A 144,179-nucleotide genomic window follows, 5' to 3' on the forward strand; every position below is an offset into this window, starting at 1 on the left:
TAAAAACCACTTCATCAATGAGGAAGATATTCATAAATTTTTTTTTGCAAAGACATTCAAAACGAGCATCATTACAAACAAAGATTTTCTATCAAAGCCAACCTTTCAGTAATTTAAATATTCATGGTAGGCCCCATCAGAGGGAGGGGCCATGCCTCAATGTATTTCTTATCGGATAATCATAGAAATCAAATTAGGGGCTTGTTAGTTGAGAATTTCAACAATTATAAAAGCAGAGGCCTGCGTTTGAAAAGTGACGGTCGTGTGGCATCACTGTGGAATTTTCAGTGTGACCCATGAAAAGTAAGGCTGACCTAATAGATGATCCAGATTTCCACCTATACACAAGTTTTTTCCTAGCTTGTTTGGATTGGATGAATCATGTTTTCGACCATGGACAAGAAATTGTTTTCCACAGATGTGATGTTTTTCACCTTTTGTGAAAACAAAGTCAGCCGTGGACAAATTTCCTTTCCATATGGATTTCCTGATTATTATTATTATTATTATTTTAAAGCGATTTAATCCCATAAAAAACTCGATAATCCTTACTTCCACCTGTTTTGAGAAACAGCTCTCAGTTTTTTACTATTGACAGTTCTACATTTTCATGGAAGTGACATATGCTAAAACAAACAGGTTTTGTTGGATTCTTTTCCACAGATTTCCTTAGATTTGATGTTTTCCTTTCCAAATCTACCCTTTAGATTCCACCAATCCAAAGTAAGTTTTCACTCTTTTATTTAAGGAAAAAAAAAAAACCGCTTCTCATTGTAAAACCATGTTCACAAACATCAATTCCCATACATTTTTTTTTTTTTTTTTAAAGGTGAGCATTGAAGTACAGATTGATGAGATGACTGTCATGTCGGTGACTGATGCCCAACAGAGAGCCTACATGATCCTACGAATCAGAAGAATAATTTCATGATGTGCAAATCCGTGCAAGTGGGGCCCATGGTTTGGGACCCAGATTTATTGATTTGATTGCATCAATGAAGATAGGGATGCCCCAAAGCTCTTCCAAGCTCAAATGTCCTTGTTCTTCAATCAGTGGCCTATTTAAGTACATGAGAAATAGCTACAAGTATGGTTTGGTGAAAAGGCCAAACATGGGTACATGGGATCTTCCAATACAGAAGTTATTGTGGACTTTCGTTATCCATCATAGGTTCGATCGGTTCAACAGTCTAGGTAATTTGTACAGATCGGGCACACTAGAACACATGCATCATAAACCTAAAACATCTCTAATAAAAGATACCCATGGTTTGTTAAACCAGTTACTACTTATACTATGTGCTTACCTGGGGCTGTATTTTATCCTATCTGTTTTTATTCTGTAGGATATTGCATACTAATTTTTAATGGCACACTGAATTTCCCTATATATATATATATATATATATATATATATATATATATAGGGAAATTCAGTGTGCCATTAAAAATTAAATGTTAGGTATTTGTTATAATTGGTGGATTGAAAATGGTCCATCAAAAAATTATTTTATATTGGAGGCTACAGGTCTTAAGAATACACACACCTACATCATGGCCAGGCACCATGTTAAAATATGGCTTCAAGCACCTGAATTCACTCACATTCAGGGATAAATACTTAAAAATGTGGCTGCAATTTTTTCCTGTTGCCATTTCTTTTCTGCTTCTCTTTTCGTCCAAGAAGACCAATTCCTGTAACACATACACAATGTACGAGTCATAGAGATAAATGAATGCTATTGGACTGTGGGCTCAGCTCCTGTGCTACTTGGAGGAGGTATTCTATGTTGATATGGGGATAGTGCTGTAGAAGCTTCAGATTTGCAGCAAAGTCGCCTTTCAACAGCTCGCTTCTTACGCATAGTAGCATTGCACAACAGACCCGTAGCAGCATCTCCTGCATCATCCACAATTGAATTTGATTGAGATCATACATTCAGAAATAGATACAGAACGAGTATTTCATCATAAATAATTGCATTTACTTGCAAAAAAAGCACTTGATTAACAGTGCGGCATCTGCATAAGCATGCATGCTCCATACAAGAATGCCATCCACATTGCATTCTATGAAAATCATTATACCACAATTACATTTGCTTGAAAGTAGTGTTCTATTTTGTCTATGCATGCAGAAATTTATGGAACCCACAGTTTCATTCACTTGAATTCAGTATTCCACCATGGACCTTGACTATACATACATACTCAGATATAGAGCACCTTGACTATACATACATAAATACATACATGCTCAGAAATATAAAGACATGATTATGCACATGCAGTAATACCCACATACGGCAAGACCACATAGAGACATGCATGGACACAGCATATGTCATGCATACGTGTTATGAAGAGGAAATAAAGAAAATTGGCAATTATATACCAAAACAATGTTAATACTGAAATGCAGGCTAGGGGTCAGCTTCCCAGACATCTATTTGAAAACATACAGATTAGCGAACAAGCATGCATGCATAAATATAGGAGCATACATTGTTCAAAATATCGCAGATATTATCAATAATATCACTGATATTATTGGAGCACCAGGTGGCTTAAAAAAAACACCCAGAAACCAGAGAATTTCCTTGTATCGGTGATATTATCGTGTGTGGTGCCGATATATCAACATGCCAATAATATAGATCGTATCACCAGTATAAAGCTCCTGCTTGTCAGTGATACATTCGATATTATTACCAACACAGATGCTTTTGGAGGTGTGAAATTAGGGTAAATATGAAAATTTTAAAAAGAAAAGACCTATTTTTTTTGGGGATTTTTTAAAGAAATTGAGAAAGTGAGGTGGATGGATGTCGACCAGATCTTTTTTTTTTTTTTCAAAGCTTGGAATTGAGAGTCTCGGCACAACAAGAGCAGAAGTGGGCCAAAACTTGGAAGGTGGGAAATTTTTTTAAAATATTCATTTTTTTAGCATGGAGTTCAACTTAAATCCATGTCTACAGATGATTCTCACACATTGACATGGATTTGAGTTGAAAATGTCAACATTTTGGGGTAGAAATTGGGGGAAATGAGGAAAATCCTATTTTCTTCCATTTCTCCCCTAAAATTAGTAATTGATGAATGAAATTTTACTATGTTGATGAGAGTTGGCCTCTTCATCAATTAAACCGAACTTTCAATGTTTTGGATTTTTTTTTCTTCATTTAAAAAAAAATGAAAATGAATTAAAATTTTGTTTTATTAAAAAAGATGTTTTGTCATGAAATACTTGTTTTTTAATTTATGGATGGATGTTGATGAATGATGTCTTCTATTTTTGGAGAAAGAGAGTACTTTTTTAATAATTTGAAAATTATTGAAAAATATGTTTATTTATAAAAACAATTTTTTCATTTCATAATTTTTTTAATGTATGGATAGATATATGATGTATGTATGTGTGGATGGGTGCATTATTTTATGGATGGATGCACGTATGTATATATGCATTTTAAGCATGCATGTATGTATGTGTCATGGATGTATGACTAGATGGATGGATGGATGATGGATGATGTATCTATGTACCTATGTATGCATGCATGGATGGATGGATAATGTATATATGTGTACATGTATGCAGGGATGGATGGATGGATGAATCGTGCATGGATGCACAGATGGATGTATTAGTGTATGTATGCATGGATGGATGGATGTATTAAATATTTGTATGTATAGATGGATGGATAGATGGACAGATTGATGGATAGGCATATATGGATGTGCATATGTATGCATACATGCATGGATGGAAACATGTATGGATGTTTGTTTTAGAAACACCCTTAAGTGATGTTCATGTCCATGACGATATTTATTGTATTTTTATTAAGGGACGTCGGGTAGAGCCATGGACGACAAATGGAGGGGAGTATGCATCAAACAATTTACAATATTTGCGGGCATATCTTGAGGAGTTTAGTCTTTTTTTTCTTTTTTTTTTCAAGACCACAATCTTTCGTTTCCTTTTCAGTTGTTGATGATTTCTTGGTAAAATATCATGAGTTGTCGATAGTCTGCAATACCGATGGATTTTTGGATGGATGATTGGATAGTTAGATGGGATGGATGGGATGGTTAGACCATTTCTTACGACAACACATGCTTTTAAGCCTCCATTAAATCGAAACTTATTATGTATGTATTCTTTTTTCAATTTTTTATTCCTAAATATGCAAATATGTATATTTTAGCATCTCCTGAAGTTTCATTGAAAATTCTACTATTTTTCCCATGTTTTCCCGCATTTCTGGTTATTAATGATATTATTGGCGATATCAATATTGTTTTCATATCCCCAGCCAACGAAACTTGTCGTGATACCGATACTTTGAACATTGCTATTACATTATCAAGATGCTAAAGGTATATTCTCGTCCGCAACCACAAGAGCATCGAGAGATACAATGATGCCATGTGAGTATATGTGTTAGTTCAAGTATTAAAAAATATGGTTTGTGATGGAACTATAGCATTGAACATATGAACTAAGACATGCTTGAGATGGATTGGTGGGCGAGTGGTAGTCAATGTACGGATTCGACATTCCCACGCTATAGTCATTGGTGATCCGTGTGCTCACCCAGACCGTCTCTTCTTCACAATGTGAGGGAAACTAGCTCATCCACACAAAAAAGGGGAATAGACTCAGCTATGGGAAGCTACAAAAGTTGATATTTTATCAATATAATATGATGTTAAAGAGAGGTAGCTATGAGTAGAGCATAGGCAATTTATAGATTGTGAGCCGTTGGACTTAATGCCAATAGATGCAGAGGCATGTCTTGATGATAATGCCGATGACCTACTTTATGAGTAGGTGAAGTCAGCTTAGATAATGTTGAGAAAAGCCCCGCTACAGTGGTATGCGGAGTAGCGTCCATAGGTATTGGCATCAACAAGGTTATGGAGGAGCAGAGGACTTAGGCCGATCTTTCAACGAGTTGATAAACAGTCCAGTACGTCCAAATGAGGGTCACGAGGTATCTTCATTGCATACTCCACGATGTCAGCTCATATTGAGCGACGATGATGATTAGACTTTAACCCCATCTGGTAATGGCAGCAGGGGTGATGATGGTGGTAACGATGATAAAGAGGGTGATGGCAGTAGTGATGGTGGGGATTGAAGCTAGTCCACATGGGTGGCAATAATAATGGTGGGGGTAGAGGTAGAAGCATCGAGGGTGGACGCAGCGGTGGTAGAGCTTACACAACCGGTCAGAGTCAACAATCGGTTAGCTAGTTCATTGAGGAGGTATCTTTGACCATGCCACTCATGATCGAGACCATGGATCTCGTCCATCATCCTCATGCAAAGCAGGAGAGCCTAGCTAGTATGTTGAGCATTATAAGGGTACAAAGAAGAGGGTCCCATATGGCCATGGGGAGTCTCCTGCATCGAACATGTCATCCATGGATATTAATTTAGAGCATGGGAGCTCCACTTCCATCCCACCTTTTCCACATGGAGAGTGCTATGGGTATGACTACAGGCATGACACTCAGCCATAGTCGTCCAGCTATGGATATGGGCAGCTATAGAGAATGCTTACAATTGTGGGTACAGGGGGGGATATTCGAGCTACTTGTATGATTGAAGACGGTTCTGTTTAGGAGTCAGAGTTGGAGATCTGTTCCCTAGAGACCTTACTCAGCCACAATTGGTTACTATTATGCAGTACCACTCGGGGAGGATGAGTACCGGAGGTACTTGAGAGAATATCTACATTGGTACAACCGGTCCATGACCTGAGCACCATACTATGGCCAACCGAGTAGGAGATGATGACTTGAGCCACCTCATAACTCCATATGGGTTTGAAGGATAGCTAGATAGGTATGCTTTTCATTTCCTTTTTTGTTTTTTTTGGTTGTCTTACTTACTTTTATTACTTGCTTTTGTATGATATAGACACATTATGGTTACTATTGCACTCGTTTTTTACAACAAAACATGGTTAGGCCTATATTAAATGAAAACTTATTGTGCATTTTTTTTTTTGGTAATATTTTGGTTCCTAAATTTGTCAACACGTGTCTTTGAGCATCTCCTGAAGTTTCGCTGAAATTTTTCACCTTTTTCTCAATGTTTCCCAAATGTTTCCCTCAGCCAGTAATATTTTCTGGGTACCAGCAATAATATTGGTGATATCCATATATGTTTCAGTATCCACGGTCATCAATACATATAATGATACCAATACACCAAACAGCGGGTGCATACAAGCTAGCCGAAACTGGCACACGAGGCATACATGAATATGAGGTCACATACGTAACCACACAAAATACAAGCAATGGAAAAATGGACAAATAAGTAAATAAGGAATTAATGCAGATGCTCAAGCCAAATGGCAATGTTTAAGCCATCCAGCTTGAGGAAAATTTTCAGTCTACTTAGGCCAACAAGGGTCCTGCCAAGGAGCTTCTTCACAAAAAGCATGCAGCAAAGTGCCTGATATATACAAGCACAAACTTGCAAAATCATAATTTCTTGATCAACTTGGAATTCCCGTCAAGTTGATTCAGTTTGGCTAGCCTCAAGAACCGAATCCAAATCCAAGATCAGATTAGTTTCATTGACTCATCCAAATAGAACTTGGAAAATTGGAAGATAGCCTGCTGAGACTAGATTAAAAACATTAAAACCTTTGAAACATAAATTTATTGGTGGAGATTTGCTAATCCCACGTGCTACTCTCTGCAAGCACCTCTGCATAGGCCACATGTCCCAACCTAGAAGGAGCGTAGGACATCCAAGTTCAGTTGTGGCCGTACCAGGTGCATGATCTGCACACAACTCTGCATATTCTACATGTGCCAACCTAGCATGTGTGTAGGACATCCAAGTTCAGGAGGGCCAGAGATGATCTTGTCCAAAAATCAGGCCAGTCGACAAACCAGGTGAGTCAAACATGTATGAAAATGATGACTGCTTTTATAAGAAGTTGCCAAGATGTGTGTATGGGCTTAGAGAAAATCTTATGAATTAGAGTGCCAGCGAAGTACCTGAACCCCAAAAGGATTGCTGAGAAGAGAATCCCATATTCTCATGATGGCATGGAGATTGAATTCCTGTGTTAAAAGTAAAGTAATCCACCTGAATGCATAGAATTGTGGTTTCACCTGAATATAGGACAATAAATCAGCTCAGTTATCAATCTAGAGGTTGGAAAGAACTGCTTGCATCCAGATGCTTCTGCACTTGTGCGTGATAATATTTCTTTATAGAGATGCATATTTTAACTGGTTTTTATGAAAATTTACCCAACACAAACTGAAAGGACAGTGGAGTTCTCTTTTAAAAAGACTGTCATGGGAAAGAATACCATTGATGCATGTAGATCAGTGATTAGAAACTTGATTGAGAACTTGAAAAACTGGTGTAAACAAAGCTGAGTTAATCAAGGCCAGTTTCAAGTTTGAATGGTGAGTAAGTTGCTCAAAATCCAAAAAACCTCTATCAAGCACTTGAAACTTGAATATCTCAAGCAGGTACTCAAAACCCTCAACCAAGTAGTCGAAAATCTCAATAGAGTATTTGAAGATGAAAATTTGGATGATGCTGGTCAATGAGTGAATATGCATTGCCCATGTGGTGCTCCAAACATCAGGAAGTGTGGGACTGTGTGGCACTGCTGATCAAGTTCTCTCATCTAGCATGGTGATGTGAGTTCGACAATCACAAAATGCGACAGCGCGAACTGAGGAGCTTGGAGTGGTGTCAAGGCCAGGCAAGGCATCCATTGTGACTGTTGATACTACCACAACCACTAATCCCTGGATGTGCTGCTTGAACATGGTGAATGCCCTATAGAATGCATAAAAAATGGTTCGCACATCAAGCAAGAATCAAGCACAAAATTGAAGTTCCCATATATAGAGCACTGGCATTAAAATATGCCGGACACCTGAAAGTGGCTCTACATCATATTGCTGTGTGCCAGAAACTGCCACAAGCATTTCAATGGGTGACACAACACCCAATGCACCAAGCAACTCGGGACACTCGCCAGCTTCCCCTGCATTGTGGTGCACCAGATATTACCTTGTTGAGCATGAAGCCTTGACGGTGATGTAACGCTGCTACCATAGATGCCCCAGGCCACCCACCTGAGTCCCAGATGCTTTGCATCACCTGCATGTTTCTGCCCCTCTCATCACAACATGCCTAACATCTGTACAACCAAAATGAATAATGGAACAGGAGGTTGTAATGACCGGGTTGGTGCAATGGGTTGTCTAAAATTGAGATTTTAGAGATCCCATCCTACAGACCAGAACACAAAGTGTTTTGAAACACGATCACTAAAAATTTAGATATGAGGAAAGCCTGATGATATATCCTTTGGAAGATAAAGAAGAAGAGATCTAGTTAGCAACACATGCTGACACAAGTGAAAAATCATTGTGATAATCTACACCTTATTCCAACTAATTGGGCCAGCTACGTGGATCATGTTTTTCCATACTACTCTATCGAGGGCCATATCCTCAGTTAAACCATAGGTAAGTCTTTTCTTACTACCCCCTTCCACTTTGGGCCTTCCCCTTGCCCTTTTAGAGCTTCAACTTGCATCAACTCACTCCCTCTAACTGTCAGTCCAAGTCTATTTTCCTTCATCTTATTACCTATTGGTACTACTCCAAGTTCGTAACTCCCACTTGTGGAGTTCGGCACAAGCAACAAATGCCAAAAATAAAGTTTTCTTCTCAAAAAGAACATTTATCATCACATCATGATAAGGGTTCCAAGCCCAATAAAGCCTTATATACGCTTAGGCTTGAGAAAGAAAGACAGCCCTAATGCCATATGAAATGACTAAAATACTGCAACTTACAGAACTATTTCTCCAACAGCCCTTAAGAGGGGTGTTCTAGGATTTTTTCCTTTATTTAAAAACATAAATCATAAAGAACTACTAACACTAGTTTCTCCCTCATGTCAACCCTATGTGGGGCTCATACCTATGATCATGAGGAACCCATCAAGTGGGATCCCCATAGGATTGTGAATCTGCTTGCATGTTGCATCACAAGTCCTCACTCTTATTACCCACTGGTGCTGGTACTATTACCTCATCTTATTACCTATTGGTGCTACTCCTAGGTTCCTAACTCCCACTGGCAGAATTCGACACAAGCACAAATGCTAAAAATAAATTTTTTTTTTTCTCAAAAAGGACATCTATCATCACATCATGATAAAGATTCCATTTCCAATAAAGCCTTATAGGGGCTTGAGAAAGAATGACGAACCTACCGCCGCAGTTATTAAAATGCCATAACTTGAGGTACTATTCTACAACAGCCCTTAGAGGGGAGTTTTAGACCTTTTTCATTTGTACAAAAAGCATAAATCATAAGGCACTACTATCACTAGTTTTTCCCTCATATCAACCCAAAGTAGGGCCCCCACGTGATCATGCAGGGCCCACCAACCAGTCAGTATCCAAGTGGGAAGTCAAGCCCATCTAAGTGTGCATCAAGGCGACAAAACTGAGTGGAATTATGTTTAAAGCATACAAGCTCTGTGAGAATATTGTGTATATGAGTTGTCATAGGTTATCACTAGTTGTAATATATTATGCATAGAGAAGCTCTAAATAGGCTTCCTTGTATAGACTTGTAGAGTGGTTATTTAAACCCAACTTTGGGTTGAAGCAATACAGAAAAATTCAAGAAGAATTCTCCAAATACTTGAGTTATCATGGTATCAGAGCTACAACTTGCTGATTTATTTACCAAAATTATGACCTCATCTCATCATAGGTTTCTCCGTGGCAAACTGATGTTGGTTCATTATTACACATCAGTTTGAGGGGGGGTTTTGGTGGTGAGAATATTGTGTGTATGAGTTGTCATAGGTTATCATTAGTTGTAATATACTATGTATAGAAAAGCTCTAAATAGGCTTCCTTATATAGACTTGTAGAGTGGTTATTTAAACCCAACTTTCGGTTGAAGCAATACAAAAAAACTCAAGAAGAATTCTCCAAATACTTGAGTTATCAAGCTCAATTGGCTCTCTCCCCCATGAACTCTAGTTTAGACTTGGGTTGTCTCACTCCCCCATGTAAAACTTAGTAGTGACTACCCAAGTGGGAAGTCCCTTCCTCTCTTCAAAAACAAAAGACCCATCTAGGCAAGAAAACTGAATGGAATCATGTTAAAAGCATTCAAGCTCAATTGTCTCTCCCTTGAGCTCTAGTTTACACTTGGGCTCTCTCACTCATTCAAATGCTTAAGGTTCTTGCCTGACTCTCACAAGTTTTTGGGATCAACAGTATATCATGTGCAAACAAGCATCTAGGGCAGTTCTTCCACACTCAACTGCCAAAATGGAAGGGCAAGACAATTAAGTAGCAACTCGGATGATGTGTGGATCTCCTTCTACTCACCCTGACATCATGTGAAGTTCTCAAGATGTCAGAGATCCTGCTAGCACCCCTCATGACCATGTGGGTGGAAGTTGATGTTAAGCAAAGGAGCCCACCATGCAACCCCCCCCTTTTTTTTTTTTGTGACCCGAACAGCTAGCAACCAGTTTAGGCGGGGGCATAGATCAAGGTTGCAAAAGTTAAACATTTCGATCAATTTACACTTGTATGGATGACCAAATGGTTGGGATTTTTTTTCTTCTTTGAAACAAATTGTGCCCCAAAATATGATAACACTTCTGAACTAGGAAGACTTGATTGAGTGCTTAATTGAGTTCTGAGTTGAGCCAGACTTTTTTCCACTGTCAAGTTTCAAGTTTCTAATCGTTGAACTGGATAGTAGACTGAAATGCAGGTGACTGGAATATGCTTGATTGTGTCAGAAAAATAAAGCTCAAAGAATTTGCATAATAATTCCTGCATGTGCATGCTATAATTCACTCAGCTGCAGGCACCTGAAGCCTTGAGTTTCATTCAGGCAGTTTCCCCAAAATTCGAAGATATCAAGCAACTTTTAAGCCTCACTGGAGAGAAATTAAGTACTCTTATTTCAAATGAGTTATATAATCAGGGCTAATAAATATGCAGGCGAACTGTTTATATGATTGGGCTAACGTATGCAGGTGGATGAGCATCCTCATTAATAATCTCATCAACATTTAATCATATGCGAAGTATTGCATGCCTATAAAAGAAATACTTGAAATAGATTGCCCGCACACATCAGTTCATCTAATCATCAAAACCTTGTTGCACATTGAAGACATCTCACGTTTGATTGCATGCGTCTGTATGTGCCTATAGAATTTAAGACCAGACAGTAAACTCAAAAACCTGACGAGCCAAGGCATCCGTACAGTCATATGATCACATTAAATATGAGAGTAGAATGTAGAGAAGCTCATTCAAACTAGTAGTACATAATAGTAGTTCTGGTGATAGAAAGAGATAAAGAACTGACACTCAGATTCTTAAAAAATAAAACTAAGATAAGCAATATTTTGTCATTAATGCCATGTTGACATGTATTTGACGATCATGTCACCTGTATCCAACACTGCAGCTCCTTCGCACTATATGCTTTTTAATGAAGAAAAAGACGTGTCCTTATTTTATACACGTCTCTGTGTCTGTGTGGGTGCGCGCACGTGCATGCGTCTGCAGCCCATGTTTGCAATTTCATTTGTTTACCTTGTTGGAGATCTCAAGATGCCACCATAACACTTCATCATTGGCTTTAAGTAGCTCTGCCAGACGTGCAAGAGTAGAGAGGATTCCAACCGAGCTATTATCTAATTGTTCACAGAAGTGATCTACAGAATCACTTAGCAAACGAACAAAACAGGCAAAGCTATCTGCTTCTGCATTTGACTGCAAGATAAGAGTGCCCTAGAGGTTAGTGAGAAAATGAAATTCAATTTAGGAGTCTAGCCATCACAAGCCAATCCCAGTTAGTTGGGATAAGGCTTAGATGATAGCAGTCACATGCACTGTACTAATATGATAACTAAAACAAGAGGAATGCTCAAGTGCACCAGGGTGTACTTGAGATTTTAAGTGTACATAGGTATTTTAGACATGTGGGCAGTCCGGTCATCTATCTGAACCATCCATTTGGTCCTTCCTACTCTTCAAGGGTGATAACAAAAGAATCACACTGATCAGATCATCCTGACAAGAAAATGTTGGCCATATTTTATAACTGTCATTTCCAAGCCATGGCTCGGATGGTTCTGATAATCCTATCAAAATCATTTTTTACAGAAATAGTATATCCAAGATGGGCCTACCAAATAGATGGTTCAGATTGAAATGATCAAAATTGCCTGTTTTGGGGAGAATTGTCTTTTCACTATGGCCCATAAAGAGTCTTGTGGACTTCTTGGAAAGTTCAAATTGAGTATTTCACTGTTCACATGTCTAAAATGACCGGGTTGCACTTAAATCTTAAGTGCGATTGAACCTTCCTCCTACGACAATACACATCTGGTCTTACCTGATGTGTGCAAGTTCTTATAATGATTTTCTCTTTAATCAAAATGCATGTTGTTTAATAAATCTATTGAGAGGTAGAAATCAAATAGATTTCTTGAAGTCAAATAGATTTTAGCTGTTAGAACAATGTTAAAAATTATATAATAAGCTAATAACATTAATTTGAAAAAGAGAACATCAGACTTAGTTGAAATGTGTGCTGGGGCTCAATCCATTAGAATGCTGATGGATCATGCTGAGTCTTTATCCACATTAAGATTCTTGAATCAATAAACCCAATAAATAAATAATCAACATGGAAATTACATTGACATGAGAAATTTTATAGTCAAACTGAATTTCACCAGTCTCTGTTTTTTAGACCTCTTTCTTGTGTAAGTGGGTGTTACTAATTATGCTCCCCTTTGCCATTCTTCCCTTTCTTTCACATTACAACTCTCTCGAACCCTTAATAATTACTTAATGTTGTGTTTGAATGCAAAATCGAATATACCTGAAAACTCAGTTCTGTGAAGAGGAAATGAAAGAATTGGAATGACTTTTTCCTAGCATTTGCAATGAGGAAGTAGCCTCAAAATGAAATTATGTTTCTCTTGAGTCCAACTTTGAAGTAATGCAGTTGCAATTTTGATCTTGGTCCCTCGTTATGAATACTACATGACAAATTGGTCATTTCCTCTTTATCGATCTACTGAATCTATTCCAAAACCATCCTAAAAAATCTGAAACATTGTAAGATTTTAGGGACCATCAATAACAAGAAACAAAAAGATAAGGATAAGAAAAAGTGCACACATACACATACTCAGGTTTAGTTCCTCTCAAAAAGAAAAGAAAGTAATGGAAAAAGATCAATTCATGAAGCTTTTCTTACAGCATTTTGCTCATCAGGGTCCGTACTAAATACATAGTAAAGAGGAGCTAAGACCTCGTTCATTCCTTGTACGTAACGAATTGCAGGATTTAGTTTGGCAAATAGGAGAAGAATGTTTCTCATTGCTTTCTGTAAAATAGGATTGCATAACCCAGTTAGCTCTAAAATCATCTCTAAGTTAAAAGACATGCAAGTGGGCATGGGTATCAAGTACCCGGTGTTTTTGGCCAAAGGATGAATCTGCTGAGAAGAATCGCATATCTGGGTGGGTGCGTTGCAAATCACGATCAATCTGCTGTGCAATCTCTGAATCCTAGTAAACAAAGGATACTGCCATTAGCAGCCAAACTGAGTATCTTCCAAGATGCTGAGTGAGAAATGATTAATGGTGATAAGTTTATTTACCTGGAAATACTGATGCCAAACACTGGCCTTCACAAGGCTCAGAGGATGCTCTTCATGAGAAATCTCATGTCTCATAAGCTGTCCATCTACATCACCATCCCTGTCATGCTGTTTAGAAACCACAGCTTCATCCTTCCTTCTTGTGAGTTCTGACTGTCTAGATTGAGATTTCTAATTAGTGAAAAGCCAGACAGAAATAAGAGGGACACTATTTATGCCCATCATGATAGATAGAGTCATCCAATATTTCTACTTTAGGTAGTGCATTGATATGATGTTGCGGTAATGTATTAACCAAAGTAGATAGAATGGATGCTGCTATCTATCCTGGTGGGGTTAAATATCATTCCCCATAAGTAATTTCTTGAAAAAATAATGCAATGATGTGCATGCTTCATGTTCTGTGAAGTGTTCACCAGAAACATCTATTGAATTTGCTGCCCTTGTGTTTGGGGAACAATACTATTGGTTTGGTGGGCACCATGTGGATGGGTAACATCTCAATGCAAGACAATTGAAATAGGGTAGCCATTCAATCAGTCAACCAAACTATGGTAGCCATCCAATCTGTGGCCTGAAAGGGGGATATTTGAGTAAAAGAAAAAGAAAAAAAGAGCAGCAGTCCACATTCAACAGGCAAAACTCACACAATTGGATGGTTGGAATTGTTCAATTACTATCATGCTTGGCCTATAGCACATCCATGTGGTGGCCTCATATATAAACAAAACCCATTATTTATTCATATTTGCCATGTATATGTTTGGGGAAGCCACTTCATAGTGATAACAATGAAAATGCGAGAAGGAATTTGGGAATTTGGAGAATTCTCCTGTAGTTTCTTAACATATTGCTTTACCCCAATAGGGTTTAAATAGAGGAATACAATGAGTATACAAGGAAGGTAACAGATATACATGGAAGATAACAACACATGGAATTGGAAGGCGATAAAATAACGCCAAATCAGGATTAGTTATACATGGTAAGAATCCATATAGCTATCACCTCCCCTCAAAATAATGCGGGTGATCAACCAACAACAGTTTGCGAACTAGAAAAGAATGTCTGGCAATCGTGTTGTTAGAGTCTTTGTGAGAATATTCACAATTTGATCTTGTGACATCACATGTTGACACAGGACATGGAAAATTAACTATGATATGCAAGATTTCAGGCTTAGATCCTACCAAGTCAGAAACAATCACACGAATTCCACGTCCCACATGAAAATCCAAACATACAATTAAAAAGGGGAATCTATGCGGGTCTAAGCCGACATAGGCTAGGACTGGACCAATTATAAACCAAACGATGTCAAAGGGAAATAAAATCAACTACTCATGCAAAAATCAGTCCCTAATCCAAGGGATTCCCTAATATCAATTCAAGGAACCCTAAGGTAATAAAAAGGGGCAAATCAATTAGGGATCATGTAATCTAGAGTTAGGATTCATGAAAAACGGCTATGAGAAGATAAAAGAGGATAAAAACCTGAGCCAAAAGATGATCCCGCATGTGGACAGCAACAATGGCTTAAACGGATATGCGTGTGATCCTAGCCGCACGTGTGTGGGGCCCACTATTCAGAAAAAGGTCACCTTGGCCCTGGTTGGCCAGGGATGGACTCCAAAACTCCCAAATCTCAACTCGATCTGATGTACGGTTTGTGCGTGGTGCTCCGCCAAAGTTTCAACTCGCCTGCGGGCCGAAATCTGGAAACCTGCTGTAATGAAGAAATCTGATGCAACAAAAGGACATTCGAAGTATGAATGGTGGGGGAAGATGGAAAAAAAGATGATGGAAGATGGGGGTGAATTGGGATCGATGTGGCTTCGCACCACGGTAATTAACCCTTCGAAAAGGGAGGGCTTCGCACCCACTTTTAAATTCTTCCACAACTCACGAAGAGAGTAGAAAAATAAAGCAAGAATTTTTTTATTAACTTCAATGAATCAAAAGAACTACAAAGGGTGCCTATTTATAGGGAAAATCCTATACCCCAAAACTCGCACCATGTGCGCAACCTATTACTAGGCAATGAAGTAAACTAAAATAAAAACCAAATAGAGAAATCTAAAGCGTTCACAATGTTCTAAATAATAACAATAAGCAAAACCTAAAATATGAAATCAATCCAACGAGTGGGCCACAATCATGAGATCCCATGATGGGCTTTTCTTGACTATCGGGCACACTTTTCTGAACCAAAACTTGTCTTCTAGCTAGGAGGCCCTCCTTGGACGTAGTCATCGAGCCAGATCGATAGTGGGGTCCTCCTTCTGCATACGTACGTGCGTAGGGGTGGTGGTGTGCGGGCGTGCGTGTGCACGATGTCCTCATTAACTTTCCCCGGCTACGAAGATTTCGCCACTGGCGAAATAAAACTCCTGAACCGCTCTAGGATGTCGGGATCAAGTCTCTGAAGCTCCTCCTCAGTGAACCACACGCTGTCCGAAGCTGGGCGTGACTTCCATTTAACTAGGTATTTTTGAAACCCGCCATCCGACATGAAAATTATCTCATGGTCCAGGATATCCTCTATTTCCTCTCTGGGTGTGTGAAGGCTAGGTATGGGATGAGAGGCTGGGATGAAAGGTCGGGAAGAGGCCATGGATCAAAGGGTAAGGTTGGGACATCAGGATGAGTGGGCGAAGGGCCGGACAAAGTATCAGCGGGTCCCTGAAAAGCAACTAGATCCTCCACATTGAATGTGGAACTAATTCCCATGGAAGGTGGAAGATCTACCTCATACGCATTGAGATCGTTTCGCTTTATAATTTTGAAGGGCCCAGCGCTACGCGCGTGTAACTTACGAACGGCCCCTAGAGGGTACCGCTCGGGCCTGATATGGACCATCACAGAGTCCCCAATATTGAACTCTTTGAAACGTCTATGTAGGTCTGCAGAAAATTTGTAATGCTCATTACTAGTAGTGATCTTTCGCCTGATTTCTTGATGTAATGAATGTATGTGATGCGCAAAAGACTCTGCAGACTCTGATGGCCTATGGGACAATGACATGGGGATAAGATCAACAGGTTTCCTAGGCTTATAACCAGTAACGACTTCAAAAGGACTTAAACCTGTGGACCTATTGACAGAACTATTGTATGCAAACTCGGCTATGGATAGTACGGCGTCCCATATCCTGGTATACTCCCCCACTAAACATTGAAGTAAACTCCGTAGGCTCCTATTAACCACCTCAGTTTGGCCATCGGTCTGAGGGTGGTAGGCAGAAGAAAACTGGAGCCTAGTATTCATCATGTGCCATAGTGTCTTCCAAAAGTAACTCATGAATCTCACGTCACGGTCAGACACTACGGTTTTTGGTAACCCATGCAGTTTGACAACCTCACTAAAGAACAGCTTGGCAACATGAGAGGCGTCGGAGGTCATAGAACAAGGAATGAAGTGGGCCATTTTAGAGAAACGGTCCACGACAACGAATATGGAGTCATACTTTCGAATAGTCTTGGGAAGTCCAAGCATGAAGTCCATACTTATGTCTTACCAAGGGATGAATGGGACTAGCAAAGATGTATATAATCCTGTATTCTATTTCCTCTGCTTTGCCAGTTGACAAGTACGGTATTGCCCTATAATTTTGGCCACATCCCGCTTGAGGCTTGGTCAATGAAATTTATCCTCCACTAGGGCAATGGTCTTATCATGACCGAAATGACCTGCAACCCCCTTGAATGTAACTCCAAGACAAGAAAATCGAGAAGGGAGGTGCATGGTATGCACAAGCAGTCACTCGTAAACAAATATCCATCCAAAATCAAATACTCACTGTTAGCTCCTGACGGACTCTCTAATAAAGACATACATACAACCCCAAAATTTGGACACTTAGAATACTCTTCTTTGATGCACTCAAGGCCCGTAACTTCAACGTTCATGGAGTTGAGTAATGCGACTCGACGACTCAACGCGTCGACAGGCTTATTCTCTACACCGGCCTTGTGCTTAAGCACAAAAGTGTACTCTTGAAGGAATTAAACCCACTTAGCGTGCCTGGGGCTTAATTTCTTTTGAGAGTTCAAGTATCTTAAGGCCTCGTGATCTGAGAACAAGACGAATTCTTGCGGTAACAGGTAATGTTGCCAATGGCGTAGTGATTGCACTACCGCGTAGAATTCCTTGTCATAGGTGGAATATCTTTGCTTCGCCTCATTCAGTTTCTCACTAAAAAAGGCGACAGAGTACCCTTCCTGGCTAAGTACTCCTATGCCGACTCCTGACGTGTCACATGCGACTTCAAAAGCTTTTGAAAAATCTGGAAGTCGCGTGACTGGAGCTTCAGTCATCTTGACCTTTTATCTCCTTGAAGGCCTTCGAGGCGGCCTTTGTCCATTGAAACTCTCCCTTTTTTATGCAGTCCGTGATGGGAGCCACAATGGAACTGAAGCCTCAAATGAACCGCCTATAAAAAGTGGCTAAGCCATGAAAGCTGCGCACCTAATGAATATTGCGGGGTTCAGTCCAATTAACGATGGCCTTGACCTTCTCGGGATCCGCCGATACGCCCTCAACTGACACAATAAAACTTAAGAAGATCACACTACTAGACAAGAACGCGCACTTCTTTAGGTTGGCGTACAACTTCTCGGCCCTTAGGATCCCACAAACCTGCCTCAAATGGTTGAGGTATTGCTCCTTAGTCATGTTATAAATCAAGATATCATCAAAGCATATAACCAAGAACTTCCCCATGAAGGGTCTCAACACTTGGGTCATCACACGCATGAAAGTGCTTAGGGCATTAGTTAACCCAAAAGGCATAACTAGCCACTCATATAGCCCATCCTTTGTCTTGAAGGCCATCTTCCACTCATCACCAGGGCGTATATGGATTTGGTGACACCCACTTTTGAGGTCGATTTTTGAGAAGATAGTAGTATTAGCCATCATATCTAGCATGTCATCAAGACGCGGTATGGGAAATCAATACTTGATTGTGATTTTGTCAATGACCCTACTATCAACACACATCCTCCATGTGTCATCCTTCTTAGGTGTAAGAAGGGCAGGCACGGCACACGGACTCATGCTCTCTTGAATGAAACCCTTCTCTAGGAGTTCATCAATCTGCCTCTTCAACTCAGCATGCTCCTTCGGGTTCATTCTGTAATGTGGGAGGTTTGGTAGAGTTGCCCCAGGGATTAAATCAATAGCATGTTGTATATCCCTCATAGGGGGAAGCTCATTCGGTAAATCATCAGGAAAAACATCACGAAACTCATGTTCTACCTGAATGGTTGCAATGGGTAACTCTACGCTAGTCTCTAGTACACTCTCCCTAACCACAAGGGCGTATATCATCGAGTCCGCCTCCGTCTCTCGCTCAAAGTCTTTGGCATTCAAAATATGGCGCGGTTTGGACTTGGACTTCGACTCCTTCACTTCTTTTGGGCCGCCCACACCACTGTGTGGTGAACTCTTTTTCAGTTGTATTCTTGAGTGGCAGAGGATTTAGCTTGACCTTCTTGCCCTCAAACCAGAATGTACACACATTTGAACGACCAAATATGGTAACATCCCTGTCATAGAGCCACGGCCTACCCAGAATGACATGACCCACATCCATAAGAACAACATCACACCAAATTGTGTCTTTATAAGATCCGAACTGAATAGGGACAAGACAGCGGTGCGAGACTGGAATGGATGTTTCATCAACCCAGGAGACTCTATAGGGCTGAGGATGAGCTTCTAGCTTCAAGCCCAAATGACTCACAGTGCTAGTCGATGCCACGTTGGCACAACTACCACTATCCACCATCATCTTACAGCTCTTTTCCCCACATTTTGCATAAGTGTAGAAGATCGTGTTGCGGCGCCAGTCATCAGTGTTCTTGGCTTGAGCCAGGGCGCAACGTACAATTGCGAGGGTCACAGACTCTTGTGCTCCCTCTTCCTCATCACTAGGGGTTCCGACTGGCTCATATTCCTCCTCCTTACTATCACTCTCTGGGGGCACTACTTTTACTTGCCCATCAATAAGGAGTACTTTGGTGCCCTCTCTCGTGCCGCACTGGTGAGCAAAGTGACCAAACCCCTAACACCTAAAACACCTAGTGGCCCTACTTCCATGTGAACTAGACCCGACAATCTCTTTACCCTTATCATCCTTAGGTCTGGGCTGAAAATTAGGGGAAGGTTTGTTTTGGAATCCCGTGTTAGGTCTAGCCCCAGAGGGGTTGGCCTTAGTACCGGATTCACGAAAGTCAAACCGCCTTCCCACAGATGCTTTAAGGTATTGCTCGACATTTAACACTACTTGGTACAACTGTTCGATAATGTCTGTCTTTGGCGATCAATTCTGTCATAATGTCAGGACGGAGGCCCGTTTTAAAACGAGCAAGGTTGAGTACGGGGTCCTCATCAACCTCACAGCGGGTCGAGTACTCTTCGAATTTCTCAATATAGTCAGCAACACTCATGGAACCCTATCGAAGAGATTGCCACTCCTCAATCAACCGCATGCAATAAGAGAAAGGGAGGTACTTCTCTTTCAGTGTTTCTTTCATTTCTCTCCAATGGACTATTGGGAGTTCCCTCGCTCTTTCTTTTTTTCGCTCAACCATCGCCCAAAACCTCTTTGCTTGACCCACAAGCTTCATCTTGGCGAATCAGACTCATCGAGCATCCAACATATCATACCACTCAAAATAATGGTCCATATCCGCCAACCAATCTAAAAAAGCTTTAGGGTCTAAGTGGCCATCAAAAGTAGGGGCATCTACCCTAACTCCCTTGAGGAGTTATGCATCTAGGTCATATTGATCATGATGTCCCTCACGGGGTGGGTGCACAGGTACGCGCCTATGACTAGCTCCTTGGCCGCCTCCATTCCTTCGTCTAACCTCTTGACCAACTACCTGAGATTGGGCATCCTCCCCAGTGGTAGGGTTTGCCCTGAAGGAGGCCTCTATTTCTTCGAGGCGTTTATCTATGTGTTGTTCCAAATGCTTATTCAAGGACTCAACTTGCTGGGCTAACTTGGCCACTATTTCTTGTAGTTGCTCCATGTTTAGTGTGGGGTGCAAACCGAAACCGCGACCCGTACGTGTGGGCATACACTGACTTGCTCAACCTAAGGACCTGCTATGACAACTATATGCGTCTAAAAACTAAATGACCCTACGAGACTCTATATGAAGGAGACTACACACTGTTACTAAAATTCAGCTATATATGATGGACTGAATGCATGAAGGACTCAAACAAACTAAACCCTAAATATGTGGTGAATTCCCCTACAAGAACCCTAGGCTTTGATACCAAATTTGATGCAGGACATGGAAAATTAAATATGATATGCAAGATTTCAGGCTTAGATCCTACCAATTCAGAAACAATCACACAAATTCCACGTCCCACATGAAAATCCAAACATTCAATTAAAAAGGGGAATCTATGCGGGTAAGCCCACACAGGCTAGGACTGGACCAATTATAAACCAAACGATGTCAAAGGGAAATAAAATCAACTACTCATGCATAAAAATCAGTCCCTAATCCAAGGGATTCCCTAATTTCAATTCAAGGAACCCTAAGGTGATAAAAAGGGGCAAATCAATTAGGGATCATGTAATTTAGGTTTAGGATTCATGAAAAACGGCTATGAGAGGATAAAAGAGGATAAAAACCTGAGCCAAAAGATGATCCCGCGTGTGGACAACAACAATGGCCCAGACGGACATGCCTGTGATCCTGACCGCACGTGTGTGGGGCCCACTATTCAGAAAAAGGCCACCTTGGCCCTAGTCGGCCAGGGATGGACTCCAAAACCTCCAAATCTCAACTCGATCCGATGTACAGTTTGTGCGTGGTGTTCCGCCGAAGTTTCAGCTCGCCTGCGGGCCGAAATCTGGAAACCTGCTGTAATGAAGAAATCTGATGCAACAAAAGGACAAATTCAAAGTACGGATGGTGGGGGAAGATGGAAAAAAAGATGATGAAAGATGGGGGTGAATTGGGATCAATGTGGCTACGCACCACGGTAGTTAGCCCTTCGAAAAGAGAGGGCTTCGCACCCACTTTTGAATTCTTCCACAGCTCACGAAGAGAGCAGAAAAATAAAGCATGAATTTTAACTTCAATGAATCAAAAGAACTACAAGGGGTACCTATCTATAGGGAAAATTCTATACTCCAAAACTCGCACCATGTGCGCAACCTATTACTTGGCGATGAAGTAAACTAAAATAAAAACCAAACAGAGAAATCTAAAGCATTCACAATGTTCTAAATAATAACAATAAGCAAAACCTAAAATATGAAATCAATCCGACGAGTGAGCCACAATCATGAGATCCCATGATGGGCTTTTCTTGACTATCGGGCCTACTTTTCTGAACCAAAACTTGTCTTCTAGCTAGGAGGCCCTCCCTGGACGTCGTCATCAAGCTAGATCAATGGTGGAGTCCTCCTTCTGCGTACGTACGTGCGTAGGGGTGGTGGTGTGCGGGCGTGCGTGTGCATGATGTCCTCATCACATGTGGAAGAGAAATAATCCTAGACTAAAACTTTTCTCGAATGAAGTGACAATCAACCTCAATATTTTTTGTCCATTTATGAAAGACGGAATTAGACACAATCTGAATAGCGCTAGTGTTATCAACATGAAACGGATTTGGAACATTAAAACTAATCCTAAAATCTAAGAGAAGACCTCGTAGCTAGACAATTCACTACAGGCGAAAGACAGCAGTCATAGCTTGATACTCAGCCTCTATGCTAGAGTTTGAAATTGTGGGTTGCTTCTTACACTTCCAAGATATAAGAGAAGTGCCAAGAAACATACAATACCCAGTGGTACATCAACAGGTAATGACACAACCAACCCAATCAACGTCAACATAGGCAAGTAGCTCAAGTGGCAATGTAGATGAGAAGAATTATGACTGATCTAAGGTGCCTCGCAAGTAGCAAATAATCCTTAAGACTGTGGTCATATGCAAAGAACGGGGACTAGCAACGAACTAACTGACCACCTATACTGCATAAGCAATGTCAAGTCAGTCATTGTCAGGTAAACAAGACTTCCAACAAGGCGACGGAATAGAGTAGGCTGCTCCAAAAGATCACCATCCTATTTACCATATTGGACATTCAACTCCATTGGAATATTAACGGTCCATTGTTCGGAAAGGTGGGCGAGGTTGATTAAATCCTGTGTATATTTTTGTTGACTGACCATAATTCCATGATTAGTATGAGATACTTCAAATCCAAGGAAGTATGTAAGTGGGACGAGATCCTTCATGTGGAAGGATGACTGAAGAACTTGTTGAAGTGCCATGATACTAGCTATGTCACTGCCAGTTAAGAGTAAATTGTCCGCATAAACCAAGAGAATCACAATGCCATGGGATGAAGATCGTGTGAATAAGGGGGGATCATGGCCACTCTGAGTGAAGCCAACACTAATGATAACATCGTGGAACTGTTTGAACCAAGCACGAGATGCCTGTTTGAGCCCATATAATGCCTTCCTAAGTTTACACACCAAATTTGGTTGACCGATGGGGGAACCTGGAGGTTGAGCCATATACAAAAATTCTTATGAATCTCGTGAAGGAATGCATTCTTAATGTCCATCTATCGAATAGATCAATTACAAATGGCAACAACAATAATGAGTGTGCAGATGGTCTTCATTTTAGCCAATATGATCATAGCAATGATAACCCTTCTGGGTATCTCCAAACCCAAGATACATGCAACGAGCAAACTTTGGAGATAGCTTATTACGTTCATGTGCAGGACAGATGCTCTGCCAAATGCACGGTGAACATAACAAACACATCCAAATATGTGTAATAAAGAGTAACAAGGCAGTGACCCAAAAAGGACAAAATAAGGACAGATGCTGCCAAGAAATTTGGTTGGCATGTGATTTATGAGATAAACAGAGTGTAACACCACTTCAGCCCAGAATATTCATGGAACAAAGGTTTCTACCATCAATGTGTTGGTTGTCTCGACAATATGTCGATTCTTCCACTCAGCAACGCCATTTCGCTAAGGCATGTCAGGACAAGTCTTCTGGTGAATAATTCCTCAACCACGCAGATACTCCTCAAAATCTAAATAGCTCTACTCTGCCCCTGAATTAGAGCGGAGAACTTTAATCTTCTTCTTGAACTGTGTGACTATCACAGTGTATAATTGTTTACTAATTGTGAAGACTTCTGATTTGGAGCGCAAGAGGTATATCCACGTGTATATGGAGAAATCATCTATAAATATCACATAATACTGCATGCCAAACATGGAAAAAGTTGGGATGGTCCCCAAACATCAGTATGTATAATAGCGAAAGAAGCAGTAGAGTGAGATGTACTAAGGAAAAATGACAAACATTTACTCTTAGATAAACAAAATGAGGAACAAGAAATATCAAGTGAAGATCTATTAACTTTCAATTTATCCAAAATATTAGAAGAAAATAAGTGGAAGAGTAAGACAGAGTGTGGATGACCAAGGCAGCAATGCCAAAGTTTCCATACTTTAATTGCATGACTAATATCAACAAAGGAAGGAGAAAATAAACATGAAGCTAGAGTAACAGAACTATTTAAAGTCTAGTAAGAAGAGTTTTCCTTTTCGCTTACCCTCCAAACTACTTGTTGTTGGAGCTTGCATAAAACAACAATCAGGAAGGAAGATCACTAAGTATCCATTTTGAACTAATTGACCCACGATGATGAGATTAGCAAATAATTTTGGTACATAAAGGACACTAGAGAGGGTAAATGTACAATCCTGAGAAGGAGAGAAAGATAATGACTCACTAGATGTAATAGGTAAATGACTTCCGTCCGCAGTAGAAATGACTTGAGTACCAAGGTATGGCTCAGCATTATGAAAATTAGAGGCATTACTTGTCATTTGGTTAGAAGCACTTGAATCGAGATATCAAGGAGACCGAAGGGATGCACCTGATAGACCGGCAATAGAGAGTGCCTGGACAATCTGTTGGATCATCTATGAAGAAAGAGGACCACTGGCAGAAGGAGTAGCTACAAACGAGTCATCAATCATAGTCATGTATGCTTTTCCTTTTGCTTTCTTCTTCTTCTTTTTTTTTTCTGCACTTATGAATGTTGTGACCACGGATTTTGCAAAAGTCGTATAGAGGACTATCTTTGCAGGTTATAGTAAGGTGACCGAACTTCTTACACCAATGAAACTAAACACGAGACATGTCATGTCTCCCTGGTGTGTAGGAAGAAGACAAAAGAGCCGTATCCGATGCAGCATGAAGTTGAGATACACCAGAGAGTTTTTAGGCGTTGTTCTTCAACCAACAAGTCAGACATCATAGAATGCATAGTAGGGAGAGGACTTCAATTAAGGAGAGAGGCCTGACAATGTTCAAATTCATGACATAGTTTCATAAGGAATTTCCAAACATGGGTACGCTCTTTCATATTCTGAAAAACAGAGATTGCATCTTCTAAAAATTCAGGGTCCATCATTGAAATCTCGGTCCAGATAGCTACTGTTGCATTATAAAATTCCTGAATTGTCTGATCACCTCGTGTTATCTGGAGCTCGATGGAGCTCAAAGACCAATGGCCTAGAGGAACCACTCTAATACCATTATAGCAATGAAAATGTGAGAAGGAATTTGGGAATTTAGAGATTTCTCCTGTAGTTTTCTCAATATATTGCTTTACCCCAATAGGGTTTAAATAGAAGAATACAATGAGTATACATACGTGGAATGTAGCGGATATACATGGAAGGTGATAAAATAACGCCTAATCAGGATTAGCTATACATGGAAAGAATCCATATAGCTATTACATAGAACTTCAATGAAATGTTTCTCTGTATAGAAAGGAGAAGGGACATAGTTTATCGAAAAGAAATTAATGGCATGAGCATACGTGAAAAAGAATATCAGCCATCAGTTCCAAAAGTTTGAGATTAACACTTCTTCTCAGTCAAGTAACATCTTACAGGATTCAAAAGAAGCTCTTCTTTTAATGCAGCATATTTTGATCTGTTCTCAGCCAGCTCTCTTTCCCATGAATCTTGGGCAGCAGGCAAGTACCCCAAGAGAAGCTACTTGTGTGTAACAACAATTAAAAAAGAACCAATAAGTGCTTGTTTCCATACCATTGGCAAATTAACAAAAGATTGCTAACAAACTACTAGAAAATTCTCAACTAAAACAGGAACGATTTCTTGACATCAAGAGAACTTTTAAGGCAGAAAATCGGTGAATAAACAGAGGTAGTTCCATAATTGCAATATCATAATGGGAAATGCAATCAGCACCTACGATAGTACAAAAGTAGAGAGGTTCTAGTTTTATAGCCAAAAGCATAAAGAGTTGGTTATTTAGTGGTGAGAGTGGGTGTAGATAGTGCTTCCATTTCATATTAACCAAAAGCTATCAAATGGAAGGCAGACACCAGGTACAATTGCTTGGAATTCCCACTTACGTAAGATATCATATCCCATTGGATATGAAATGCTGGGAGCATCTGAAATTGGTATTCATTGTCTAACTGTAAACATAATTTCCAAGGACAAGAAAGTCCCATAAGTGTGAACTCAGATAAATTTCCATGACCCAGGAATACAAGAAATCATGTGAATTCCTTTGGATGGAGATCATTTAAATCTCCAGGATGCCTGGGTAACATGGCTCCAAATATCTGATGTGTCTGAAATGGGCACAATTAGCCTTTTCAGGTTACATAAAAGGTAATGCAATTGGCTTCATAAGGATATAAACTAACACTGACATAGAGGTCTACCATGACAATAACATGAGTCTTTCCTATTGCCCACTATAATACTCAGATCTTTAAAAAACTGGAGTTGAGTCTGCTCGAATACTCAGATAATGGATCCTCCTTCCTGACTTGAATTCAATATTTAGTAGTGTTCTGAACTCTAGACCTATTAGTTGCCTAAACTTTATAGTGACCACACCTCATTGACCAACTTGTGGTATTTTTAGGGAAATTTTTTAACATGATTATGCTTTTTTTTTTTGCTTAAGAATGATCAAAACTGTATTAAAAGGTAATAAAACAGAGATAAAGAACAAAAAACTTCATAATAAAAAAAGAAAGAAACACAAAAGGAACAAAAAAAAAAAAAAAAAAAAGTGGCCATGATTCCCCATTTAAAAGATTGTCTTCAAATCCCTCTATAGCTAAAGAGTTTGACCTAATGACCTGTCATTGTTCTCTCTACCAACATTTTTAAACAAGTATGGATATCCTGAATTTAATTGAAGATGTAGGAAAGTCCAAAAACATTTAGAATCACTCCTAACAACATTTCTAGGAACCACACTATTTTTATTTTAGTTTATTTATTTTATTTTATTTTGAGTCTTTTCAACACCAATTCTTCCAATAAGACCCTAACTAAGCACTTCAGTCGCAATGCATTGGAATCACTCCACTCAACCTGCCTGGAAAAACATACTTACAATCACTCCCTGTCATCTCTAATGACACCCCCAATATGATCATACTTAAGAGGATCCATTGAACCCCATCCATGCTATACTTGCTACCCCTACAAGAAATATGCTCAAGTAAAAAGGATTAACCCTTGATAACTAAGAAAAAAGATGAGGACCCACTAAGAGAGTAGGATTGTTATGGTTTCATCTTCAAGGGACCAGCTGATATAATTTTTTAATGAATCAGCAATCCAAAAAGAAAAGCAAATTTCAAAAGAAGACCAACCCAACTTAGTTCAAAATCTACAGAACTATATTTCCTATTCTGATTTCCATCAGTTAGATCAGGTAAATCCAAGAAAAACTGGGATATCTGCAAAAGGATGTTTAAGAGTGAGAAGACAAGATGCATTAAAAACAAACGAACTTTGTACACGTGAAGCTGCTTTCTTTTAAGTGTGTTCCAAAGATTTAAGTGATAGAGTGACCACATTCACAGTATGTTTCATTGATACAAGGGGAGACCAGTTTCTAGCATTTGCCAGAAAAGAAAGTGATTCCTGCAGCTAGTTGCAAAGATGGCAAGTGTGGATGCTCATGGCGAGAAGCAGGTAGCTGCATCTACAGAACGTTGAAAATATTTTTCTTAATGGTTAACAAGATAGAAAAGCTTTTATAGAGTAACCAGTCATGGTTCCTTACTCATGCCTCGGTGGTAGACTCACAAGAGTGTTTCAACATGAGGTGATGGGTTCGAATACCCATTGTGGTGAAATCCCAGTGTGGTGTGAGTGTGTGGGTGTGTGTGGGGTGTGTGAGTGCGTGTGTTAAAAATAATTTTTTTTTTAAAAAAAAAAAAGAGAAAAGAGTAACCAGTTGATTGTGTGCAAAATGAATCCAACAGATACTGAATCCAAGGCTGTAAGCTTAAGAAACCTCACAGCCTCCAGCAAGCACCTAAGGCCAAGGAGGGTAAGACTGCATTTAAATTTTTTTTTTTTTTTTTTAAATGGTCGGTTAATTTGGGAACATTCTTTTGTAGGCAGCATGTGTTTTAAAAGTTGAAGCATTCCATTACATAAAATGAATCTAATGGGGCATGTTAATCATGAGTTCATGATGATGGAGAGTGGTGAGTAATTACCAAAGTCACTCCAAAGTCTGGATGTTCTGTCCAAGTATGGGCAGCAGTGTTAACAAGATTCAATTCTAATGAATCATTAAACACAGCATTTTCTACAAGCGAACAAATTGAGTGGAAAGGAAAAACCGTAATCACTCTCTATCCAGTCTCTGTGTTGCCTAAGGGCTAGCTCATATCATTAGGGCATTGACTTTTATAAAAATATATAAGAGCACACAAGCACCGAAATTTAACCTTCCATGACATTGCACGCAGACCACCTCCATCAGGGAGACCAGAACTGGCAAGCCTTTGCAGCGCTTCCAAGTTTATAACCTCCCGAGAAAGCTAATCAACAGATCAAAGCAGAAAAGGGAACAAAAGAAAAGGAAACTGTAAGAACTTAATAATGATATAACTGTAATGAAGAACAGAAAAGAACCCCTTTATGGAACATCATCAAAATAAGAAGTCCCATTTTCCTTTTCCAATTTTAGGTTACAAACCTAACTAGTTGGGATAAGGCTTAGATGATGATGATGATTGAAAAATACCTTAGAAATTGGTACACGTTAAATGCTTTTCTATCAAAATAATGTCTCTTTTCAGGCTGTAACTTGGAGGAATAAAATATTGTTTTCTGGCAGAAAAGCAGAAAAACAATATCCAGCCCATAGGGTTATGTTGTTTGTTCTGCCTCAGATGGGCAGCTAGTTCAAATAAAGCACCCCACTGGCATATTCTACCAAAAAAAAAAAAAAAACAATTCATGGATACATCCAAACACAACCTTAAGCATTTATTTTGAGTATAACAAAATAATGAGGAATTACATCATCCTCGGCCCAAGGATATGCATAGACTATATTATCAGTGAATTTGTAAGATATCATGGCCACATGTGTTTGTTGAAAGTGGGCCCACCTGATGAGCAAATGGAACTGCTTATTGGGCCAGAGCATATAAATGATGGAACCCTCCAATGAATGGACTTATATGATATTCAACCCAAGAATATCCTGAGCAATGAGCATACTCAGGTTTCCAGTTTATGCAGATGGGGTCCATTTTCAGTGCTCCAGGAAAAAAAGAAAAAACTATTGGTATGATGCAACCCACAGAAGATGGAACGTGCCTTCGTGAATTTCTAGATTGGAAGATCCTAGCGACATATCTGGGCCTTTTTATAGAGGAACATGGACTGTTGCAGAAAATCCATTCTCGACCATAGATTTGCAGCAGAATAATTGATAGTTTAGGATTATCGTATCATGAAAATATTTTGGAAATGATCCTTCTCCTGTGGGCCCAACAGGCTGATGGTCTGAATCAGTCAACCATGGTCCCCACTCATACAATCTGAAAACCCTTGTTGCCAAATCCACAAAATCCTAAGTAACCAATCATTCATTAGGAAGTATTGTGCTGTTCGAGATTTTAGAGTAGTGTGTGTCCTAAGGCATGTTGAGTCTATATTGGTACTAGCCCTCCGAACCAACCTCACCCTGTCTTTCTGCGTGCACTGCGTCTTCATGTGTGTGTGTAGTCCCAGTGCTCCCTCGAGACATCATATAATATGTTTTTGGGATTTATTATTAATAATATTAGGGTTACAAAGAAATTCTTTCTTATTTCCTTTCTTCATGGTATCAAAGTGGAAGTATGCTCTGATATGCTTAGGGAGACTGGTATGCTGGGTGCTTCTCCTGTTGATATTCAAATCAAAGTCAATCACTGAATTCACTAGAAAGACTTGGTGTCTCACAGATCCTAGCACGTATCGTCATCTAGCATGCAAGCCGATTTACTTGACAATTACTTGCCTTGATATTTCATATGCTGTTGCTGTGGCCAGGGAGTTCAAGGATGCTCCACGATCTCATCATCTGGATGTTGTATACCACATTATGCGCTACAGTAAGTCAGCTCCTAGAAAGGATTGCTTTATGCAAATCATGGACATGATGTGGATTGGTTGGTTCTTATGATGATAGTAAGTCTAGGATGTGGGATGGTTGGTTCTTAAGATGATCCTAAGTGTAATACAGGTGGGGGTAATCTCATGGCCTGAAAAGTAAAAAAGCAATCGGTTGTTGCTCATTCTTTCGCCGAGGCTTGTTCCATTAGCCATGCTACTTGTGAAGTTTTATGGTTAAAATTTGTTGGATTAAACCGGCTCCTTATCACACCACAATGATGTAAACCCGAGCCACAAAAAACCTGGATCAAACCCCAGGTATTAGAAATTTGAATCTAACACCACTGCTAATCTGCACGCTTTGCGAAAACACGATAAACAAATATAGAACAATATAATAATGCAGAATAACCAACAGTAAAGCAATCAACGATAGAACACAACAATATTTTACGTGGAAAACCCTTGCGGGAAAAAACCACGGCAGAAAGCGACAAAGATCCACTATAATCAAAAGTTTTACAGACTCACCTTCTTCGATTACAGATGTATTTGATCTCCCCTTGCTATGCGCAACCCCTCAAGAAATCCTTCTCAAGCCCTTACAAGTGATGGAAACCCATCTCACCTCGCAAACCCTTGCCCTTAAAGAGAATACTCATAATAGTATCCAAGCCCTAATCCTGGATTAGGGCTTAAATAACCCTATTCGCACAACTCTACGTAACAAATTCAATCGTACCGAACATTACCTTCAGTCGGACAGAATCGAACCGATGAGATTTCGGTCGAGCTGAAATCGACCAAAACTTCACAGCGAGCAACTAGAGAATTCACCCAATTTTCAGTCAAATCGAAGCAGAGCTCGGTCGAACTGAAAATTGCAATCTTTGCATAGCAGACTGGTAGAATCCAAGGCACCCTGCATAACAAAATCTCTTCTTCACGAGTTGGGTGCGGTGGTTTCTTCTCCTATTCCATTACATTGCAGCAATCAAGTTACAATACATATCGCCTCTAATCATGTCTTCCATGCAAGCTAGGCATATATGATGCCTATGTTGCAACTTAAGGAGAGTCTTAGAGATGCTAAAGGAGCATGTGAATGTGTCTGTAGTGCTTCATCAGGACACCATATAATATGTTTTTGGGGTTTATTATTAACAATATAGAGTTAGAAACTCTCTCTCTCTCTCTCTCTCTCTCTCTCTCTCTCCCTCACGTACAATGCTTCAGTTGGTATGAGGCCCATGATTCGGTGATCCAAAACATTGATATGATGGTGCATGCTTCAAAATCCCGCAAAATCGAAGATCATAGCCAACAGATATGGGGCCCTTTTTCAGATGCAAAGGGTTGTAATTTTATTTTCTTAATCGTCTATTCTTGGTCACCTATTGTGGATGTGAGAATATTGTGTATGGGTTGTCATTAGTTATAATATACCATATATAGAGAAGCTCTAAATAAGCTTCCTTGTATATTCTTGTAGAGTGGTTATTTAAACCCACATTTGGGTTGAAGCAATATAGGGAAAAGATTAGCAAACCTTATAGATAACAAGACACATGAGACTCCTCTAGAATTAAATGTCAAGTATGGGAAAGATGATGGAGACCTTCTCTCAGATGTTACATCCTATAGGCAACTGGTGGGGAGATTAGTCTATCTCACTATGTCTCGTCCTGATATCTCATATGCAGTTCATGTTGTTAGCCAGTTTGTCGAGGCACCTTGCACATTGCATATGACGGCAGTTCATCGCATTATTCGATACCTTCGAGGTACCCTCAATCAAGCGCTTCTCTTTCCATCATCGCACGCTCTATAATTATTTGCTTACTCTAATGCAGACTGGGCAGGTTGTCCCATTTCACGACGGTCCACCACTGGCTATTGTGTTTTCTTGGGACAATCATTGGTTAGCTGGAAGTGTAAGAAGCAAACCACGGTATCTAGATCCAGCACAGAAGCCGAATATCGTGCAATGGCAGAGGCATGTAGTGAAATTACTTGGTTTTGGGGATTGTTGACAGATCTTGGGATTCATTTGTCTTTGTCAACTCCATTATATGCTGACAATCTCGGTGCGATTCAGTTGGCTTCCAATCCAGTATTTTACAAGCGCACTAAACACATTGAAGTTGACTGCCACTTTGTGAGAGAAAAATACACAGTTGAAATCATTTCTCTTCCTCATGTGACACCAGAGCTACAACTTGCTAATTTATTTACCAAAACTATGACCTCATCCCGTCATAGGCTTCTTTGTGGCAAACTGATGTTGGTTTATTATCCCACATCAGTTTGAGGGGGGTGTGAGAATATTGTATATGGGTTGTCATTAGTTGTAATATACTATATATAGAGAAGCTCTAAATAAGCTTCCTTGTATATTCTTGTACAGTGGTTATTTAAACCCACATTTGCGTTGAAGCAATATAGAGAAAAGTTCTCCAAATTCCGAGATTAACAGTGGAGTTGTGATATCTCAAACCAGTGCGAACCTTAGTGCAAGGCCCATCCATATTGAGATTCTTGGCCCATTATATTGACGGTTTGGATCACTGACCATGGGCCACACTTGTACAAACCAAAATACGAACGGTATTTTACAACATTCTGCCTAAGCATCACATAATACCTCTATCATCAATAACAAAAAAGGGGTTGGGGGAAGAAGAGAGAGAGAACTGAATCACTAAATTTTCTCAAATTTAAGTTGATTCCTACCTAATCTCACCTCATGTTCTAATTGTTCCCTTTTCCCTTCATCATCTGAAGAAGAAGAATGACTCGCCTTTGAAATCTCCGCATCTTTTCTTCTGCATACCTTCGCATCCAATCGTACATTCGTATTGCCATCATCAACTATGCATTCCTTCTTCCTCACTTCTTGTTCTTCATTGCCATCCTCATCATCATCGTCGTCTTCTTCTGCTTCTACCGATCTGAAATCACTCGATCGAAAGGTTTCAAGCTCTTCCCCTGACTCGAAGCTTAGGGTTAGATTCCATCCCTCTTCAAAGCGGACCAGACGATCAGGAACGGCCCGCTTCTTATCCAGGAGCTTGAAGTTCCCCTTCAGCATTGTGGAAGGGGCGAACCGGGTCGTTAGCTGAAGATAGAGGTGGGGATCCAAATTGCTTGAGCCGGGTCGGTCGAACCGGTGGGTGCCATGGAAGGTGAGAGAAGGTGGAAAGAGAAAAGGACTCTGGTTTCATGGGAATGAAGGAGGCGCGCGCTCTCTATGTGTCTCTCTCCCGCTGAAAGAATGGTTGTTGGACGGTTTTGTGAATGGTAGTTCGGTAATGTATACGCACATGCGCGCGTCTAGGACTAGAGTGGCAATGATTCGGGTCTGCCAATCGGGTTGACTTGACAGACCCGCTTTTGAGGCGGGTTCGGCCAAGCTGGGTGCGTTTGGATGGACGCGGCTTTGGTGTATCTCTGACTGTGGGGAATACAGTGATATATTAGATTTAAATCCACGCCGTCCATACTCTTTGAAAGATCCTTTTAGGTAAATATACAAAAAATTAAGCATATTCAAATATCAGGTGGACCACACCATAGGAAAGAGTAGTGATTGAATAACCACCATTAAAAACTTCTTGGGGGCTATCGGAATGTTTATTTTCCATCAAATTTGTTGATAAGGGCAAAAAGAATTAGATGAAGGGAACACACAAATACAATTTGATCCAAAACTTTTGTGGCCAACAAGAAGTTTCTAATGGTCAATCACTACTGTTTACTGTGGTGTGGTCCACCTCAGATATGGATCTGCTTCATTTTTGGCACTATGCCCTACAATGATCTGTTAAAACGGAGGGACGACGTGGATATAAGAAACAAACATCATGATGGCCCCCACATTCAAGGATCTACCGTAGCCGCATCCTGTTTGGATGTATAGTTTAAGTGCCAAAAGGGCCAAAAGTATTTTTTGGGTCAGATGGTCATTTGCAGGTAGTTGGGGATGCACAGAATTAAATATCCTTTTGTTGACCTCTGAGTAGATATTTGGCACCCATTCACATTCAAATATCAAAATGGCGAAGGGTCTTTTGGTTTGACCCTTGTCTATTTAATTTGGACCATCATTTCAATGGCTTGGATCACCAATCATAATCTGCCTACGTCGATAACATGATATAACTTTGTTTTAGGCCTTGTTATAAAAGACATTTATGCCGTGCAAAATGTAAGCTTTAAGGTGAAGATTACTTTAGAACAAAAATGCCACTAATTACTCATTAGGTGGACCACTCTATTGGAAGAAATGAACAAGCAACAGTCTTATTCAATCTACAGGGGGTGGCCGTTGACATGTGTGGGACAATTCATCTCATCAATCTCTCCCTGCATGAGTTGCCCTAGTACTCTAGATTATTTAACTATTCTTCTCACCAAAATTCAATTTTAGCACCTACTTGGTAATTGCATAAGTTCAAAATCTAAACTGTCCATGTGATATGAGCACAAAATTTGAATTGCCCATGTGATGCAATACCCCATGAAACTTATCAAAGTTTTGGATAAGGGTAAAAGCTAGGTATGAGGACTGTTCAGATTTTTGGCTCATATTACAAGAGAAGAGTTCTGGACACTGAGCATTCCTCTCTCTCTCTCTCTATACACACACACGGTCTTAATGTGTGGCCGGATGTAGTGGGCCCACCATGACGTTTAAGTGAAATCTACTGTTGAGGGTCAAATATTGCATATTAGACCACAGTTATTGCCTGGATTTATGAACATAATACTGTTTAACAGCCTGTTGTAATCATGTTTATGATGCAAGATGCAATTACAACCTTGAACTGGAAAGGATTCTAAAAGCATAGATTTGACGCTCTGGCATCACCAAGGCATTGGACGGGACTCTATGGGACTAAGATCGAGGATCTACACACCAGAGATCAGAGAAATTCCAGCCACTCACTTCAAACAGGCCTGAAAGACGTCCATAATGCAAGATCACAAGGTTTCCACCATCTGATCGGCTCCAAACCTTATACATGGCCTGAGGACCATAAATGAACCGTACACGTAAAATTTCAGTTCCTGGATCTTTGTGAAAATGGCCCAATAGACAGATCAGCCCATAAATATCTGATCTGCGGCCCACCTGATATCTGGATATGCTTCAATTTTGGTCTCAACGCGTTAGATGAGTTGAAAATATGGATGGATGGAGCGGATTTCTCACGAAAATCTCTGTAGGACCTCATGTACATCACGTATGTACAGTGCACAAGTGCACCAGCCGAGCACTGAATTTCTCAAAGTCGGTCAGTGCATGCTGACCGACTCTCTCTTCTCCGATTCAAAAAAGGAACCAGCGTCCTTACGCACGTCTGCCGTTTTCGTGCAGTGGGGCCCACCCCTCATCCAAATCATCAATCTGGACCGTACATTGTGTGAAGAGGAGGGGTATTAACCTCAATTAGGTGATCTTTTGACACCATGTAATCTATGGAAAAATCCTAGCCGTTGAACGCAGGATGGATGGCGGAGTAGAATATCATGTGGATCACACCGATTTCACTTCAAAAACATCCCTTACAGAATGGTTTTTCGAGTATATTCCAATGTACGGGATGGATTTCCTCATTGACGTCAATCAGTGGGACACCAGCCATCACAGCGTCGACGTACACCGACTCTGTTCGCAAGCAGGGGCGTCGTCGATCGCTGTTGGGCCTCCATCTTAGTTCAAAAGATCAATCCGAACCATCCATCCATCATGTAGAGGGACTCAATATTGTCATAACCATTCTGACCGTTTTCAGCCATACACGCATACATGTCGGCTACAACGATCACAAAAGGACCATTCAAATACCGTTACAGCAGGAATTCTTTCCTGGGCAGCATCAACGGAGGATCAAAACAAACTATGTCCAGTCGAAATTCCGAGGAGAAGCTGATGGACGGCATGGATCTCTCAAATGACAGATAAAGTGGGCCCCACCAATCATTCTTACGCAGGAAGCCTCGTTGTTGCGCGATTCAGAGTCCGACCCTGTTACAAACAGCCTGCAAAAGGCAGGGCGGTGCTCTACATACATCGACCCTCTCCAACGCCCCCAGGAGGTGATAAAAAGGGAAGAAAAGAGAGAGTTTTGGAAAGAATTTTGCAAGGAGCGCTTGAAGTCAGAGAACGTCGGAGATGGAGAGTTTGTTCTTTAGAATTTTAATTCTTTTTTATTCTATTTATTTATTATTTGAGAGATCAAGCCCAATCATGTTGGGCTAAACCTCTTAGCTAGGGCTAAGAGGTGAAGCTTGTAGTGAGATGGGAGACTCTATTTTTTTGATTTAACTATTAAATTGTGAATTGAGCTTGATAGTGGTTTAATTATTAAGGGAATGTTTTCAGTTTTTAATGGTTTGTTGTGACTGAAATTACAATGGGTCTGCGATAGCTTTGAGCATGTTCCTTTCCCTTTATGTTTATGACGTCAGGAAGCCATGTTTTTCACCATCGTCTCCTGGGCATGATCAGATGACTGTACCCTTCCTAACCTTCATAGCATGATGATTGGTTGGTAATTAGTTTAATTCTATTGTCTGCTTTGTCTCCTGGGCATGGTTTGGTGATGGAATCCATTCTAATTCATATACCTTTCATCTCTTTAAAATTATATCAGAGGAAGTTCAGTTTAATTTCCATGATTCTTGAAGCAGGCCTAAGATCTCCCTGATCTCTACGAGTGGATCCTCTGAATCCCTAGTTTCCTACCTCTAAATTTCTTAAGTTTTACATTAATATTTCACCATTATTCCTCAAATTATAATCAATTTAAATTTCATCTTAGTCTAGTTCTAATTCTACATAGTTTCAGATAACGTACAGGTTTCAATCCCTTGGGATTCGACCTCGGTCTTACCGAGTTTATTACTACATCACAACCCTATACTTGGGGAGTGAACACGTTTTTGGCGCCGTTGCCGAGGATTGACGGTTGTGATTCTCTGAAATTAATTAGTTTTAAAATTAGTTTGAGATTAGGATTTTACTAACTTTAGTTTTAGATTTTTATTTCTATATGATTTTTAGAAATAACTTGTTTCCTGTTTTGTAAGATCTTGACATAAACTTCTAAATAGGTAATCCTTTTCTAATTCCTCTACTTTTTCTATTTTTAGAATTAGGGTTTGAGTTTTAGAAATTTTCTAATTCTAGTATTTTTCTATTTTTAGGAAATAGTTTATTTTTAGAAACTTTCCTCTTTTGTTTTTAGAAACTTGGTTTGTTATTTCTTTTTTCTCTAGAAATTCTTTCTAATTTCAGAAACTAACTCATCTTTCCTTTATTTTTAGAAACTTTCTAATTCTGGAACTTTCCTTTTTAGAAACTAACTTTCTATTTTTTTTAGTAACTTTCTAAGTCTAACTCTTTTAGAATCTAACTTAGTTTCCTAATTTATCTTTAGAAATTCTCTACTTGTAGACTTTTTGTTTAGAAACTAACCTTCCTATTTTGTAGGCTTTTTCTAATTCGGTAAGCTCTTTCTCTACTTTCTATTTTTCAGATCTCTTTTAGGAACTTACTTTCTAGTTTAGGACTTTCCTAATTTATTTTAGAAATTTCCACTTTCTTTTAGGAATTCCTTCTTTTAGAAATCAGTTTACTGCTATCTTTCTTTTTTAAGGATTTCCTAATTTTAGCCCTTCTCTTTTTAGAATCTAACTTATTTTATTTTATTTTGCAGGTTTTTAACTTAGGGACTCAAATTTGATAACTTCTTTCCAACCCTCTCTTTCTTTTTAGATTTTCTTTTCCTTTCTTAGGATTAGGTTTCGAATTTGATTGAGGGCTGCGAGTGTTTCATGCCCAAGTGGGCCCGTGACAACACTCGACGTCTCTTGACTGAAGGAGGATTGGTTGAAGGGTTAACTATCCATCGCAGGACTAAACACCACTCGAAATCCCCTGAGTTAATTGAATTAATGGCTGAGAACCAACCTCTTCTACCTCAACCCAGGGTGGAGGACATTTAGGATGAGAATGAGGTGCATCAAGCACCCCCGCCACGTACTTTACGAGATTATTTACAACCAGCGGGGGTGAGTACGCCCTCATGCATGATTTTTCCTGAAAATACAGGACATATGGACATCAAGTCAAGGGTTATCCAACTCCTTCTTAAGTTCCATGGGCTTGAATCTGAAGAACCATATTTACATTTGAAAGAGTTTGATGAGATCATAGCAACTTTATATTTTCAAAATGTGTCTGAGGACACAGTTAGGCTGAGACTCTTTCCTTTTTCCTTAAAAGAGAAGGCTAAGACGTGGTTACATTCACTGCGTCCTAGATCCATTGGCACATGGAATGATATGCAAAGGGAATTTATAAAGAAATTTTTTCCACATCATAAAACGATTACCCTTAGAAAAGCAATCATGAACTTCACCCAAAAGGAGGATGAAACATTTTAGCAATGTTGGGAAAGGTTCAAGGATTTGGTCAGTTCATGCCCACAACACGGCTTTGAAACGTGGCGCATTACAAATTTTTTCTACGATGGACTAACATCTTCCATGCGCTAAATGGTCGAAACAATGTGTAATGGAGAATTCATTAATAAAAATGTCGATGAGGTATGGGATTACCTCGATAGTCTCGCTGAAAAAACACAATCATGGGACTATTACCCGAAATCGAACACCACATCTAGGCCGACTCAATTAAAGGAGAAAGGTGGATTATATCTCTTGAAAGAAGAGGATGATCTCAAATGTAAAGTAACTACGCTCATAAGGAAAGTTGAGGCTATGGAAGGAAAGAAGGATAAGGTCAATGAAAGTGTTTGCGGCATTTGTGATTGCAACATTCATATAACTGAAAATTGTCCTACAATACCCGCCTTTCGAGAAGTGTTGAATGAACAATCCAATGCCATAAATAATTATCAAAGACCTTTTAATGGACCAACCTCTAATACGTACAATCCTGGTTGGAAAAATCATTCAAACTTTAGTTGGAGAAATGGACAAACTGCTACCCCTCAAAGTTTCTTTAATCAAAATCCAATTCAGGGGAAACCTCAAGAAGAACGGGTTCAAAATTCCATGCAAGAGCTGACCCAGGCAATTCGAGATTTTATGCAAAAGATGGATTCACGTATGACGGTTATAGAAAAGGGGACGCTTCCTGCACAACCGCTCCCCAATCCTAAACCGCAATACGAGATAAGTAATTCCAGCTCTTCAAATCAAATGGAGCACGCTAAATCCATCACCACTCTTAGGAGTGGGAAGATCATTGATAAAACCTTTCCGGTTAGGCCCGAAAAGCCTCAAGAACCAGAAGAGGACAACAATGATGGATCTAGTGAGGCTCCACAAAAATTAGAACCGGAACTTCTAGAAAAGCCAATTGCTCCATTTCCCCAATGGTTGGTCGCACCAAAACCTCTCTAACTCTCAGGATATCCTAGAGGTGTTAAAACAAGTGAAAGTCAACATTCCTCTACTTGATGTCGTAAAACAGATACCTTCATTTGCCAAATTCCTTAAAGACTTATGCATGACCAAACGACGACAGAGTATTCAAAAGAAGATCTTCTTGACCGAGAAAGTGAGTGCCATCCTAAAGCAAGACGTGCCACAGAAATTCAAAGATCCCGGTAGCCCAACCATATCATGTGTAATCGGGGACCACCGAATTGATCATGCACTTCTTGACTTAGGAGCAAGCGTCAATCTGATTCCCTACTCGGTGTACAAACAGTTAGGTTTGGGTGAATTAAAACCCACCCTAACCACATTACAACTTGCTGATCGCTCTGTTCGTGTACCAAGAGGGATAATTGAGGATGTGTTGGTCCAAGTTGATAGATTTTACTACCCTGTAGATTTTATGATCCTGGACACTGAACCCATTAATAACATGAATACTCAGATTCCTGTCATTCTTGGTTGCCCATTCCTTGCCACTTCAAATACAATTATCAATTGCAGGAATGGTGTCATGACTATGTTCTTTGGGAATATGACATTGGAGTCAAACATCTTTTTTAATAACGGCAAAAACTTGGAGGATAATGACGATTTCCACGACATTAACATGATTGACTCTTTGGTGGAAGATACGACACCTCTGACCTTATCCTCTGACCCTCTAGAGATGTGCCTGGCCCACTCCCATGATTTTGATGATGACATGATTAGGGAGACATGTGCCTTGCTTGATACTGCACCGGTACTTGAAGTTAACCGGTGGAGGCCACAATTTGAAGAGTTACCCCAAACTGATATAGTGCCTCTACCGTCTAACCTCAAGCCACCGAAGCTTGACCTAAAGCCTTTGCCCTCTGATTTGAAATATGTCTATTTAGGTCAAGATGAGACATACCCGGTGGTGATCTCTGCCCACCTGAAGAAAGAACAGGAGAGTATGCTCATATTTACTCTCATTGAGCATAAGGGAGCCCTTGGATGGATGATAGCGGACCTCAAGGGAATCGACCCCTCGATTTATACTCACCGCATTTATCTTGAAGATAATGCTAAGACCGCTCGGCAATCACAACGTAGACTAAATCCAAACATGAGGGAAGTGGTTAAGGCCGAGGTTCTTAAACTATTAGATGTGGGTATCATATACCCCATATCCGATAGTCAATGGGTGAGTCCAACTCAGGTGGTTCCTAAGAAGTCCGGGATCACCATCGTAGCCAATGCCAATAATGAACTCGTGCCAACTAGAGTTACTACTGGTTGAAGAATGTGCATTGACTACAGGAAGCTGAATACCGTCACAAGGAAGGACCACTTTCCTTTGCCCTTCATTAATCAAATCTTGGAAAGGCTAGCTGGTCATTCCTATTACTGTTTCCTTGACGGGTATTCGGGCAACAATCAGATTGAAATTGCCCCTGAGGACTAGGAAAAGACTATATTTACATGTCCCTACGACACCTTTGCCTATAGAAGGATGCCATTCGGATTATGTAATGCCCCTGCCACCTTTCAACGATGTATGATGAGTATCTTTTCTGACATGGTGGGGAAATATCTAGAGGTTTTCATGGACGATTTCTCTGTTTTCAGTTCATCTTTCAGTAAATGCTTAGAGAGGCTTAAATGTGTGCTGAGAAGATGTGAAGAAAAGAATTTGGTACTTAATTGGGAGAAGTATCATTTCATGGTTCAGAAGGGAATTGTCCTTGGGCATATCATCTCGTCCAAGGGAATCGAGGTAGATAAGAAAAAATCGATCTTATCTCTAACCTACCTTCACCCAAGAACATCAGAGATATGCGATCCTTCTTAGGACACGTCGGGTTTTACAGACGATTTATAAAGGACTTTAGTCTCCTCTCTCGTCCCTTATGTAATCTTCTGCAAAAGGATGCACCATACGAGTGGACTGAGCAATGCCAGGAAGCTTTCACCAAGCTTAAGGGCATGTTAACCACTGCACCTATCATGCAGCCACCCGATTGGAGCCTTCCTTTTGAGCTTATGTGCGACGCTTCTGATTATGCTCTTGGAGCGGTTCTAGGCCAGAGAAAAGATAAGAGGCCCTTCATCATTCATTACGCAAGTAGAACTTTAAATTCTGCCCAAGTGAACTACTCGACTACGGAAAAGGAACTCCTAGCCGTAGTGTTCGCTTTGGATAAATTTAGGTCCTACCTGATCGGATCCAAGATCATTATCTACACAGATCATGCGGCACTTAAGTATCTTCTTTCTAAGAATGATTCTAAGCCCCGTTTGATACGATGCATCCTTCTACTCCAAAAATTTGATTTGGAAATTAAAGATAAAAAAGGAGTAGAGAACGTAGTGGCCGACATCTGTCTCACCTTAATACCTCTGATTCCCCTAAGGCGACCCATATCAATGACATGTTCCCTGATGAACAACTGTTCAGAGTCTCCCATTCGCCTTGGTTCGCTGATATTGCCAATTATCTTGCCACAGGTTCTATACCGACGCATTGGACTGTACAAGATAAGAAGAAATTCTTTACCAAGGTGCGTAACTGTTTCTGGGACGATCCATATTTATTCAAATATTGCTTAGACCAAATTCTAAGGAGATGTGTGCCAGATGACGAGTATCAGAGTGTCATCTCCTTCTGTCATTCACAGGCCTGTGGTGGTCACTTTTCTGCTAAAAAGACCACGGCCAAGATTTTACAGTGTGACTTTTATTGGCCCACTATGTTCAGGGACACCCATGAGTTTTGCAAGGCTTATGAGCGTTGTCAAAAATTGGGAGCATTGTCCTGTCGAAATATGATGCCTTTGAATCCCATCCTTATCATAGAAGCATTTGACTGCTGGGGCATCGATTTCATGGGACCATTCCCTCAATCATTTAGAAATTTGTATATTTTGCTCGCCGTAGATTATGTCACTAAATGGGTCGAAGCAATTCCGTGCCGAAATAATGACCAACGCACGGTCCTTAAATTCTTAAAAGAGAACATCCTTTCGCAGTTCGGGACACCTCGAGCCATCATTAGTGATGGGGGCTCACACTTTTGTAATAGACCATTCGAGAGCTTAATGAAGAAATACGGTATCTCTCACAAGGTGAGCACCCCATACCATCCACAGACAAGTGGACAAGCTGAGATTTCCAATAGGGAGATCAAATATATCCTAGAGAAAATGGTTAACTCTGATCGTAAGGATTGGTCAATCCAATTGACCGATGTCTTATGGGCATACCGTACTGCTTTTAAAACCCTTATTGGAACGTCTCCCTTTAGACTTGTCTATGGGAAAGCTTGTCACTTGCTTGTGGAGTTGGAACATAAAGTGTACTGGGCAATCAAAAATTTGAATTTCAATCTGGACAATGCTGGCTCGCTACGTAAACTTCAATTAAATGAACTTGAAGAAATCCGGAACGATGCGTATGAGAACTCGAGAATTTACAAGGACAGGATGAAGGCATTTCATGATCAACATATTCTACGGAAATCATTCACGCCAGGTCAGAAAGTCCTTTTGTATAACTCTCGACTTCATCTCTTTCTGGGTAAGCTTCGATCTCGTTGGACCGGCCCTTACATTGTTGTTACTGCTTATCCGCATGGGACCGTTGAGATAAGAGATATCGACAATGGCAAAGAGTTTAAAGTAAATGGACATCGATTAAAACCATTTGTCGAGAAATTTGATTCAGAGGACATGTCCATGCCTCTGACTGCTCTTGTTTACCAGGATTGATCTCCTAGTCTGATGGAGGTATAGGTAGGTTTATCGCTTTCATAAGACTAGGGTAGTTTGCTTTATTTGTCTGGCTAAAGATGGTAAACTTAGAGCTCCTGGGAGGCAACCCAGCTTTTTATTTTATTTTAGTTAGTTCAAATGTTTGTGGGTAATATTGCTGCAAACCCTCACGAGACTACAACTCGTCTACTAGGGGCAACCTAAGGGTTTAAAGGCTTGTTGCATACGCTAAATGCAATCGCGAGTACCTGCGAAAGTGGTGTAGGTAGGATCTTTTTCTTATGATTTTATTTTTGTTATTTTGTTTTTGTTGATTTCTCTCTTGTGCTAACTCGCTTTTACGTTGATATTTTTGAGAAAGCCTCTTGATCCTCCGTTCAGGTACTATCTTTCCATCACTCCTCTTTTATTTTCGTTGTCCCATGTGCATTGCATGCTCATATCGTTTACAATGAGGACAATGTAGATTTTAGGTTGGGGGTGGGAGATTAAGTCTCCTAATTAGTATTTTATCGGTCTTGAGCAAAAATTGCAAAAATTGTGAAAATTTTAAAATTTTTCTGGAACTTCTTGTGAATGCGAAGTGATTTTGATGGCCATCTTGAATTTAGACTTACAAGATACATGATGTTGGTGATTTATGTCTCTTGGATTTAGTTGTCTAATAAATTTCACAGTTGAGAGCGACTTATCAATCCATGATTAGAAGTTTTAAACATTGATTGAATCATAATTTTATATGTCACATCTCGCTTACACATTGAGGTTTCAGTTCAATATTGAAGGACTAACTTGGTAATCACTAAGCATGAAAGGAGCCAGCCCAGACAATTTTCCTATCACGATCAATAGAAAAAGAAAAAGAAGAAGTGAAGAAAAAGAAAATACCCAGGGTCGGGCGAATGGTCTTCCCCATAGGTTTGCTCCCTATATGTGAAGGTTCAATTCCCCACAGTTGATATTCGGAAAATATTGGGCGACTGATCTTCACCATAGGTTTGCTCCCTATAGGTAAGGATTTGATTCCTTTCATTAGCATGACTTTTGACGAAAAATCAAAAGCAAGGGTTGGGATGTTGATCTATGAGGTAGGTTTTGGTTTACGTTGTTGTTGACCTGAATGCTCTTGTGGAGTGCCAAGGATATCACGAAATAGAGAAATAAACCAGGATGATAAGACAAGATTTCACTATACACTCATGGTACTCATTGTTAGAATTTTTCTAATCGATGGATTAATGCTTAGAATTGATTATGAAATTTACCGTGCGCTTGAATACAGGAGAGAGTAATGCCCAACATTCATGAATCTTAAAATTCTAGGATCTGAATTATCTTTCAAAAGTCACTCGACTTTATAAAATTTTCCTATAAGTCTCAACTTAATTTTCGCATATTTTGCTCGGGACTAGCAAAATGCCGGTTGGGGGTTGTGTTGAGGGTCAAATAGTGCATATCAGACCTCAATTATTGCCTGGATTTATGAACATAATACTGTTTAATGGCCTGTTGTAATCATGTTTATGATGCAAGATGCAACTACAAGCTTGAACTGGAAAGGATGCTAAAAGCATAGATTTGACGCTCTGGCGTCACCAAGGCATTGGACGGGACTCCATGGGACCAAGATCGAGGATCTACACACCAGAGATCAGAGAAATTCTAGCCACTCACTTCAAACAGGCCTGAAAGACGTCCATAATGTAAGATCACAGGGTTCCCACCATCTGATCGGCTCCAAACTTTATACATGGACACGTAGAATTTCAGTTCCTAGATCCTTGTGGAAATGGCCCAATGGACAGATCAGCCCATAAATATTTGATCTGGGGCCCACCTAATATCTGGATATGCTTCAATTTTGGTCTCAACGCGTTAGATGGTTGACAATATGGATGGATGGAGCGGATTTCTCACAAACATCTCTGTAGGACCTCATGTACATCACGTATGTACGGTGCACAAGTGCACCAGCCGAGCACTGAATTTCTCAAAGTCGGTCGGTGCATGCTGACCGACTCTCTCTTCTCCAATTCAAAAAAGGAACCAGCGTCCTTACGCATGTCTGCCGTTTTCGTGCAGTGGGGCCCACCCCTCATCCAAATCATCAATTTGGACCGTACATTGTGTGCAGAGGAGGGGTATTAACCTCAACTAGGTGATCTTTTGACAACATGTAATCTATGGAAAAATCCTAGCCATTAAACGCAGGATGGACGGCGGAGTAGAATATCGTGTGGATCACACCGATTTCACTTCAAAAACATCCCTTACAGAATGGTTTTTTAAGTATATTCCAATGTACGGGATGGATTTCCTCATTGACGTCAATTAGTGGGACACCAGCCATCACAGCGTCGACATACACCGACTCTGTTCGCAAGCAGGGGCGTCGTCGATCGTTGTTGGGCCTCTTAGTTCAAAAGATCAATCCGAACCATCCATCATGTAGAGGGACTCAATATTGTCAAAACCATTCTGACCGTTTTCAGCCATACATGCATACATGTCCGCTACAACGATCATAAAAGGACCATTCAAATACCGTTACAGCAGGAATTCTTCCCTGGGCAGCATCAATGGAGGATCAAAACAGACCATGTCCGGTCAAAATTCCGAGGAGAAGCTGATGGACGGCATGGATCTCTCAAATGATAGATAGAGTGGGCCCCACCAATCATTCTTACGCAAGAAGCCTCGTTGTTGCGCGATTCAGAGTCCGGCCCTGTTACAAATAGCCTGCAAAAGGCAGGGCGGTGCTCTACATACATTGACCCTCTCCAACACCCCCTGGAGGTGATAAAAAGGGAAGAAAAGAGAGTTTTGGAGGGAATTTTGCAGGGTGCGCTTGAAGTCAGAGAACGTCGGAGATGGAGAGTTTGTTCTTTAGAGTTTTAATTCTTTTTTATTCTATTTATTTATTATTTGAGAGATCAAGCCCAATCATGTTGGGCTAAACCTCTTAACTAGGGCTAAGAGGTGAAGCTTGTAGTGAGATGGGAGACTCTATTTTTTTGATTTAACTATTAAATTGTGAATTAAGCTTGATTGTGGTTTGATTATTAAGGGAATGTTTTTAGTTTTTAATGGTCTGTTGTGACCGAAATTACAATGGGTCTGCGATAGCTTTGAGCATGTTCCTTTCCCTTTATGTTTATGACGTCAGGAAGCCATATTTTTCACCATCGTCTCCTGGGCATGGTCGGATGACTGTACCCTTCCTAACCTTCATAGCATGATAATTGGTTGGTAATTAGTTTAATTCTATTGTCTGCTTTGTCTCTTGGACATGGTTTGGTGATGGAATCCATTCTAATTCATATACCTTTCATCTCTTTAAAATTATACCAGAAGAAGTTCAGTTTAATTTCCATGATTCTTGAAGCAGGCTTAAGATCTCCCTGATCTCTACGAGTGGATCTTCTGAATCCCTAGTTTCCTACCTCTAAATTTCTTAAGTTTTACATTAATATTTCACCATTATTCCTCAAATTATAATCAATTTAGATTTCATCTTAGTCTAGTTCTAATTCTACCTAGTTTCAAATAACGTACAGGTTTCAGTCCCTTGGGATTCGACCTCGGTCTTACCGAGTTTATTACTACATCACAACCCTATACTTGGGGAGTGAACATCTACCTCATCATCTAATAATTTTTCATGCATATCGACCTCATCATTTAATGGTTCTCAACGCATGCTAACCTCATTGTTTTATGGTTCTTCATGCATTTAAGTTTTTTTTTTTTTTTCTATAAGTAAATCATTTATAAAAATTTAAGAAGTTAGGATATAATAATTTATGTAACGGAAATAAAAGAACCAATCAAATATAAATGAACAGAATGAACAATATTTTCTTATAACCCACTTACACTTTCTTTAATGCTGGACAATTATGTTTGTCGTGACCAGGACCCTACTTGCCATGACAGACGTAGTTCTCTGGCATTAAAGAAAGTGTAAGTCAGTTATAAGAAAATATTTACTGATATGCATGGAGAACCATCAAATGATGAGGTTGAGATGCATGAAGAGCCATCAGATGATGAGGTTGAGATGTAAGGTCGTGATATACTATAATCTTAGTATTTGACAGGTCCTTCATGCGGACCAATATAATAAGTTTCTTAATTTTTCATTAATTATCTAACAAATAGCTTTATTTTTATTTTTTGGATTTATTCATTTACTTGGTAATTATGCAACTATGGCTACATTAAATAATGCATATGAACCATAGGAGAGTAGTTGATGATTAATTTGAATGAAAGAATAATACTCCTTCAAGATGCCGAAGGGCTTTGTCCCAAGGTTTATCATCGGGTAACCCCTGTAGCTGGTACATGTGGCACCCGATATGTTGCTGTTTAAGCTGTATGAATGCTCTTTGGATGGGGGAGCTGTATGTTTTTTTAGGCTAGATCGGTGGATAGTCTCTCTATTCTTCCAGGCCTGAACCTATCTGGGCTATGTTTGTGTCAGCTGCTAATGGTGTGTGTGGATGACTGCTGATCTATTGCTTGTCATGGAGTGGCCCAGCCGCTATGCAGGCTCAGTACAAGCAGTTCATCAGCCAGAGCTGCTTCTCATTTTCGTGATTTCAGACCCCTCCAGCAGAGCAGCTCCTCTCTTGGCCTCTGGTTTTTGTGGATGCAAATGATTCTTCTCAAGCTCTGGCCGCTGGAGCAGAGATATGATTCGTTTTGAGCTGCAGGATGGTGATTGTATTAGATCATTAGATTCATACAATGCATGTTTGGGTGTCACAGCATGAGTGGGGCCGATGAGTGGTGTTTGCTGTGTTGCTGAGAGGTGTATCGTGTATATGTTGTGTATGTGCAGATGGGAATATTGGCGGGGAATGTATGTTGTGTATTGGATAGTTCTGTGTCTGGAGGGAGTGTTGTTTTAGGGCTGGATGCTGTTTGAAGATCTACTACATCAGAATACAGTTAAGGTGCAGAATCCATCATTAGAAAATGTAATTCAGATATAGAATCACCCAATCCATCATATAAAAAAAATGTAAAAAGTGCAGCCTCCATCCAATGCAGTTAAGAATTGTAAGTGTAATCTCTTTAAACTACTCTCTTTAAACTGCTTTTCGTTTTCAGGTGCTGTTGTTTTTAGGTTTCAAGGCTATTTACAGAAAGAAGCTTAACTGGCGTAGGCATTGTGGTTGATTGATTATTCCATTCCACCAAACAGGTATAAATATAGAAGACAAATGTGTGTGTGGCAGGAGCTGCTTTCATACATTGTAAGATGTGGCTTTTGACGCAGGAATGAACGTGATGAGGTCAATCACCGTCTTCCTCCGGTATAACTACTCCGAATCCACAGAGCTTCTCTAGACTTTTAACAGAGATTCCTCGAATCCACGAAGAGAAATAGAAAATAGAAATAAATTCTAATAAATTCGAAAATAGCTAGATTGATAATAAAAACGAATTTACAACCCTTTAAATAGTAATACCGAACATAGGAAGAAGTTTCAAAATCAAACTCCAACTCAAACTCTCTAAAATCGTGACTTACTATAAATAGTAAATTTACTATGTATAGACTCATGATTTCCACTAGACTTCATGGTTTTCGGCCAAAAATAGTAAGTGTCCAATTTGGCCTAACCACATTATTCCCCTAATTTTTCTAAGCCCTTTTCATGTTGGCACTACTCCTAAGACTTAATGGGTCAATAGTTATGATGGAACTAAAACTTACTATAAATAGTAAAAACGGAAATAAAATGGATTTTCGATCGTCGATCTGATGGAATCTTGCAAATTCAGCGTGGGAAACCCAGCATAGCAGGTTGGTTGGCTAAAGTAGCTTCTCCTACCCAAAATCATATATGGTACGTCGAATAACTCATTCCGGTTTGCGAGATATGCATGTTTTAAGGTTCTAACGGTCGTGATCACTTCCGCCTTCAATCGACAATTCTCTGGTCCATTTTGGACATGAAAGTGTCCGTGACCCGCTCTACATTAGCTTTCAACTGAAAGAGATTGATATGCTCCATGTCTAGGTGGTGAGCTAATTGTACATATGTCGGTATGAAAATGAATGGACGAATCAACACATGATCAGGTTGATAGAAGCCTTGATTTCAACGTTTGAATTGACGTACACAAATGGCTTATTTGCATGCATGTGGATATCATGCTACGACAAGGCAGTGATGACAATGACTATGACCAGCACAGCTATATATACCCTACAAAAAGGATGAATGCACTTGCATACCAACATGTACTAAATTAGTTCTCATTAGATTTCCTAACTCACATGAGAATTCAATTGTACTCATTTGGTGTTTCGTTCACTCTCTCTTCATGAAGGCAGCTTGTGTGCCCCTTGGGATTCCTCATAATAGCATCTATTTAGTTGCTTGTTATGTTTTCTGAAGCTTCAGTTGTAGCTACTTTTTGGGGTGATTCGACCTTGTTGATAGATTGGGCTGATCAAGAGGTGCCTGCTGCAGGTTTGTCTAATAGTAGGGAGCTATGGATAGAGAGGCTGTGAGATTTACGCATCCCTCTGCTGAATTGATCCACGAGTTGCTGCGGTTGGCTGATGGTTGACAGGGCTTCATGTTTGCTGTGATTTGCATCTGCCGATGAGCTGTGGTTTGTGGTTGCAGTGGGCTAGGCTGTTTAGTGATGGCTATCCAAGCACAGTTTATAATGGGCTTGGGTTGTAATAGGCCTTATAATGGGCTTGGGTTGTAATAGGCCACTAACTGTTGTTGCCCTCTTGTGCAGGTGTTGTAATCAATGGTCTTATATGATAGGTGAGGAGCATTTTTTTTTTTTCTTTTTTGGATTGGCGCCACCCAAATTGATGTATAAATTTTCCCAATCAATAAAATTACAGGTGAGTACTAGTAATGTTGTAGGTAGTTTTGGTTATCCTGTTTGTCCCTTGTTATTGTAAAATGAGATAAATTACCCTTTGCCAATTCGGAGTAGTTATCCCCTTGAGGAAGATGTGATCGACCTCATCATGCCCATCCCTATATCAAAGGGAAGGAGGAAGTGGATTTTGGCTTCAGCCCTTTTAAGAAGCCCTTCTCACACAAAAAAGAGGAGATGGTATTTTGGCTCCTTCCCTTCCTCCCTCCCTCCCTACCTACCTACCTACCCGATGCATCACGTGTGGAAAAGGTGGGCCACTCCATGGACATTGGGTCGGGAGGGTGGAACTTGGAAGCCTTTTGTTACCATTAACCTGCATTTGACGTAGGGTTTTGAATGCATCAGGAGTATCACATGGGCCGGACAGCATGCGATTTGGAACATCCATCAGGTGGCATGCACTGAACTGCCCTGGATGGAAAAACATTGGTCAGCTGACCAGGTAGATGAAAATTTCATGAGAAAACTTGATAACATAGTCAGATCCTGTGAACATTGTGCAAAAAGAACCATAGAGCGACACTCAAACCCACATTCTTGATAGATAAATCATACAAAAGAACCATACTATCTAATTAATATTCTTGAATGACTCACAATTCATTTTCTCAAACAATCTTCCCAAAAGAGAGGTAAAAAAAAAAACTGTTCTCCTTATTGTACAAATATGAAATTGTTCCTTTTAATTAATTACAAGAACCTGCACTACAACTAAAGGAGACTAGATGTCCAAATACAAGCACCAAGAGATTTGTTTGGAGAGTAATTGTTGGCTCTACAATTAGCCGAATGTACCTCGACGTTGAATTGAAAAATGCTTTATATCATTCAGTGATTATATAACTATAGATCTTCTGACAATCAAGAGTTGTTCACTCCACAAGCAAGATGAAAAACCGAGCCACATTTCAAAAGCAACTGAAGAGATCTCAGAAGGGTGGGCTGGAGGGGATTAGCTGGGCATCAGACATCCAATTCAACACTGATTTAGGTTATACCCAGCCAACCCACAAACCATATAACACCACTGGCCGCATCATTACCATCATGGATCCACTCCATCCAACATCACACCCAGAGAACCACTTCAACAGCAGACAGTAGCTTTAAAGAGAGCAGATGATGGAATAGCAGTGGGAGATGCTACATATCTCTTAGTTTTATAAATTGCTGCGCATGTTATATACTGTAAATGCTGAACCAAAAGCTCAAATCTAGTACTTGGTAGTCTGATTAACCTCAATCGAGTCATCAGGTGTCTATAGAAATATATTACTCCACTAATGGCTAAGATAAACATATTGTACGAAGGAATGATACAATAATATTCTGGAATGACTCCTGATTCATCTTCTCATACAATCTTCCCAACAGAAAAGAGAAAATTAACCCATTATACTTTTTTTTTCTAGAAAGTTGGGAGCATACCACCCAAAGCTTTGTTGATTGGGCAAAAAATTGTACAATCACTCAGGCGGGCGCCACAAAAAGAAGCGGGCCACCAATAGTTCAGCCTAAACAAATAAAACTATACATTTGAAAAGGAAAAGATATCCACTATGAGCACAAAATCCAAAACAGAAAACAGTTCTACATTGAACACTACCACAGCTGCACAAGACTCCAAGACAAAACCCTAGTACTTGCAACCACAACACTACAGAGCCGACACAAGCTTACCCACACGACGAATTTGGGAGAAGTATTTATGATTATCCTAAGCATCCCAGCTAGGAGCCTGGGTGAAAAATGCGGCAGCTACCACCATTGCAGAAACCAGCTTTAAGCCTGTCCAATCTTGGCTTTGATGGAGAGGGAGTGGAATGCCGATATCAAGGCTTCATAGGGTAACAAATCAAAGGTAGCAAAAAAATCAGCAGATAGCTTTATGGAATGGTAGATGTAGGGACACTCCATAAGCTCGACAGTCAGTACACCTACCCTTCATATACCCATACAAATACCAGCAACGCTATCAAATTCCACCTCAGAAAAAACTAACCATCACATACAGATGAGTCAGGGCCTCTTTGATTCGCCATGAGGAACTAGATTGGATCTGTAGGGAGCTTCTTACAGCAGAATCATAGATGGCCAGCTCAAGACACAACAACTACAACTACACCAACCTCGAGCCCACCAACTAAAACAAAGCATAAACAATCCTAGATGCTCCATATGACCAGGCATTATCAGCTGGCAAGAAGAGATGGCTGGAAACAGGCCTACTTGCAATTGCTACCAAGAAGTATGGATGCAGGGCAGCAGAGCAGAATGGAAACACTAATCATGGATTGGAAACACAGGGAAAACAACTAAAGAAGACTAAATGTCCAATTACGAGAACCAATAGATTTGTTTGGACAGTACTCGTTGGCTCCACGTAAAGAAGACCAATTTGGAATATGAACCTTAAAAGAAAATACCCATTAAACCGATCACAGGAATACTAGTTACAATAACTATCATCCAAAGAGGATGGTAAGACTGCATCTTTTTTTCTTCCTTTTATTATTATTATTATTATTATTATTTTTAATGGTTGGTTAATTCGGGAACTTTCTTTTGTAGACGTCACGTGTTTTAAAAGTTGAAGAATTCGCATTACATAAAATGAATCTAATGGGGCATGTCAATCATGAGTTCTTGATAATGGAAGTGTTGATTAATTACCAAAGTCACTCCAAAGTCCGGATGTTCTATCCAAGTATGGGCAGTCCTGGTAAAATTCAATTCTGATGAATCATTCAACACATCATTTTCTGTATAAGATATCTCTGTCAATCAAAATGTAAACCTTACCATGAAGATTACTTGGAACAAAATGACACCAATTGCTCATTAGGTGGACCACATTACTGGAATAAATGAACAACCGTCTTATTCAATACACGGGGGTGGCTGTTGACACGTGTGAGTCGATTCATCATATCAATCTCTCCCTGCATGATTGCCCTCACATTCGTAGTTTTACTTGAAGAATATAGGTTTATAGTTCGTCTCTCCAAATTTCAATTTTAGCACCTACTTGGCGACTGCAGAAGTCCAAATGCACAACAAAGGCTGTTTTTTCTATTATTTATTTAAAGCATATATGTGTGTATTCAATGCTTTCAGTATCAAATGAGCATTTTGAGGGTATGTCCAAACTGCCCTTCAATGAATTGTGGGTGCATTGGCCCATTTAAGTCGATGGCTCATGTTTGGTTTAAACCCTGCCCTACCCGACCCTAGCCCTTTAAGGTGAGGGCCACAACCAAGGCCTCTTTAGCTCATTGAGATGGCCAGGCAAAGGCCAGGTTGTAGGGCTCTAGGACCAAGCTAAAGCTTACCTCAACCGGGCCCTAGCCTAGCCCATTGCCACACCTAGGCACAGGCAATTCACATCCCCTCATAAATGGACCGTTTTAGTTTTTGGGCTGTCTCATGTGGATTGATTGGACCTGACTTTCAGAACAGCCGGATGTGGCACGCACGAGGAAACGTGTTGTAGACCAACACTTTTATCAGATGACACTGTGCCGTGTAAAAGATCCAGTCCACTTATTAGGTAGGTCCCCCTGCAAACTTGCCCTGACTCAGAACTTGAACGGGTCCACTTTCATAAACAAGAAATCTGTACATTGAATACAATACCATTCGGCATATCTTTGATAAACATTGATTTTTTTGTTTTTTTCATTCAGGTGTGGTCCACCTGATAGGTAGGCCAGTCTAATTTTTGTGCAACGAAATGTTTGCAGTGGGACCCAACTGATGAATGTGTCACATTCCTCTTCGGAAGCGGATTGTTGTGTGCTGAGTAAAACCTGTGGGGCCCACCATGATTTATGTATTTTATCTACTCCGTCCATCCATTTTAACAGATAAGGTTATTGTGAGCTAAGAAATAAAGCATATAAAAAGCTCAAGTGGACCACACCATAGTAAACAGTATGAATTGAATGTCTACCAATGAAAAATTCCTGGAGACCACGGAAGTTTTGGATCAAGCTGATATTTGTGTTTTCCCTTCATCCATGTCTTTTTTATCTTATGAATAGGTTGGATGACAAATATACATCACTGTGGGCCATAGGAAGGTTTCGACGGTGGATATCATTATTCCCATTGTTTCCTGTGGTATGGTCCACTTGAGCTTTGGATATACTTTAATTTTGGTCTCAACCCCTAAAATGATCTGGAAAAACGGATGAACGGTGTGGATAGACCAAATACATTCACGGTGGGCCCAACTGAGTTTAATCAGTACGATAAGAGCCTACTGAGTTACCGATTTCTTCCGCTTCACGCGTGCTGCGGCAAACGTGAATTTGGTTAGTTCTAGCATGACCTGCGGTCTACACGAAGAGAAACTGAAAACCTATCTGTGGCACGTGTGACAATGTTTGACAAGAAAAGCAGATCAAGTTCATTTATTAGGTGGGCCACGATGAACGTACTTTGGCCTGAATAACAGGCCAAACTACTCATTGGGGTGGGCCAAATGTGTATGAATAAAATAGACGGTTAGGAAAATCACAAGCAGTGATACATATCCACGTCTGATACACACGTCGCCCACTAGATGAGTGGCCCGGATCCCTTACTGCTTGGGAAGCGGATTGGCCGGTGACCCTACAAGAGCCATTTTGCCAGCTCAGAGGCAAAAACTGACGCAGATCTAATGCTCAAGCGTACCACACCATAAGAAACGGTGTGGATTGAACGCTTGCCATTGAAAACTTCCATTTCCATCTGACATGGCTTGGATGAGGGGAAAACACAAATATCAGTTAGATTTAAAACTTCCGTTCCCCTCGGAGGTTTTCAACGGTAGGCATTCAATCCCTACTTTTTTCTATGGTGTGGTCCACTTGAATTTGGATCTAACTCATTTTTTGGGCTCATGCCCTAAAAATGATCTGGAAAAATGGATGGACGGCGTGGATAAAACATATACATCATGGTGGGCCTACGGAGCTTTTCCATCGGATGACGGCGAGCCTGAATATAACACACGTGTGAGAAGTTAGCAGGTGAGCCGCGATTTACCTCGACATCTCTTCGCGCGCATTGCCTAATAGCATTTCTTTAGGCTGCATTTCCTCTCCGAGAGACGCGAGGAGGAAGAAGAAGAAGAAAGAAAGAAAGAAAGAAAGAAAAGATGCTGCTCGCGGTTCTCTTCTCCAATTCCGAAGGAAACATCCTCGTCGAACGGTACAGATAATCTCCACCCTCTATTTTCCCGATCTTTTGTTTCCGAAACAGATCTCCGTCCTTAAAAACAATATATATATATATATATATATATATATATATATATATATATATATATATATATATATATATATATTCCATAATCGGGGTCAATCAACCAGTCGCGATTTGGGAATTTTGTGGATTTGTACCAAATTGCTCCAATCCTCTTCTTCTTGCGAGCTGTTGTTTCAGCAACAGATCTCAGCGGTTAAAAATCATCCATTTCTCAATCTTCCATGGATCCTTATTCAATCATCGGTTCTGTATCAACCGAGTTTCGTATCTAACATCTCTCTATTTCTGTCTATATTTTACTGTAAAAAAAAAAAGCTTAAAAGCTCGGCTGAGTCGACTCGGTCGATGGGTTTCCAAGCAAATTTCCTCCCGCGGCATGTGCTGGATCTCTATACATGCGGCATGTGTTTGAGATCCGGACCGTTCATCTGTTGGCCTCCACTGTGGATGGGCCATACTTGAAAAGTCGCAGCATCTGGATGTTCATAACTTTTAATTGGGAGGACTTCTCCACAGTGAACGCTAGCTACTGGTTGGACATTGACCTTAACCATTGATACGCAGTGCTGGTGAATCTTCCAGTTGGCGCAACAATCATCCAAACAGTGATTTTTGGGGGTGGATCCATCAGAATTAAGCCATATCATTGTCTGTGGGAGTAGTCTAATGCAAGTGACATGGTTTTAAATATCAGTATTAGCCCCTCATTACCGGTACCGTATGGGCCCCATATTGACTCATGGGGGCTCCCATATCACATATTGGGATGGGCATATATGGATATGATACAGCTGTGCTGTATTGTAATGGAAAACAATGGTGGTAGAGTCTCTACACTCGATGGGCCAAGGATCATCTAGGGCTGTCAGAGTCTCTACACTCGATGGGCTAAGGATCATCTAGGGCTGTCAATGGGTTAGGTCCTATAGTACCCTTACCCGGGCCAACCAGGTTTGGCTCTTGCCAGGTTTGTGTCTGGTTCTTGAAGACCTTGACCTGGATCCGCCCATGTTCGAGTACAAGTTAGGTACCCATAGGGTCTTCAGATCTAGGTTTCGAGTTGAGTTTGAGACAAATAAGAGCATTTCTATGGTTGGGCCCACCTAATGGATGGATTAGATCCTACACGTGTAAATGCTTTCTCATACATATTTGCTTAAGAAAACTTATTAATTTTACTAGAATAATCAATATGTATTAAAAATGTATACTTTTACTAGTAAAACTAACTGGACCTGACTTTAGCCAGGTTCACCACATGGACTCGACTTGAACCTGACTAGACCAGATTTTTAACCGGCCCCAAAATCTAAGACCTGAACCTAACCCGCTTGCTTAACAGGACCCCAAAATGGGACCAGTACAGTACTATTAAAATTGGGCCAGGTCCATTGTGTACCTGTTAGTCTGGGTACCCAATGACAGCCCTAGGATCATTGCACTTCGGAGCGATGTTGTTAGTTCTCAATTCAAATGGGCAGCTCACATGGTCACATGTGATAGAAATGTATATTTGTTTGAGAAAAGCATTAATACTCTGACAGAGTGTGGTGGATGATATGCAGCCACTTACTAAGTAAGAAATTGTTTATCATGGAATGTAGATGGTTCAACTAGAAATATCCAAATTGTTGGCTGTAGTTCAGATGTATTATAAACCAAAAATTATGCTTATTTGATTAGGAAAATATCCAATTGGTGTCTGATGGCCTTTTATCAATCTTTTTTGGGAGGTAGTTAAGGTAGATGTGATGGGTTTCACTGAATTCTTTGAAAGGGGGCGGTTGTCAGCTGATCTCAGCATGCCCTTCATAGCAATCATCCCAAAGATGACAAGTGTGGGAAGGCTCTGGGATTTCAGGCCGCTTAGCTTGATAGGCAGGCCGTACAAGATTTTGGCTATTGTTCTACGAAGCTGATGCTGCTATGGTGGACAAGTTGAGGATGATTACAAGATACTTGAGGCGGTGCCAGGCTTAAAAGTCAACATTGCTAAAAGTAAAATGTTGGGAGAGCGAATGTCGTCGGAAGAAGCGAAGAATATGGCAGGGAATTTTGGATCTGCAGCTGGATCACTCCCCTCCTCATTTATGGGGCTCCCATTATGTATTGGCGAACCGGCGAAGCATCTTTGGGACAAAGTGGTCAAAAGATTTGAGAAAGAGCTTGCTAGATGGAAGAGTCGATACCCGTCGCTAGGTGGGCGCATCATCCTTATTAAAGTGGCATTATCAAATTTACCTCTCTAGTTTTTGTCGCTCTTCAGTGCCCGACATTGGTGCTATCAAGGTTAGAGTGGATAAGGCGGGAATTCCTGTGGCAAGAATCTGAAGATAAGAAAAAGTTTTACTTGGTGGGGTGTGATGAGGTGTGCAAGGTTTACGAGGAGGAAGGAGTAGGCCTAAGGGATCTAAAGTCTATGAATTTGGCCCTATTAGGGAAGTGTTTATGAAGATTTGGGGAGGAGGATGGCATGCTTTAGTAGGAAGTCATAAGCAAAAAGTATGGTTGTATGGTGGGGGATGGCGAACTAGGGACTCCTCAGGTTATAGACCTTCGGCACTGTGGAAAGGGGTATTTTATTCGAAGCTGAAATTTTTGGAGGGGGTTGGAATCATTTTGGGAAACGGGGTGAATGTTTCGTTTTGGGAGGATGCTTGTGTTGGGGATTCTCCTTTGAAAATGGACTTCCTAAGAATTTATCAGTTGGCTTCAGATCCTTTTGTCTTGGTGGTTGATTGCTTTTCTTGTAATGAGGAGGAGGTGGTATTGGAGTCTCTGTGTAGAAGGTTCCTTGATGACAATAATGTAGAAAAGTTTGTGATGTTGCTGGACTGGCATTCATTTATACCATCTGTCAATGATAGTCCCAGATGGGATGGTGTGGAGGACGACAAATCAGGATGTTTCTCGATTCAGTCTCTATATAATCTCATTTGAAATGGTCGAAGGTATGAGGGGATGGGGCAAATCAAGCACTTGTAGCATTATGGTGTTCCCCCGAAGATCACAGCCTTTGGGTGGTTAGTCGGGTGAAGAAAAATCCTAACCATCGACAATCTCTAAAAAATGATCAATAGTGCTTCCCAATATCTGCCATATGTGTATGAAGAATGAGGAGATGGTTGGCCATCTCTTTGTGCACTACTCTTTTATGGGGAAGATTTGGGCTGATGTTCTTAGACGTTTTAATGCTCTATGGTATTTTCCTGGATTCGGTGGGCTATTTCCTGCTGACTTGGCATGGCGTGGGCTTAGGGAAGGGTAAAAATATGCCATGGATAATGGCTCTGCTAGCTGTTGTGGGCAGTTGGGAAGAAAGAAAATGGGAAATGCATCAGGAATGAAAGTAAGGCGGTGGTGGGGGTCTCCCAAAGGGCTAGGTTGCTTGTTGTTGATTGGACCTCTTGCGTTGACATGCTTTAAGGGATGTAATTTTGCTTTTCTTGGGTTGTAATTAGGGTGCTAGCTCGGCGCTTGTTTTATTGTTTGCTTTTGATTAATAAAATTCCCAGTTATCTTAAAAATAAAAAAAAAACAAAAACAAAATATCTGATTGGCAGATGTTTATTTGAAGGTTGCAAACAGAAATATACGTCGATTCTATTTCAAAAGCAACTGTCATGAATCATAGGTTAGGATTGTTCAACCGATCTGATTTTGGGACTGTTACTTATCGACAGTAAGCACCATAATTTAATGGGTTTAGTTTGAGTTAATCTATGATTTGTGTACAATTTCTGAGTGCATGCGTATCAAGCGTTAAGTGCAAACAGAATATAAAAAAAACTTTCTGCTTTGTTTTTTTAATCGTTATTAGATAATAAACAAACCACCTTCTCATTATTTTTGTTATATTGCAGCTTTCACGGAGTTCCTGCAGAGGAGCGACTGCATTGGCGATCTTTTCTAGTTAAGCTAGGAGCAGAAAATCTCAAAGGTGCCAAAAATGAAGAGCTTTTTGTCGCGTCACACAAGTATGTAAACATTCACCCTACAAATTGAAGTGTTTTATTCATGTGGCTATGTTACTGAAAATGCTCTCAGGCATGCACTCGGACAGCAACTAGGATTCTCAGTGTACTCGGAAATGCATTATATGATGTGCACTGCATTTATCAATAGCACAGAATTGAAATTAGCACCAACCATGCAAATGTAATAATACATGATTTTATGAAGTTTTTGTTTTCTTATAGATGGTTTTACTGAGCGACTAGCGTGGACCTAACATGGATAAACTTAGACACAAGCATGCAATAAACAATGAATTTGTTTGATAATATTCGCCTTATTACTTAAAGTCTTAGACAAAGACACATGTTGGTGCACCTAGCCAACCTACAAAAAACACCGGCATGCCTGTTTGGTTGTGTGATGTATAATATTGAAAGATGCATTATTTATAGAAACTATAGAACTTGGATATATTATTCCAAAAACATAGAAGAAGAAAATTTATGGCTTCTTTCTAATGGCAATGTTGAATTTGATGGCATGTGCCCAACTTGTTGAACACAACAGATTTTTAGGAAAGAGGTATTGTACAATGCTCAGGTGGATATTTCGTAAAGGGCTTTGGGTCTGTACAATTGGAGCCATGATTTACTGCTCCAGATCATTGAGATAACAAACCTCATACGTATGGTCAGACCAAAGATCCCTCAAATTGGAAGTTTGGCTTTTTTGGTTGAATAAGGAACGGTCCCTATTTTCTTTCTTAACTGTCTATTTGCAAGAAGAGATCCCATGGTGTATGTTGTTTGCAAATGGCATAGTTTTGACTGACAAGACAAGTGAGGGCATAAACACAAAGCTAGATTTACGGAAGGAAGATTTCGAATCTAAAGGATTTAAAGTTAATCGGACTGAAACAGAGTATATGGAGTGCAATTGTAGTATATTAGGAGCGAAAACAAGGGATTAGTTAAGATTGTTGGCCAAGAAGTTTCCCAAAATTACCACTTTCATTACCTTGGGTCAATAATTCATGATAATGGAGAGATTGAAAAGGATGTTGCCAATACATTTCAAGCTAGGTGGAAGAAATGGAGATGTGCCTCTCGAGTTTTATGTGATCGTTGTATACCACTCAAATTGAGAGGGAAATTTTATAGGATAGCTATAAGACCAACTGTTTTTTAGGATAGAATGTTGGGTAGTTAAACAACAACATGTCAACATGTCATAGGATGAGTGAAGTCGAAAGTAGGATTTTAAGATGAATGAGTGACAAGACTAGGAAGGATATAATTAGAATTGAATGCATTAGAGGGAACTTGGGAGTGGTACCAATAAGTAATAAGACGAGGGAAAGTAGACTTTGATGGTGCGGTCATGTGCATCAGAGATCAAGAACTGCGCTAGTTAGGAGTGAGTACAAGTTGAAGGCTCTAAAAAGGCCAAGGGGAAAGGGCAAGGGGAAAGGACGTGGACGGAGGTGGTAGGAAAAGACGTGATGACTTATTGTCTAACTGAAGGTTTGGCCCTTGATAGAGTGGCATGGAAGAACATGTTCATGTAGCCGATCCAAATTAATTGGGATAAGGCTTAGGTGACGATGAACCGTCTATTTGACAGAGTCTCACCTGTGAGCATTGTACGATACATATTAAAAAATTGATTGTCCTTATTGCATTGAAGTTACCAGACTCCCTATAAGCAAAATAGAATTTATGAGGCTAGTACTTGAAGTTGGCTTCTTTTTCTAATAATTGACAATTTGGCAGAGAAGGAACTTAAACACGACATATTTTGTGGGGGGATGAATTGTGGCAAAGTGCTTCCATGAATTGTTCGAAGTATCTCCAATATTATCAAAATATCCCCGATGTTATCCGTATCTCCATCTTGGTGATATTAATAACACTGGTAGTATCATAAATTTTAGGTATCCGCGATGTATCGCTAAGTATCGCCAATATTTTTTACTGTATAAATTCTAGGCGTTGCTTGTATTGCTAATGTACCAATATTGCCAATGTTTGGCTAATGTTTTTTACTATGTAAATTTCAGGTGTCACTTATATCGCTAGCATATAGGTGATATTTCGATAATATTGCCGATATATTGATATCGTGAAAAATCTATTTATTAAAAAAAAATTTCCTTTCAAAATTTTTATGGGCGCATGCCTGCATGGTTGTATGCAATATTTAATTTGTCGATGATAATATCGATAATATCGTGAATTTATCGTTATCGCAGCATGGGCGATATGGAGATCACAATCTTTTGTTTCCCGGATGTTTGGTTGGAAGGTTGGATGGATGGGATCGATGGATTGATTTCTTACGATAGCACATGCTTTTAAGCCCCCATTAAATGAAAACTTATTATGTATTAAATTTTTTTTTTGGTAAATTTTTTTATTCCTAAATATGCAAATATGTGTATTAAGCATTCCTGAAGTTTCATTGAAAAATCTCACTATTTTCCCTATGTTTCCCCTCATTTCCGGTTACCGGCGATGTCATTAGCGACATTGATATTGTTTTTGTATCCCTAGTGGCCTAGCAGGACCTAGCTAGAGACGGATGGTCCTGTGGGGCTCATGGTGGGGTCCACCATGATGTTTGTGAGAAATCCACTCCGTCCATCCATTTTTTATACCTGTCTTGATATATTTATAAATGTTATGCATTCAATTTAAATATAGTTGCATTAGTTCAGACAAACAACGCATAGCTTAAGACCCTATGCAAGGGAAACCTATTATGTGCACCTTTTTTTTTTTTTTTTTTTTTGAGATTTTATGATTTAAAAGTGTGTATCAAGGTCTTTTTTTAACAATCCCTGGAGTTTCATTGAAAAAATTCTACCATTTTCTTAATGTTTCCCCATGTTTCCCAAAAAGTGCGATAAATTACTCAATACAAACGATATATCCCATGCGATAACCAATATGTATCAATATCTCAAGGGTGTGATACATAGCGCGATACTGATATTTCGAACACTGGGTACACCATCAAAGGATGCAAGCCAAACTATACCTGATGGAGTGAGAGTGGCTGTGGAACACGTGTGATAACCGATAACTTGGAAAGTAATTGACACCCATGGCATTTGGGTCCCACCATTGAGGAGCCATGGCCGAAAAATCCCCTCTTAATTTAGTTTACAAATAGATTGGAAGAGAAGTATGCAGCTGTCCACATTCAACTGAAGGTCTCAAGATTGGTGGCTAGGATCTTCCAATAGGGGAGATTTTGGGGGCATGGTCCATCAGTAGCGAGTCTCAACAGCGCAACAGACTGGATTACTGACATATGATCCTAATTGTCACAAATTAAAAACCTCAAACAGCATCCAAATTACACAATCTTAGGCTCATCCAAAAGCTAGATCCAATATATGCTTTCAAAAAGGACCAATTTTGTGTCATTTGACCTCATTTGATGTCCAAAATGTGGCCCACCATGATAGTGATCAAAAGGGACTGTCTTTTTTTAACAATCCCTGGAGTTTCATTGAAAAATTCTACCATTTTCTTAATGTTTCCCCATGTTTCCCAAAAAGTGTGATAAATTACTCAATACAAATGATATATCCCGTGCGATAACCGATACGTATCTATATCTCAAGGGCGTGATACATAGCATGATGCTGATATTTTGAACACTGGGTACACCATCAAAGGATGCAAGCCAAACCATACCTGATGGAGTGAGAGTGGCTGTGGAACATGATGCGTGAGTGAAATGATCCTTCAGAAGTTTGGTATATTCTTCCTTAAACAATATAACCGTATCACCTATAGTAGTATGCTCGGAAATGGAGGAGATAGGCTGGGAGACATAACACTTGGTGCCATTATTTGAAGAGCGAATTTGATTTGCCTAAGTAGGCTTGCCAACAAGATCCTAACACAAGACGAACCTAAACATGAGCGAATGCTTTAGTGATGGATGAAATCTTGCTACCTCCAAGAATTTGAGCTTGGACAAGCTTTAACTTAGAACGCAGTCCAGAGAGGAATTTGGCAGCATGGAGTTCATCTCTCTACTATCTCATAGTCTCATAATTGGTAGACATATGACGGTATACGTTCAGTTCTTCTCACATGCCTCACATGGTTGAATAGTACTCTCTAATACTCTTATTTCCTTGTTGAAAAGCGAAGATATTTTGAAGTAACTTATAGATCCGAGTTAAATTCTTTTCGCCTAAATACATTTTTTTCAGATTTTCCCATATTTCCTTTGTTGTCTTAAAAAAGGTAACTTTCGCACTGATTTTTGGCGCCATACTATTCCATAACAAATATTTGATATGAACATCCTCTGCCACCTAATCTTTCTTCAAATTTGGGGGAAGTCAAATATTTTAATTTCCTTTTACCCGTAAGGAATACTTGTACTAATGATATCTATTGTAGGTAATTTGCTTCATTAAGTTTAGTCAATGTAATTTGAAGGTTAATTGACTCAGATGGAAACAAAAGACTAGTTTTGACTTCATTCTTGACATCCATAGATGTAGTAGAAATCAAACACACAAGGGAAGAACATTTAACTTTAACTTGTCCAACACATGTTTAAGAACACAACATATATCAACCAACATGATCACCTAATAGCACTGCTTGTTTCAACACCTAGCGTACGCTTATTCTTTAATCCTTGCCATACTCACATTCCACACACCTTTGATATCAAATCTGACCACAGATCCATGATGGCCCACTTTGATCCATCACAATAGAGTTATATGAAAGTTGGCCTCACACACATTCCTGGGACATGATCACATGTCCCACCATGTGGTGGTTGAGAGAGGATTTGTGTAGGTTAGTCACCAACGACGTTAAGATTCCACTTAAAATAGATAGAAGAAAAAAAGAAAAGAAACAAGAAAGGTGACAAGAGAAATCAAGTACCGGATGATGGATCAATTAAAGCTTTTATACCATGTGGACATGATTGAGAAAGAAAGAGAAAAGGAAAAGAGGAAGGGAGAAAAAATGAGAGAAAATAGAGAATAGGATATTAGGGTTCACGCCCTCTCTCTTGTTTTATTCAAGTCATAAATACAATAATGACTATAATATCCTTGATAACAAAAACAAGAATTCCCAACATGTCCTAAGTGACTAGCAATAACACAAAGTGATTGGGAACTAAAGATAAGTGAGCCCAATGAAAAAGAGGTGGGCCTTACAGTAGCATGGCCCGCATCTGATAACAATGGGATCTATTTGTAAAGGAGTTAAGCTTACAGGGGGGGACCTAAGTTATGATGCCTCACCACCCTACAGATTTTGGTATGAAAATCTGTGATCTTGCCTTTCCATGTACCCAAATTGATCTATTTTCTCCACTGATCATAGCCATCCACCCTCGATCTAATACCCGTGCAAATCAAGTGGTGGGCCACAAGATCTCAACGATCGAATTATGATCAAGTGCAATCAAAACATTTTAATGGTCAAAATAAAAGATCAATGTTTTAAAATATTTTAAACCTTTTTGAGTGCCGAGCCAAGCAAAAAACTACTTGATGGATGGCTTGATCATCAAGATCTAAGAAATCAGAATGTTCGTAAGCAACCCATGGATCCCTTGATGATCATATGGCCCTCAACTGGCTCCTAATGCATGCACCCAATCCCACAGTTGTAGATGAGCCAAAGCACATTGCCCCAAAACTTGAACTCCCCATTTGTCCTTAGGTCTAAGGATTAGTTTAAAGCTAGTATATACACAACTCGATTTGGACCAAGTATGATTGGTTTCCTGATCCAGAGATTTAAAGCAATCCTCTAATGCAAGTATCTCACGATTCTAATAACAAGATCCCATATCCATGAACACTCACATTCTTATGTAAGGTACGGCAAAAGGCACCAACTCGTCGTTGAGCCCGATGGTGGAAACCTTCCATCCAGACTCATCATCGGTTCCTTCACACAGGATGATCACATAAGAGTAACCACAGGTTTACCTTAAAACCTACTAGGTGGTCATGGACTAATAGGATAATGAGATTCATGGAACCCAAGTCTCCCTTGGCTAGTGGCAATTGTGTTCAAACTCAAGTTCCCAAAGAAAAACAAAGAAAACCCTCTCCTTTAACCTGTGTTCACACACGTTTAAGGTAGACTCATGTATTAATTAAAGCATTAACATCATGTCCATGCATAACCTATAGGCATCTTGATCTATGGACAAGATCATCAATTCCATGGTTAATATTGTCACCTTTCAGGACACACAACACTGCCAATTGATACCTGACTTGTCTTTTCCTTTCTTTTCTTTTCTGTACAAAAACTGCATACATTCCTTCACTTGACAAAGATGCACTTGGAAAACAATAAACTGGCTGACAACTCTTTACAATACAATATTTTTTGGTCGTATGGCTTATGAGCTAACCTACTTCTTACAGGTCAGTGTATATTGTTTACACCATGCTTGGGGATGTTTGCATATACGTAGTTGGCAAGGATGAGTATGATGAACTTGCCTGTAAGTACAGTAGGAATCAACCTCTCTTTGTTTCTAGGTAGAGGTTTGGTAGCCCCACAAGCGGCACACTGGCAAGTTTGTGGTACATCTGACCGGTGCGAAAAAAGAAATAGGGACCAGCGCACAAGGTGGCTTGCCCCATGAAGATGCCCATGCACAAAAAATCACTCCTTTCCACTAACAGTCACCATGCATTTGCATTGAAGACCCGCATGGTCTACTGATGAGTGGACTGACCTGATCTTTAATGTGGTCATCTCCATGATGGTGGCTACCTTATGCACTGATCAGATGCCCCCTCACACTTACTAGGTTGGCACGTGTTCTGCGTGTAAAGGTGCATGTGGAAGGGTGCATATGAGTCTAGCCTCTTCTAAATATGTCCAACTCATGCATATTCATCTCACAATTTTCTGTTTGACTGGTGCTCAAGTGGCAGAAGTGATCTTCGTAATCACCTCATCGGTGAAGGATGTCTGTGGTAAGGTTCCGACTGAGCGTCTCTTCCTTGACAAGTACGGAAAAATATGCCTGTGTCTGGATGAAATTGTTTGGAAGGTAAAACTGGTACCATCAAGAATTTGATTTTCAGGCACTGATACTGATTAGATGGTTCTTCTTAATTAAAAACAAGAAATTGGGTTTCCAATTAGATTTGGAATCCTACTTTCTTTTGTGAAATGTAATAATCATTATAATTTCCATATCTACACCTTGGATTCCTTGTATCCAAACTAGACTTAGGGTGCATTTGAGTGCATCAAATATCACAAAATTTCATGATATTTCATTATTAATCAGTTTAATTTGATGTAAAATTTCAAGAAATTTGGTGCAACCAAGCGCAACTGTAATCATATTGCCCGTAGTCCTATTTTCTGGCTTGCAACGGGTGAGCCTGTGGTTGGTTTTGGCCTGGATCTTGAACTGGTTGGGCTGAGCCTATCGGGCCGGCCCTGTTAAAACATTTGATTTCATTGGGCCCAGGCCTGACCTGGCCCATTGCCAGCCCTACCTATTTTCTGATTCAATTCAATGTTCAAAGAAACTCGCGGGTGGGTCTTCTGGCTTGAGCTTGACTCTACCAAGTTGATGAACATACTAACACTCTTTAGAATCAGAATCTGAATTCAGTAATTGCACCCAATGTTGTTGAATCGCAGATGCGATCATGTGCGATCGCATACATATATATATATATGTATGTATGTGGGAAATTTTCAAAAAATTGTAAAAAAAATATATAAGAAACTGAGGGGAACTTTTCTAAGTTAATAGATAACTAATTTTACATATTTAAAATACATTTGAAAGAGATAAAATCAATTAAACATCAAGTCATCCACATTTAACAATATAGTTAACAAGAAGTAACAACAAAATCAACAAGCTATTTATTTATTATGGTTCAAAATCAACAAGCTATCTTCCTTGAAACTTAAAAGTTCTTGAATCTTGATCTTCCAACTTCCGAGAGAGAGAGAGAGAGAGAGAGATCACTTGGAAGTAGGAAATACAAGAGAGAGGGAGATTAAGACCACTTGTAATTAAGAAATGTAAGAGAAAAATAGAGTAAGAGAGTTTTGGAGTGAGAATATTGCAAATGGAGGAGATTTGGAAGCCTTTTTATAGACAATGTTTTTTTTTTTTTTTTCCAAAAAAATAAAAATAAAAATTCAATGTGCCATGGCCAATATGCGATCACATATGCTGTATGCGATCGTATACATTGCATATGCGATCGCATATGTGCTAGATCGCATATGCCATGATAGCATATGCGATCTGCATATGGATATGCGCATATGCGATCGCACATGACAACAATGATTGCATCCCAGCTAAACCAGATCACATGCTCAAGTTCCAAATGATCAGATGGACTTTGGACATTGGTCTTTACTGTGATGACTGTTCTTTCTCAAGGATAGATTTGATTGCTGCTCACAAGTATGCATGATCCAGGTCATTCATCTGGTGCATCCCACTGTATATGCCACGGCCCAAAAACCAGGTTGGCTCAATCATTACGTGGGCTTCATGTGAATGAAGAAATGGATGGTTGAAAGAATGAGCGCAGTGCACATTGAATGTGGACGCAGTCATCCGAACCAGCGCGGATTTTGGGTTACTACACAAATACAGTGGGGCCCATCCAGTGAAGGGAGGTCTCGCAGACATTGCTAACTGGCATGTATGGGGTGTCAACTTAACTGAGTAACCCAACACTGCTCTTTCTAAAGCACATTACTTGTTTGCATATTGTATATCTATTTCCTGCTACAATGAAATTGAGTATTTCTTCTCCTAATAATTTGAATAATCTTTTCCTTGATTTATATTGTGAAGGGAATGTTAGAGAATACAGACAAGGACAGAATCAGACGACTGATACGGTTAAAACCTCCGACGGAGGTGTGACCGGAAAAGCTTCCTTGCTGCCATTGCTTAGCTCTTGGATTTTCTTCCATCATACTTCCTGCCTTGTTTATGTCGTGACAGAGCTTTGTAAACCATGCTATTATGTCCTAAACATTTCTTGTAATGACAACTGCTTGAGGGGATTTCAGAAGAACTTTTTGGTTTCCCAATTCTGCATTGGTAGATTGGTCTCATATTTCTCCTGTTGTTGAAGTGCTCTGTTGCAGATTGAACTAAACAACACAACCAAAAGAAAAGGAGAGGAAAAGTGAAAAACAGTGTATGTGTGAGCCACAGTTGTTCAAAACCATGTTTATTTGTTTGCTTGTTCGTCGTCTAAAGAAAAAAAAAAAAATGGTCCATTTGATTGTACCGTTCATTTGGTGGGCCCCACTATGGATAGCCATTGCATGCTGCACTGCAGAAGGTAGACGGCGTGTCAAGCATGCTTTGTAAAAGGTTTGCGGTAAGGTGCACGTGCAGAAGAGTTCGATTCATTTGGTAATGTCATCTCATGTGCATATGGTGATGATGTTTTCCAATAGCAGCAAGGAATCAGTGATGGAGAGGGATGGTTTCGAAGCCTGCCTAATTCGATTGGGGTCTGTCTTCCTGAAAGTTTATATGGAAGACAATGGGGTGGACGATGGAGGGCACATCGAAAAGAGAGGGGGGGTTCAACGATTGTGGACCATACTTCTGTATGGACCCCATGCATTGAGAAATGGTCGTATCTCCTGCTGCATGGTGCGGTGGCCCACAAAATGCGTGGTGTGTGATATGTCACCTCATTGAAGAAATTTCAGAAGATGAAGATTTTTTAAGAAGTGGCAGGATCGCATGCGCATGAGACTACTTAAGAAAGCTTGAAGTCTTAAAGGTGATGCTTAAGGCTGCGTTTGGATGCTCAACTGAAAAAAGAAATTGCAATAATTTAATTCTAGAAGTAGAAATGACCTTAAGAAAGTTTGAAGTCTTAAAGGTGATGCTTAAGGCTGCGTTTGGATGCTCAACTGAAAAGGAAATTGCAATAATTTAATTCAAGAAGTAGAAATGACGAAAGGGGGACTTGTTATATGGGACTTAGTATGGTAACTCTTATTGTTGCATTCTGATGCGAAAGGCATGAAATCACGATTTGGACTGAGTCATCATTAAAAATTAAAATGGCCCAACCTACATTTTGGTCATTTCTATCATTGAACCATCTACTTGATTGAATTGCGTGTCCAAATGAACCCTAATAGGCTGTTTGGATGCAAGCAAAGTTGTGTTGACACAAGCTGTCATGGTCTAAATGTGTTATAGCATATGCTAGGTCATGCTGCTGAGATAGTTATTCGGCTCTTTAATTATCATACACTTTGGAATCTTAATATGGATGGTGGCATATGTGACATTAATAACACATTTGCATATTGACATATGCATCACATGTTGGTCACTTGAATATGATAAGTGGCACATGTACACATGTGCGGCACATGAACTTCGATGGTTGCACATGTGGCACATTTGGCACATATCAAGTATACGCATGGAACATTGTATTCAGTGCATTGATTTATGGATAAAGCTATCCTTACTATCGGGCCCTTACTCATGCATGATGGTAGACTCACGGGAGTTTTAACACAAAGTCATGGGTTCAAGTACCCATTGTAGTGAAATCCCTGGTATGAGTACATGTGTAAAGTTTTTTTTTTTTTTTTTTTTTTAAAAGGTTATCCTTATGGTCATTCTACCTTTTTCTAAATATTTAAAAATATCCTTATTTCCTTAGATTTGGTGTATTAAAGGGTTTGACAAACCACATGCATATTGTTGTTACCGGCATAACCTCTTTCAAATCCAACACACTCACCCCACATGGGCACTTGATAGTATGATCTTAGCATTGAAACAGAGTCTATCTACCACTGAGCCATGGAGCTGGACCCAAATCCAAATAGCAGCTAAAGAGCTCCATATTGCCAGTGATGCACCTCGATGTGGCCACAATAGACAGCAGTGGACAACTTATATGCACCGACTTAAAAAATGTCTAGTTTCAATTGAGATAATTCAAAAGTTGAAATAAAACTTGATGAATTTAATTTCAGGAAAAAAAATAAATAGAAATCAAGATTTATAGAATATCAATCATATGTCATGGACATTATATTTTTTAAATATACTGAATTAGGGATAATCTATCCTTATTATCACTTTACCTTTTTACAAGTATATGAGGACACATCCTCCATAATTTTCCTAGGTTTCATATACTTAAAAGGGTTTGACAATCACGGTCATGTTGTGGGTGCCCAATGCAACTTTTTTCCAACACAGACCGCACATAAAGAGCTCCACACCACTAGACTCCTATTGCCATTACCATTGTTACTATTTCTGCTATAGTTGGAGGACCAAACCAGTATCTAACCATTTTAGTGCAGGGGACCAAGAAGTAGATGAGTATTAAAGAAAACGGTTCAAGAGGTAGGACATGGGGCAAGACGCTTTGATGTCAAAAGAAGCACAAAGGAACCAAAATCGAATATACCCATGCATTTCATGTCTATGATGCATATAGTAATGCTTTCTCGTATAAAACTACTACTTGTGTCTTTGAGTGTAGCATATTCGGATAAGGTGGTTCTTTCATGACCAGTTTAAATAATCAAAAGCAATTTCTAGATGGTTCCATGTACGGGTAAAAACCTATAAAAATATATTAAAAAAAGCCTATCCTTTGCTTTTCTTTTCATGTTCTTCCATGATTGGCATGCTTTTATAATTTGGGTGTTGGAAGTTGCATTTCTTACTCCTTTTCTTTATTTTTTGGTAAAACCATTTCTTACCCTTTTGCTAATTGCTATTACTTGGGTCATAATCTGTAGCTTGCAATGTCATGCTTTAAATAATTGATTTTTCTTTTTCTTTTTCTTTATATTTTTTTAAGCTTGATGCATTTTTCTTTGCTCTCTCTCTCTCTCTCTCTCTCTCTCTCTCTCTCTCTCTCTCTCTCTCATAACTTGGATACTCAGAATATATGCCTCTCTGTCTCTCTCTCTCATAACTTGGATACTTAGAATATATGCCGCTTGGCGCACATAACGCCATTTGGCGCCTCTTGGCATTGCATGGACTGAGATGCAGATTGCGTCCAGCAGGGTGCTGGATGCATTTGGTCCAACACCAATGAAAAACTACAACATGCACAATCGAAATTGTAAAATGAAAAAAATATCATTTCTTGTTAAGAATATTTACTTTTTAATTATTCACCCCATGCCATACATGCGCACATTGTAGTTTTTAGCTAATATTTAACAAGGTGTGTCCAATGCATGGCGGTGCGTAATCCACATTGCACGGCATGCCTGTTGTGCGAGATGATCCCACTCTAGTGTCAACTACTCAATACAAAAATATTATAAAAACAAATCTCACAAGCACGCAATAAGCATTGTAGGCTACGGATAGTACAATACTGAGATTTTATATATATATATATATATATATATATATAAGAATACAAATGGCTTAAACAGCTTAAGCTAAGGGGCATTTGCATCATAAGTTACTTACGAAAAACTAATTGTGCCTCAAGTAACTTGTCTTGGTTTCAACTTGTTAAATTGAAGTAATTAAGTAACTTTAAGTAAAAAAAAGTTACTTATAATTGACTATCAACCAAAGTTACTTAACTCGAATAAGTTTTTTTTTTTTTTTTTTGGTTAGCTTGTTAGTACACACCCATGTCATTACACACTCCATGTTAGCCACCCCCGCTAGGGATCGATACCAAGACCTCAAGTGTTGAAACGAGGTATCTCCACTCAGTCTGCCAGTTGACTCGAATAAGTTACTAATCTACTGTATAAGTAAGAAAAGTAACTTATTTGGTGGTATCTAAATGGGCCATAAATGCTGCAGGGTGTTTTTTTTTTTGGGTTGTCAAAGATCTACTTTTTTGAAGATTCTAAAGGTTGACTTAGATGCCGAAGACCCCAACATGACATGGTGTGTTGAGTCCAGTAATTCAATCAACTTATTTTCATTTTTTCCTAAAACTTTGGTAACTTTTAATATTTAAAATATAATACCATATGATTGTTGTAGATTGTCGGAGAATCGGCGCATCGGCTGGTGAAATCTCACAGCAGCCGACTCCGACTCACACTTGAACTCATTGTCAGCTCATTGGTCCACAGTCGGCGCGCGATTCATCCTCCCAATCAAGGTGTCTGGTGGGTGGCATATGGATGACATTTGAAATATGACTAAACTGTAAAATATCTAGTTTTTGGAAATGACTATTGCCATTCAGACTACCAAAATTTGAGACAATAACAGATCTGTGATGTCATTAGTTGTTATTAGGTGCGCCCTACACTAATGTATTAATCAATCAATATCCTCAACTTTTGAATCTAATGAAGATTTTTTATATATACTTTGTTGAATTGAAATTTTCAAGTCTTGACTGAGTCTGAGTGTTTGATCAGCCCATCTGAACTGTCCATGTCCATCAAGTGTATGAGACATTTCATGGGCCACCCAAGAAAAAAATCACACTAATTCAATCATCTAATCCTTCTCTACATGTTGGCCATATTTCTCATGTCCATACGTTAGATAGAAGTGATAGTTTGGAACCAGTGATCCAAACCCCTGACAAATAGCTACAATTTTTATTGGACCGTTGATGTCATGGGACATGTATTGGATGCTTAGATTTGCCTAATTGGTGTGATTTTTACATGGTATTCAATGATATGTATTGTGCATTTAATAGATAGTACGGATCAATACATTAGATTATTCAAGTATCATGGTGCAACTAGAAGTACTATAGCTTACAGTACTCCAAAAGCGCTGGAGCATTTTTTTCAAAAAAGATGGGAAAAACTCGTTTTCTGTTTTTTTTTTTTTTTTTATTCCGAAGGTAAGCATATTTAATATAAAAAGTTGATATATCTCGACATCATGAAATGGATTATACTATGGTATATGCTCTTGGTTACTTTTGGAATGCATATGTAGTTGGCAAGCTTAAACACCAATGTAGACCGTCCACACTGTGGGCCCCATTGTTGATGACTATAGTGAAAAATCCTCATTGATTTGATGATCTAACCATTAAAAAAATGTGGCCATCAGATGATCAGAAATAACATTAGAGTCCAAACCAACAAATGGAATTGGGGAGTTAAGATGGACCGGACCGATCAAATGCATTTATAGTTTGAAAATCAGATGGTTTGGGCTAAAAAAAAGAAGCCAGGATCAGATGGTGGGACCACAATTGATGGCCTGCATTCACGTGCATTATGCACATGTACGGAGAATGAATAGCCACCGTTTATTACATGAGTATATTTCCTTTTGATCGATTCGGGATTCGAGAATATTCCAGTGGCAGATTCGGATATTTTCAAAATAGTAAGTAATACGTGAAAACGATTCCGGTCTCTCTCCTACCTTAAACAGCGTTGAGTCGTTGATGACGTGGCGTCCTTTTTTAGGGAGAGGATCAGATGAGTCACCAGCCTACCTCGAGACAGTGCGGCCCTGACCGTAGGGCCTACGTTGATGTATGTGTATAATATCCACACTGTCTATACGTTTTTCCAGATTATTTTAAGCAATGAGACAAAAAATGAACATGTCAAAATCTCAGGTGGACCACATTAGAGGAAACGGTGGTGGTCAAACGATCACTATGAAAACCTTCCTAGGGCCCACTGCAGTGTTTATTTGCCGTCCAACCTGTTGGTAAGGTAACATAGAGCGGATGAAGAGAAAAAACAAATATCAACTTGATCCATAGGTTTAGTTGCCAAGAAAAGATTTTAACGGCCAATCACCATTATTTTCCCATAGCATGTTTCGACTCCAGCCCAGCCGGCAGCTAACCACAACTTGAATTTGGTTGACTCAGTGTTAAGTCTGACTGACTAGCTCGGCTCTACCAATAGCTAACCTCAACTTGAACTCAGATTAAATTGGTCTTCAAATTTAATTGACCAGTTCAGCTCAATTTAGTCAATGGCTGAGTCAATTCGAGCCGGTGTGACATTTTCTCAAATATAGAGTTCATCTTTAATTCCTCAAATAATGTAAAATAACAATAACAAGTTACAAGTATTTCATCAAACACTCAACAAGCCATATAAAAATAAAGATGTGAAGGCAGTCTTGTAGTATATATATATATATAATTTAGTGATTTGTTTCATATTCATTCCTTCCTCACTAGCACTTGGTCTCACAGAGAATGTATGCAGCCAAAATAACACTTATTTGAGTCATTTCAAGATTCAGTGGGCAACAACGGTATTAAAATAACTAAGTCACCGAGCTGATTTGATCCGAGTTAGTTTGAGTTGAGGTTTATTATTATTATTATTATTATTCTGTGTTTTACACACACATACACCCACACACTCATGGCATAGTGGGATTTCACTACCTATGGATACTCGAAACGTTGACCGGGTGTTAAAACTCCTAGGAGTCTAGCACTGGAGCAAGAGTAACGATCCAGCCAGTTGAAGTTTGATTTGAGTTGAGTCAAGCACTAGCAAGCTCCAACTTGGCTTGAAATTTTTTTGAGCTTCAAAAACTAACTTAACAGGATTGGAATCCAATTTCAAGCGGAGACGACGCCAGCTTATACCAGTTGAATCAAGCAAAGTGACCGAGCTAACTCCACTCATGGACAGCTCTAGGTAAAACGGAAGGCAGCATAAATACACTGCACAGATCAAGGTGGGCACGCAGTCACTGCCGCATCTAATGCTGAAGTCATGCAGTTGGTAGTGTGGGAGCCACAGAGATGACCGTAGCAAATCCCTCCGTCCATCGGTTTTTCAAAACAATAATAGGATATGAGGATAAAAGTCAGGCACATCCAAAACTCATATGAGCCACCAAAAAATGAAACTTTCCTGAACCCAACCACGGTTATTTATATGCCATCCAAACCATTCATATGGTTATAACCACTCAAATAAACTGTAGTAATAATATCATCCTAATACAAAACTTCTCTAGCCCCAAAATGTTTCCAACGGTAGGCGTTCAATCCCTGCTATTTCGTATTTCGTACGAGGGCACACATGAGTTTTGGATCTGCCTGATTTTTAACATGCTGTCCAACTGTAGCCTTGAAAAGCTGATGGACGGAGTGGATTTGTCACGCTCATCTCCTAGGCTCCCCCACAGCTTCCGACTACAGAACTTCTTGTGCCGGCGTCCCACTTTTCGTATCGAGGTTGAATGAAGGTGAATGATACAGTGGAGTATTCTCTGGAAACGGATTGGCTACTCCCCGGCCACCAGTCCATTGGCCGGTGGACGGTGCTCTGTGGGCCCCACCATGATGTATGTGTTTCATCCATGCCGTTCATCCATTTTTACAGATAATTTTAAGGTTTTATTTCATAAATGAGAGTGATGTAAATCTCAGGTGGACCACACCACCAGAAAACAATAGAGATTGGATATCCACCATTAAAATCCTCCTAAGGCCCAATGTACTGTTTATTTGAAATCAAATCTGTTGATAGGTCATACAGACCTGGACGAAGGGCAAATACAAATATCAGCTTGATCCAAAACTTTTATACCCCTCAAAAAAATTTTAATGGTCAACGTTTAATCAAGACTGTTTCCTATAATGTGGTCTACTTTAGAGTTGGATATAACTCATTTTCTGTATGATTCTATAAAATGATCTAAAAAAATAGATGGACGGCGTAGATGAAACATGGTGAGGCCCATAGAGAACCGACCACCAGAGTAGCCAATCCATTTCCGCATTCTCTAGCGAAATTCTGACACAGTACGCCTGCACTGAGATAGATGGAAACGGATCGGCTACTAACCCTGCTGCTAGCCAATGGCCAGTGATCGGTGCGCTGTGGGCCCCAACATGATGTGTGTATTTCATCCATGCCGTCCACTCATTCTTTCATATCATTTTATGATATCAACCCAAAAATGAGGTTGATTCAAATCTCAGGTGGACTGCACAGTGTTGATTGAACACCCACCATTAAAAACTTCCCGAGGGAAACAAAAGTTTTGAATCAAACTGATATATATTTTTCCCCTTCATCCAAGTCTGTATAACCTAGTCAACCGGTTAGATGTCAAATAACCATTATAGTGGGCCCTAGGAGGTTTTTTTAACGGTGGACGTTCAATCACAGCTGTTTTCCCATGGTGGGGTCCACATAGCACCGACCACTGGCCAGGTAACTAGCCAAACCGCGTCCGAGATAGTGGACCCGGATGCCGTCCAATGAACGGGCCCTTTTCTGACAGATTTCCGAATCAACGGTGATCAAACAATTCTATCCATCCATTTCTTTACACGTCCTGTCGAATGTAGACCGTTCATAACTTTTGCTGTGTTTATCCATCCATTTGAGTGCTGATTCATCAGCAGATTGTGCTCTTTCAATATGAACCATCCATAGTAAAGCCTCACTAGATTTACGGTTCAGATACGTATCAATCTGTCAGGTGTAAAGTAAAAAGTAGGTTTTATGGGGTGGTTCCGTACAGACTCATATCATTTCCCAACCTGTCTTTCCCAAACTACCCCTGCACATGGAATTTCCGTGAGCTGCAGTCCGAGAAGAAAAAGATAAAAACAGGGGCGCATATTCCATGAGCTTCGGATTATACCTAGCGTTGGTAGTTATGTGCAGTGGCTCAGCTCGGCTCGGCTCATTAGCTAACATGTGTGGCTGACGTTTCGGCACCACGAATCGAGCCGCGCCGATTGAGCTTGCAAGTTGCAACGGTAGGTAAACTGAAATTGGGGACCCAGACGGTTTTGGGCGTGGCTTCGGTGGATCCCCGGATCCAAGGAGGTGGGTAGATCCCTGACTTTGGAGCCCACCTTGATGTATGTGCCTTACATCCACGCCATCCACGCTGTACATCTGTTATGACGCTTTTTCTAGTGCATGTCTCCAAAAAAGTAGCAGATCCAAATCTCAGGTGGACCACACCACAAGAAACAGTGATAATTGGCCATTGAACACTTCTTGTGGGTTCCTAAAGTCTTGGATTAATCTGATATTTTTATGTTCCCTTCATCCATGTCTTTTCGACCTTATTAACAAGTTGGATGAAAAAAAAAAATTCCAGTAGGTCCTCAGAAGTTTTTAATATTGGGTATTCGATCACCACTGTTTCATGTGGTGTGGACTATATGAGACTTTAATACATTTAAATTTTGGTATCTGATCCTAAATTATCTTTCTAAATGGATGGACGGAGTGGATATCATTAAAATAGATCAATATGGGCCCCATAGTCTGGTATCCACCGAAGCCGCACCGGACGCTTTTTCCTTTTCATTTGTTTATTAACCTTTTACGGATATAAGAAAGCAAAGCACAATGTGACACGTGGCAAGACCAGATCCACCCTTCTAGGATGCGACACCTGTTTAGACACGTGGTTAAGGGCTGACGACGGGGACGTGGATTGAATGCTACCCCGACAGCCCCGAGCTCGGCACACGCAAGGCTCCGGGGCCACCGTGATGTGTGGCCTTTATCCAGGCCGTTCATCTATTTTTCCATGTTAATTTAAGAATATAAGATTAAAAATTACAAATAAACATTGTTGCAGGTGAAAATGGTCAGACCTCTCATGAGGTCAGCCCGGACTTACGAATAAGTGTTCCCTTGTCCAAGGTTGAAGGGTCAAGTTAGGACTGGTCATGATTAAGGAGATCCTCGCTGAACAAGTTGAGTCAAGATTGATTATGATTAAGGAGTTCCTAAACAATCGTCTATCTCATATTAATTTGAAGAAGAGCAAGATTAATCATGACTAAGGAGTTCCTAAACAACTATCTATCTCGTATCAATCTGAAGAAGGGTAGGTGCCAAACTCTCGAGCTTAGGCCTTAGCACCATATGTTTTTGAGCTTATACCAAGCTTGCCTAATCTCTAAGGAATATTCGGATTTGTATGGCCAGAAGATGATCGGAAGACCAACCAATTTGACAAAATCAAGGGAACGATCATTCAGAGTGATAGATTTCGTTGAGAAGACAAGCTTGCTCCTCGTGCCTAAACATGGACAGACCAAGAAATTAACTAGCCAACTAACGATGGTAAGCTCAAAAGTTCACCTTGAACCGACCATGGAGATCAACCATATTGATCGAGGGCTTAGCTCAGCTCGGGCTCAACCTGATTGATTGAAGCCTCGACTCAACTTGGCCTCGACCATCCATTGCATGATTTTAGGGCTAGCCGCTTAAACACTTATCACCTCCGCAAATCCCGCGTAACGGTTGAGAAATGTACGTTAAGATTGTGCCTGTGATTGAGAACCATTTTTAAACCTAACAATGACTCCCCTACACTATAAATAGGGGGCCTGTCTACATTGAAATGTATGAAAAATCTCACCCAAAAACCTATCTCCACTACTAGACCCAGATTCCTAACTTGACTTTGGCATCAGAGGGTCCCCTGTTATGTCCAGGATCTCATTTGTCTTCTTCATATGTAGGTGCCTAAAGGTCTAGCAGTTAAGCAAAAGGGGTGAACCAAATTTTAGCATCAACAAATATCACATCGAGACTTTAGAAGGTTTTAATGGTAGGTTTAAATTGAGTTCTGGATCTTCCTTATTTTTTAAAACCCATGTACTAAAATAATATGTCAAACTAGACAAACCTGTGGAAACCATACACCATGATGGCCTATCAAGTTCTTGCTTGTTTGAATCTCATAACAAGCAAAGGTAATTTCCAATTTGTGAAAAGTGGATTAGGTGTGACACCAGCCTCATTGGACAATGTGCGACCCTTATTATGGAGTTACAATGGGGCCCACATCGATGTATGTTTTATGTATATATCCACGCCGTCCATCCATTTTTCCATATCACTTTAGGGCATTATTCTAAAAATGAAGCAGATATCGTGATACTTGTGAGAAATCCACCCCATCCATCCATTTTTGGAGCACATTTAAGGACATGTGACCAAAAATGAGATGGATCCAAAACTCAAGTGGGTCACACGATAGGGAAAATTTTCTACCATTAAAACCTTTTTGGGCTCCACCTTGATGTTTATATGCCATCCAAACCACTTATAAGGTCAATGCCACCGGGATAAAGTGAAAACACGAGAAAAAAAAAAGCTTGATGTAAAACTTTTATGGCCATAAGATTGTTTCAGTACTCACTGAATCCCCACTGTTTCCTCTTGGGTGGCCCACTTGACTTTTGGATCCACCTCATTTTTTTACCACGTCTTAAATGAGTTTGAAAAACGGATGGATGGAGTGGATTTCTCAAAAACATCAAAGTGGCCCCACCCTCATGTATGAGCTTCCAGCAAAAGGCTTTGGCAGGAAATCCGCGTCCATGCAATGGAGATAGAGAATGTACAACATTGGACGACAATAGAAAGAACAAACTTTCATGCTCCATCACACCGTGATGGATGATACACAGTCACTTTAAAATTACTGTTAGAGTAGATTAATGTAATTTTGGATATGTCACAATAGTTAGTATATTCTTAAATTATGTAGATTTCTTGTAATTTCTTCTCCTCTCCAGATATTCTCCATAGATTTTACATCCAAAGGGTTGTTTGGCACTATAGATTTGGGGAGATTTAAGGATATTCCGAATCCATTGATCATTTGGCAGATGGATTAGAGAGTATTTCAAATTTAGGATATTTCAAATCCTCACTTTAAAGGCAAGAGAGTCACATATGCAATATATACCCAGTGGTTCTTCTACTAATTTGTTGTACATCTGGCCTGTTAATAATATCTGAAAATAATAAGATTATCTACTACATCACTAAAATTACTTCAATAACATGATTTAAGTAGTCCAAACATTTGCCATGTAAATCAACGGTTACATGTTGGTTAGTCACTCCATGGTGATCTTATCCTAGTGACCCATCCAAGGTTTAAAATTTCATAATTTTTTGCCAAAATATATATTTCAATGTCTTATTAAAATTACAGTGTAAAACATCACATATGTATACTAATTATGTATATTGATTCAAACTCTTGTAAATATACTACATAATTCTAATGCATAATTATTTTTTGGTGGTAAGAGATTTTGAATTAAGGGTGCCAAACATAACGGGAGAATTACGAATCCAGGGTATTTCCATTTCATGTTTCTGAATTCACAGTGGCAAGCGAGGCCAAGCTTATCATAATATAGCCCTAAAGTAAACAATCACTTCTAAATTGCATGCATGGCACATAAGTAATTTTATAAAATGTTGTGAACTTTTGCATTAAATTAGGCTGAGTAATCATGAAATATAGTCAAACTCTTTAATATTTGGTGCAACCTAATGCAACCTAAATCAAATTAATTGTGAAAATTAATTATGGTGCCTAGTTTAGATATATCATGAACCAACAATTAGAATTACTTGGTAGATTATTATTATTTTTCAAATGCCCACACCACAACATGGGCACTCAATTCCCTGACTTCAGTGTTGAAAATGAATATGCCTACTACTAAGCCATCCACTTGGACCAGAATTATTTGATAGCTGACTATCAGATTGGTGGATGTTTATATGGTTAAAAATGAAAAATATCTAATGGTCCCATTTTCTTAAACGAGCATTCATGGATCAAAGGCTAGGATTTTAATTTTCATCCAATCTAATCATGGGACAGTGAACTAGCGAGTGTGGGTCCACAGTTTAGTTGGTCCAACTTGTGTGAACGCATGCCGTGTGCAGAATTTATGATTGCTTGTGAATCAAGAGGGGGCTTTCAAGGTATCTTTCTTTGGTAAGTAAGCTGGTGTACAACATCAAATTTATTTATTTTTCATAAAAGAAGTAACTATTGTTAGTTTAATTAAGTATAGCTTATAAATGATGTTATTATCTTGAGTTAAAGTAAAATGACCTTCACCTAACTTCTCTTTGGTCCCCTCCTCTCGGCCTCCCCAATCCATGGTTAAAAGTGAAATAGCCCACATTTGCATTATCAAAGTGGTCCATGAAGGGCCGTTATATTGGCCCATTTGCAAGATCCAAACCATTCAAATCGGACACAGATTACATGGTGGCAGGCCACCACTGATCTCCATAATGGAAGGACATTATAAGCCCTGATGTATGTGCTTTATCCACACTGTTCACCAGTATTTTTAGAAAATTACAGCATATCTAAAGCTCAAGTTGATCACACCGTAGGAAACAGTGGGGATAATGACGTCCACTTTTGAAACCTTCTGAGGGCCCACAATAATTTTTATTCTATCATCCAACTTGTTCATAAGTTCACAGGAACATCGATGAAGGGAAAACACACATATCAGCCTGAACCAAAACTTTTGTGGCCTCTCAAGAAGTTTTCAACATAGGCATTCAATTCATACTGTTTCCTATGGTTTGGTCCACTTGATCTTTGGATATGCTTCAAGTCTGGGCTCATGCCTTAAAATGAGTTGGAAAAATGGATGGATAATGCCAATGAAATACATACATCATGGTGGGCCCCACAGAGTCTTGCCATCATAGAGGTTGTCATTATGCAATCCATATCCATTCAAATTGATAAGTATGATTTGAAAATGGTTAGCCCTACATTATGAGTAGTTTGGATCTCACCTCGACCATCTAACTGTCCAATCATCTTACAATCGTGGGGCCACGATATGAGTGGTCATTTAGAAAAAAGTGAAAAGAGAAAAACATTTAGCATGTGGTGAAAGGTAAGGTGTCATATGTCTAAACCTCTTTTAAGCTTGGGCCCAAGACGTCACCATTAACGCTAGTCGACCCTCATGCAAGACCTCTAGGCCGGTTTAGAAGCTCTAGCATCATTCCTCATGTTTTGTCATGTTGCACCCAAAGAAACCTAGGGAGGGACCATTATACAAAAGAGAAGTGTCCCCGGCATTCACTTGGGACATTGTGGCAATTGTGACTATTGATCTGGTGGGTCATTGTCTAGATGGGTTCTAGGGCTTGTTCGGATTATCAATTACCACCAATTACCACTGTAATGTAAAGAAAAAAATATACTTATTACAAATTACTTTACTAATCTCTTATGTTTATTTTATTGGCAATAAAATAATAATAATGATATTTTTTTCATCATTTTTATTTCAAATCATTATTTTGTTTGGATTTAAAATTTTCACAATAAAATTATGAAAAAGTGCAATGATTAAAAGTTATTTTACTTTCTTAAAAATATCTACATTTGATGTATGATTCTTGTTGTTGCACAAATTTGGTTCACCCTCTCTCGGGCTCCGAGCACTTGCACAAGAGGTCAACAAAAGAGACCCTGGCCAAAGCAGGGGACCCTCCGATTCCAAGGTCAGGCTAGGAATCTAGGTCAAGTAGTGTAGAGGGGTTTCTGGGAGAGAGATTTTGCATACCTATCCATGTAGATGGGTTCCTTATTTATAGTGTCCATGGAACGTGAAGGTCCATTAATTTAGGCACGATCTCAGCCATTAGGCGAGAAGTGCACGAGCAACAATGTTGTTGGTTACTCTATGATCGTGCGTAAGGTGATTATTCCCATCGTGCGTTACTGGAGTGAATTTAACTTCGATGGTCGGATGAAGCTTATCCGAGCGGAGCTTGCCTTAACCGGACTTCGTTAAGCTGCCGAGGATGACCCAAACCAAGCTTATCCACGCTGAGTTTCGTCGGTTGGCTGAGGACAACACATCCTAACTTGGTCAGGATGAGACTAGCAAGGACTTCAGTTCGGGCATAGTTCTCTGTCTGATGTGCTCGTTCTAGGTGGCTTCTTAATTCTGATGAGCCACTAACCCTTTGACGGGTGACTCCGAGAGCTCGGTATTACGTATTGCTCGGAATTGTTCTCAAAGGGTCAGATGTCAGTTGTTCATTACTTCTTCTAGTCATAATATTGCTGAGCTGACCTAAGAGTGGTCGGACTACATTCCCCACAACAATTCTCTTGTTCGATTTTACAGTAATAAAATGATAATAATGACACTTTTCCTTTACATTAACTTACAATTGGTAATTTAAATCAAGCACTTAATATAAAATCACTATGATTGGATAATCACATTGTTCTGATTAAATTAATATGTATGTCTGATGTAGAGCGGGTCACGGATAATTACATGGCCAAGATGGATCAGAAAAGGCCCGGTCGACGACAGAAGTGATCTAGACCATCGAACTGTAAATCGGGCGTATCTTGCAATTCGGAATGAGTTATCTGACGTAAAATATATGATTTTGGGGTAGAACGAGCTACTGAAGCTAACCAACCCAGCTATGCGGGGTTACGCAGCCCGGAATTGCGAAAAACTCCTGGATTGACGGTCGTTTCCCTGTTTTAATTTTGTTTTTACTATAAATAGTAAGTTTTAGTTTGATTATAACTCTTCATCCGTCAGGCTTTAGGAGTTGCGCCCAACGTGAAAAGAGCTTAGAATAATTAGGAGAACGGTTTGGTGAAGCTAAATAGGACACTTACTATTTTTGGCCGAAAACCTTGTGCACTAGTAGCTATCACGACCGTCTATAAATAGTAAGTTTACTATTTATAGTAAGTCGCGAATTCTAAGAGTTTGAGTTGTAGTTTGATTCTAATTTCTTTCTCATTGCTTGGTAGCCCTATTTAAAGGGTTGTAAACTCGTTTTTATTCATCAATTAATCAATTTCGAATTTATTAAAATTTATTTCTATTTTCTGTAATCTTTCCTCATGGATTCGAGAAGTCTCTGTGAGGAGTCCAGAGAAGCTCCGTGAATTCGGAGTAGTTATCCTCATCACGTTCATCCCTGCGTCAATGTCAGTTGCATAGAGAAAGCTATTTAGCTATAAGATGCATAGTGCAATGAACGGACCCAGTTCCATCGGTTGAATTATGGCTGATTTGATGAAAATGCAGTATGGGCCCAAATATATAAACAAAAAGGCTTGCTTATGGTCCAGATTCAACAGATATAGGTGCAAGGGCTAGCATTTTCCAATAGTTGTGAGTTATGTGATGTGGCCAATCCAAGGTAGGTCCTAGTTGATGATTGGTTTGGGTCTCATGCACATTTTTCATGTGTACGAAAGCTAGTTAATGACCAATTAAGCAAAAGAAACTGGTCTTCATTATCTGGGTTTTCTCTCATAAAATTGAAAGCGTATCCAGCGTCCATCAAGCTGGTTATACTCCAAAATCACATCATCGGCCGTCCATAGCCATCCGGCCATTGCACTTCAATGGGGATAGCTCTGATCTTAATTATCTGTTTGACGGTCACTGAGTAAACGTTTGGATCATCCAATGGACGCAATTTCTGGGCCATAGACAATCAAGCCCACCTGCTGGGACATTCTGGATCACTCAAAAATGCAGTTACACATGCAAATGGGGGCCAATGGTTCAGTGATCCAAACCGTTAATATGACTCACGTTACCGCGGATTGCCAGTGCACCAAGAAATAGTTAAACAGTCTCACCCAGTAGAACGTGAATAAAGAAAACAGACCAACGGTACACAGTCAACCAAAAAGGACAAATACTAGAGCTAGGATCTCCAATCTTGCGAATTCCATGGGCGATCTACGGTGAGCCTCATCATATTAGCGGTTTGGATCGATGGTCCACAGGCCCCTCTTGCACAAACTGAAAATCAAGACCGAGTAGTGATAGCACTCGAGGAGTAAATTTTCAAGGAGAAATTACAGTATCCTCCACAGGCGGTTTTGCACAGCATGCTCCGGTTTCCAGTACTGACAACGGAGTATTTAATCCAGACCGTCGATCTGTTGCAAACTAGTGTGGATGGACTATGCCCCCAAAGCTTCCTCATTGTTATCAACGTAACCCTTGAACTGGTCCCCTTCAATTAAACGCTTGAGAAGGATCAACATTCAACTTAGAGCTTTGTTGGTTAATACTTACCTACAACAAAATGCCAAGGGCCCATGGTGATGTTTTCATGGCATCCAATCCGTACGTAATGTGATCCTCCTTATGTTATACTTAGGCCCCAAACCACGTCCATCCAAAATGGACATGGATCACACCATTTAAAATCATCATAAGACAGTCGAAAATCGTGTGCCATGGCCCACTTGAGTTTTGGAATTACCTGATTATTACATTAGTTTTGCCCAGTTAAATTCAGGCATGATGCACTTTTTAGTTATTGGGAGAGCCCTAGTACTCTCTTTCAGATATGGGAAACTGCTCTCAGAGAACTTTTTTCCAAAAGTGAGAGCTAGATATAATCCACACCTCCACCCTTAGCCATAGAAAGATCCTTCCGATGCTGGGCATTTCAACCCCCCAAAGGGGCTTATCCCTTTTCGCAAAGCCTTGGCGTGTATCTTATAAATGGATTGGATGGAATATGATGTAGAGCAAGCTGCAAATCTATTCTTAGCACAAATGGATCAGAAGATGTTCAGATAGAACAGAAAGTGAAAGTATTCTGCTAGATTTGGGTACACTTCCACATAGAGCATGACATGATTGAACTTCAAGCATGCCTGGATTGAAGAGATTCATTTCAGATAAGAAAAAATTTACATTTGAAGTACGAATTATAAATTGACCTTAACTTTTGATCCGAGTATCGTTATGTGATGCATGACTTATGAATTTTGACTATAATTAGCTATTCGGGATCAATTGATCATTATAAATAGGTTGTGTTGCTCTGTTTAATTAGAAAACACTTCTTTCCCATTCAAAATTATAAAATTACGAAAAACTTGATATTTTACTACGTTTTATATAGGAGGTATCTACTTCGTTTTAGAGTTTCAGTATATGATTTTTTAAGAATTATTTCTAATTATGTTTAGAACAATTTTATATAATTAAAAAAGAATTTTTTATTTTTAATAAATTTTATTATTTTGAATCAATTTTATCTCAATCAAATTATAACTCTTAATTAAGCTTTGCATTTTATTATTTAAAACATTATAATTTCCTTTTAAAAATTTTATCAATAAAATATTTTGAATTTTTCTTTATTTCTTCTAGATTTATGAACTATTACACCCGGTGGAATCAAAGTAAATGAAATTGTTTTTTATCCATTCAGCTTACACTCCTTTCCTATGTCAGAATATGAGAACATGGTGGGCCCTATAAAAAGAAAGTGTACCAAGTGTTATCCGGTAACACCATGGTAAGTTTTTCTCAATTCGTGGGGCCTACCTTAATATATTTGTTGTATGTCCACACCATAGTTTTTAAAGTTTATTTTTGCATATGATAAAAAAAAAAAAAAAAAGTAGATCCAAATCTTAACCAGACTACACCACTGTTGGATCTCAAGTGTACCACACCACAGGAAACAGTCAATGATCACTCTTTCCTGTGGTGTGGATCACTTGAGATTTATATCTGTTTTTAATGGCTAATGACCATTGTTTTTTTTTTTTAATTTTTACATCACCTGTTACTTGTATCAGCTTCATTTTTAGTACCGTGCTCTAAAAAAAGCAGAAAAAACTTTTGTGCCGGTGGGTATACAACACATCTAGCTCCACCACGGTTACGGAAACGTCACACTAAACATTCCAAAGGTTTTAACGGTCTGGCTTTCCGTCCCAACTGTTTCCCTTGGTGTTGCCCATATGAGTTTTGGCTCCTTCTGACCGTCGGATGTTTATTAGAAAATGAGAAGGACCACACGCTTTATGTTATCCTACAAAGCTGTCGAGTGAATCCGGCTCCATTCCTTCATTTCTGGACCAAGTATCCCAAGCCAACAAGTTCCAGCCGAGCCATGTATGGGTCCACTCAAGATAATAACAAACGGCGGTGGGCCTTCACGGCCGCGTGGCATTTCTCTAATGGTAGGTACATGCGCCGGTGGGAAGGTTTTCTCACGGTCCTCTATCAAACGGAATAAAACCCGAAATATCCTCCTTCCAAGCTCGGATATTCTCTCTCTCCTCTTCCGAATATTCCTCTCCTCTCCTTTCCCTTTTATTTCCCTTCTCCCTCTCTACTCCTTTTACCGTCGTATCCCGTTTTCGTTTCCTTCGTATCTCAACAGCGTCTGACTTTTCGATTTTGAGGGGAGATGAAGTTTGGGAAGAGTCTGAGCAATCAGATCGAGGAGACGCTCCCTGAATGGAGGGATAAGTTCCTGTCGTACAAGGAATTGAAGAAGAAGTTGAAACTCATCGATCCAAAGGGAGGGGAGAGGAATAAACGGCCCAGATTGGCCGATGATTGTACGGAGGGGAGAGGGTATGTGATGTCGAGTGAGGAGGTGGATTTCATCAAGCTGTTGGAGGCCGAGCTCGAGAAATTCAACGCCTTCTTCGTCGAGAAGGAGGAAGAGTATATAATCAGACAGAAGGTATTTTTCTCTCTGTTTTTTATCCATTTTTTTTTCAAAAATATTTTCTCGAATTTCATTACTTTACGAAAAAAAATGAGATTTGATTTTCCTTTTTTGTTAAACGAATTTCGGGAATTTCAGAATTTGATTTCCTTCTCTTCTCGGACCTACAATGGGATCCTTTTTCGTGATCTTACTCGCGCGAGTAATAATAAAGGGACGAATCGGGTCTGGTTGCTCTTGTCCGTCGTCGGCCATAATTGGTTATAGGCGTGAAATGCTGGCCCACGAGCCCGTTAAGCGGGTCTCTCGGATCACTCCAACGTAGACCCGGACTCGGACTGCGCGGTGTAGCACACAGCACCGACGTCGGTGCTGGAAAAACTCTGCCAGCCAAGTTGATATATGTTTTCTACACCTTTCGTCCATCTATTTTGCCAGCTCATTTTGAAAATGAGGCAGATCCAAATCTCAAGTAAACCACACCGTGGAAAACTGTGGTGGTGTAACGCCCACCATTAAAAGCTCCTTGGGCCACAAAAGTTTTGGATTAACCTGGTATTTGTGTTTCAACTTCATGGACATATGTGTACCCATTGTTTCCCGTGACGTGGTCACGTGAGATTTGGATCTCCCTCGAAAAATGAGCTGAAAAATGGACGAGAAGTATGGATAAAACACATACAACATGGTTGGCTCACATCATCAGCTTGTATGCTGGTAGCAAGGTGGCTATTGGACATTGCTCTGCAAGCCCACCATGATATATGTGTTTTATCCATGATAATATGAAACAAAAAATGAGACAAATTCAAATACCCAGTGATCTACCTGATAAGAAGAAAACAGTGGTGATTGAATGCCTATCAATAAAAACTTCACAAGGCTTAGTACAGTGATGTTTATGTCACGCTCCAAAATTCGGATATCCGAGTGGAATTTGGGAAAAAAAAAAAAAAAAAACAGGTTGGTACAGTTTATATGTCAGTCAACTCGTTGACTAGGTCAATTAGGTCACAAAGATTCGATGATTGAATGCCTGCCACTAAAAACTTCAAAAGGCCCTGCACTGTAATGTTTATGTCACGCTCTGAAATTTGGGTATCTGAGTAGAATAGCTTGTCTGCCATGCAACTTGTTGACTAGGTCAATTAGGTCACAAAGACAGTATCTGAGTATAATTAAAAAAAAAAAAAGAAAAAAGAAAAAAAAAAGGGGTTGTTCCAGTTTATCTGCCATGCAACTTGTTGCCTAGGTTAATTGGGTCACAAAGACTTGGATGATGAGATTGCTTACTTAATGCTGCTAGTAATGAGGTGGCTACTGGACAGTGCTTTGTAGGCGCACCATGATTTGTGTTTTGTCCATGATGTCCATTCATTTTCCGGATCATTTTAGGGCAGACAAAAAATGAGACAAATCCAAATCTCACATTTCCAGCAGTGAGCGGTTAGTGGACAGTGCTTCACAGGCTCACCATGATGTATGTTTTGTCCTCTATGTAATTTTCCAAATCATTTTAGGACATGAGTAGGGGTGTCGGCCTGAAAATTCAGAATTTTGAACAGGGCTGGCCTGACAGCCTGGCCTGAAACAGTTCAAAATCCAGGCTGAGAGCTACTGATCTAGAGCCGGCTGGTTGACAGCTCTAGATATAGATAAAAAATGAGATAAATCCAAATCTTAAGTGGAATATAGTAGTTACTGAATGCCTACCGATAAAATCTTTGTAGCCCTAATAATAATATTTATTTGCCATGTAACTTGTTGATTAGGTTAATTAAGTTACAACTATCAGCTTCATCCAATACTTTAATGGCTTTCGTAAAGTTTTTAATGACCATTGCTCGATCAACACTGTTTCCTGTTGTATGGTCCAAGTGAGATTCGGATCTTACTTATTGAGCTTATACCCTTAAATGATCTAGAAAAGTGGAATAGATGAAATACACACATCATGGTGGGGCCAGCCCACTGAGGTCGCTATTGAATCCGAGCCTAGGGTGTGTTTTTGGTCTGGTCTGTGGATGTGAATGGTATTGAATTGTATTAGATGGGATTAAGATCATTATTCCACAGTGATTGCATATTTGGAAATACCATGGTATTGTAGCCATCCAATAGCATGTTTGGGATAAAATTTTAGCTACAGGAAAACATTGGATTAAGCAAAATCATGTTTGGTGGACCATAGAATTGTAATCACTAATGTAAATTCACAACGGATGTCATTAACTTGTACACATATATAACCAAACTGTCAGATGTAAATGGTGTGTATGGACAGAGGGTATAGATGGCCACATGTGTAATGGATTTAAAAATCCACCAAAATTCTGTAGGGGACCAAATGGAATTCCACGGAACTAAAAGTACAATTCCATCCCATTTAATCCCAACCTTTCCCATCCTCTCCAAATGCTTAGATGAAATTGCACGGCACCAAATGCAATTCTAACCCACCTAATCTCATATAATAGCTTGCCGTAGACGCCCCCATGAACAAATGTCAAGCAATCACGTGTTGGATTATAATCCATCTACTGTGGGTCCCACTGATTGGACGGTTTAACTCGGTCACACGTGTACAATACTTCATGCGCGGACTTGGTTCAGGCAGTCAGGCCCTCGCCACCCTCAGATGTGATGCGGTGCGGTGACGGTATGCATGAGAACATTAAGATGCGCCAAATCTCCTCGGGCTCGCCAATTCAATTTCTTCAGAAGTCGTTCGTTCCCGAATAACGCCAGCTGGCGAGCAGCATGGCACCGTAATAAAGAAAACGTGTCGCTTTTAACTCGCGACGTTCGTACTAAGATGCGCCTCTTTTGGCCTTAGTTTTTCAGAAATGCCCAAGCGATTCGCACGATTAGATGTTGAAGAGGTGAATCGCGGCACACGAGCCAACTGTGCACGCGTGTTGGCGGATGGAAGTGTGAACGTGAGCCACACGTGTTGATAGCCCACCCGAGTGGGCTGGCCATGTTCTCGTTGGTGCCATCCTTCTTCGTGTCGCGTTTCTACCATGACGGACTCGATCTGGCAGGGGTTCTGTGGGCCATGCGTTCTATCCCCGCTGTACATTCATTTAATAGATCATTTGAAGGCATTAATCCAAATTTCTGTGGCGCCAAATAAGTTTTTAATGGTACGTGTTCAATCTCCACCGTTTCCTACGGTGCGGTTCACTTAAGCTTTGGATCTGTCTGATCTGTCTTGGATTTGGGCCCATAAATCAGGATGATCTGGAAAAATGAATGGACCGCATGGATATAGCACATACATTATGGTGGCCCTGAGTCCGACCTGGCAAGGATAAGAATAAATCCGTCTTCCTAGCACACGTGCTCCATGGTGGGTCGTGTGCTGCGATTCACCTCATCAATCTCCCATCGCGCCAGGCGAATTTCGGGGACCTCCCTGGACGTGCCATGGCTCAAAACTTAGGCTGATGGACTTGTTAGGTGGGCTACTATGTGTGAGAAAATGGACGGTTTAGAAATTGCCCAATGCTCTGTACGGCCTACCCAATGAACGTACCTAGGTCCATAGTATTATCTTTCTTTCCAAACATCCCGTCTCCACAATTTGAGGTGCGGCATGGCTGCAATCCGTATGGAGTTAAAAAAAAAATTTCTTTTATTTTGTTCATATGCAAGTTTTGTATTATGGTTTTGTTCCCTAAGATGAAACTCATGAGCAGTGCAACATAGAAATCACTGACGTGTTTGCATGCATATTTCTTCTTGATGATTGGTCGCTTTATGATGAATCTTGCGGTATGATTTTGATAATGTACACATATATGCACATGTGTTAGCAGGTGTTTGACTTACTAATGTTATGGCCGGCTTTTGATGGTTGCTTCTATAGGAACTGCAAGATCGAGTAGCAAAGGCAATAGAGTCCAATGAAGAGCTGATGAAGGTGAGGAAGGAGATCGTTGATTTCCATGGGGAGATGGTTCTCTTAGAGAATTATAGTGCACTCAACTACACAGGTACTGCTGTTTTCCATGTTTATTTATTTAAATAAGTCCAACACTGAATGCGCCATAGACCAAAAATTAGTATTATTTGGCTGATCCTAATCGCATCTATACGCGTGCGACCAATGGGAGCTTCTGCTGAGGTTAAGTTGTGTGGGCCTTACCATGATCTATATCTATGTTGGACATCCACCCCATCTATCGGATGTACCCTTCTATGGCGTGTGCCACGAGCTTAAAAATCAGGCCAATCCATGAACTGAACACACACAACAGTAGAGAGTGGATATCCACCCATTGAAACCTTCATGATCATTTATAGGGCCCACTGAGATGTGATTCAGACATCCAGCCCATCCATTGTGTGTGTCCCACTTGGATGAGGGATCACTTCAAGTTTCAGCTATACCAAAATTCAAGTGGGCCCCACCAAGTGCTGTAGATGTTTTAAGCATATGATTTCACACGGTTTTAGATGGTGTGATCCGCTTGAGTTTCAGATACGTTTGATTTTTGTGATTATCCCGTAACCTAGAGGGGATCCACCAAATGCACGGTGTGGATTTTATATCACAGTGGGGCCCATAAAGCTCGACCTCGTAGTACCATTTCCTAGAGAGGGAATATTCGACAGATTTTAGTTTTTAGTCAGGTCTTGGTGGTTGTATCTAAACCCCATTAAAGAACATACATGCACCACGTGAGATACTGGATTCTTACGTTTATGGTACCCCTTTGTGCCTTGTCGGGTCTAGTTTTATGCACGAATTGGATTCATAATAGATTTGGATCCATACCCGGGATTAGAATCTGTCAGACACACGGTCGGGTCTTTATATGGATTCAGGTGCGTGTTGTATGCCACGCATGTAGTTTCTATATAATAAATGTGTACTTGTTGTTTCTATTTAATAATAAGGATAAAACTCAGAACGTCATTATTTCGGGTAGCAACCTGGTTATTCAGGCTCAAAATCTGAAGTTCAATTTAATCGGGTCCGTCACGCAGGTTATCCACGGATCTGACTACCCATGGACAACCTATGGGAGTAGGTCTTGCATCTCAACCACCTTGCTTGTGATCGCTACCATTCATATGGTGCTCTCCTATATGATCAGTGGTAGCTGAAAATCGTTCAAGTGGACCAACCGGTCTGTCAAAGAACAACTTGTGTGAGCAAAGCGCGTGGTTTGGGTGGATCATCCTCGGATCCACTAAGGCCGGTGGATCCCTAACTGTGGGGCCCACTGTGATGTATGTTCCTTACATCTACACCATCAATCCATTTTGAAAGCTCATTTTAGGGCATGATCCAAAAAATGAAGCAGATCAACACTTAGGTGGGCCATATGATAAGAATGTTTATTTGCCATAAATGGTCGCAAAGTCCAGGATGAAGAGACCACACAAATATCAGCTTGATCCAGAACTTTTATTGCCCATGAGAAGTTTTTAATAGTCGATTACCACTGTTTCCTGCATTATGGTCCATCTGAGATTTGGATCTGCTTTATTTTTTGAATCATGCTCTAAAATGAGTTTTCAAACCGGATGGACGGCATGAATATAAGAAACATACATCACAATGGGCCTCAGGTCAAGGATCCCACCCATCTTGGTGAGCAAATCACTCATCTATAATAAAATTCTCCGTTAATCATCATCATCATCATCAAAGCTTCATCCCAGCTATTTTATAGCAGAAAAAGTTAAATGATAATCTTGATAGCAACTATGAAAGACTAATATCCATGTGCTCGTGACAGGCCTAGTGAAAATATTAAAGAAGTACGACAAGAGAACGGGGGCTCTCATCCGTTTGCCCTTCATCCAAAGGGTCTTGCGACAGCCCTTCTTCACCACTGATTTGCTTTACAAGTTCGTGAAAGAGTGTGAGTTGATGCTCGACCACCTTTTCCCCTCGAGCGAGGCCACTGTCTCGAGGGACGGAGACGCGGGTCCTGAAGAAAACCCAACGACCAAGAAAGATGGGTTGTTTAGGGAGGCAAAGGAATTGGCGGAGAGAGAGTATATGGAGAGCTTGTACATGAAGAGCACAGTATCTGCATTGCGGGTTTTGAAGGAGATAAGGAGTGGGAGTTCGACTGTCAGCGTCTTCTCATTGCCGCCATTGCAGGGTAATGGACTCGAAGAGAGTTGGATTAAAATTCCTGTGTTAGAACAGGTTGCAAAGTAGTTATAAGAGTCATAAGAAGAAGAGGAAGCTGTTTTCTTTTCTTCTTTTGCTTTTTCATCCTGCTTGGGTGAGCTAAAATTCCCTCGGGGGCATCATTACTCAAGCATTTTTTTTTTTCCCTTTTTCTTACACGTTTACTTGTATTAGATTCTAACAGAGATGTAAAATGTCTAAATTTGAAATATAGGTTGATGATTATAGTGCTCTACGACAACTATCTGATTTTGCATTGGGGCTGAAAGTAGGGTGGGTTCAACCTGACCAACCTGTGACTGACTCGACATTGGGTTGGGCTCGGGCAGATGTATCGGGTTTGGTCTTGGCCTTGGTCTATACAAACACCAACCTAATAAAACTTGGGTTGGGCTTGGGCTGAGGACTTAAGTTGCTCAAACCAACCCAAACCCCATCGTCTGTGTTGAAGGCATAAGAAATTCCACTGCTGTTAGGTGTCATTGGTCCACGTAGATACTCTGGATTTCTCTCTCCCAAGTAGATTGCGTGCTACACAACATGAATTTTAAAGGAGTAATTCTATATTTTAGCTTATTTGTTTAGAAAAAATGAAATTCTTTACAATAAATAATTAATAAAACCATAAATCATAGGTACAAGTAAGACATGTATGGAAATTAAATAGGCTAATGTAAATGCAATACTTGGAATTTGTTGACTTTGAATCCTTTAATTAAACCGGCCGCTACACATTTATTAATTATCCCATCTAAAGCCTCCGTCACCACTACAAACAAGTACAGGGACAAATCGCCTTGATCCCATTACGGCTTTTATATATATATATATATATATATATATATATATAGGGAAAACGTACTATGCGCTCGACCTCACGAGTCCGTCCCATGAGGTTGAGCTATGTGGGCCCCACCGTGATGCGTTTCGAACATCTACCCCATCAGTCAGATGCACCATTCCATCATGGGCCTAGGTCTCAAAAATCAAGTCAATCCGTACTTGTGTGGGCCACACCACGGATAGAAGTGGAGATGGGCCGTGCACCATTAAAACATTCATAATCAGTTTTTTAGGCCCACCGAGATGTGGTTTGCAAATCCAGCCCATCCATTATGTGTGTCCCACTTGGATGAGGGTTCAGACCAAGTTTCAGACGCATGCAAATTTCAGGTGGGCCCCACCAAGTGCTTTTATATGTTTTAATGGTGTCTTCACATGATTTTAGATGGTATGGCCCACCTGAGTTCCGTATACGGCTGATTTTTGGATATCCCATAATTTAAAGGGGACCCATCAAATGCACGGTGTTGATGGTCGACACGCATCACGGTGGGGCCCACACAGCTCGACCTCACGGGAGCTTATAGTGAGGTCGAGCGCATAGTACCTTTTCCCATTATATATATATATAAAATTGGAAAAAACCCCAAAAAATCTATATCTAACCTGTAATGGACCATTACGGGGGCGTAATGAGCTATAATGGCAGCCATGGATCATTCTTTTTCTACAAGGACCGTTACGACCTTGTAATGTATAACGGTTGCTATCGGTACCTTTATGTAACGGCCATCGATGTTCATTATATTGGTATTGCGTTACGTACTGCATCCTTGGAATATAGACATGTATCAGTTATCGCACAGGATATATATATATCGTATATCGGGTAATTTATCATACCCTTTGAAAATGCAGGGAAACATTGAGAAAATAGTTGAATTTTTCAATGAAACTTTAGGTATTGTTAAAAAAGACCTTAATATACACTTTTACATCATAACATCTCAAAAAAGAAGTGCACACAATAGATTTTCTTTATATAAGATCCTATGCAATCCGTTGTCTGAATGAACTAATGTAACTATATTTAAATTGAATGCATTACATTTAGAGTGTACGTGATGATCATTTCATCGAACACTCCTAAATACTTCGAAATTAATTTCAAAACTTGTGGAAGGAAAGTTAAAAAAAAAAAAAATTTTATTTTTCGAAAATTGACAAGAACCTAACAAATTAGTAGATCAACCCTCATACGTGCTTATTTCATGTTTGGAGTGCAACATTGCAAGCAATTTAGGAGAAATTGGAGACATTTTGAATTTTCTCCAAAATTTTCAAATTGAACCACCTGCACTCAAATTTTGAAATTAAAGTGCATATGATAATCATTTAATCTAACACTCCTAAATATTTCAAAATTGATTTCAATTGACAGTTGGTTGAAGGAAAAGTTCCAAAAAAAAAAAACATGAAGAACATAAAGAACCAATGGATATCGAAATCAAAGCTCCAACTACATGATTTTTCATGCAGATTATAAAACATGAAGAACCAATGGATTTGTAACCATTTGATACTGATTTAACATAATTTCAACAATAAAAGGAATAAGAAATTGAAAATGCTCACTGGATCAAACACGTGGAATAGATTGGCACTACTTGTGTGTTTCATATCGCACAGGTAGGAAACAAGATATATTATGGAATATATCGGTTGATATTATTGATATTTAAAAAATTGATGGCCGTTATGTCACACCATGCGCTGGAGATGGTCAATGGTAGACAACGCTGCCTTAAGTCACAACGCTGCCTTAAGTCCGTAGGCATCCCATCAATCTATAACGTAATTTTGAACTTTGAAATGGTAGGGTACTTACAGCTCTGCAAATTGATAAATCTTTCAACTTTTTCTACAGATTTGCGCTCAAACATGACTTTTCATGCCATTAAGTTAATTCCTAGGGTAATTGAAAAAACAGATAATAGTTATTGATTGTTATTTTTGTTTTCTTTTATCACGTTTTCATCATCTCTATCAACTTCCATTTTATTTAATTTTTATTATTTATTTTCTTCTATCATCTCTTTCTCCCATAGTGTCTTCTCATATGGGGGGAAAATCTGTTTTCTTGTCGTCAACTTATGGAGCACATATCTTTCTTCTGTTCGCCCTTGTGCATCATGACTGCTTCTCATTCTCTGTTTTACACATTGTTTATTTTAACTTCTAAGTATGATTTAATCCTTTTTTCCCGTTTCATTCATTCATTCATTCTTTTTTAGTCACCATGTCGTGGCATATGTTTCAAATTTCCATAAAGCTTCTGTTAAGATGTCTGAAATTTCCGGTCAACCTTCTTAAAGATAGAAATTGCAATAATTTGCAACTATTTCAAGAGTAATTCTCATTATATTCCAAATTTCTGTGACTATGCCAAAATTTCCAAAATCCTATTCACTGCACAAATTTTATATAGACATTTTACAAAATTATCAGGCTTTCAGTGCTTCGTGCAAAGAATTACGAGTATGGGATATTATTTAATCTGTCTGGATGTCCCCCAAAATTCAAGATTTTCATTTAAATCCCATGTGGAAATTGTATTTAAGGTGGAGATTTAGAATCTTACTCTAGAAAGCACTTCAGTTTCATCCAACCTAACACTATCTTCTCATCGTTTGTATTTAATTTTAGAATTTTCATGCATGTGCAGTATAAGACATGGGTCGAGCACCAGTGACCTTGCCTGCCAAACGAGGCAGACCCAACTCAAATCTTCCTTTCCAAACACTCGCTGATGCTGACCACATGCTCTACGACCTTATGAAGAGCAAGGAAGGCACGGGAATGTTTTTGACTGACATGAGACGTGAGACGGGGGCTTCGAGACATTGTTATTAAAAAGTCCCTTAAATCTCTCCAATCCAAGAACCTGATAAAAGATGTCCTAACATTCACAGCAAACGGCGAAAGCACTACATGGCGGTTGAATTTGAGCCCTTGAAGGAAGTTACAGGTGGGTCATGATACTTGGGAGGAAAAGCTTGATACAGACCGATAATGAAAGATCAATGCTTGAAGCATATGGACAAGTTGAATGTTGCCATGATTGAGGGGATGTTGGAATTCCTCCGTAGGTCAGGTGCCTTTAAAATTGAATTTAGTACTCAGCAAATTGCAGAAATTATGCAGTCACTGGTTTTGGACAATGAGGTTGAAGAGGTGAAGAGTACTGTTGGGACGGGTGATTTTGCCTTTGTGCCTCCGGGGAAGGTAGGGGAAGGTCTGTTACCTCTCCTCAGATAGGAGGCATTCGGTAGCTGGTGTCATGTAATCAATTCATTGCGGGGTTTGTATGGTATTATCTCCCCAATGACTTGTGTTTATTTCAAGAAGTGGTTGGATTTTTAGATGTCATAGTTGCCTGCGACGATTGAATTTGGTCACCTGCCCCCTTGACCCAGAAGGTAGTCTCAGCTATCTGTTTCTTATTTTGACCAATTCAAAAAAATCTTTTTTATTTTTATTTTTTGGATGTGTCAAGGGTGTAAAGCCTTGCAATTGGGCTTGATTCGTCTGTTTGTCTGCCTGTGAGCCCAGGGATGCTTGAATTCAAGTGCTAATAAGGTACATGGGTCTTCTTCCCTGTAAGCATGGCGATTAATATTTCCATCGAAGAAATATAACGACGTGCGGGCTTTCGCTATTTAGTAGATGGAAGAATTTTGGTATTGAATGAAATTTCCATTTATTTGTGTTTGCTACACCTGGTTATTACCTTTGGGAGCAAATGAATGCAAGTGCATTATAAGTTGCTTCCAGTTGGATTTTGGAATGTCAGAGGACTTGCATTAGGTGTTTGCAGCTTTCGAGTGGCTCATTTCTTTCCACTTTCCTTTTGTTGATGCTAAGATCCAATTGTTCCTGCTAGACCGTCGTGGACCTGCAAAATCAAGTGACAATGGGGACCTGGTTATAGTTGAGGACCCTCCAATGTCTAAGTCAGAATAAGCAAACTCTTTATATAATCAAATTAGGGTGATAGTGCATACCTTCTACTGTAGGTAGGGACCTTATTTATAGCCATTTGAGAGCTAGCTCTTCTGTATATAGTAATGAGCCTATCATATAGGTGCATATCACGCAAGGGATCCTCCCCTTGTTATATGGTGCTATCCTCGGTGTGATTCTTGGCGAAGATCTTGGGGAGGTAATCATTCCGTATATGAAGGAGATATCTTTCGGTGGTCGGTATCTGAGGAGGTTGCAGTCGATAGTTGATGCCGACCTTTAAGTCGTATTGGTCGAGGTTCTGCAGGCTGCCCTTGATTGACAATTGTGGTCGGGGAAGAGCTTTAAGGTTAGGGCCTCCAATCAGGGTTAAGTTGATACTTATAGTCATTTATTGATCGTGACAGTGAAATGTTAGATAAGCGACCGAGGCTGGTAACCTATGGTTGGTGCTCGGGTTGATTGCGGAGGTCATGCTTAGTAATCGAGGCCGAGCTCTTACCCGATTTCTCATCCAAGCTGTTTGCCTTGCCGTTTTCATCTGATTCTTGCTATTTGGTCGGTCCAGTTTTTATGCATAACACCTTTCAACCTTCATCCCTTCCCAACAAAAGCCAAAACTGCAATGAAGAAAGCCTTGTTGACTTTCAAGGGCTTTTCTTTTCTTCTTCTTTCATCATAGGGCTGTTTATCGTCACCTCATATCCTTGTAGGGTTCGCCACAACTCGATTATAAGACTCGTCTGAGTGCGGTGTTACTTGAACAACTCGACTCGGATTCGGTAGGACCTGATCCGGTTCGACACACTCTTGACTTGGTGAGTCAGGCTGATTCAGCACTGACTCAGCAATCATGACTCGACTCAGGGCCGAACGAGTCAATCTGAGACGCTGAGGATTTTTTAACCATGTTCCTCAATAGGTTAGTATGCAGTTCTTCCCATGTTCACAGGGATTGTGCTTGCATTTTTCTGATCATATCAACCAACATGCTTCTTTTGTTAATTTCATCTTTTTGGAAAGTATCCACTGTCTGAATTAGCGACAAAGTAGTGGGACCAACCAATTTTAGGATTTGGTCAATTCAGCAGTCGTCTCTACTAGAAACCATGAACCAGACTACCAGCATGGTTGTTTCTCTCTCAAATACCATCTTTGATTGTTTTTCTCTCACAACTGGCTGAGAATTCAGTTAGTTTTTATTGACCAGACTGGATCTTCAATCTGAGAGCTTTTAAATATTGTGTTTTTGGTTGCTTCCTGTTTGGCGGCTTTCTAGTTGGTCATGGTTTCAGTTGTTATCACATTTCCTATGTCATTCTTCTGACTTGTCTTTGATTACTTGCACTTTTTGAAGTCTGCTAGTGGGGTATATTGACTAGGCCCTATTGTTTTTCTTGTAGGACTGTCAACTTATAAAAGAAGCCCATTGGGCTTCAGTTCCTAACCCACTTTCAATGGCCTTGGGTTGGAACCTTTTAGGCCCTGCTGGTGTGAATTTCTGGCCTGATTCATGTAAGATGGTATGGCCTGGGTGTATGTTTAAAAACGTTCTGTGAGTACCCGGCCTACGACTGGATCCAGATTCATTCATCGACCACATGGGCTTTAATTTTTCGTGCTACAAGTAAGTGGGCCAGACATCGCTATCTCCAATTTTCCGTTGATTTTCGGTTCATTGTCCTGACCACAAAGTGAAAATTGAGAACTTTATTGTTGGAACTATTTGAACACAACCGTTATGTGGAAGTCGGGTTAGCTTTGCAGTGCTTTACCTATCCCGGTCACAGACACGGGTTCTCTATAAGGGATAGATTTTTTAAAGCATGATTGTCCCAGTTCAAAATCGAATTGTATTTGTACATTGAGACCCAACTCCTGAGTCTAATCCACATGCGAGTCAGGCTGACTTGTATAAAATTAGCTAGTCTTTCAGCCAAATGGTGACAATTTGGCCATGATATTCATTGATCATGATAAAATGATCACGACTTCTGATTTTGATTGGTGGATTTGTCAAATTTTCTTACTACCCATCTGACCGTCCAGCAAGCATTATTGGCCATCGGATGGTTGTTTTTCAACCTTGAATTATTAATATGTTAGGATGTCATTATCCAAGGTAACTTGTTTAGACTTTTTCTTATTTTATGCTGAACTTCGACTTTGAATTGATAAATGCGTGAATCTTCATACATTTGACAATATTAGGAGCTTGTTAAGTAACTGTTGCTACAACCATTTCCCAGCTCCATGTCTTCGCCCATGAAATCTTCATCCAGCCGTAGAATTGAATTGCAGGGCCAGAGGCCTGCTCATCTAAAGATCCAAAAGGACCCCCACAAGATGAAAAGGTCTGTGACGCCGGTTATAATCTATGTGGAATCACCGAAGGTAATCCATGCCGAAGCAAGTGAATTCATGGAAGTTGTCCAACGGCTCACCGGACCGTCGTCTTCTGATATTCCTATTACTGATGGCGTGGATGCTACAAATGGGCCATTTTCTGGTGAGTTTGGGAAGGTGGGTCCTGCCATTCCTGCTAATGAGGTATCTCAGATGGGCCAGAGTCCTAGCCATTTCTCAGACGTTGTTCTTGCTTCTCCTAGTCAGTTTCTAAGATGGTCTCAACCAGGTTCATGAGCTTTGGAAGGTTGGTTTCTTATATTGAGGAATTATAGAAGAGATTATACAATACTGATGCCAATAGATTGTAAAGTAAGGTTAGGTATTCAGTTTGTAAAAGCGGGGCCCATTATCTCATGATCCAAACGGTTGTGGCCCAACTGAGAATGGTTCATGCACTAAAAATCAACGGTACCGATTGAATCAATGTAAGATTCAATTATATGGAACATATGCTGTGAGTCCTATTATATAAAGGTTCTAGATTGCTCAACCGTGGGACCCATGTGTACAAACTGGAAGCCCTAAAGTAGTGTGCAAAACTCCAGGCCTGAGCTTTGTCTGATACTCAATTAGAGAATCATATATAGACAGGCAAGAAGCATTCTCTGGTTCTTCGTACAAGTGAGATCATTGTTCTGTGATTTGGACCGTTGTTCGGATGGGGCCATCTTAGGTTGGACCATGGTCTAAAAATCACCAATATAGGGCCTTTTTTCAGTTGAATGTTGAGCTTTGCTGTTATCTCTTTACACCTTTTATTTGCTGGCTGCAAATTGAAGGGATAAGATTGTTGATTTCTGAGGCACGGTCCATCCAAGGTGAGCTCCAACAGATGGATGGTGAAGATCTCTCAACTAGCTCCACTTGTACAAAAACTGAGTATACTATTTTCAGTAGAGGTTTGTTAATTTCCACACATGGGTGCAGCCCTGCGCATCCACATGTAGACATGCATCCCAATATGGAAGACGTGGGTGATCTGAGCTTTCCATCAGATAGGCTACACTGTCCAGGTCTTCTAGTCTAAAAGTCAGGCGGTTTCACATCTTAGGGGTTTACTAAACATGGATGGCTACAAAAAATTGTAAACGCGAAGAGTGAAACGGCCTGGCAGAAGATCTAAGGGCTGATTTGGAACGTGGGCTTAAGTGGTAAGGAATTGCATTTGGTTCAATATAGATTTCATCATGCATGCGTTTCAAAATGATGGAAATGATTGAATTAATCCAGATATCATATCATCCAGTCCCACCAAGAGGTATGGCGGGATTTCTGGTGGTTTTTGAAATTTACTACATCTGTGACCCATATTGATGCATGCGTTTTATCCATGATGTCTATCCATATGTGCCTTTACATGTGATAATTGAGTTACATATATATTAAGGTGACTAGCATTAGTTGTGAAATCTGATCCATTGATTACATTTCATGATCCGTCAAATGCTGGTTTCACTTGATATAGTGTTCTTCCCTGTGGAAGAATTTGATTCCAAATATGGGATTGAACAGTCAAAATAATATGGTATTTCTCAGCGTATAATCATTAAGATAATTATATTATTAATTCCACCAAATGCAATCAATATAATTTAATCTTGCATTCTAAACAGGGCCTAAGCACATGGATCCTGCACGTGTCATTCTTATTGGCACGCACGTGCCCATCTGGATGGATCTACACACGTGTGATTTAGCAAACCTCATATTATATTTGTAGGCGTACGCCGAATTGATTTTAGAGATTAATGGAAGAGAATGCAGATTCGGTGGATATGGGAACTATCATGGTTGGTGGTCCGTGTATGAGTCTTATATTTGGGCCATTCATCTGTTTTAAATATTTTTTTTTCAATTTCTACAAGGCATGAACTGAAAAATGAAGCCTATCCAAATTTCAGGTGGACCAAATCACAGGAAACAGTGGTGATTGAACGGTCACCATTAAAAACTTCTCGAGTGCCACAAAAGTTTTAAGCTGAACCATTGTACCTATGTGTAGAAACTGAAAGCCCTACCAGTGTGCAAACTCCAGGACCGAGCTTTGTTCTAGTACCCTATATGATCACATGCACAGGGTAGAAGTATCCTTTGGTTCTTCGTACAAGTGGGGCTCATTGTTCTGTGATCTGGACCGTGGATATGACTTTCCTTGGTCCGAGCATGATCTATAAATCTCCAAGATTGGAAGATCCTTTCCACCAATATTAGGCCTCTTTTCAGTTGAATGTTGACCGTTGCTGTATCTCTTTACACCTTTTATTTGTTGGCTGCAAATTGAAAGGATGGTCCATCCAAGGTGGGGTCTGACAGATCGATGGTGAAGATCTCTCAACTATAGCTCCACTTGTAAAAAACTGAGTATAATATTATCAGTATAGGTTTGCTAATTTCCACACGTGTGCAGCCCTACCCATGCAGTCATACGTCCCAATATGGAACACGTGGGAGATCTGAGCTTTACATCAGGTAGGCTACACTGTTTAGAGCTTCTGGCCTAAAAATGAACCATTTCACACCTCAAGAGGCTGTCACGTATAATCCTAAATGGATAGCCAAAAAAGGATTAAAAAAAATGAAAATAAATTCTACGTGAGGAGTGAAACGGCCGAGAGTGAATTAGTGCGGCTCCAGCCTCACCGAAGAAGGTGCAGCCATTACCCTAGGGCCTTCTTGATACATATAGTCTATATCCACACGGTCTATCTATTTTTTTTCAGATCATTTTAGAGCATAAGGTTGAAAATAAAGTAGATCTAATTATAAGGTGAACTATACTATAGGAAACATTGCTTATTAACTGTTAATTAATTACGAAAGTTTCAGATCAAGCTGATATTTATTTTTCTTCCCTTCATCCAGTTTTATGTTAACTTATCAACAGTTTGGATGGCAAATAAACATTACTGAAACATTACAGTGGGTCCTAGGAAGTTTTTAATGATAGGGCGTTCAATCACCTCTGTTTCCCATGTCATGGTCCACCCGAGAATTGGATCTGTTTCATTTTCGAGCCCATGTTCTAAATGATCTGGAAAACGAATGGACGGTATGGATGTAGAATGTATACATCAAGGTGGGCCCTATGGCAATGGCCGCACGTGAGGCTAGGGCCAAACGGCCTGGCAGAAGATCTAAGTATCAATTGTTTCCAACAACATGGATCATGCCTGATTGAATCTGGAGATGAACAGAAGGTAACCGGATGCGATGGATTTGGGGAACTAGGTCAGTGAGTACATGACTGTAGGGCCCACTGTAATGTTTGTTTTTTATATCCACATTGTTTATTAAACTTTCCAGTTTATTTTAAGGCATGAGCCCAAAAATGAAGCAGATCCAAGTCTCATATGGACCACGCCACAGGAAATAATGGTAATTAAATGCTGGCCATTAAATACTTTTTGGAGGCCACAAAAGTTTTCGATAAAGCCAATATCCCTTCATCGGTCTATGTAACCTTATAAAGAAGTTCATGGCAAACAAACATTACGAAGGGCCTTTGGAAATTTTTGATGGTGGCATTGTTTCCTGTGGTGTGGTCTACTTGAGATTTGAGCTGGCAAAACGGATGGTGTGGATATAAAACATATATATCAAGGTGGGCTCCACAGCCGGATTCACAGAATACGCTTCCAATAGAAAAGGTTGAGGTATAGACGGGTAGACCCGTTTTGGATGCTTTTAAGACTTGGGGGCCCTTTGATTTACGTAAGCTATTTATGCTAGTAGTAGGGGTGCACACAGTTCGGTTTGGATTATGGGGTGAAATTGGAACCAAACTGTTTCCAATGGCTCCGGGGAAAATTAGAGCTGGAACCGGACCGTTTATACCCTATAACCGTTTTGGAACCAGACGATAGAAAACCAGTTCTGTTGAAATTGGATGACATGGTTCTAGACTTTTTATAATTCAGCCCAATTACATGTTTTTATCATTATTTATAATCCACCCCAAACTCATCTACTGAAAATTTTCACCGAGAGTAATCTTGTCATTTGTTTTTATAACCCTTTCGTGTTTCTAAAACGATTTTGTTGTCGATGTCTATTCGTGTTGTTGTGATCCATTTGATGAATGATTTAGTTTTTTTTTTTTTTTTTTTTTTTTTTTTTTTTTTTTAAAAAATTAAATATTTATTAACCAAGGGGTTTAATTCTAGGTTCGGCTTTAGGTTTTGGTTCTATGGTTCAGTTCACGGTCCGATTTGGTTATATCGAAACCCAAATTGAGAATTGAATTGAACTGACCGATTCTTTGATTTTTGGAACCAGAACTAGAACATGGTGTACTTCAGAACTGGACCAAACCATCTGGTCTGGTCAATTCTAGTCCAGTTTACCAGTTTTACCGGTTACATGTGCACCACTACGTAATAGTGACATAGGGAAGGGCGTGGGGAAAAAGATTAAGTAAAAACTTTAATAAAGAGTACTAATTCAACTAAATTAGATTTTACCCGAAGTAATAAAATTTACTAAAAATAGAAAATCTTAATTTAATTGCGGTGGATGAATCCTAATATGATCAGAAACAATTCTAAAGAATATTGCATATGTTAAAACTCTAAAATGAAGGAAATACATTCAAATTAAAACTTACTATTTTTTTTAAATTTTTATTTTTTATAATTGTGATTTTGAATTGGAAGGAAATATTTTCTTATGAAAGTGGTGGACACAACTAGCTTACCTAAGTTGACTCCACCCCAGATGGCCTTTTATAGTAAAAATTCATAAGTCGTGCGTCCTGTAAAGACGGATCAAAAGTTATGGCTAATTTACGATTCACACTTCGAATGATAATTTTCCTATATCTGAAATGAATTTTCTTGAACTGGACATGTCCAAGGCCCAGTTAGTAGTGCCTTGCGTAGGCCACATTGAAAGAAACGATGAAGATTGAACAAAACCAATATTAAAATCTTCCGAAGGCCCACTATGTTCATCGTATGCCATCCAAAGCAGTAATAAGGTCATTCCCACACCCATAAGATCATATGAAGAAACTGGGGGATAGGTGAGTATTAAAAAATAAAATAAAATAATGTAGTCCTCATGACTACTTCAGCACTGGAGACTCAATACCACCGTTTCAAGTAGTGTGGCCCACTTCAATGTTGGATCTGTCTCTTATTTGGGCCCACATTCTAAAGTGAGATGACAAAAATAGTGGAAAGGGTGGATTTCTCAAAAACATCATGGTGGGACACTCTAGCTTTTTTGGCTCCTCCTTCCGGATGTGAGGGTTCAATAACACTGTTTCAAGTTGCCTAGTCTACTTGAGTTTTGGATTTTCATTATATTTGAGCCCACCAATTAAAATTAGCTTAAAAAATTAGTGGACAAGGTGAATTCTTGGAAACATTATGGTGGGCCACACAACAATAGGTGTAGTTTCAACAATGGACACACAATACCACTATTCTAAGTCATGTGGCCCACTTGAGTGTTGGGTCTATGTCATAATTAGGCCCGCTTGCTAAAATAAGATGAATAAAAAGGTTGACGTAATAGATTTCTCTAAAACATCACCCCATGGATTTCCCAACATGGCACATCCATCATCGGATTAGGGTACACTCATCACAGTGGCGGTGGTTTAAGTTACTTTTTGTAAGTTAAAAGGTAACAAAAAACTAAATGAAAAAGATAAATTACTTTATTTAATAAGTTATTATTTAAGTTGATTAATCAAACTAACTTAATTAAGAAATGTAGCTTATTAACTTACAATATTAGTTGAAAAAGTTACTCATTTGATGGTATTCAAACGAGCCCTAAGCAATAAAGGTAAATAAACACGGTTGTCTTTTAAATATGAAAAACATGTCAATAATGATGTATTTGATTATGTGCATTTAGATGTATGAGGCTATTGCTTGTTGTTTCTAGAGGGGGTCATTGTCTTTTTTCCGCATTTATAGATGACTACTTTAGAAAAGTTTGAGTTTATTTCATGAGGCACAAATCCAATGTTTTTGACACATTGAAGATGTGAAAGGCAGTGATGTAAAAGCAGATATGACAGAAGTTGAAAGTGTTAATAACAAACAATGGTAGAGAATTCACTTATAAGGAATTCAATTAGTTTTGTAAAGATGAGAGGATACTAAGGCATAATTGTACAGTAATGCATACACTAGAGTAGAATAGTGTGGTGAAATGCATAAAGTAGACTCTCCTAAAGAGAGCTCGAAGTATATTGAGTAATGCTTTATTGGTTACAGAGTTATGGATCGAGGCCATCAATACGACTTGTTATTTAATGAATCGATCACTGTCCACGACCATTGATTGTAAAATTCAAGAAGTGTGGAGTGGTCATGATATACATAATTTAAGGCTGCGAGTATTTGGTTGTGATGCTTACTCTCATGTAATGTTAGTTGAGAGAGATAAGCTAGACTAAAAGGTGAAGGAGTATACTTTTATGGGTTATGGTGATGGTGTAAAGGGATACAAGCTGTATGACTAGGTCATACAGAAGATTACGATTTGCCATGATGTCAGGTTTAATGAGGATTCCTTGTATTGCAAGGACGAAAATAAGGAAACAAAAAAAAAAAAAAAAAAAACCATCAATAATTGATGTTGAAATCGATAAGGGTAACACATATGTATAAGCCAGGCCATAGGAAGAGGAATATGAATAGGTGGAGTAAGCACCTATGGGGAGAAATCCACTGAGAGATTATAGATTATAGGCGAGATATAGAGATGATTCGAATGTTGCATTCATTCTCATTACGGATGAGGATGATCTGTCTTCATTAAGCATTAGAAGACATATATACTAAGAAGTGGATGACAGTGATGTATGACAAGATGAAATCTTTCTACAAGATTGAGATGTGGGAGCTGGTGGAGCTTCTCGTTAGTTATATAGTGATCGAATATAACTAGATTTATTAGAAGAAACATGATAGATACAAGACTAAATTGGTAGTAAAATATTATGTGCACAGGAGGGTATCGACTTTAGTGAAATTTCTACACTTGTGGTCAAGGAAGTATCTATCAGATTTGTGTTGGCGTGGGTTCCTTAATACAATTTGAAATTGGAAGAAATTGATGTGAAGAGTGCTTTCCTATATGAGAAACTAAAAGTAAAGATGAACACAAAGCAACCAAAAGGATTCGAGGTACATGAGTCAACGAATAAGGTTTATAGGTTGAGAAAGTCATTATACGACTTGAAACAGTTGCTTAGACAGTTGTATAAAAGATTTAATTTTTTCATGGTGAGTCAATGGTTTATCAGAAGTGAATATAATCATTATGTTTATTTCAAGGCATCGAGTGATGTGAAATTCATTGTATTAGTATTATACGTTGACACATGCTAATCGCCACCTATAATATCTCTGAGATTAATAAATCGAAAACTTAGTTATCAAAGACATTCGAGATGAAAGTTCAATAGCTGCAAAGAGGATTCTTAGCATTAATATACACAAAGATAGGAAGAGGAGCAGGCTACAGTCGTTTCATGAAGAATACTTTGAGAAGACATTGGTTAGGTTTAGGATGAACAAGGTAAAACCGGTCACTTCAACTTTTTTCAAAGCAATGTCACATTATAGATGAAGAAAATCAATTTATGTCTTGTGTGTCCTACTCGATTACATTTGACAGTTTAATGTATGTTATGGTCTCTATGAGACCGAATATTTCACATGCAGTCAGTGTTATGAGTAAATATATGTAAAACCCATGCAAGTAACATTGAGAAGCAGTGAAATGGTTATTTCAGTATCTACGAGATATGAAAGATTACATTTTGACATTCGAAAAATCACGGGAGAGACATGTACACCATGTGGATTCTGATTACGCATGAAACGTAGATAATAAAATGTTAAATATTTCTAGTTACTCATTTGTATTAGTGGGTGGAGCGATCAATTAAATATCGGAACTTCAGTGTATGATTGCTCTTTCCACAACTGAAGTTGAGTATATTGCAGTGATAGAGCCATTCAAAGAAGATGTTTGGTTTAGAGGAATGATGAATGAGCTTGGGCTTCAACATGAGGCTGTGTTGGTTAATTGTGACAGTGAAAGTTAATTAATATATTTGGCAAAAAATTCGGTATATAATTCTTATACTAAACATATTGATGTTCGTTATTATTTTATCCAACATGTGTTTAAGGAATGTGGTATTGCTCTTGAGAAGATCCACTCGAGCGTGAATCTAACGGATATGCTTACGAAAGTTATTCTTGTAGAGAATTTCAAATTATGGTTGACTTTTTTAAGCTTGGTATTGAAGGAATGAAGACAGAGTGTGCACAAAAAGTAACGACGATGAAGAGATGATGAAGATAATTAGAGATGGTGATAACATCTTGTAGCAATGAAGTATGAATATTGAAGTCTTGGTGGAGATCGTTGAAATTGGTATCTCCAATGTATACTGAAACATGGGATTCCAATCCATTGTGAGTTTGGTTTAATCGATCGATAATACATTGAATGTAAGAGTTTGGTAGTTTCGATCAATCAACCATTTGGGTTCAATCGATCGAAATTATTCAGAAAATGGTGGTTCACTCTCTAGATACTTTTGAGCATTTCGATTAATCGAATATGGAGGCTTGAAGCGATGTTGATTGATCAATGGTTAGATTGTTAACGTGCACAATTTTCCGTAATTGCGTGATTTGTTCCCTATTCCTAGTGTAACATTATAAATATGGGTGTAATACGGGATTAGGGTAGAACAAAGAAAGAAAAATCGTTTCTAGGGTTTGGAAGGGAGGAAGCTAGGGTTTTCACATATGTTGATCTAATTTATTGTACTTCCATTTTCTAGGGTTCGGATGTGAGAAAAATCTTTTGTTTGTTTGATTCAACTTGGGTTTTGCTTCCCTGGCTCCCAACAACTTCCACTAGCCAGTCATGGTGTACGTAAGTTACTTGGGGTTTATGGTAGTTCATTCCAAGATATGAAATTCAACTCCCAATGCAATTGTAAGATAATTACATGAGAGCAATAACAAACCCAAACAACAAAGAAAAGGGTGCATTACGATTGTCGGATAGCTTATGAAGAGCAATTACAAACCCAAACAACAAGGAAAGGGTGCATTGCCGTTGTAAAATAACTTTATGAAGAGCAATAACAAACCCAAGCAACAAAGAAGATTGAATTTCCGAAGACCAATAACAAGCCCAAACAACAAAGGGAAAAGAGCAATAACAAACCCAAATAACAAAGGGGTGCATTTCTCTTCATTTTCATTCATAGAGAAAACCCAATCTAAGGATGCCTAAACACAATATAAAAAGAGGGCTCTCTCCTTGCTATCTCCTCTCTCTACACATAGCAGAGCCGTTGTTGTGCTAAGAGAAAAAGCTCCCTAACATGTCTTCTTCTTACGCCGTCCAGCAAGGAGAATGCCTGACCGGATTCCGTTTCAAACCCAAGGATCCAGAGTTGATAAAGTACCTCTACGACTATATCTACCACAAACGTCGTCCAGACGGCATATTCCATGAGGAAAATATTTATAATTACCATCCTGATATACTTGGAAGTGAGTTGGACGTCAATGCTATTTTCTCTTTTATTTTCATTGTCTTCTCTCGGGTCTTTTCTTTCTCCTTACGTTCCTTCTATGACTGTTTCGTGGCCCTTTTTTTTTTTTTTTCCGAATATGTTGTTTTTACTTCGAATTGTAATTGGAGCTTGCTTAAGAAAAAGACTAGTAGTTTTGTTGTATCTTTCTTCTTTAACCTTTCATCTCCCCATTTGTCAGCGAGGTGGAATTGATTTCTTTCCTTTAGTTAGTATTTTCAATTGCAATTGCATCATAATTAGTTTGAGCTTCGTTAATCTAGAAAAAGCTCCATCTATTATTTTTACCATTTAAAATAGCATTTTCACACCTTTCTTCATTTCATTTTAGACTAGTTAGTTTGTTGTTATCTTTGATTTTCTATCTCATGTTAATAGATTGTATAAAAATGGACACACACATGGAGAGAGAGGCCCCAGTGCTCTCAGAGCCCAATAAGTTATAGCTCCTAGTTGCCTAATTTCAGTTAGACTGTCCAATCAATAAATCCAAACCGTCCATAGAGTTCAGAACATACGTTCTCAGGCTATCATGCAAAAGACCACTGATTGGATGATCCAATCCATCCTTGATTTGGCTTATCTTTATAGTTGTCCTTATTTCCAATCCATCTTTGATTTGGCCTTATCTTTATAGCCGTCCTTTTTTCCAGGCCATCGCTGGATGTCTATGATTGCCTAACAAAAGTATTCTTTAGAATCACAAGCAGTCCATGTGGTTTCTAACAAATTGATGGTTCATATGTTAATGATTTTGACCATCCAAATTAAAGACCATTGGATTGAATGGTTAATATTTGTTAGATTGGTGTGATTCTTGCACAGTTGACCATGAAATGTTCATTAGACCTAATGAACGGTTGAGATTAATGGATTGAATAGTTCAAGTGCCCAATGCCCAGCTAAATGAAACTAAGAGCACTATAATGTTATGAGAGCATGCTATGATTTGCATTTCTCTTTGTCATGGCCCACTAGAATTTTGGATCAGGCTGAAAATTGGGCTCCTAGAGTTTCAATAGGTGCCGCATCATGTGGACCGTTTAGAGGAATGCTCACCCCTCATACCTTCTTACACAAGCAACTGTGCATACCTTTGCACATGTACCGTGGGTACAAAATTTGAACGGTCCATGTGATGCGACACCCCTTGAAATCTCACAAGCCCAACTTTTAGCCCATTACAAAACTCTGGTAGGCCATCGAAAAAGGAAACAATTTCCTCCCTCGATTTGTATATGTCTTTGCTATGGCCCACTAGAGTTTTGGATCAGGCTGGAAATTGAGCCCATAAAATTTCCAGGAGTGCCACATCACGTAGACCGTTCCAATTTTGTACCCATGATACATGTGCAGAGGTATGCACCGGCGCTTGGTGAGAGCATTCCTCTCTCCCTATATATGGGAAATGGTGACATCCTCGGAGGTTCCCATGAGGTCAAGCTGCGTGGGCCCCACTGTGATGTGTCAAAAATCTACCCCATCAGTTAGATGCACCATTCCATGGTGGACCACGGCTTAAAAATCAAATCAAATCATGAATTATATGGGCCACACCACATACAACAATTGAGAGGGGTTAACCACCCATTAAATCTTTCATGATTGTTTATTTGGCCCACCGAGATGTGGTTCACAAATCCATCCCATCCAGTGTGTGTGTCCCAATTGGATGAGGGGCTAGACCAAGTTTTACTTGCATACAAAACTCAGGTGCACCCCACCAAGTGATTTTATATGTTTTATGAATGTTTTCACATAGTTTTTGATGGTATGGCTCACCTGAGTTCCGTATATGGTTGATTTTTATAATATCCCATAACCTAAAGCGGACCCATCAAATGCACGGTGTTGATTTCTGAAACATATCATGGTAGGGTCCACGCAGGTTGACTTCATGGGAGGTCGATCTTATTGTACCATTTCCCTGTATATACGTATGTACAGACACTTATGTGGAAATGATAATGTTCTCACATTCAGGAAGACCTTAGCAACATCCCCAAACCTTTTGACTGACGCCTGGGATATGCAATCATCAGTCAAGAGTAGCCCGGGCAAGTCATGGTGTAAGAATCATACCAATTGGATGATCCTAACATTTAGAATATAACCAATTAGCTACAGTTGTCCATCTTTTATGGGCCATAAATCAAATAGTTAGTATCAACAAACCAAAATACTAGTTTCGAATCATAATACAAAAGGGGATCTACATACCAGATGTTTCAAAATGAGGATTGGACTTATTTTGTTTCTCTACTTAATTTTGACTATTTATATTCCATGCTATTGATGGGATGTTTAGAATCATTGATTATCCTGATTTTTTTTGTACTATACCTAGCTTGCCTCCACTTGTATATGAATGAATGGACTGTTAAAATCCATAATTGTTTCTATTTTCCTTTCTTATTGTGTTTGTTGGTTATATAGTACACTTTTCTTCTCCCTTGGGTTAAATTGAATTGTGTTTAAACTATTATCTAGTTCTTATTCAATCAATCAATCAATCAATTAACACCCTGATCCATAGCTCAAGTGGTAGAGTGAGTGATAGATACCTCGTTTTTCAACATTGAGGTCTTGGTATCGCTCGGTAGTGGGGGTGGCTAACACTGAAGTGTGAACTGACAGTGGGGTGTACTAACAAGCTAACCAAAAAAAAAGAAAAAAAAGATCTTATTCAACGAAAGATTGGTTTTGTTTTTTCTTTATAGATCTTTTATTCCTTCTTTCTTTGTTGACAGTATTTTGCCAGTGCATTTCTGTTTGATTTTATCTACATTGTTGTTATATTTTACAGTGATTAAAATGGACTTTATGGCCTTGTTTAAATCTAGGATCATTTGCCTGCTATCTTCTATTTCTTCTGTTATCCATAGGTTGTTTATTCTTTCTCCTCTGTTTTTCACAGTTGAGTGCTTGTTTGTTATATCTTATATCAGTCCTCATTCCTTCAGTGTTTTAATTTTCTTCTTTCCAATTGTTTGTACCAGTGTGAAAGTTCCTTTTTGTCCTTTTTATCTTATCTTGCTGGTATAATGAATCTAAGACTCCATTGATTTGTAGGCATGTTCAAGCATGGAATCGAAGGTAAGATGTATTTCTTCACTCCTACAAGGAAAATGCATCAGGGAGGAAAGAAAATAGATCGCTCAGTAGATGGTGGTCCCGCATTTTGGAAGAATACTAATAAAGGTGTGGACGTACAATGTCCAAATGGCATTGTTGGGAATAAAAATCCATTTTCCTTTCGTAAGGGGCCGAAAGAAAAGAGCATTGGTTGGATCATGCAAGAGTATAGGCTTAAGGATGTGCCGGGTCATGCAGAGAATCTTAATCAGAAGAAGGTGAGTGAAGAATCTCCGGGAACTTTTTTCCTATTTTGTTTCAGGAGGAAGTGAACAGAATGTTACGTTCCTTTCACTCTTTTAAGTTGGGAAGTATTGTAATGGAAAATTGAAATATAATCATGCAATATGAGCACTGACGTAGGTAGTTATGAATATTGGTGATCTCCACCTTATAATAAATAAAAATGAAAAAAATATTGCAATTAAGTTTAATAGCCCACCTAAACACAATGACACAGAGATGAATGTGAGGTTGATAATCGTCTTCCTCAAGGATAACTACTCCGAATCCACGGAGCTTCTCTGGACTCCTCACAGAGACTTCTTGAATCCACGAGGACAGAAAGCAAGAAGAATAGCAATAAATTCTAATAAATTCGTAATGTGATAGATGAATGAAATAAACAAGTTGACAGCCCTTTAAACAGGGATACCAAGCAATGAGAGAGAAGTCAGAAGCAAACTACAACTAAAACTCTTAGAATTCATAACTTACTATAAATAGTAAACTTACTATTTATAGACGGTCGTGATGTCTACTAGTGCGCAAGGTTTTCGGCCAAAAATAGTAAGTGTCCTATTTGGCTTCACTAAGTTGTTCTCCTAATTATTCTAAGCTCTTTTTTACGTTGGGCGCAACTCCTAAAGCTCAACGGATGAAGAGTTATAATCAAACTAAAACTTACTTTTTATAGTAAAAATGAAATTAAAATATGGAAACGACTGTCGATACGGGGGTATTTTGCAAATTTGGCTTGCATAACCCTACTATAGGAGGGTTGGGTGGCTAAAGTAGCTCGTTCTACCCCAAAATTATATATTTTACGCCCGATAACTCATTCTAGATTATGAGATACGCCCGATCTAAGGTTTGACGGTCTGGATCACTTCTGTCGTAGACCGGGCCTTTTCTGATCCATCTTGGCCATGAAACTGTCCACGGCCTGCTCTACATCAGACAACTTGCAATATTCTTCACCCTAGACATATCTACCATCCAAATTCTTTAGAACGCTTCAAGCAGTTCCATTTCATAAAAAAGACACCAAAAAAAAAAAAAAAAAAGCACGTATGCCGGTTGGCAACTGGCCATATCCAATTCTATTCTAATTTTGGGCCACACCAAAAAAAAGGTGATTTCCTTTTAATAAAAAACAAACAAAAACAAAAACAACCAAACTTGATAATATCCTCATTTTCATACTTTTTTGAGAAATAAAATTTAATTTTCAACCATTTATAGTTCCAAAATTCCTCACCAATCACAAAAATATAAACAAAAGATCTTTTTAAAATTATTTTCAATGGTTTTCCTTATACATGGTCTACCTCAGACATGACGTTTTCATCTCCAAATCTACTTTTCAGATTCGACCAATCCAAACCGGCCCTCAGCAGCCTTCCTTAGTCTCCTGCATTTGGAAGATATGCTTAAAATTGAAGTTACCAATCGTTTCATCTGTCATTGTAGCTGAGAAACATACCTTATTCAGCCATTCGTTTGAGTCATGTCATAACAGGATGGAAGTTTGAATTAACTGCTACTGGTCAAAGCACGTCATTGATTTGGTATTTATCAAAGGGTTTCTTTCATCAAAAAACCTTATCCTTTTGAGGTTTCCTTGCCTGGTAATACAAATCAAAGTTAGTTGCATTTAAGGCCCTTCTTTTACCGCGATATCTTGATATCTCCGAATCCATCGTCACTGCATCCTCATTTCCGGGTGCATGTCACGGGTGGGAGCATTCAGTACGATTTCGCTGATATGCCAAATGGCTCCACTTTCAGAGAAAAAGTAGGCGTGGGCCGAGATATTCCATTACATTCTCATTTTGGTGTGAACCCAAGCTGGCACTTGGACATCACCCTTTCTTTAATTTGCTTCGCATTATTCCCTACATTGTTTGGGAATGGCAGAAACACACCGAATGAAATCAAGTACATGCAATCCAACACAACCAAGCTCAAACAAGAACAATGTACCATAAAAGCAGAAATTACAAGAGATAACGTTCTTTCTGATTCGCAATCCCCTTATACACATTCATCTCTCTAAACTCGATTATACCTTGTTTATATAGTATCACAATTAGAATAGGAAATAACTTGTGTACTTAACGCAATTTTACACACATCTTCGATGGGAACTTTGATGGAATCGACATCAAGATCCTTCGAAGATTTGTTGATGATGTCGAACTCTTTCGATGCCATCAAATAGCACCTCTAAATTAGTCTAGCAGTCAACATAAATTTTCTAAATTCTTTTGATGGGATTGAGCATCTGTCAAAGCATAGGCACCAAGTAATTTGTTGATGACATCGAGAGATCTTGTTATTGGTAGATTTAAGGCATCAATAACATATTTCACCTTGCAGATGGATGGCTTTGCTTTATGCATAATCTACAAAGAATCACGGGGCTCTTCTAATCCTTCCGGAGCTATAATCAATGGAAGCAACCAGCCACACGGCGAGTTCAACATGGACTATTACGACGAGCTTGATGGTAATTGGGAGCGTCACCTGCAGGACTACTGAGAATAACTTTTTTACTCATTAAGTCAAATAAATTACCTTTTCAAGTTAATTTGTTAAGCATCTTTTAAAAGTAACTTATTATGGTAAAGTTGATAGTAGCAAAACATTCTTGCTTTTGTCTATTTTACTTTTCCAGTCTCTCTCTCTCTCTCTCTCCATATAATGGAGAGTTCATATCAAAGGTGGCCCGCATAATGGACAACACACATTAAACGTGGGTCCCACAGGATGAATGGTCTACATTGAAGGTGGGATCCACATGATGAGAAGTGTGACATTACGCTAGGTCCCACATGATGGATGACCTACATCAAGGTGGGCCCCACATAATGGACGGTCCACATCAAATGTAGTGATGTAGGACGTGTCACCCTTGCATTCCTAGCATGGTTGGGTCAAAAGAAGGTGGAACGTAAATTGACCATAATTTTTTATTTAGGTACCATGATGGGACGCGCAACCCATCAATCTTTACTTAAACGGACTATCTGAATCTGAAGTGAAATGATTCATGAAATGGGTCGCATCTCTCCGTTTCATCACAAAACGGACATAGTGCATTAGCGTACTGAGTAAACTCTGTGGGGTCCACCGAGATTTATATATTTTATCCACTCCTTTCATCAATTTTACTGTATAAGTTTACAACTTAGCCCAAAAATGAAACATATCTACATCTCAAATGGACCACACCAACGGAAATAGTGTGAATTGAATGTTTACAGTTGGAAATTTCTTGAGGGCCACAAAAGTTTTGGGTCAAGCCTGTATTTGTGTTTTCCCTTCATCCATGTTTTTGTGACCTTATGAACAAGTTGGATGGCCAATAAACATCACCATGAGGACTAGCAAGGTTTCAATGGTAGAAATCATTATTCCCATAGTTTCCTGTGGTATGGCCATTTGAGCTTTGGATATGTTTCAATTTTGGTATCAACCCCCTAAATGAGTTGGAAACATGGATGGACGGCCTGGATAAATCACATACATTCACGGTGGGCCCAACAGAGTTTACTCGGTACGATATGAGTGTATTGAGTAACTTAGTACACAATCCGATTCCTATTAAGTGTATGTCCACGTAGGGCTGTACATCAAGTTAAGTCGAGTCAAGGTAGGTCAAGCTTGGCTTGGCTCATCTGTGCTCTTCTCAAGTTCAAGCTCGGCCTTGAGCTTACCATTAGAGCTTGGCTTGTTTGCCAAACCTTTCAAGTCGTGCCCAAAATGAGCTAGTGAATCGAGTTAAGGCGAGCTTACCTCGAGTCGAGTCGAGTCCGCTCCCAACCCGACCCAACCCAACAATCCGACCAAACTAACCCAACTCCCAAATCCAATATTCAATTTATATATATATATTCGAGCCGAGCTCGAGCTTCGAGCTGAGCGGGTTTGAATTAAGTGAAGCTCTAATATGTTCAAACTTGGCTTGTTTTCAAAACGAACTGAATTATAGGAAGCTTGGCTCGCCTGGAATCATCGTTCAAGTCAACTTAAGTCAAACTAGATTGAGCTAAGCCGAGCCAACTTTTCGTGCTAGCTTGGCTCACATACGGCCCTATGTCCACCTATTAAACTCCGCCACTGGTGGCTAACGAGCCTGAAGAAACCCACACGCGTGTGCAATAAGTTTATGCACATGCCACAAGTGCCAACATGGCACTGTAGATCCGAGATCCAATCCATCTATCAGAAGGGCGCCACTGTATTGATGCTCTAGCCCATGAATCAGGTTGACTCACTATCCAGGTTGGCCACAGTTTTCATAAACAAATGTCCAGCTGGGAAAAACTTCACTGAAGTTTGCTAAACCCAACCGCCCGTTTCCATTATTGGGGCTCACACATTCCAACATGTCCGTGTCCGGACCAACCCGATTGATGAAATGGATCTCACACTTATGTGCCATGCTGTCAAACCTACGGCGTATATAAGCTTTATTGCATACGCTAGCGTGTGCACTTAGCAAATCTCATGGGCTAACACCGTTATCTTTTAGCCCAAAATTACCCCGCTTTTTGGATGGTTAGAGATAGGGAGCGATATCCATTTTTGTATTTTTATTTAGAGAAATTTCCTACTGTACGACCCATATATGGCCGATTCCCAAAAATAAGCCGACTTATTTTGAGCTCCCAAGAATAAGCCCCGAAAATGCCCCCGCTTTTTCGGCTTTTTGATTTGTGAAATGTTGGGCGCGCTTTGACTACGAATTATAACGGTAGCCATAGCCGTAGTTATAACCATATCCATAACACGCCAATTGCAAAAGGATGGACAGCGAGATGGGGACGACCGGTTTTGGACCACTCGCTGTTCCACATGTGTACTTTTTTTTTACAAGTAGAACTTTTTTTCTCCTACATTTTTCTCTAATACATATTTATATAAATATGTATATATAAGCATATAAATTTTATTTCTCTCTTTTTATTCATTTCTTTCTTTATTCATTTGATAAACATATCTCCTATACCAGAATAAGTTACCTGACGTACCATATAGGATTTTGGGATAAGAGATGCTACTTTAGCTAACCAACCTACTTATTTTCCAAGATTCCATCAGGTCGATGGTCGAAAATTCATTTCATTCACTTCGCGGTCAATTTCATTCATTTCACTTCACGGTCAATTCCATGCATTTCACGGTCTATTCCCTTCACTTTCACGGTCAATTCACTTCACTTCACGATCAATTCCATTCATTTCACGGTCAATTCGCTTCACTTCATGGTCAATTCCATGTATTTCACGGTCAATTCCCTTCACTTCACGGTCAATTCGCTTCACTTCACAGTCATTTCAATGTATTTCACGGTCATTCCTGGCGATTCCGTGTTGATTCACGGTCATTTCCATGCATTTCACGGTCATTTCCATGCATTTCATGGTCAGTTCGCATCACTTCATGGTCATTTCCATGCATTTCATGGTCATTCCCGACGATTTCGTGTTGATTCACGGTCATTTCCATGCATTTCACAGTTAATTCCCTTCACTTCACGGACATTTCCACGTATTTCACGGTCAATTCGCCTCTCTTCACCGTCATTTCCATGCATTTCACGGTCATTTCCGACGATTCCATGTCGATTCACGGTCATTTCTATGAATTTCACGGTCAATTCGCTTCACTTCACGGTCATTTTCACGCATTTTAAGGTCATTCCCGGCGATTCCGTGCTGATTCACGGTTATTTCCATGCATTTGACGGTCAATTTCCTTCACTTCACGGTCTATTTGCTTCACTTCACGGTCATTTCCATGCATTTCACGGTCATTCCCGGTGATTCCGTGTTGATTTATGGTAATTTCCACACATTTCATGGTCAATTCCCTTCACTTCACGGTCATTTCCATGCATTTTACGGTCAATTCGCTTCACTTCACGGTCATTTCCATGCATTTCACGGTCATTCCCGGTGATTCCATGTTGATTCACGGTCATTTCCACACATATCACGATCAATTCGCTTCACTTCATGGTCATTTTCATGCATTTCATGATCATTCCCGGTGATTCCGTGTTGATTCACGGTCATTTCCACGCATTTCACGGTCAATTTCCTTCACTTCATGGTCATTTCCACACATTTCACGGTCAATTCGCTTCACGTCACGGTCATTGCCATGCATTTCGTGGTCAATTCACTTCACTTCATGGTCATTTCCATGCATTCACGGTCATTCTCGACGATTCCGTGTTGATTCACGATCATTTCCACGCATTTCACAGTCAATTCGCTTCACTTCATGGTCATTTCTATGCATTTCATGGTCATTCCCGGCAATTCCATGTTGATTCACGGTCATTTCCGTGAAATGCATAGAAATGACCGAGATGTGAAGGGAATTGATCGTGAAATGCATGGAAATGACTGTGAAGTGAAGGGAATTGACCGTGAAATGCGTGGAAATGACCGTGAATCAACATGGAATCGTCGGAAATGACCATGAAATGCATGGAAATGATCGTGAAGTGATGCGAATTGACCATGAAATGTGTGGAAATGATTGTGAAGTGAAAGGGAATTGACCGTGAAATGCATGGAAATGACCGTGAATCAACACGGAATCGCCGGGAATGACTATGAAATGCATGGAAATGACCGTGAAGTGAAGGGAATTGACCGTGAAATGCGCGAAAATGACTGTGAATCAACACGGAATCGTCGGGAATGACCGTGAAATGCATGGAAATGACCGTGAAGTGATGCGAATTGATCGTGAAATGCGTGGAAATGACCATGAAGTGAAGGGAATTGACCATGAAATTGCAGGGAATGACCGTGAATCAACACGAAATCGCCGGGAATGACTATGAAGTGAAGGGAATTGACCGTGAAATGCGTGGAAATGACCGTGAAGTGAAGGGAATTGACCGTGAAATGCGTGGAAATGACCGTGAATCAACACGAAATTGTCGGGAATAACCGTGAAATGCATGGAAATGACCGTGAAGTGATGCGAATTGACCGTGAAATGCGTAGAAATGACCGTGAGGTGAAGGGAATTGACCGTGAAATGCATGGAAATAACCGTGAATCAACACAGAATCGCCGGGAATGACCGTGAAATGCATAGAAATGACCATGAAGTGAAGTGAATTGACCGTGAAATGCGTGGAAATGATCATGAATCAACATGGAATCGCTGGGAATGACCATGAATGCATGGAAATGACCGTGAAGTAAAGCGAATTGATAGTGAAGTGCGTGGAAATGACCGTGAAGTGAAGGGAATTGATCGTGAAATGTGTGGAAATGACTATGAATGAAAACGGAATCGCGGGAATGACGATAAAATACATGGAAATGACAGTGAAGTGAAGGGAATTGACCGTGAAATGCGTGGAAATGACCGTGAAGTGAAGGGAATTGACCGTGAAATGCGTGGAAATGACCGTGAATCAACACGAAATCGCTGTGAATGACCGTGAAATGCATGGAAATGACTGTGAAGTGAAGCGAATTGTCCGTGAAATGCGTGAAAATGACTGTGAGGTGAAGGGAATTGACCGTGAAATGCGTGGAAATGACCGTGAATCAACATGGAATTGTCAGGAATGACCGTGAAATGCATAAAAATGACCATGAAGTGAAGCGAATTGACTGTGAAATGCGTGGAAATGACCATGAATCAACATGGAATCGTCGGGAATGACCGTGAAATGCATGGAAATGACCATGAAGTGAAGCGAATTGACCATGAAATGCATGGCAATGACCGTGACGTGAAGCGAACTGACCGTGAAATGTGTGGAAATGACCGTGAAGTGAAGGGAAATGACCGTGAAATGTGTGGAAATGACCATGAATCAAAACAGAATCACCGGGAATGACCGTGAAATCATGAAAATGACCAGGCAGTGAAGCGAATTAACCGAGAAATGTGTGGAAATGACTGTGAAGTGAAGGGAATTGACCGTGAAATGCGTGGAAATGACCGTGAATCAATATGGAATCGCCGGGAATGATCGTGAAATCCATGGAAATGACTGTGAAGTGAAGCGAATTGACTATGAAATGCGTGGAAATGACCGTGAAGTGAAGGGAATTAACCATGAAATGTGTGGAAATGACTGTGAATCAACACGAAATCGTCGGGAATGACTGTTGTAAGACCCGTATCCTAGTCCGTATTGTTCCGTCGATTGTCGCGATCCTTCCCGTCGAATTTCGATAACATGCAACCTATAATCAACGTTTGCACGCGATCTTAGGTCATATCCTGTAGATTTGAGTTAGCTTAACCCGAGACCCGTTCCATTACGATCGCACCGTCGCCGCGGTTCCAACGCCGCGTCTCATGTGCCAACTCGACGCTTAGATCATAAGATGTGGACCATGCATTTTAATGGCCGTAGACCGCATATTGCGGGACCCATTCATCCCATGTGACACCAATCTCTAGGTAATCATGAGGGTGATGGATGACATCACCCTAGCTATAGCCACCCTACCCTAGCTATAGCCACCCTACCCCCTAGCCTTCTTACAAGCATTTATTGCTAGCCACCCTCTCTTACAAGTAATCATGGCCTACCTAAGCTACCCTCTCTCTCTCTTTACAACCCCCCCCTCTCTCTCTCTCTCTCCCATTTCTCATCACTTTTCCCAAGCAAGGAAAATCCCACGTTCAAGCCTTCCCATGGAGAGAAAAATGTGATTTGGTGGCCCACTTTCTATCCCAAAGATCCTTCATCCAAGCCATCCACTTCTCATCTCCCTCCATCAAGGTGAAGCATAAGGAGATCGGCTTTCCAACGGACCAAGGAGATCGACGGTGGGTGCTTGTTAGGATAGATTTTTCATATTTTTGATGATGAGCCAAGTGAGGCCAACCGATTGATGGTATGGATCTCACTTTGGACCCTAGGTGTGGCCGATGGCCCACCTTGATGCTTATGATCATTCCATGATGGGGCCATTTTCCATGGACCCCATCATGATGTTTATTTTCCTTACATAAAAAGAGGTCATCTAGACCTTACATTTGGTGGAAAAAGGATCTCCGCCGTTGATTTTTTATTTTAGTGGGCCCACATGTATTGGGACCCACTTGATGTATGATTGAATGCAAGGAGGGCCCATAGTGTCGGGGTCCCTCTATCACACGTGTCCTTCTTTCTCTCTCCCTCTCTATTTATTTATTTATTTATTTATGTGTGTGATGATGTGGCCTTATGACCCACCCAAATGGACCCCACGATGAGGCATGCATTTTATCCAAGTGATCCATAAGTGGGAGCCCACTTTATATGTGTAGCCATGTGGTGGCCCACCTAAGTAGGGCCCACCTTAACCTTATTTGTATGCCCAGATAAAAAGAAAAGAAAAGAAAAGAAAAAGAGAGTCCAGCGTCTCTGGACGTGAACTGGGAAGGCACAAATATTAGCTTTTTTTAAAGCTTATTGGTGGGCCACTTGTGTGGACTCCACATTGATGTATGAGATCAATCCATGCCATCCATCCTATTTACCAACTCATTCTAGGCGTTGAGCCGAAAAATGAAATCTATTCGATCTTTGGGTGGGCCATAGCATGTAAAATAGTGGTGTCTACCGTTGAAAGTCGCCCTGTCATCTTTTTATGCGCCGAAAAACATTGGATATTGGACTCGTTGGAATGGTCTTGAGCCATAGAGAGCAATGAACGGGCTGGATTCAGTTGATGCGGGTGCCATACACGAAAAACCACAGAAAAACTCATTTTAAAAAAAAATAAAAAATAAATATTACATGCAGCAGACGCTGCTGCTGGCAGGTGGGCGGACGAGAGCAGACCCACGGCCCTAGCCGTGGGCCCCTGCTTGAAGTGGGCTCCCTCCAAAATTCGGCCCGATCTGAAACTTAGGTGGCCCACATCACGGGAAACAGTGGAATTGAACGTCTACCCTTGAAACTCATTTTCTGGGCCACAGAAGTGTTGGATCAAGATGAAATTTGTTTTCCTCTTCATTCCAGGTCCGTATGACCTTCTCAACGAATTGGATGGTCAGTAAACATAATGGTGGGCCCCACGTGGGACCCACAGTGATGTATGGGTTCATTCACACCGTCCGTCTAGGGACGGTGTGTGCGTGTGCGTGTGTGTGTGCGCATGTGTGTGTGTATATATATATATATAGTATTATATACAGTATTGTGTATATATATATATATATATATATATATATATATATATATATATTATAAACTATATATTATATTATATATGGTATAAAGGATGGTGGGCCTTCATGTGGACCCCCACCATGATGCTTGTGTTGCATTTAAATTGTCTAACCATTTTGAAAGCTCAATCTATAGTCTAAGTGGACCCCACCTTGGTATATATATAAGGCCATAGGATTAGGCCCATCTTGATGTATTATGGCCCGTTGTTGGGGCCCACTTGAGTATAGACATGGGGCCCAATTGGGGTGGCCCATCCGATGTACATAAGGCCCATGTGATTAGGCCCATTCGATGTATTTGTGGCCGTTGTTGAGGCCCACCTTGATATGAATATAAGGCCCATGTTATAAAGCTCATTGTTCATATTCACGGCCCATGGGTTATGGCCCATTGCAATGTGTACAAGGCCCATTGATGCGGCCCACTTGATTTATATAAGGCTCATATGAGGCAGCCCATTTGATGTATCTAAGGCCTATGGGTCGAGGCCCAATAAGATGTATATAGGCCCATTGCAATGTGTGATTCCTTATCGTTTGGGTAATGATATTTTATGGCGGGCCATGCCTTGAGAGCAATGTTGGTTTGACGTCCACGTCGTAAGAATAATGTTGGTTAAATGTTCGCATTATAACTCTCCCTAGGGCCCATTAGTAGGCCCATACTTGTTGATGGTTCATCACTTTGTAACATGCTTAGTATATTTCCATGATTCGTGCCCATACGCATCATATGTATGCTTGATATGAGGAATGTTTGATCATCGCATAAGCCGTTGGGCTGAGACATTTACGGGACTCCTTATGAGATGGAGTGCCCCACATGAGCGCGTGGTACGCGCGAGATTGCTGCATGACTGATGGTGTGACTCATGCATTTCATATTGTGTGTCGTGATTCACTGCACGCCCTAGCGACATCAGGGCCGTGGCCTTCACAGACACCTCGTGGATGGTCGTATCGGATACCGAAAATATTGGCTTTAGCATTGTGGGCACTTAGGATGTCCTTGGGTGAAAATCCCAGAACCTTTTTGGTACTAGGAGATGCTCCAACGTCTAGACTGAGTGGATACACGAGCGCCCGAGTGCCGAATACCAGTAGGCCGCGTCTCCCATTGTGTCGTGGTCGGTTGGAAAGGGGTGTGGCCCTATCCGCCCGAGTGAGGGGGCTATAAGCTAGGCTGAGTTTGACCAGCTTGCAAATGAGTCCGCTATCGACGAGCCGGGTAAGTATTGCCAAACTACTGGTCAGGCGGATAGTGTGGTCTCTTCCACTTGCTTGACTGTGCAGCTAGGGAGGAGGCAGTCAGTGTGAGGTGTATTAGACCCCGGTGATATCCAGAGAGAAATTGTACTGATATGTGTACTTGACGAGTACTGGCACGCTTGCTTTGCATCTCGCATATGACATTTGGCTACATAGGCCTCGCATCACATGGCCTTGGTATGGCCGATAGCATTCATGTCTTGCATTATATAGCTTTGGTACAACTGATAGCATTCATGGACTTACCGCATACTTCTGCATTACTCTGATATTGTACACTTGGCGCTTGCCTTGCGCACACACTTACACCACCCTCTAAGCTTTTATAAGCTTATGCACGACCGTTGCGTGCAGGTGTCGTTGGACAGCAGCAGCGTTGAGGTAGGAGCGCGCATCTGATCATTTTGGAGTTTTCTTTTTATCACCTTGTATTTCCCTTTTCCCATTATACTTAAAAGTTTTTGGTATAGTGGATATGTGGTGATGTTGTTTTGTGACTTGGTTATGCTTGTGGTTATGCTCCATTACAAAAAAAAAATCATACTGAAAATTCTCCTTGTAGGATCCCAGGATCGGAATCTGGCATGTAAGTGTCGGAATCCAAGAATAGGGTACTACGGAGACTGTCAGTGCCGGATTCGGCGATTGAGAATTTTGTGAGCCCGTTTTCTGAGTTTGGGGCGTGACAGAAGTTGGTATCAGAGCATAACTTGGGAATACCTAAGGATCACATCACATATCTGTTATGAACTTAGATTGGATAAATTCCGAGTCCGAATAACTTAGCAATTTTCTGACTTAGGCCCTTAACGTTTATGCCTTCGAGAATTCTCAAGGTTGATAGGCCCTTGTTCCTTCCTGTAGGACATAATAGCTAGAAGATCGACCTGAACGAATCCCGCTTCACCACCTGCGGCTCCCGCTCCACCACCTGTGACTCCCGCTCCACCACCAGATATTCCTGATTTCCAGCCCGAGGATGCTACTCCTTTACCTGAGACCGGTGCGGATCCGACCGTACCCGTGAGTGCCACCCAGGTGCAGTAGATGCTTCAGGCGATGACCGCTATTCTTCAGGGGCAGAGTAGGCGTCCCACTGTTACACCAGCCGAGGCCGAGCAGGAGCATGTGAGCGCCCTTCTCAAGGACTTCCGACAGCACGATCCTCCGCGTTTCTGGGGCGAGCCTGACCCTACTGCAGCAGAGATATGGTGCTCCGAGGTGGAGAAGATATTTGACACCATGAGATGTACGACCCAGCAGCGAGTCCCATTAGATGTATTCCTTCTCCAGGGTGAGGCTCAACATTGGTGGGCATCTGTAGCTCGATCGGTAGCGGCCGATTTTGTGTGGACCTGGGAGGACTTTGTGGACCGGTTTGACTGGAAGTTCTTTCCCGAGCATGTGCAAAAGTAGCGCGCATTAGAGTTTGAGACTCTGGTCCAGGGAGACATGACTGTGTCCCAGTATGAGGCACGTTTCGTCGCACTATCGAGATTTGCGACGTATCTTGTTGATGATGAGGGGCGAAAGGCCTGCCGTTTTGAGAACGGTTTACGTCCCGCCCTCAGGAGTCGTGTGATCGGACACCTGCTTCCGACATTTGAGCAGATCGTAGAGAGGGCACAGATTTATGAGTCAGATTGGGCCAATTTGCAGAGAGCCTATGACCAAAGAGGAGATCAGAAAAGGAAGGCGCCCTTTAGTAGTTCCCAGCAGCAGCAGCATCGTTCACAGCAGCGACGCACGACCCGCCCAGCATTTCGAGCACCAACAGTACCCCTAGCACCACCTCCGGGACCGTTCGTAGGTACTTGTTTTAGGTGCGGTAGGACAGGGCATCGCGTGCACGAGTGTCCCCATCCCAGCGGCAGTAGCCGAGGACACCGCATCAGCCCCCACGACAGCCACCATAGCAGCAGCATCGACCATAGCACCAGCCTCCAGGGCCTCCCCCACAGCAGCAGAGGCAGTAGATCAGGCCGCCACAGCGGCAGCAGCATCAGCAGAGACCTCAGAGGGGACCTGCACCTCCTCAGCAGGCTCAGGGTAGATTTTATGCCACACAGCAGGACCCTCAGTCATCAAGAGGGGTCGTCGATGGTACTCTCCCTGTTTCTGCATGCATTGCACGTGTATTATTTGACTCTGGTGCATCGCATTCCTTTGTGGCCACTGATTTCTGTCGATCAACCGGTTTGCCGATGGAGTCTGCCCGTGAGGGTTTGTCGGTATTGACGCCTTTAGGGAAGACTGTAGTATTAGACCGATTTTGCTCGTCTTACCCCGTTTTGATTGAGGATATCTTTTTGCCTGCGGACCTATTCGTATTGCCGATGTCCGATTTTGATATTATCCTGGGCATAGATTTGCTTGCCGAGTACCATGCCGTATTGGACTGCTTCGCGAGGACAGTCACGTTCTATATACCCGGTGTGCCAGAGTTCCAGTTTATTGCCGAGCCCAGAGGAGAGCAGGTTTCTTGCCTGTTATCATGTGCCGTTGAGGAACCAGCTGCTTTGAGTATCGAACAGCTGCCGGTTGTTTGTGGTTTTTCTGATGTGTGCCAGGAAATTCCAAGGTTACCACCTCGTCGGCACACTGAGTTCCAGATTGATCTCGTGCCCGGTACCGTGCCTATTTCGAAGGCCCCGTATCGTATGGCACCGTTGGAGTTACGGGAACTGCAAAAGCAGTTGGACGAGTTCGCCGTGGGGAGCGCCAGTACTCTTCGTGAAAAAGAAGGATGGCTAGTTGAGGCTTTGCGTAGATTACCGCGAGCTCAACAAGGTTACGATCAAGAACAAGTACCCGCTTCCGAGGATCGATGATTTGTTTGATCAGCTGCAGGAGGTGCAGTTCTTTTCGAAGATAGACTTGCGGTCCGGTTATCATCAGGTTCGGGTTCGAGATGAGGATATCTCGAAGACAGCCTTCGGGACTCGCTATGGTCATTTTGAGTTCCACGTCATGTCCTTTGGACTTACCATTGCGCCCGCAGTGTTCATGCAGTCGATGAACGAGGTCTTCCGTCCGTATCTCGACCAGTTTGTTGTGGTGTTCATTGACGACATTCTGATCTACTCGAGGACTCGTGAGGAGCATGAGCGGCATCTAGAGATTACATTGCAGACCCTTCGTGCACACAAGCTTTATGCGAAGCTGAAGAAGTGCGAGTTCTGGCAGGAGGAGGTGAAGTTCCTTGGTCATGTAGTGACGAGGCAGGGTGTCGCCGTGGACCCCTCGAAGATTGATGCCGTGCGTCAGTGGGGCCAACCCACGAACACATCTGAGATCCGCAGTTTTCTTGGTTTGACGGGCTACTACCGACGTTTTATTGAGGGATTCTCTCGCATTGCAGCCCCGTTGACCAGGTTGACCCGGAAGGGTGCCGAGTTCGTTTGGAGCGATGCTTGTGAGCAGGCATTTATGGAGCTAAAGGACCGCCTCACGTCCACTCTTGTTCTCACTCTTCCTTCTGGGGGTGACAAATTTGTTGTATTTACTGATGCCTCGCGAGTCGGCTTGGGTGCTGTCCTGATGCAGCACGGGAAGCCGGTGGCTTATCCGTCTCATCAGCTCAAGGTCCATGAGCTGAACTACCCCACGCATGATTTAGAGCTGGCAGCAGTGGTCTTCGCACTGAAGGTGTGGAGGCACTATCTTTATGGGGTGAGGTTCGAGCTTTTCTCCGACCACAAGAGCTTGAAGTATCTGTTCTCTCAGTCCAAGCTGAACATGAGGCAGAGGCGTTGGATGGAGCTCCTGAAAGACTATGATTTTGATCTCCAGTACCATCCGGGCAAGGCAAACGTGGTGACGGATGCCCTCAGCCACCGGCCACGAAGCCCGGTGGCACATATGATGATTCAGGAGTGGAGGATGCTCGAGGATATAGCAGAGTACGACTTCGAGTTTGGTCTGCAGTCTTCTATCGTTCAGCCATCGAGCCTGTCGATTCAACCCTCTTTTGTCGCAAGGGTGATCGAGGCTCAGCAGACAGACGAGTCGTTACAAGATTACCGAGCAGAGGCAGCATCTGAGAGTCAGACAAATTGGCAGATTGGTTCTGATGGTGGACTTCGTTTCAGAGGCCGATTATGTGTCCCAGATATTCCTAAGTTACACCGAGATCTTATGACCGAGGCACATCGATCGCGATTTTCTATCCACCCTGGCTCAACGAAGATGTATCGCGATATGAGGCATCAGTATTTTTGGGCAGGGGATGAAGTGCCAGATAGCTAGCTTTGTGGCCGAGTGTGACACGTGCCAGCGTGTTAAGGCCGATCATCAGAGACCCCCTGGTCAATTGCAGCCGTTGAGCGTCCCAATGTGGAAGTGGGAGCACATATCTACTGATTTTGTCATGGGTTTGCCGAGGACATAGCGCGGTCATGACGCCATCTGGGTTGTTATGGACCGTCTGTCGAAGTCAGCACATTTTTTTGCGATTCGTGAGACTTGGCATACGGACCGGCTCGCCAAGATGTTTGTTGATGAGATCGTGAGACTGCACGGCGTTCCTGTCTCGATCGTTTCAAACCGAGATCCGAGGTTCACGTCTCAGTTTTGGAGGAGCTTCCAAAGAGCGATGGGGACTGATTTGCAGCTCAACACCGCGTATCATCCGCAGACTGATGGCCAGACCGAGAGGGTCAACCAGATCCTTGAGGATATGCTTAGGGCCTGCGCGATTAATTTCTCGGGTAGTTGGGACGAGCACCTGCGATTGGCTGAGTTCGCGTACAACAACAGCTATCAGGCGACCATTGGCATGACTCCTTTTGAGGCATTATATGGCAGACCGTGCATGTAATGACCCAGAATTTTGGTACACGTGCGTAAACATACATGTATGTACAATTGTCTTCATTAGAGTATACACACATAGACCCATGCATACATCCACGCACCCATGCACACATGCATCTATCAGCTCATGTAAATTGTGACAGTTGATGTGTGATCGTTTTGCTTAGAGTGAACTATTAATTAATGTCATTAATGATCACATGATTTTGGTAGAATATATATATAAGTTTATTTATAATGCACTCTCTCAACTCATATACTTAAGACCACGTGTTTAATTATTAACTAATCCAAATCTATCCAACATTAACTATTGACTGTGCACTGAGATTAATCTGATCTTAACCACTGGATTTTTGTTAAAAAATAAAATAAAAATCAAGAATAACCCATTTTTTTTGGGAACTAACCCCATTGTCCGCTTGTGTGTGGCTCACCTGAGTTTCGGATCAGCCTCATTTTTTGCCTTATATCTTCTCTTGGCCAGACCGGGATGATGGACGGAGTAGATTTAAATTATTGTTAGTGGGATCCACCACATCTTAAAAAATAAAAATAAAATAAAAAAATAAAAGTTATATCTTCCGCACGACTAAACCACTTTCTCCACTTTCCTTCCTTTTTGTACGGTAATGGTCGCCGAACCTCCCACTAAATGAAACCGTCCCATAATTCTCACTCCTCCATTCCATTACGCATCCATTTATAAAAAAGAAAAAAAGAAGAAGAAAAAAAAAGAATCGAAGGAATCAATCAAATTAAAAAAAAATTGAGTGAAGGAGAGAAGGATCTCTGTAAATTAAGAGAGAGAGATTAAAGCGGGGCCGGATCATCAGACTTTAAGGTAGGTGATCTTAACATGAAATTTATCATTTTCAGTTATTATTATATTTATTTAATCCAAATTTTCATAGAAATATTATTGTTAGTTAAATTTTTTTATGTAGGGAATCTACTCATTTAAAAATTTCTATTTTATTCTTTTTTTTAAATATTTAATACTGAAATAATTTATAGATAAATAAAATAAAATAAATTTACAGAATAAAATAAATAGTTTATTTAAGATTATTTTATTAATTCTTAAATGTTTTGTTAAAAAAAAATTTAAAATAAATTATAATATCGTACAATATTTTACAGTACAAACAGAATATATAATTAATTATTTAAAGTATTGATGATTCCTTATGTAGAATTGTGAATATAAGTGATGTAAGATTGATTAGTATCTATAAGCAAATATGATTATAAAAATAAAATAAAAATATATAATAATAATAACAAATTATAAATTATATAATTGTAATATGTAATCAGTATTAATATGATATATAATAAGATATATAATAAAATAAAATAAAATAAAAAGGTTTATAAGATCATTAAGGTATATTAAAATATAAATATTATGTTTCATAATAATATAGTAGTAATACAATATAATTGTAGGTTACAAAAAAAAATGACAAAATATAACATAATTAAAGTAAACATGTGTAAGATAATATTATATTATATAATTAATACATAAGTATTTAATATTATTTATATGATTATGTTATAAGTAAAAAAGTTTTATCTGATAATATATAAAAGTTGTAATAAATATAATTTATTATTTCTAAAAAAAAAAATTATGTAAATGATGATATTAACAATTTAACATAAAAGTATATAATAATTATATTAAATGTATCAAACAAAAGTAAATTTATTAATTTAGATAGTCAATTATAAAACAAGGTTAATCATACTGACATAATGTTATAACAAATAATTTATATAATAATAATAGTATTCAAAGTCCAAATCAATATTTTTCTTAACCTTATTTAATTTAGATTTAAAAATAAATAATAATAAAATTCTGAATTTAGATTTAAATAGTTAGATAAAATAATAATAATAATAATAAATTTTAAATTATTAAATAATAATTTAATTACATTATTAATGTTATATTATAGAAATCAGTGTGATAATTTTTGTTCTATAAAGATTCAAATCCAAATTTTAATTCTAAAATTTGAAGAGTTAATTAAATTAAATTTAAATGAACTTAAGTTTAAATCTTTTTTTTTTTAAAAATTTGGAATTAAAACTAAATTAGATTTTTATAAAGTATAATATTATATTTTTAACGAATATATATATATATATATATATATATATATATATATATATATATATGTATATATATATATATATATATATTTTCCTTGTAGTTCAAAATTTTTGTTTAAATTAAAATTTAAATAATTTATCGATTAAACCTAAATATACATTCTCAATGAATTATCAAAGAGAAATTAAAATTTGTTATAAAATAATCAAGTTATTTCAATATATATATGTGTGTGTGTATATTTGTTTGTTAAGTTTATGTGCTAAATAAATAATAAAATTTAATTTTAGAATTTAGTGAATAAAAATAATAAATATTTTTATGCTAACATTTAACATTATTTAAGTAAAAAAAATTTAATTTAATTAAAGTTAGAATTTAAATAAAATTTCTTGTACATTATTTCACTATAATTCCTAAATTAATAATAGTAAAAATAATATTTTATTTAAGTATTTGAATTATTAAAGTTTTAACAAAATGATATCTAGAATTATTAATTAGAAATAAAAATTATATTGTTGATATTTTCGATTGTAAAACAGTGATTCATTTTACATACCATATCAGCCCAACAACACGAACAGTAGAAAACCTTAATTGGAAACAACCATGGTTAAATAGACTAACCTGAAATCCAAACCATTCATTAAATAGACCACTTAGGTGTTATTTTCTTTTGGTAGATGGTGTCCTGAAACTCAACTTCTCACGCATCTAGCGAGTGTAGATAGTAAGTTAATACTATATGTTGCGTCAGTGGGAGAAACTCGTTGAGAGCGTAAGCGTGGGTCAGGTCTAGCATGCGACGCTAAGTAGGTCGTGGGCGTATGGTTTAGTCCAGAAATCGATGGTCCAAATATCAGGTGGGTGATTCTCCTCCATTTATGAACTTTCTGATTTTATTTATTTTAGAAAATTTATTTATTTGACATAATGACTTCAAATTAATATTGGCAAATTCCTTTATATGTAATATCTACTTTTCTAAATTTTAGCATTTACTGAATCTGATTAACTTGTAAAGTTAGATTTTAATCTAACTTTTATTTCTGAAATTTGGTGTTAAGATTTAGACCTTAAATCTGTGTTAAAGTAATTGATTTAAATTAATTGGTTTAAAATAATATTAATTAATTTGATTCTAAATTTTGGTTTTCTTTTTTTCTTTTTTTAAAAAGGACAAAGAAAATAGCTTAATTTTTTAGTAAATTTCAGGAATTGAATTTTTACGGCATCGAATTTCTACACATTTGTATAGAACTTGCATTGTTGTATAGGGATTTAAATAATTAAATTATTTCGCTACTGATTTTGGAATAATTCATGACATGCATTCATCTATACTGATTATGGAATTATGGAAAAAGAAAGAAAATTGAGAAAATGATTGTGGTATTAGCAAGTAGGGCAATCGTGTCTCTTGGGTGAAAGACCCTAAAGCCAGCAAGTAGGGCAATCTTGTCTCTTGGGTGAGAGACCCTAAAGCTAGCAAGTAGGACAATCGTGTCCCTTGGGTAAAAGACCCTAGAACCCGTTGGATCCTTCGGAGTCTCCTTTGTGTACGGCGTATGAGTACAATTGTGTGAGCGGACATGCGTTAGAGGTACAACTGGAGCAGTAGTCTGACCAGCTAACGTATAAATGGGTTCCTCACCACGAGGTACCAGTGTGTGGGCGTTAATGCAACGTAACCATACACCTAAATACGGTGTTGTAAGATGTGATGATTATTTAATTTTATTATTGAATTTGTGATAGTGTAGCATTCAGTACGTCTTTATGAATCCAACATCGCATTCATGTCATATTTAATATTCAATATTTTGATTCATGTTTTGAATTTCAAGAAAGTAATTTTATTATTTATTTGTTTAATATAAATTTAGAAATTTCAGATTTGGTTGGATAAGATCCCACGAGCGGTTGTGCTCATACCCAAAATAATAGTATTTCAGGGCATCAGAGTTTAGTTAAGGGCAAAGTGGAGTGAAGATCTAATCATCAATTTACTTATCTTTTATTTGTACTAATGGAAAAAAATGTATAATAAGAATTTAGAAGTGAGTTTAGGCTGTAATAGTTAAAGGTTATATTTGATGAACGTTGTTATTGTAATGAGATTGATTAAGTGTAGTTGTGAATGTTTAATATTGAATCATGTCCTGAGATTCGGAGTCGGATCTGGCCAACTCGGGTACCGAATTTTGGGGCGTGACAGTGCAGATCTCCGAGTTGTTGGACCGAAGTTGGAGAGCGACGTCTCCTAGGTCCCGAGCTTGTGCTGCAGACGTCAGAGACTATCGACATCATCAGGCAGAGGATACGCACAGCTCAGAGCCGGCAGAAGAGTTTTGCTAACTGTCGGTGTCGTCCCTTGGAGTTTGTCGTTGGGGACCATGTGTATCTCAAGGTCTCACCCATGAAGCGTGTGGTTCATTTTGGAGTGAAGGACAAGCTTGCCCCGAGATTTATAGGACCTTTCGAGATCACCGAGCACATTGGCGCCGTGGCCTATCGACTTGCCTTGCCATCTCAGTTGTCTGGCATCCACAACGTTTTTCATGTATCTATGTTGAGGAAGTGTGGGTCAGACATCGTGCCTGTTATTGATTGGCAGCAGTTGGAGGTTCGTGAGGACGCTTCTTATGTTGAGCAGCCAGTTCGTATCCTCGATAGAAAGGAGCAGGTCCTACGGAACAAGGTTATTCCCTTGGTGAAGGTGCAGTGGGGCCATCATAGTGTGGATAAGGCATCTTGGGAGCGCGAGGCGGAGATTCGCGAGCGCTATCCCCATCTTTTCGATGTTTGATTGTATATTGTACTGTGTTTTGATTATATATGATGTTATGTTTTCTATTTCCATATGAGTTACGGTTAGCTGCGATGGTAGTGTAAATTTTGAGGATAAAATTTTTATTAGGTGGGGAGAGCTGTAAGACCCGTATCTTAGTTCGTATTGTTCCGTTGACTTCCGCTATCCTTCCCGTCGAATTTCGGTAACATGCAACCTATAATTGACGTTTGCACGCGATCCTAGGTTATATCCTGTGGATTTGAGTCAGCTTAACCTGAGACCCATACCATTACGATCGCACCATCGCCGCGGTTCCAACGCCGCGTCTCATGCGCCAACCCGATGCTTAGATCATAAGATGTGGACCGTGCATTTTAATGGCCGTGGACTGCATATTGCGGGACCCACTCATCCCATGTAGCACCAATCTCTAGGTAATCATGAGGGTGATGGATGACATCACCCTAGCTATAGCCACCCTACCCTAGCCTTAGCCACCCTACCTTAGCTATAGCCACCTTACCCTAGCTATAGCCATCCTACCCCCTAGCCTTCTTACAAGCATTTATTGCTAGCCACCCTCTCTTATAAGTAATCATGGCCTACCCAAGCTATCCCCTCTCTCTCTCTCTCTCTCTCTCTCTCTCTCTCTCTCCCATTTCTGATCACTTTTCCTAAGCAAGGAAAATCTCACATCCAAGCCTTCCCATGGAGAGAAAAATGTGATTTGGTGGCCCACTTCCCATCCCAAAGATCCTTCATCCAAGCCATCCACTTCTCATCTCCCTCCATCAAGGTGAAGCACAAGGAGATCGGCTTTCCAACGGACCAAGGAGATCGACGGTGGGTGCTTGTTAGGATAGAGTTTTCATATTTTTGATGATGGGCCAAGTGAGGCCTACCGATTGATGGTATGGATCTCACTTTGGACCTTAGGTGTGGCTGATGGCCCACCTTGATGCTCATGATCATTCCATGATGGGGCCATTTTCCATGGACCCCATCATGATATTTATTTTCCTTACATAAAAAGAGGTCATTTAGACCTTACATTTGGTGGAGAAAGGATTTCCACCGTTGATTTTTTGTTTTAGTGGGCTCACATGTATTGGGACCCACTTGATGTATGATTGAATGCAAGGAGGGCCCATAGTGTCGGGGTCCCTCCATCACGCGTGTCCTTCTTTCTCTCTCCCTCTTTTTATTTATTTATTTATGTGTGTGATAATGTGGCCTTATGACCCACCCAAATGGACCCCACAATGAGGCATGCATTTTATCCAAGTGATCCATAAGTGGGAGCCTACTTTATATGTGTAGCCATGTGGTGGCCCACCTAAGCAGGGCCCACCTTAACCTTATTTGTATGCCCAGACAAAAAAGAAAAGAAAAGAAAAGAAAAAGAGAGTCCAGCGTCTCTGGACGTGAACTGGGAAGGCACAAATATTAGCTTTTTTTAAAGCTTATTGGTGGGCCACTTGTGTGGACTCCACATTGATGTATGAGATCAATCCATGCCATCCATCCTATTTACCAACTCATTTTAGGTGTTGAGCCGAAAAATGAAATCTATCCGATCTTTGGGTGGGCCATAGCATGTAAAATAGTGGTGTCTACCGTTGAAAGTCACCCTGTCATTTTTTTATGCACCGAAAAACATTGGATATTGGACTCGTTGGAATGGTCTTGAGCCATATAGAGCAATGGACGGGCTGGATTCAGTTGATGCGGGTCCCATACACGAAAAACCACAGAAAAACTCGTTTTCAAAAAAAATAAAAAATAAATATTACATGCAGCAGACGTTGCTGCTGTCAGAGACGTAGGCAGCGCCTGCTGTTGGCGGGCGGGCGGACGAGAGCAGACCCACGGCCCTAGCCGTGGGCCCCTGCTTGAAGTGGGCTCCCTCCAAAATTCGGCCCGATCTGAAACTCAGGTGGCCCACATCACGGGAAATAGTGGAATTGAACGTCTGCCCTTGAAACTCATTTTCTGGGCCACAAAAGTGTTGGATCAAGATGAAATTTGTTTTCCTCTTCATTCCAGGTCCGTATGACCTTCTCAACGGATTGGATGGTCAGTAAACATAATGGTGGGCCCCACGTGGGACCCACAGTGATGTATGGGTTCATTCACACCGTCCGTCCAGGGATGGTGTGTGCGTGTGCGTGTGTGTGTCCGCGTGTGTGCATGTGCATGTGTGTGTGTATATATATATAATATTATATACAGTATTGTGTATATATATATATATTTATATATTATAAACTATATATTATATTATATATGGTATAAAGGATGGTGGGCCTTCATGTGGACCCCCACCATGATGCTTGTGTTGCATTCAAATTGTCTAACCATTTTGAAAGCTCAATCTATAGTCTAAGTGGACCCCACCTTGGTATATATATAAGGCCATAGGATTAGGCCCATCTTGATGTATTATGGCCCGTTGTTGGGGCCCACTTGAGTATAGACATGGGGCCCAATTGGGGTGGCCCATCCGATGTACATAAGGCCCATGTGATTAGGCCCATTCGATGTATTTGTGGCCGTTGTTGAGGCCCACCTTGATATGAATATAAGGCCCATGTTATAAAGCCCATTGTTCATATTCACGGCCCATGGGTTATGGCCCATTACAATGTGTACAAGGCCCATTGATGCGGCCCACTTGATTTATATAAGGCCCATATGAGGCGGCCCATTTGATGTATCTAAGGCCTATGGGTCGAGGCCCAATAAGACGTATATAGGCCCATTGCAATGTGTGATTCCTTATGGTTTGGGTAATGATATTTTATGGCGGGCCATGCCTTGGGAGCAATGTTGGTTTGACGTCCACGTTGTAAGAATAATGTTGGTTAAATGTCTGCATTATAACTCTCCCTAGGGCCCATTAGTAGGCTCATACTTGTTGATGGTTCAGCACTTTGTAACATGCTTAGTATATTTCCATGATTCGTGCCCATACGCATCATATGTATGCTTGATATGAAGAATGTTTGATCATTGCATAAGCCGTTGGGCTGAGACATTTATGGGACTCCTTATGAGATGGAGTGCCCCACATGAGCGCGTGGTACGCGCGAGATTGCTGCATGACTGATGGTGTGACTCATGCATTTCACATTGTGTGTCGTGATTCACTGCACGCCCTAGCGACATCAGGGCCGTGGCATTCACAGACACCTCGTGGATGGTCGTATCGGATACCGGAAATATTGGCTTTAGCATTGTGGGCACTTAGGATGTCCTTGGGTGAAAATCTCAGAATCTTTTTGGTACCAGGAGATGCTCCAACGTCTAAACCGAGTGGATACACGAGCACCCGAGTGCCGAATACCAGTAGGCCGCGTCTCTCACTGTGTTGTGGTCGGTTGGAAGGGGGTGTGACCTTATCCTCCCGAGTGAGGGGGCTATAAGCTAGGCTGAGTTTGACCAGCTCGCAAATGAGTCCGATATCGACGAGCCGAGTAGGTATTGGCAAACTACTGGTCAGGCGGATAGTGTGGTCTCTTCCACTTGCTTGACTGTGCAGCTAGGGAGGAGGCAGTCAGTGTGAGGTGTATTAGACCCCGGTGATATCCAGAGAGGAACTGTACTGATATGTGTACTTGACGAGTACTGGCACGCTTGCTTTGCATCTCGCATATGACATTTGGCTATATAGGCCTCGCATCACATGGCCTTGGTATGGCCGATAGCATTTATGTCTTGCATCATATAGCTTTGGTACAGCTGATAGCATTCATGGACTTACCGCATACTTCCGCATTACTCTGATATTGTACACTTGGCACTTGCCTTGCGCACACACTTACACCACCCTCTAAGCTTTTGTAAGCTTATGCACGACCGTTGCGTGCAGGTGTCATTGGACAGCAGCAGCGTTGAGGCAGGAGCGCGCATCTGATCATTTTGGAGTTTTCTTTTTATCACCTTGTATTTTCCTTTCCCCATTGTACTTAAAAAGTTTTTGATATAGTGAATATGTGGTGACGTTGTTTTGTGACTTGGTTATGCTTGTGGTTATGCTCCAAATCATACTGAAAATCCTCCTTGTAGGATCCCAGGATCGGAATCTGGCATGTAAGTGTCGGAATCCGAGAATGGGGTACTACGGAGACTGTTAGCACCGGATTCGGCGATAGAAAATTTTATGAGCCCGTTTTCCGAGTTTGGGGCGTGACAACTGTGAAATGCATGGAAATGATAGTGAAGTGATGCGAATTGACCGTGAAATGCGTGGAAATGATGTGAAGGGAATTGACCGTGAAATGCATTGAAATGACCATGAATCAACACGGAATCACCGGGAATGACTGTGAAATGCATGAAAATGACCGGGAAGTGAAGGCAATTGATCATGAAATACGTGAAAATGACCGTGAAGTGAAGGGAATTGACCCTGAAATGGGTGGAAATGACCGTGAATCAACACAGAATCGTCGGGAATGACCGTGAAATGCATGGAAATGACCGTGCAGTGATGCAAATTGTTCGTGAAATGCGTGGAAATGACCGTGAAGTGAAGGGAATTGACCGTGAAATGCGTGGAAATGACCATGAATCAACATGGAATCAGTGGGAATGACCGTGAAATGCATGGAAATGACCGTGAAGTGAAGCTAATTGACTGTGAAATGCGTGGAAATGATTGTGAAGTGAAGGGAATTGACCGTGAAATGCATGAAAATGACCATGAATCAACACGGAATCAGCGGGAATGATAGTGAAATGCATGGAAATGACCGTGATGTAAAGCGAATTGATCGTGAAATGCATGAAAATGATCGTGAAGTGAAGGGAATTGTTCGTAAAATGCGTGGAAATGACCGTGAATCAACACGAAATCGCCGGAAATGACTGTGAAATGCATGGAAATGACTGTGAAGTGAATCGATTTGACCGTGAAATGCGTGGAAATGACAACCGTGAAGTGAGGGAATTGACCGTGAAATGCGTGGAAATGACTGTGAGTCAACACGGAATTGCTGGGAATGACTGTGAAATGCAAGGAAATGACCGCGAAGTGAAGCGAAATGACCGTGAATTGCGTGGAAATGACCGTGAAGTGATTGGAATTGACCGTGAAATGCGTGGAAATGATCGTGAATCAACACGTAATTGTCGGGAATGACCATGAAATGCATGGAAATGACCGTGAAGTGAAGCGAATCGACCGTGAAATGCGTGGAAATGACCGTGAAGTGAAGGGAATTGTCCGTGAAATGCGTGGAAATGACCGTGAATCAACACGGAATCACCGAGAATGACCGTGAAATCATGGAAATGGCCGGGAAGTGAAGCGAATTGACCGAGAAATGCGTGGAAATGACTGTGAAGTGAAGGGAATTGATCGTGAAATGCGTGGAAACGACTGTGAATCAACACGGAATCGCCAAGAATGACCACGAAATGCTTGGAAATAATCGTGAAGTGAAGCAAATTGACCATGAAATGCGTGAAAATGATAGTGAAGTGAAGGGAATTAACCGTGAAATGCGTGGAAATGATTGTGAAACAACATGGAATCATCGTGAATGACCGTGAAATGCATGGAAATGACCATGAAGTGATGCGAATTAACCGTGAAATGCGTGGAAATGACTGTGAAGTGAAGGGAATTGACCATGAAATGCATGGAAATGACCATGAATTAACACGGAATTGCTGGGAATGACCGTGAAATGCATGGAAATGACCGTGAAGTGAAGAGAATTGACCGTGAAATGCGTGGAAATGACCTTGAAGTGAAGGGAATTGACCGTGAAATGTGTGGAAATGACCGTGAATCAACACAGAATCGTCGGGAATGACAGTGAAATGCATGGAAATGATTGTGCAGTAATGCGAATTGCTCGTGAAATGCATGAAAATGACCGTGAAGTGAAGGGAATTGACTGTGAAATATGTGGAAATGACTGTGAATCAACATGGAATCGCTGGAAATGACCGTGAAATGCATGGAAATGACTGTGAAGTGAAGCGAATTGACTGTGAAATGTGCGGAAATGACTGTGAAGTGAAGGGAATTGACCGTGAAATGCGTGGAAATGACCATGAATCAATATGGAATCGGCAGGAATGACCGTGAAATACATGAAAATGACCGTGAAATGAAGCGAACTGATCGTGAAATGCATGGAAATGACCGGAAGTGAAGGGAATTGTCCGTGAACTGCGTGGAAATGACCGTGAAACAACACGGAATCGCTGGGAATGATCGTGAAATGCATGGAAATGACTGTGAAGTGAAGGGAATTGACCGTGAAATGCGTGGAAATGATCGTGAATTAACACGAAATTGCCAGATATGATCATGAAATGCATGGAAATGTCCATGAAGTGATGAGAATTGACTGTGAAATGAGTGGAAGTGACCGCGAAGTGAAGCGAATTGACTGTGAAATGCGCGGAAATAAGTGTGAAGTGAAGGGAATTGACCGTCAAATGCGTGGAAATGACCATGAATTAACATGTAATTACCAGGAATGACTGTGAAATGCATGGAAATGACCATGAAGTGAAGCGAATTAACTGTGAAATGCGTAGAAATGACCGTGAAGTGAAGGTAATTGACCATGAAATGCGTGGAAATGACCGAGAATCAACGCGGAATCGCTGAGAATGACTGTGAAGTGAAGCGAATTGACCGTGAAATGCGTGGAAATGACCGTGAAGTGAAGGGAATTGAGAAATGATCATGAATCAACACGGAATCGACGAGAATGACCGTGAAGTGAAGTGAATTGACCGTGAAATGCGTGGAAATGACCGTGAAGTGGAGGGAATTGACCATGAAATGCGTTGAAATGACGGTGAATCAACACGGAATCGCCGGGAATGACCGTGAAATGCATGGAAATGACAGTGAAGTGAAGCGATTTCACCGTGAAATGCGTGGAAATGACCGTGAAGTGAAGGGAATTGACCGTGAAATGCGTGGAAATGACCATGAATTAACACGGAATTGCCGGGAATGACCGTGAAATGCATGAAAATGACTGTGAAGTGAAGGGATTTGACCGTGAAATGCGTGGAAATGACCGTGAATCAACATAGAATCGACGGTGATGACCGTGAAATACATGGAAATGACTGTGAAGTGAAGCGAATTGACCGTGAAATGCGTGGAAATGACCTTGAAGTGAAGGGAATTGATCGTGAAATGTGTGGAAATGACCGTGAATCAACACGGAATCGCCGAGAATGACTGTGAAATCATGGAAATGACTGGGAAGTGAAGCGAATTGACCGTGAAATGCGTGGAAATGACCGTGAAGTGAGGGGAATTGACTGTGAAATGCGTGGAAATGACCATGAATCAACACGAAATTACCGGGAATGACCATGAAATGCATGGAAATGACCGTGAAGTGAAGCAAATAGACCATGAAATGAGTGGAAATGACCGTGAAGTGAAGGGAATTGACCGTAAAATGCGTGGAAATGATTGTGAATCATCATGGAATCGTCGGGAATGATCGTGAAATGCATGGAAATGACCGTGAAGTGTGCAAATTGACCGTGAAATGCGTGGAAATGACCGCGAAGTGAAAGGAATTGACCGTGAAATGCATGGAAATGATCGTGAATCAATACGAAATCGCCGGGAATGACCGTGAAGTGAAGGGAATTGACCGTGAAATGCGTGGAAATGACCGTGAATCAACACGGAATCGCCGGGAATGACCGTTAAATGCATGGAAATGATCGTGAAGTAAAGGGAGTTGACCATGAAATGCGTGGAAATGACCGTGAAGTGAAGGGAATTGACCCTGAAATGCATGGAAATGACCGTGAATCAACACGGAATCGTCGGGAATGACCGTGAAATGTATGGAAATGACCGTGCAGTGATGAGAATTGACCATGAAATGCGTGGAAATGACCGTGAAGTGAAGGGAATTGACTGTGAAATGCATGGAATGACCGTGAATCAACACGGAATCTCCGGGAATGACCGTTAAATGCATGAAAATGACCGTGAAGTGAAGGGAGTTGACCGTGAAATGCGTGGAAATGACCGTGAAGTGAGGGGAATTGACCATGAAATGCGTGAAAATGACTGTGAATCAACACGGAATCGTCGAGAATTATTGTGAAATGCATGGAAATGACCGTGCAGTGATGCAAATTGACCATGAAATGAATGGGATTGACCGTGAAGTGAAGGGAATTGACTGTGAAAAGCGTGGAAATGACCGTGAATCAACACAGAATCGTCGGGAATGACCGTGAAATGCATGGAAATGACTATGAAGTGAAGCGAATTGACCGTGAAATGCATGGAAATGAGCGTGAAGTGAAGGGAATTGACCTTGAAATGCGTGGAAATGACCATGAATCCAGATGGAATCGCCAAGAATGACTGTGAAATCATGGAAATGACCGGGAAGTGAAGCGAATTGACTGTGAAATGCATGGAAATGACCGTGAAATCCGTGGAAATGACCGTGAATCAACACGGAATCACTGGGAATGACCATGAAATGTAGGGAAATGACCGTGAAGTGAAGCGAATTGACCATGAAATGTGTAAAAATGACCGTGAAGTGAAGGGAATTGACCGTGAAATGCGTGGAAATGACTGTAAATCAACATGAAATCGTCGGGAATGACCGTGAAATGCATGGAAATGACCGTGACGTGATGTGAATTGACCGTGAAATGCGTGGAAATGACCGTAAAGTGAAGGGAATTGACCGTGAAATGCATGGAAATGACCATGAATCAACATAGAATCGTCGGGAATGAACGTG

General features: G+C 40.1%; 3 protein-coding genes and 1 non-coding gene across 6 annotated transcripts; 2 read left to right on the top strand and 2 right to left on the bottom strand.

The window, feature by feature from the left end:
• Positions 1-1,578: 1,578 nt before the first annotated feature.
• On the bottom strand, positions 1,579-33,511 carry LOC131223159 (uncharacterized). 2 transcript variants are annotated; one of them, XM_058218473.1, is made up of 9 exons: positions 32,973-33,510; positions 28,567-28,659; positions 25,721-25,825; positions 13,738-13,890; positions 13,547-13,645; positions 13,333-13,461; positions 11,655-11,834; positions 7,033-7,149; positions 1,579-1,900 (listed from the first exon to the last, which is right to left on the bottom strand). In XM_058218473.1, the coding sequence occupies exons 1-9, from the start codon at positions 33,318-33,320 to the stop codon at positions 1,721-1,723; spliced, it is 1,404 nt and encodes a 467-aa protein (XP_058074456.1). In that variant the 5' UTR covers positions 33,321-33,510; the 3' UTR covers positions 1,579-1,720. The 2 variants fall into 2 exon arrangements, with proteins under 2 accessions (XP_058074456.1, XP_058074457.1); XM_058218474.1 differs by lacking the exon at positions 13,333-13,461 and having other exon boundaries at positions 32,973-33,511.
• Positions 33,512-38,629: 5,118 nt separating this feature from the next.
• LOC131224435 (small nucleolar RNA R71) lies at positions 38,630-38,736 on the bottom strand. Its single transcript, XR_009160920.1, has one exon. It is a non-coding gene; the product is annotated as a small nucleolar RNA R71 (small nucleolar RNA).
• Positions 38,737-55,397: 16,661 nt separating this feature from the next.
• Positions 55,398-68,684, top strand: LOC131223160 (uncharacterized). 2 transcript variants are annotated; one of them, XM_058218476.1, is made up of 5 exons: positions 55,398-55,563; positions 59,484-59,597; positions 66,014-66,093; positions 66,527-66,651; positions 68,443-68,684. In XM_058218476.1, exons 1-5 carry the CDS (start codon positions 55,511-55,513, stop codon positions 68,512-68,514), a joined length of 444 nt encoding a protein of 147 aa, XP_058074459.1. In that variant the 5' UTR covers positions 55,398-55,510; the 3' UTR covers positions 68,515-68,684. The 2 variants fall into 2 exon arrangements, with proteins under 2 accessions (XP_058074459.1, XP_058074458.1); XM_058218475.1 differs by lacking the exon at positions 68,443-68,684 and adding an exon at positions 68,059-68,360.
• An 18,767-nt stretch (positions 68,685-87,451) lies between these two features.
• LOC131223161 (SPX domain-containing protein 1-like) lies at positions 87,452-94,267 on the top strand. The gene is made up of 3 exons (XM_058218477.1): positions 87,452-87,884; positions 91,741-91,867; positions 93,623-94,267. Exons 1-3 carry the CDS (start codon positions 87,603-87,605, stop codon positions 94,051-94,053), a joined length of 840 nt encoding a protein of 279 aa, XP_058074460.1. The 5' UTR covers positions 87,452-87,602; the 3' UTR covers positions 94,054-94,267.
• Positions 94,268-144,179: the final 49,912 nt, after the last annotated feature.

The sequence above is a fragment of the Magnolia sinica genome, chromosome 13, assembly GCF_029962835.1.
Source record: "Magnolia sinica isolate HGM2019 chromosome 13, MsV1, whole genome shotgun sequence".
NCBI lineage: Eukaryota > Viridiplantae > Streptophyta > Magnoliopsida > Magnoliales > Magnoliaceae > Magnolia > Magnolia sinica.

Excerpts from the sequence above, each read along its gene's own strand:
- LOC131223159 (XM_058218473.1), bottom strand. The coding sequence starts at position 33,320 with ATGCTGAAGGGGAACTTCAAGCTCCTGGATAAGAAGCGGGCCGTTCCT. Across the intron at positions 25,826-28,566 it reads TGCGTGCAATGTCATGGAAG|CTTCTCTTGGGGTACTTGCC; the intron begins GTTAAATTTCGG and ends ACACACAAGTAG. Across the intron at positions 7,150-11,654 it reads ATCTTGAGATCTCCAACAAG|GTGAAACCACAATTCTATGC; the intron begins GTAAACAAATGA and ends TCCTATATTCAG.
- LOC131223160 (XM_058218475.1), top strand. The coding sequence starts at position 55,511 with ATGCTGCTCGCGGTTCTCTTCTCCAATTCCGAAGGAAACATCCTCGTC. Across the intron at positions 55,564-59,483 it reads GGAAACATCCTCGTCGAACG|CTTTCACGGAGTTCCTGCAG; the intron begins GTACAGATAATC and ends GTTATATTGCAG. Across the intron at positions 66,094-66,526 it reads TGAGTATGATGAACTTGCCT|TGGCAGAAGTGATCTTCGTA; the intron begins GTAAGTACAGTA and ends CTGGTGCTCAAG.
- LOC131223161 (XM_058218477.1), top strand. The coding sequence starts at position 87,603 with ATGAAGTTTGGGAAGAGTCTGAGCAATCAGATCGAGGAGACGCTCCCT. Across the intron at positions 87,885-91,740 it reads AGTATATAATCAGACAGAAG|GAACTGCAAGATCGAGTAGC; the intron begins GTATTTTTCTCT and ends TTGCTTCTATAG. Across the intron at positions 91,868-93,622 it reads TAGTGCACTCAACTACACAG|GCCTAGTGAAAATATTAAAG; the intron begins GTACTGCTGTTT and ends TGCTCGTGACAG.